Source organism: Mytilus californianus, unplaced genomic scaffold (assembly GCF_021869535.1).
Source record: "Mytilus californianus isolate M0D057914Y unplaced genomic scaffold, xbMytCali1.0.p SCAF_4, whole genome shotgun sequence".
Taxonomy (NCBI): domain Eukaryota; kingdom Metazoa; phylum Mollusca; class Bivalvia; order Mytilida; family Mytilidae; genus Mytilus; species Mytilus californianus.
Window position 1 is genome coordinate 29,861,239 of NW_026262690.1, and position 135,202 is coordinate 29,996,440.

At 32.4% G+C, this 135,202-nt stretch overlaps 1 protein-coding gene and 1 long non-coding RNA gene across 2 annotated transcripts; one reads left to right on the forward strand and one right to left on the reverse strand.

Moving 5' to 3' along the window:
- The first annotated feature begins 47,228 nt into the window (after positions 1 to 47,228).
- LOC127736900 (neuromedin-K receptor-like) lies at positions 47,229 to 117,862 on the forward strand. The gene is made up of 4 exons (XM_052247465.1): positions 47,229 to 47,954; positions 94,451 to 94,551; positions 114,122 to 114,212; positions 117,108 to 117,862. Exons 1-4 carry the CDS (start codon positions 47,229 to 47,231, stop codon positions 117,324 to 117,326), a joined length of 1,137 nt encoding a protein of 378 aa, XP_052103425.1. The 3' UTR covers positions 117,327 to 117,862.
- A 2,662-nt stretch (positions 117,863 to 120,524) lies between these two features.
- On the reverse strand, positions 120,525 to 126,369 carry LOC127698211 (uncharacterized). The gene is made up of 2 exons (XR_007980752.1): positions 126,124 to 126,369; positions 120,525 to 120,640 (listed from the first exon to the last, which is right to left on the reverse strand). It is a non-coding gene; the product is annotated as an uncharacterized LOC127698211 (long non-coding RNA).
- Positions 126,370 to 135,202: the final 8,833 nt, after the last annotated feature.

Below are 135,202 nucleotides of genomic sequence, written 5' to 3' on the forward strand. Positions count from 1 at the left end.
AATTACATTTGTTAGTTTATATAGTGACATAGGTACCATGTTCATAACTCAATCAGCCAACACAATGGAACTTCAAAATTTAGCATAAGGAAACAAGTTTGGGACGAAAAATCAGGACATGCAGCTTATAAATCTCACCACTTCCCACTGCAGATATCACAAATTTCAGATCAAATTACTCAAGGCTTAAAAACATACATTAAAAGTAAACAAACGAAAATCACCTTTAAGAGAACAAGTTCAGATGTCAATCCTGAGCGGAAATACATAGACGGAGATGTCCAGACCCCTGAAGAATATATTTACGCTTTGATACCAAGTGTTATTGAATCCCTGAGGTTAATGAAACGTTTAGAAGATTTTAAATCTACCTTAATTGCTGTTATAAACGGACACATGTTCAACAATATAGCCTTCCATTTACTCTAAGATGTTGGTATTTTTTTTCATAACACTAGGTATAGTGGTGACCATACTTTTTTGGCTAATAATTCGGAAATTATTTAAAGGAAAAGGTATCAATTTTGCCCGCGGCTAAAGGGTCAAGGACTCAACAGTGAACAATCTATAAAGCCAGAAGAATGTAAGATAAATTTCGGCGTACCATCAGATCTTGTTTTATGTAAACACTCTGCAAAGTATACTTTGGATGCTGCTAACCAAGTTTACTGGATTTATCTATCAATATAGTATCCGAAAATCGGGAATAAATTGAAAAAAAACAACGTTAAATCCGTAAATCTCGGGTCTGATTTTTTACAGCTATGTTCTCTTTTCTCTTGGTTATTTTGACGCATATCGTAAGAGTATAAAACTATGTAATAAATACGGGATTTGATAGTGTTTCTTGTCCTTTAATTGTTGAAATTATCAATCTTACAATTTTGAAAACAAAAGTTACCCACATTCGAAAATAAAGTTACGGACAGTCTGATTAGTTTTGACCATAAAGTTACGGACATCTTATGCATTTTTTAAAGTTGGCCTTGCGCTAAAATGAACTTAAAATTGACAAATTTATGGTAATGGTAAGTGATTTCTTTATTCAAGAATCCTATAAATATTTACATAGTGCATGAAAAACGTCGCAAAAAGAAGATTTTGTATCAATCATATATCAACGAGTATAGAGCCCGCCATCTTGGGCTGTGGGTAACTTAAGTTACCCACAGCCGTTTAAGCACAGTGATATTTCGGGTCCTCAATGCTCTTCAACATCGTACTTTATTAAGCCATTTTAACTTTTTTGATTTGAGCGTCACTGATGAGTCTTTTGTAGACGATACCCGCGTCTGGCGTAAGAAAAATTAAGCATGGTATCTATGATGAGTTTATTTGTATTAACGAGTATTAGGACTATAGCACCGTATTATTTATTTCGGTTCTCTATTTGCATATACAATCTGTAATTTTCGACACTATTTTTTTTTCTCTGTCTTTCGATGTATGTATATGCATGTTTATTTATCTGTTTATTTTTTTTTATACCTTTATTCGAAATAAATATGTGAATATGAAATATAATACGTGGTAACTATTAAACATGGACAACTATGCTATAGTTTTAACTATGATCATCATTTTTTTTAAACTTATATAAAGCTTTACCTAAGATGATAAAATATTGCAGAGGTTCTTTGAATCTGTAAAGAAACGGTATAGGACGTAGGGCTTTTATTTTTGAAGCCGTAAGAATTTAGTCGAATCTGATTTTAAAACACAGACTGGGAATTTCATAAAAAAATCCAAGCAAATTCTTCTTCAATCAATACAGCCATTGTATATATATTTATATATGTATTTGCATAAATGAACAGGTTTCATAGAGTTTCGTCTATTGTACACTATCAAAGTCAAAGCATTTTTCAAGGTAGTTATTTGAAACTGGTGGTGAGTGCTTTGAACCTTGGTGTAGAACAATCTAGAGTGTTATGAATTTAGGTTCAGAAGAGTGTTTTGAATCTAGGTTTAGAATACTGTGCAGTGTTTTAAACCAGGTTCATAACACTCTGGAGTGTTTATAAACAGGGGAGTGTTATGAAACTCCCACATCGGTCCAAATTTTTTTCACATGAACAGTGCAAATAACAAAATCACTTTATACATTTCGGGGGTCCGTAGATCTTGTCTGGATTAACCTTCATCAGGAACGCTTAACATTTGAAAGTCAATGATGTATATTAACATAAATACGTAAGGAGCTATATGTAAACATTGAACTGTGTGTCATTTGACTATGTTCAGTTTTATTATATACTTAGTAAATGTATTTCAGGAAAGTGTTATTACTACCAAAAGAACTCGTATCTCCTTTCATGTTTACCAAGTACGGCATAGGTAATGAAAATTACATAAAACCCCTCGTCGTGGACATGTCTATATCAGTTGAAACGGCTTCGCGAATAATTCGCGTGTACATTTTCGTTCCTACACTGCGATATTACGAGTACTGATTTATCGATAGACCGCACAACCTTTACATTTCTTTCAAAGGATACTATTAAATTACAGTTGTTCGTTGTCTAGTTCAGTCACAGAACAAAATATCTTATTTCTGAAAATAAAGCTATCTTGCGTTTAATTCAAAGTAAGACGTTAAAATTAAATTACATTTCATCCATGTGCATATTTTATAGCAATCAATTTCTTCTACTATCACAGTAATCTAATCACTTATGATGCATGTATGGTAAATTACTCATCAATAAAACCGAATTAAATTTTTGCTGATAACATAATTTTGACATTTATGTGTCAATTTTAACAATGAAATAGCAAAAACATGAAATCGAGGAAGATGACAAATTTAATCATCAACAACGTTTTCTTTAAATATCGATATTGAACGAGACAGATACACTTAAAGATAGTGCCCTATTTGAGGGGATGTCTGAGGTGTAACCCTCTGATGGAAGGTACAGTTTTTCCTACAAATAGAAAGATACTAGGCTTATGATTTGATACACAAAGACACGCGTTTCGTGTAAATAAGACTCACCAGTGGATTCGAATCAAAACAATAAGAAGGCCAAATCAAATACGAAGCTGTAGCTTACAAAGCTGGAGCTTACAAAGCTGGAGTTTACAAAGCTGTAGCTTACAAAGCCGGAGCTTACAAAGCTGGAGCTTACAAAGCTAGAGCTTACAAAGGTGTAGCTTACAAGCTACAGATTTGGAATAGTTTAACTCTCAATCAGAATTTTACAGAATCTCCCTCATCACAATGTGTTATTTTTTCTTCAAAATTGGGAATCAGGATATTTTTTAAGCGAATAACCATCCCTACAAACTATCTTTTGTTTCTGTATTATGGACATATTTTTTGATATAAGAATATATTTTGAAACACAGCTACGAACAATGAAAGTCATTACAGATTGTAAGGGGACGATCAATTAGTTAAAACCAGGGAAAAGGAGGACTATGAAATTTTGGAAAAAGTTGACCATAAAGAAATGAAAATAAAAAATCCATGTAGCTTTGTACTCAAATCAAAACATTCAATTTAAGTGTAAATAGACCACATTCACTGCAATTGTCTCCTTCATTTAAAAAAAAAAACAGATTATTTATGATACGTTTTCAGGTAATAATAAATGTCAAACAAATATAAACATTTCAACATAACTTTCTCTGTGTTACATATAGGAAATACAACTGAATCAAAATAACGATAACAACCTTAGACCAACCCAGTCGACAAGTACCTGACGAAAGACACAGTGCTTGTATGGTGCGTTTGCCATCTGGAATTATATAACATACAACTCGGTTGTTGTAACCCTTCCCATACCAACTTGATACCAAGTGGCATTTAAAGCAAAACTATTCAATTCGACAATTTTTTTTATTTTTCTGTATTTATTTCTACATGGAATTATGATTTGATGTCTTTTGGTTGTTTGTGTCGCTAGGGTGCTGTCTAATAGACAAATACCCTTTATCTTGCTCTTCAACTTTATACTTGTTTGGCTTTCTAACTTTTTTGATCCCAGCGTCACTGATGTGTCTTATGTAGACGAAAAGCGCGTCTGGCGTAACAAATTATGAGCCTGGTACCTTTGACAACTATTATCTATATCCTAAATCAATAAAAACCTTATGTGTATAGTTATTTCTCATTAATAAAAACCAGCACCGATTTATGATCACACAAACCATCAACGTGAATTTGCACCGAGACGACCAGATTCATATGATACTTGAATGATATTTAAAGGAGTTGAATTTTGTAAGCATGATATTTGAATATACAAAAAAATCTGAAAGTTTGAGTTTTCAATTTGACTTTATTTTTTTTATGCAATTATTTAGTCCGAAGGACTAAAATGATTTTTTGCTCTTCAAGGCTCGAGGTAGTCCTGAAACATATCATCTCGGGGCGATATGTTTTCTTCTACTCATTTTCTGATATTTTACTATTTGTTATCTATATTTCATATTTTCTGTTTCTTGCTATCAATGTGCCGCCCCGAAGAAGCCCCAACAATGAAAAATTAAAATACGAGGAAAACCGTAACAACTTAAAAAATGTAATCTGCATTTTGTTAATAATACCGAACTCTTTGAATTTAACTTAACGCACACATATATTACATATAGTTGTACATCGAAAGTTAACTTAAACGCCAATATAGAATACTCAATCATTCAATGTTAATCAAATCACACAACGTTTACTCCCGTAGTAATTTTTCGAGTTATTTGTTTTAGGTGTTGAGAAACCTTTGACGACCCTGTGCGTTTAAATGTCCATGGTACAAACAACGTAATAAGTAGGCGTGACGGAAGACCTTATTTGACCAAGATGGGTCAACGGATGGTCATATCCATGTTGTTATTGGTTTCAAAATAACAGTTATTTGTACCCAGAAACCTTCTCTACATGCTCTTTGCCATACATTCTGGTAAATTTACCAACGCATTAATGTTCTATGCACTGGTAAATCATATCAAAGGATCACACTAAATGTTTCTTTATAAAGTTTTCTCTCACTTCATGCATCTATACGTTAAACAAGAGCTGTGACATCAAAGATAACTTTTTCTTTTTTAAATTAAGGAATATATCTCCTTTATACAAATTTCTGATTCCTTGCCCGGCTTAGCTATACTATTTATTTTGGTTTATAAGCCCTTCATCTTATTAATAAACTTTGGATTTTCAAATATTCTGGCCTCGAGCATTTTTGTCGAAATGCGCATCTGGTGCAGAAAAACTGGTACCGTTAACGGTATTGTATAAACACTCATTATTTTATAGGTATAATTAATTTGTAGTCTCCTTTTGAGTCTATATTCACTTCAGCTCTGGAACAAATCAGTCTTTGTTCGTTGAATGCAGGAGATCGTAGAAAAATGTTCGCTTAAATGTTTCTTATTATCTTGGTATAAAGTTTTATTTTGTTTCAAATTTTCCTGTTTACTTTGTGTATAACAAAAACAGGTAGTTGCGCATGAATAATCCCCTTTAATCTGGACTTTCATTCCTTCACATGATGTTATATAGCTCTAGAACTAATGCATTCTATATTTTCAGGTCTTTATTGTTACAATATATTAGTATCACTTTATCGTTTACTTACGATGACGGGATATTTGTACTTCTTTCTACCGTTGTTTATTTGATTAAGTTGATTGTTCTGATGAGCAAGTCTTCGCAGTGTCGGGCTTTTTTTTTGTATTTTTGCCTCTGATTAAAGGTTTAAATCTCATATCTACAAATCTGATACTACCTGTCCTCAATTTCGTCTTTCTTCTTTCACGTTTGACCTTACTTCTTAGAATTTACGTTAATATTTATATGTAATGCCTTAAATGGTGTGAATTTCAGTTTCATTGATTGACACCAATACAGTATCATCTGCACACAATAGAATACCGCAATGTTCCATTCCTTTACATCTTATTTGCTATTTCAGAAAGCAATTTATCAGCTTGGGGCTAACTTTTAAGTAAACATGGTTTTAAATATTGTATTCGCAATTCAGGCAGCAAGACAATTCAAGATGTATATAACTATTCAGAAGATTTAATCTTACAAAGGCCAGCAATTAATTCAGGTAGATGGTCACAAAATGTAGACAACTTTTCATGAATATATATGGTGAAATGAATTGTCAATTCATCGCGAAAAAGTATTAAACAACTGAAAGTTAATGTACATATACTATGGCAGTTGTTTTTCACTTGTTCTGTTGATTGATAGCGCTTGATTTGTCATTTTTGTGGACTTCCCCCTTTTGAATTTGCCTTGTAGTTCGGTATTTTTATTATAGTTTTTATAATATATTCATGAGGTCAATGTGAAGAAATTGAAGGGCAAGTTAACCAAACAAAATAAATGGAATATAGCATGACATATTTCGGAAAGACGATCTATTGAATCATAGCACATAAGTGAGTGAAAAATATGGACGAAGACAACTTGGACAAGGTAGAAACCAAGCGTGTAAAAAGTAAAATAACAAAAATACCGAATCCAAGGGAAATTCAAAACAGAAATTCCTTTATAATATGGCAAAAACAAAAGCTCAAACACATCTAACGAATGCAAAACAACTGTCATATTCCTGACTTGGTACAGACATTTCCTTATGTAGAAAATAGTGGATTAAACCTGGTTTTATAGCTAGCTAAACCTCTCACTTGTATGACAGTCGCATATAATTCAATTATATTGACAACAATGTGTGAGCAAAACAAACAGACATAATAGGTAACTGTATCAACAAAGAAACACAAAATGGCATATAGACAAAGTACATAAGCAAAAATGAAAGACAGAAACTCAAAATTGACAATAGCACAATAACACAATGGCGGGATGTATAAGTAGCGATCCACGTCATAAGTATATAATCAAAAATGGATAAACAGTAAAGGTTAAAAATATACAAGGACAAAAAAGGGGAACTTTAACACGTACTTAAGATGATAAACAACGTCAGTACCTAGAATCTATACTTTAAGACCATCATGTATTATTTGTGAAGTTGATACGGAATATTTATCAACAAGGTCTGGATATCTTCCAATGAACTTTTTTAGAAACAGGACGAGACATTTTTTGACATAACCTTGGCTCATCAACTGTCTGCTCATATTCTGGTGACGTTTTATAAAGTCTGAGTAGCATCTGCAAGCTCTTAAATACCGAATGAGTTGGGAAATGTATATCCCATTTGCAGGTAAAGTTGGTATATTGCTACTAAGGTGCGGAAAATTTATATTCAAAATTAAAATCGTCTCGCTTGTCATAGATTCTGGTATTGAGATGACCACTTATGTCAAATTCGAGGTATAAGTCTAAAAATGAGGCGGAGGTAGCCGTGTCTGTTGATACTTTAATTTTTAGTTCTGGAGGATGTAGAAATGGAACCCAATCAGAAAAGTTTGGATTGTTAATGGAAAAAAAAAGTCATCAATATATCTGAATGTGAAATCAAATGATCGGGCTTCTTTGATTTTCTTGTTTTGACAAGTGTCTGAAGGAACTCCGGCTCATATGAAAGTAATAAGAGATCGGGAAGGAGAGGCGGACAGTTCGTTCCCATAGGAATGCCGACATCTTGCTGAAAAAGTCTACCTCCAAATTCAACAAATATGTTGTCAATGAGAAGCTCCAGCATACTGAACACTTGTTCCTCTGTGTAGCATGTTTTACCTTTTTGTTCACTATTAACAAAATATGCCGTATGATATCCCAAAGCAATAAATTTATAGCGTATGCTGCCATTTTTATATTGAAAAGCATTGTGGATTATTTCTTTAATACGATTTTTCAATTTCACATGGAGAATGGTGGTATACAGGGTTGAAAAATCAAAAGTTTTGATAGAATTAATTTCACAGAAAGATCGAAATTTAAAATTATCAAGAAGTTCTTTAGTTTTATTTAGAATCCACATACTACGCAAGTAAACAGTTTCACAGTATTCCTGAAGACCCTTTTTCACTGCGGCCACAATTTTTGTCAATCTGATGGACAATTCCTTTGTAGAACATGCAGATGAGCCGGCAATGTACCGTTCTTTGTACGGAATTTTGTGAAGGTTAGGTATCCAATACAAACAAGGTAAGTCCTCAGATTTGCTGTTCAATATAATGTTCATTGAAGCCATGAAGGACTTATGATTCGCCAAAATCTCATCCTTGTCAAATGATATGTTTTTGTATGTGGGATTACCTGAGTGCTCATTTATTCCTAATTCATTTACAAGACACTCATAGTAGTACGATTTACATACAAAAACAATATTATTTGAAGTTTTGTCAGCAGGAACAACAACATATTTATCGTGAAGAGATGATAGACATTTCACAGCTTCTTTGTCGCTGAAAACGGACTTTGGTCGATCATTCACACAGTTTTTTAACTTATGAATTCGATGTTTAATCAGAGACCTGGTTGTTTTGACCCATTCTGACAATGTGTCCAGTTCAACTTTTTCTCGTTTAGCACATGCTCTGGCGTAGTCCTCAATGGAATCCATAATTATTTTGAAGTTATGGTTCCAATTGATGTGTTGGGTTGCTCTGAACTTAGGACCACGAGATATCACCTTTCGGAGATGTTCATGTTGAATTAGGTTTAGATCCCCAGTAATAACATGGCCAGAGGGGCTGTAAATATAAGGCGAGTGGGAACAGTCACATGTCCGAGGGTTTTTTTATGTATTTTTCTAAATATAAGGCCCGACAATGCTTGCTTATAGTTAAATACTTTAGGTGCAATGGTTTTGGTGTAACTGTAGGATACAAAAGAAACAGACTGATTACGAAAATAAATGAGAATTTTAGATGTTACCTCTTTGTGATGAAGAAAGTTGCTGATGTTGATAGCATCAATTCCGTTATTAGTAAACTGAATAGGAAGGAATTTCCGCTTTTCAGCATGTAAACGTTCGATCTTCCTGGTTTAAAAAGACGGAAAAGAGCTAGATCACAAATTATACTGACCAGTCTGTATATTGGCGAAAATGTATCTATGCATCCCTTGTCAAGTGCATAATCTCTCAAACATTTAAGAAAATTAACAGGCAGTGAAAAAAAGAATAGTTCTAATGTAAATAAACTCATCATAGACACCAGGATTCAAATTTTTTCTTTGCGCCAGACGCGCGTTTCATCTACAAAAGACTCATCAGTGACGCTCGAATCAAAAAAACTTAAAAATGCTAAATAAAGTACGAAGTTGAAGAGCATTGAGGACCAAAAATTCCTAAAAGTTTTGCCAAATGCAGCTAAGGTAATCTTTTCCTGAGGTAGAAAAACCTTAGTATTTCAATAAATTCAAAGCTTTGTAAACAGTAAATTTATAATTATGACCATATCAATGATAATTCATGTCAACACAGAAGTGCTGACTACTAGGCTGGTGATACCCTCGGGGAATAAAAACTCCACCAGCAGTGGCATCGACCCAGTGGTTGCAAATAAACTCATCATAGACACCAGGATTCAATTTTTTTTCTTTGCGCCAGACGCATTTTTCGTCTACATGTAACCCTAGCGGATGATAAAGACGTGAAAGAAGGTCATCAAAGCTTAATGCAGTCTGTCTACGGGACCGTTTCAACATGGACTGAATAAACTCATCATAGATACCAGGCTTAAAATTGTGTACGCCAGACGCGCGTTTTGTCTAGAAAAAACTCATCAGTGACGCTCAAATCAAACAGTTAAAAAGGCCAAATAAAGTACATCTAGAATTTGACAATGAGGGTCGGTTGAAAACAAAACATTTCGACAAAAGAGATGATTTCAGCTTCCCAATTGTGAACTTTCAATTTCTATGTAGCAACATTCCAGCAGCGCCCGCATACGGAGTATATATCTCCCAGTTGATACGATATTCCATGGCTTGTATATCCTAGCATGATTTCCTTGATAGAAGGTTGCTGCTCACAAGGAAGCTATTAAATCAAGAGTTCCAAGTGGTGAATTTGAAATCATTCCTTCGTAAATTTTACGGACGCCATCACGAGTTGGTTGACCGTTATGGAATATCCGTTTCACAGATGACAACGGATATGTTCCAATTGTCGTGACTACAATCCTGTCCCCTTTTCCTCGAATGTGACCTACCGAATTATACTTATCACCGGGTTTGTACTAACATGAGCAACACAACGGGTGCCACATGTGGATCAGGATCGTATTACCCTTCCGGAGCACCTGAGATCATCCCTAGTTTTTGGTGGAATTCGTGTTGCTCAGTCTTTAGTTTCTATGTTGTGTTTTATGTACTGTTGTTTGTCTGTTTGTCTTTTTCTTTTTTGTCATGGCGTTGTCAGTTTATTTTCGACTTGTGCGTTTGAATGTCCCTTTGGTATCTTTCGTCTCTCTTTTGAAAAGTATTGAGGACCCAAAATTTCGAAAGGTTTTGCCAAATACAGATAAGGTAGGTAAATAAAGTCATCATAACTATTCCTTAGGTAGAATATCCTTAGTTTTTCGAAAAAAGTGCTTGCTACTGGGTTTGTGATACCCTCGATGAGGAAACTTCCATCAACAGTGGCATCGACCCAGTGGCTGTAAATAAACTCATCATAGATACTGGGCTTAAATATTTGTTCGCCAGACGCGTGTTTTGTCTACAAATCACTCATTAGTGACGCTCGAATAAAAATGTTTAAAAGGCCAAATAAAGTACGAAGTTGAAAAGCATTGAGGATCCAAAATTCCGAAAGGTTTTGCCAAATACAGCTAAGTGAATCTATTCCTGTATCGAAAATTCTTAGTATTTCTTAAAATTCGAGATTTTGTAAACAGTTAGTCGAAAGGTTTGTTTTCATGGACACTTTGTCAAAACTTAAAGTACGAACCGATTAAAAATCTTTTTGATATAAAAAAAAACACCTGACCTGTAAAATGGCATTTTTCTGTGACTTGACTGTTAGTGTTGCTCTCTACCTATTGCAATTTATTTATCAAACCAAACTGTTCAACTGGTCAGAAATTTTGACAAACTGCTGAAGAAAAACACAGTCAAGTGGTGAAAGTGCAAGGTTGGTAAAATAAAGCATACTTAAAAAGTATACTTAAAGTACGAAGTTGAAGAGCATTGAGGACCGAAAATTCCGAAAGCTTGTACATACAATCTTAGACTCTCTCATCTTGCAATAGTATTAAAACATTTGACTTTTCTACACTTTACACAAGTATTCCCCATTCCAAACTAAAAGACAAATTGAAAGAGTTGGTATTACTTTGTTTCATTAAAAAGAATGGCGAACGTAGATACAAGTATCTTGTCTTGGGGAGTGATAAATCCTACTTTGTAAAGAATCACTCTGATTCAAACAAAAAATTCTCTGAAACTGACATCATCAAGATGCTTGATTTCTTGATTGACAACATATTTGTTACGTTTGGAGGACGTGTTTTCCAACAGACTGTCGGAATTCCAATGGGAACCAATTGTGCCCCTCTTCTTGCCGACTTGTTTCTTTATTATTATGAGGCTGACTTCATACAGGAGCTTCTTATGAAGAGAGATAAGAAGTTAGCAATATCCTTTAACTCTACGTTCCGCTATATAGATGATGTTCTCTCACTAAATAATACAAAATTTGGTGACTATATTGAACGAATCTATCCCATCGAACTAGAGATAAAGGATACTACAGATACAGTTAAGTCTGCCTCATATCTTGACTTACATCTAGAAATTGACAATGAGGGTCGGTTGAAAACAAAACTTTACGACAAAAGAGATGATTTCAGCTTCCCAATTGTGAACTTTCAATTTCTATGTAGCAACATTCCAGCAGCGCCTGCATACGGAGTATATATCTCCCAATTGATACGATATTCCCGAGCTTGTGTTTCCTATCATGATTTCCTTGATAGAGGATTGCTGCTCACAAGGAAGCTATTAAACCAAGAGTTCCAAATGGTGAAGTTGAATTCATCCCTTCGTAAATTTTACGGACGCCATCACGAGTTGGTTGACCGTTATGGAATAACCGTTTCACAGATGATATCGGATATGTTCCTTATGTCGTAACTACAATACCCTTCCCTTTTCACGAATGTGACTTACCGAATTAGACTATTTACCGGATTTGTAATAACATAAGCAACTCGACGGGTGCCACATGTGGAGCAGGATCTGCTTACCCTTCCGGAGCACCTGAGATCACCCCCAGTTTTTGGTGGGGTTCGTGTTGCTTAGTCTTTAGTTTTCTATGTTGTGTCATCTGTACTATTATTTGTCTGTTTGTCTTTTTATTTTTGGCCATGACGTTGTCAGTTTGTTTTCGATCTATGAGTTTGACTGTCCCTCTGGTATCTTTCGTCCCTCTTTGACATTGCTAAGTGAATCTACTCCTGGGGTAGAAAATCCTTAGTATTTCCAAAAAAAAATGAAATTTTGTAAACAGTTAATTTATGATATGAAACTTATCAATGAAATACAGCTATAATATTAGTAAATGATAGTACTTATGCTATTCCTTCACATTACAATTTTACAAACACACCAAAGGTTTGTTTTAATAGAAACCCAAAGTAAAAAACATATTTGGTATATATGGGTAAAAAAAATGACCTGTAAAATGGCAAATTAAGTTGACAGTAGTTTACCGATGTTCTTAACTCATCGATCGATTAGAAAGAAACAAATCAAGTAATAAACAAAAGTATATATTCTTAATTTTTGCTGCATTTAATACACATAATTAGGAAACATTGGTTACTGTTGCACAATATTATAATTATTGATAAGGCTATTTCATTATTTACAATATTTCCATAGTCAGCATGCTCTTTGTTTAGTAGGATGACTAGTTGAATGAAAAACATGGGGATATTAAAAAACTAAAAAGACAAACTGTAAAATTCTGCAAAAAAAATGATCAGTATATAATTTGTAGTCACCATCCATTTGCTTTTTATTATTGAGAACTAGGTTGAATATACCGATTGACTGGATTTGGTTTTTTCTATTAGGAAAAAACGGTTTTTTAAATTAGGTTTTCATTTAAGGTGTTGTAATCTTTGGTTTATCCATATGTTTTTTCTCTACGTAGTTGATTACTGATATGATGTTCTATTATATGGTTTGATTTCTGTATATTTCGTACTGTTTCTTCCGTTAGACTGCCGTTCTGTTTCTTTTTATGGACATTTTCTCACTAAGTGTAATTGGGTCTTTCACCCTGTTCGATTTTTTTTCCATTACGTTCCTTGCAGAACTAGTTATTTCTTTGCAACATTTGCATCACTGTCACTGCATAGAATGTGCAATAAATCTAAATCTTCTTCTCTATCTGCTATTGATTATTTTTACATTGTTCTCTAGTGCATCTTTTCACTTTAGTAGGCTTTTATCCACCTCGTTTTTATTCAGATACTTATGGTGTTTTCTTCTTTCTTTTTTGTTCAGTATGTTGTTATTAGCAGCTTATCAGTTATGTCTCCACCGGTACATACATGCAGAACGATTTGATATGCCTTGGTCTTCTTCTACTGGTATCATTATACAGTTGTGTCACTCGTTTCATGTATATAATATAATCGCAAATTAAACATTCAGTTTTGATGGTAAGATGTTGAGCTTTGATATTGTTTGATTGAGTAAAACTGCTGGTGCTTTCTACATGAATAGTTTATTAGTTTATCTTTGGAATTAGTAAAAGTAGGTAAAATGTCCTTAATTACAAGACTTATGAGTACCGTGCGTCAATCATTGTAGTTAGGACTTGATATGTCATCCAGACGTCCTCTTTTGCGCAGTGAGATCCGGTTCAATATCATTGAAGGAAGATGCTTATTAATCATTACCACTTTATTTGTCGATTTTCTTAATTTTCTTAACTTTATATTAAATTTTGTAGTTCATATCGAACATCGAAATGAATCCTATTATTAATGAACTAATTTTCTAAACAGCATAACAGATTGCTAGACACTCTTTATAGTGTCAATACATTGTTTTGACAAACCTTTCTGCAGGACAAACAATGTCTGTCTGGAATTACAACATTGAAACAATAATTGTTCCTTCTATCATGAAACGGAGAACAACGAGGTATAATTAAGAAAAGTACAATTTCTTGTTTAAGCAATTGTAATTTTATAACATTACTATAAAGTTATATAACTATACAAGAGAGGCGGAATATACCAAATGGATATTCAAACTTATAAGTCGATATAAAATAAAATTTTTAGATTTTACACATATTTCATGTCACAAAAATTCTTAAAATGATCAAATATAAACGAAAATCATGTTAAAGGAAGAATTACGTTGAAGTGTTAAATGAGAAGAAACTCCAGCACTCGGATTTCATGCTACATGACAAGCTACAGTGAATATGACAACCATAGTCTTTTCTACAACAGAAGATCTGAAAAATACTCTTCAGAATTGGCATAACTACCAAGGCACCATTCCAAAACATGTAACAGCCTGATCAATGTACTCAGATACGGATAAGTAATTCATGCACGCAAAGTACGTTAGTACACAATCTAATGGAAACGTGTACACCATACCTAGGAAAAGAAATAATACAAAATTTACTTCAAAGTTATTCTTCCGTTTGAATGTACTTTATATCCTTATTGCAGTGTTGTAAAACTTTTATTGTGCTAATAGTATGATCTGTCATACAATGAATTATTGAAAATTTAGTTGATTGTTTTTATCTTTACTAAGTTACGAGTAATTATTTGTTTTCGTACGATGATACAGACACTTTGATACAGGAAAACAATTTGTTCAAGAAATAATAAAATAAAGACATTAAGTTAGCTCTGTCATCTAACACAATATGTAGTGCTCATCAGTGCAATGATTAAGTTATTTCAGACGAAGAAATTAAATAGGTCTGTCAGTATCATTTTGATGCTGGAGAAATGCCAAGACTACTTCATGAACAAACCATTGAACTTTTTGAAGATGCATGTAACTGTAATGTATGCACAATACAACATTTGACAGATTATTTCAATGCACGAGACAGTTCCAATGAACGTCCAAATAATGCTACAGGTCAGCATAGGTACATTTATCGGCATACTTTGCAACATGATTCGATAGAGCGAGTCTTACAGCTCGACAAACAACATCGACTGAAAAGAGATGATATTGTCCGCAATCGATTGACTACCAATAACATGAGGACGTTGTCATCTGGCCATAGGTAATGTACTTGCAGCTCGTATCTTTCGAGAAACTTAACAGTGGCCCATGCATCGTCAGAACTTGATCATAAGTAATGAATGATCATTATCTTTTCGGATAAAAGCCGTTATTGTCAATCTAACGTAAACAGCAGAACAAGGGTCTTAAAAAGACAGCGCGATTCATGTTTTGATACATGTATCATGCAAAAAAGACTCAGTGGGAAGACCAAACATAATGTTGTGACCTGACACCTCAGTAAGAAGTTATTGGTTACAACTACTCAACACATAGAACAATTTCTCAAACCGAATACTACTGCATATTAAAAAAGGTAAATCCAGAAAGTAGCATCGAACAATAATCATAAAACGACATATTTTATTATAAAAACCGTAATGTTTCTGCCAGGTATTCAGTGATTCGGTATTGTTGACGATGATAATGGGTGGCTGTTTAACGTCCAGCGGCAATATGATATAAATTCAAAACAAGAACATGCTAATGTAATATGAATGTTAAGCCTGCTTTGTACTAGACCTACACGCTGAGTCATATTTTTAACGTGCTAGTCCACATGGTAACCGTTCACACGAAGACATATCACACTACCCGGACACATGATTCCGACTCCGAGTCTACCAGTCTTTGCTCTTACTCCTTAATGCTGCGTTCTTAGCGTCGAAGCAGCAAATACCAATTATAGGGTCTTTGGTTTGACCCTGTCGGGGCTCGAACCCATGCCTTCCCGCACTCGAGAATAAAACGCTACAACGACACCACCGAGGCGGCTATCGGCATTGTTCATGATTCATTTAGTGCATTTGTATAATTTAAAAACCAAAACATTTTTTTAAATAAACACTCGTATTGTAATTCATCATTCAAAATTGACCTAGGATGGGTGTATTCTACGAATAATTCATTTTTGGCTGAGAGTAGCTGAATAAAGTAAATTCAAAATTGCGCATCGAATGTATAAGACCTGAAATTTTTCATGATATACCTGGTCTTTGTTATAACACAATCGACGACATTGCTTATGAGAGGCTGCTAAACATATTTTTAAAAAATTCTATTTTTTTTCAAATCACTAGCATCAGGGCAAATCTGTCTATTAAGAAACATGTTTTCATTCTCGTCTGCTCCGCAATACCACGTCCTGTTCATAAACTTTTCGAATTTCACTTTCTTAAAATTATTATCATATGATATAATCTGAGCATTTTAGTGCATAAATGTCATTTGTGATGTCACAATGATGGCACAAACATGACCAAATTAACATTTTTGACCTAAAATTGCCATTTTATGCATAGTTTTGGGACAAAATAGATATGAGCCAATGCCTTACTAAAAAGATATCGTTTGCACAGTAACAATATTATAAAATACATTTTGTAGCAAAATAATTTTTTGGGTAAAGCCTTGGCTCATATCTAAATATTAATGATAAGATCACGAAAATGAGGCTTTTGTGGCATTTTTGCAGTTAATGCAAGCAATTTTAAACCTAAACGTAAATATGTATGAAGAAAAAAAAGAAAAAAATACAAATACCTATAACAGATAGGTTATTGCCTTATGAACATCTGAATGATTTGATATATTATATCTATAAAACTTTTATATTATGAAATTCAACATGTCAAACTAGTGGCTTTATCATACCATATCTTTTTCTTTATATTATCATATTCATAAAAGATTTGTTTGATTACACATTACTACATGTAAGTAGGTCAAAAGTATTTATGGTTATTGAAATCATGTTAGCCTTAAAAAGCCTCTTGTAAAATCTGTAAATCGATTAAACAAAATTTGTGCTAATTTGCTGTCGTTATCATTTGACAAATATAATACGATTTATACCATACAGTGGAAATACGATAATGGAAGCGGTTGTCTACGAGTTACAGTAGTAAGTGTTTTTGATCATTATCTTTTAACAGAACTATTTTCCAGAAGAATCTTAATCAGAATGACTTTCCTTCAGGATATTCGACGAAGACGATGTTTATAAATATAAGAATGTTTCATAAGATATAATTTTCGTATTCATTCTTATAAAAAATGAACACTAGCTGCACAAGGCAAATGAATAAGTAGCTTGTTAAAATCTCACTGAAAAAGACTGGTGACTTCAGAATACTAGTACATATACCTTTAAAGTCACATTAGTAAATAGTTCCTATTTTGTTAAACATTGCAAAATTTCATATTTGTTGGTCCTATCTTTTTCAGTACCAGTTATAGTTTTGTCTTAATGTCAAATCAAAGTCCTGCTAAAAAACAAGATGCAGCATTAGGAAAGGGAAAACAAACTTCACATTTGCGCAGTGTCCCAGTCCCGTATATTTAAGATTTATGTTCAACGTTAATCTATCTGAATACACCTTTTCCAACATAAAAGTAAAATATCATATAGTATTTTGATCTTTTGCAGTGTTTTTTTGTAGGACAATTGCAAAGAAAGCGCTTTATTTTTTCATCAATCCATATCATACTCTGAAACTTTCTTTCATTTGAGTATCTTAGCAAAACTCCTTTATTTATCTTTTAACTGATTTCAGTGATTCAATACATATTGTTTAATTGAAATTTGTTGATATAAACTTTTTGAAACCATATAAGATTAAGAAGTATATCTCAGACATTAAAAACAAACTGTGATTCCTTGTCGGGATTTAGCTATACTTTATGTCCTTTTTGGTTTGATCAGCTCTTCAACGTTTGTATTAAGTTTGGATTTTCAAATATTTTGACCTCTAGCATCCCTGAAGCGACAATTGTCGAAACGCGCAGTGAAATTGGCACCGTTAATGTTATTTGATGGACATTTCGTCTCCGAAGGTACCACTCTAATCCAGTAGTTGGCAATTTTATGTTGAAAAGAAATAGCATTGATATGTTCGTTTTTCTGTTGTAAAATTTACTATTTACGAAATGTTGATTTCTTCGAAACAGTAAGATTTTTCTACCCATAGGTATAGATTGTCTAAGTTTTATTTTGCACAACCTTTTTGGAATTTTGAGTTTTAATGCTTTTCACATTCGCATTTGGTTTAGCCTTCTAGCTGTTTTTATTCGAGTGTCACTAATAAGTCTAATGTAGACGAAATGCGCGTCGGGCGTAAACAATTTATAAGCCTGACATTTTTGATGAGATGTTGCTTCCACTGTTTGGCTACTAGCTCTGTTGATGGTATGTTAGTTTATAATGGTATCAACAGCCAAGTAGCCTTTACCTCGGTACCTGAATAAAATTTTCGAAACGCTCGTTTGGTACCGTTAATGTTATTAATACAAGTATCACAGACTCGATCTCGTGAAAGTAAATTTTCAAATTTACTCCCTGTTTCAACTCTAAAAGAGCAACAACACATCGGAATTTGGCAAGACAACTCTTATGTATAAATGGCATTGGAATTTTACAATAGGTCTAAGTTCCAAAACTTTTCTAAAAATAAATTATATGCAAGAAGTTTATTACCATCTTTGCCTGATAGATCTCTCTCTGATTATGACAAATTTCGCCTTTACCCAACATTCCAGACATAAAACTATTTACAACTGGTAAAGTTTCAACCTATTTTGTAAAATAGTACTCTGTACTGTTTTCTCTGTATAGAAATTCCATTTTTTTACACCTGTTCTTTCTATTTATAATGATTACCAATATGAGCACATTTCTGTTTGAACATGTTAAGGGGACATTTGCTACGATTTAGAATACACAATTAAAATATTTTTTTGTCAAACATTTATTAAAGCGGAATTCGAAATTATATATCGCTTATAGCTGTTAGTTTAGTTAAATTTTGTCAAAATAAACTATAACATTGCAAATGTATTATTGGCTTGCAAGTCAATAATTCAATTCATTAGAATCCGTATTCATGCAAATTTTACCCCAGGTTACGCATGTACTAATCGTATTCAGTTATTCAAAAGAAAAACATGTCAACAATGAAAAATGAAACAAGATAGCCACCAGGAAAAACCATTACGTTGACTGTTGCCCACAAAAAATCATTCATATTCAGGTCAACTGATGATACTTTTTTTAATCCATAACATGAAATCAAACAGATCTAGAAAAATTGTCATTACACAATTACACGTGCTTATCTGTCTATATATATTTATTGTTATTTTTATATCAAGTCATAAGATCGTCGGCAGTCTTCGGAGGTCATCTCGATAGTTATTTAGATGGCGTCTGGTCTAAAATACGCAAGAAATGCTAATACATTATAATGAGTTCATGCTTTGTTAATTGTGTCTTTTGGACTTTTTTGTAATTTGGAGACACGTTTAAGTATGTTAAAATGTTAAAAATCGGATATCAGGAATTTGACAGCTAATGCCCCTTTCGTCGATTAGAACTGATTCTGTTTAAACCGCACCCAAGTCGAATTCTAAATTGTAATCGTTACGGTTGTCCATTAAATACTATGACGGATTATAAAGTAAACCGTAACTTATGAATCAAAACCGAGTTTCAGGAGGCCAATGGAAATGTTATCGTACAATATAATTTCTTATATTTTAGAAGCAAAATGTTTGAAGTTGAAACATTTTTAGCATGAATATTGTTTTTTTAATATGTCGTTTTATTTCGTATGATTGCGCCTGAGTAGTACACAAGACATCTAACTGGAGGACTAATCATTTTGATATTGAATTAAAAAAAAGAAAACATGACTGTCTTCAAATAATTGCAAATGCTAACGTGATAGTAAAAGTTGATTTTATATATACGCAATCAATTTCAAAGCGGAATATTTGAAGATAATTGGAAATTTATTTCATTTAAACACCAGCACTTTCTTAGACTTGCTAAAAGGAACATTAATTTTTCGATTAGGATATACGAGTGTCACATGATTTCAGTATGTATCGATGTGTTGTCGCTATACTTATCATTTGCTATTCTTAAAGTTAATCAATACAGTTTCGAAAATTTGACATGAAATTGACCGTACATATGTTCTGACGACTGCTTTAACTAGCGAAGATTAAATTTTAAAGGACAGCATGTACAGTATATGAATTTCTAAAAATATCAGTATTAAAACCGTATTGTGTACTTGACTTCCTTGACTTATAACTAGAAAAGATGGATTTTTGAATTTGAAGACGAACAGATACAAACTATATTTTTATGAACAATAACCAATAGTTATTTTTATATTGTTTACAGTTTATTTTTATGTTTTGCTGTTACACTACTGTCCCCGTTTACTAAACGATTGAGCGCTCATAAAATTGTTTAACCCAACCACATTCTTAATGTGCCTGTTCCGAGTCATTTTGTCATATCTGTAGTTAACTTTACGGTATGAGGTTTGCTCATTTTTGAAAGTCGTACAAAACCTATAATTGCCGCTACATCCACGTCATTGGGACTCTGGTTGATAGTTGTGTCATTGACAATCAGACCAAATCTCCTCATTTTTATATTCGTCATCTTCTACGTAGGAAAGATTTAAAAATCATGATTGCTCTCCACGGCAATCCACCGGCTAGCATACATTATTCCTTTATTGAATTAAGCACGTTAAACATGAAAATTATAACGTGTTGTTTTCATTTTTTAAACATAATTTTTGTAATAAAGTAATTTTTGATAATCGATTGCATCAAATCATAACAGTCTTCGTAATTTAGCGAATCAAAGTATTGTTTAAATGTGGTCACAGTACCTTCTTGTATTTACTATATCAAAACATATTTTAAGAAAAGGTAGTCATCTTGGTGTTTGGTTCAAAATTGAACAACACATGTTAATGGGTTCCGCATATCATCGAAATAGCAAACTGGTGTCCTCGTTAATAGCAACGGACTTTGTCATTTGGCAAAAATAGTCAAATATAATTCAATTGCACATAGAAGTAACAGTATTGTTATATTCTGTATTTTTTATATGCTAAGTGCTTATTAAAGGAGCAGATACCTGAGATAGATCAGTGAACTTTTTAAACTAAAATATTTTGTAAATATATTTACAGCTTTGGTGGTATATTTCATAACGTGACTAAATATAGATGTAATAACATTATTAGTTGCTTCTTTTGTGTTATTTATCTTTCGGATCGTAAATATATGTGCAACTTAAAATAATTCAAATCCAAAATTATGCATTTCTAATACGCCAGTTTATCGATAAGCAAAAGCGGAGTTTATCATTTTCTATATATCTAAAAAAAGAAAGTAAATTAATATATGCGTGAGAAGTCGCCTCCCTTTTTATTGATTTAATCATTTGCGCGTTCTTCACATAGATGACAATTCATATTGATGATTTGATAATCATGTCTTTAGGTTAAACCACCGTTCAATCAGAAAACATAAAACAAGTCGGACAGTCAATAACTTGCAAAAAGATGTGTACTTTTTAATTTTTCAGTAAAAATACACTGAAAAATGTATTCAATTCTAAGCTAATCTAAAGGAAGAGTATTGGGAATAAAAGAAAGCCTTGAAAAATGCAACACCTTTGTCAGAATATATCAAAAATTTGGCGACAATATGAAAACTTTGGACTTTTCTACGCTCTATACCAATATTTCTCATTTAAAATTGAAAGATCATAACAGCTACAATGATTCCAATAGCATTTACACCGAAGTTGGAATTTTTCAAACGTGGAAATTTTCATCTACATCACGATTGATGAGTTTGATATTACAGCAGCCAGTCGAATTTCCAACGGGTAATAATCATGCTCACACCATAGCTGACTTGTTTTTTTTTTTATTCCTATGACACAAATTTTAAACAGCCAGTATATCCTTGTGAACTTTAAAATTGAGGATGCTAAAACAATAAGATCTACACCATATATAAAAAATTTTCTTGGTTAGGGTGGTAGGGTGGTATGGGTGTCTTCCACCATCTTGGATTGTAAAATAGCAGAACAAAATAGGTGTAGATTTTTAATTAGGTCAGCAAACTTTGATGCAGGAATACAATTTATTAATAAGAATTTTCATTTAGATGAATTTTCAAATTTATGACATCTTATGTTATAATTGCTCATATTTTTAGAAAAGTATAGTATTAAAACTTTGATTATTAGGGGAAGGTAACTCAGAAAAAGATATATACAAAGGAATCTTCAGGGAATTTTCTATTTTATGTGAAAGCAGGAAAAAACGTACGGTAACCCTATTTTATCTTTTGATATTCTGAAAGCATTTTCAAAGAGCTATCTTTTTAATTTTATTTCAAAATGCATACAAAATTGGTCTAGGCATCTATGATGAGTTATTGCTATTTGCTACATCTGTTTTGTTGGCGTCTTTGTTAGATTAATATGTACGTTTGTTTGAATTTTTTAATCAACCGTGATGTATGGTTACACAGTTTTGACTGCTGGATCCCAATTATTGTCAAATCAACCTATTATGTCTGTTTGGGTTGCTTACCCAATTTTGTCAATATAATAGAACTATAAACAACTGTCATACAAGTGGAAGGTTTAGCTAGCTATAAAACCAGTTTAACCCATCATTTTCTTCGTACCGTTACCAAGTCAGGAATATGGCAGTTGTTTTCACTTGTTCCGTTGATTAATAGCGTTTGATTTTGTCTGTTTTTATGGACTTCCCCTTTTTAAATTTGCCTTGGAGTTCAGTATTTTTGTTACACTTTTTTCTATCATTTAGTTTACCTTCTATTCACATTATGATGCTTTTTTCTGTATAATCCATACACAATGTGCCATTTCACAACCTGTAGCTTGAAAACAAGCTCGGTAACCTATCATATTTATCATATTTTTTAAACATATCACATTATTTCACATTTTGCCAAAGTATGAAAAGATTCTATCATTTCACGTTTATACTTCCATACCGCATTAAGTAGTTATTTTTTCTGATTGAAATCTGAAAAAGGATATATACGATAAACGTAACAGACGAAAATTGGTATTAAACGGGGTTGTTTTTATAGTTCACGTGTAACAACTGTTTTTGGGTTTATTTTGAGTTTATTTCTCCTCAATGTTTCATGCTTTTAGATTTTTCAATATTTGTATCTGATTGCTACAGAAGAAAAATGAAATTTCTATTAAATAATGATATCTCAACTGTTTTTTCTTTCACAAATGTATGTGTATGTCTGTCTATGCTTACGTATTATGCACAAATTATTGGACTTTCTTTAAATGTTATTATAAAGGGTCTGAATTAAGGAAAAATTACTGTGGTACTGTACCAATATCCCACAAATCAATTAAGGTAACAAACAAAAACTGAGGGTTTCGTATTATTTTGTTTTTCTCTTTCTCATACATTCCTTGTTTTTTTTTAACAAATTATATATTACAAATAGTACAAATAGTCTTCCTAATTTTCGTTTACCCTTCCGGAGCTCCTGAGATCACCCACAGTTTTTGGTGGAGTTCACGTTGCTCAGTGTTTAGTTTGACATGGCGTTGTCAGTTTATTTTTGAATTATGAGTTTGGATGACCCTTTGGTATCTTTCGCCTCTCTTTTGAATCCTCTTTAATTTTCAATATCTCTTTCAATATAAATTAAAGACATGGATATGTTATTTAAATATTTTTGTTCTATTTTGTTGATACAAAAGTGTCCCCTTCTTTTATGATTGCATTAGGCTAAACATTCTTTGAAGTTTTTCTTCACCTATACTTTGTTTACTTGTAAAAATCGGCATCATATCATCTTCGTTTAATCAAAAAGGTTGGGATTTTTTTCTACTCAAGTGCTTTTTTGATTGTCTGATGTTAGCACTTAAGTAAGAAATTATTCTAATAGCCTTTTTTCCGTGCCATATATACATTTGCGAACCTATATTACTGTCATGAATAAACTTCAGTATAAACTCAAGATTTTCTAAAAATTTCCTTACTAGTCAAACGTTCCGTTAGAATCTGTTAAAAGATAATGTCCACGTTATAGATAATTTTTATCTTTTTTGACAGACAAAATATGATACCAGTTCTAACGTAATGAAAATGTGTCTTTAATGGGACAAAATTGACTATGAATTAGTGTCAAATTGAGGACAGAATTTCACCGCCAGACACATAATTTTCCATGAAATATTGATTCGACAAACCTAATTCATATGACATAATTAGTATTGGTTGAAAATGTGTGAACAGAAAATGTGTTTATTTGGGAACTGCTTTGATGGAAAGTTTGAAAGATGTTATATTAAACAGAATGATTAAACAAAATGTGTGTTGTGAAATAAGAGATAATTTTGTTAGATATGGATTTCATTATGTTTAACTAAGGTAGAGATATTTTGTCCCTTGTGCGACGCGTTGCAGGGGACATACAAATACCGGGCGCTGTCCGTCCCGTCTTGTAAGCGCTCTCAAGTGTACAATTCTTGCCAGATTTTTTTTTCAAATTTATGTCAAAAGTTTATATTCTTTATATCCTTTATTTCATGAAGGATTTTTGTAAAATTTATATCGTAGGTTTATACCAGTAATGTCTGTGACAAGTTCGAAACCAGTGGTGATCAATTATTTATCCAGGCGTTGCCTCATAATTTAAGCATAGAAACAGGCAGATATTTTGATGTTGCTATAAACTGTAACACCAGCTCTATTGACGATAGATGTCACTTTATAACCGAACGTCCAAAATATAGTCAAATATTATATTATATTAAAAGCATCATTGGAGAAATCCATCTGCATACAAACTAATACAGTTGTCATCTGATACAAAAATTTAAGAATTAAATAATTTGGGTATATTTTAGAAATCAGCAAAATAACATAGAATTTGATTGCATGTATATAGTATTAGTGTTTTTATATGTTGTGTTCATAAAGGCAACAGCAGTATACCGCTGTTCAATAGTCATAATTCATATGCATAGCAGAGACATCGTTCTCCGCTCGCATTATGTATTTTATAGTATTTTATTTACATTTATTTGTTTACTTATATATTGTGGAATCTAAAGAATATTTCGAAAAAATTCTTACTATTTGTGCATATTAATTTATTGTCATTAAGTCAGGGATTTCGTTACCATAAATTACTTAAAACATTTACTAAATTCTTTCATAGATATAAATATTTGATTAATAAATTTTGCTGTACCTTATTAAAAACTTATTAAAACTTATTAAAAACGGTATTTCACATCCTAAATTTTACGATAATATTGTATTAAATGCGCGGAAATCACTATGTGATCCGTGCAATCTCATCGACCCTTTAAACAAACTTATAAGTAAAGGTTATCTTATTAATTTTGTAATAAGATCTCTGAATATTGTTTACATTGGCACTAACATCGATTTTGTCATCAACAAATTAAATCATAACTCAATTTGTATTCTTTTCGAATGGTTTTTGGGATGTATAAATACACATCCACGTCAATTTTGTACTTAGAGATTGCTTTATCTATATATAACATGAAACATATTTATCATAAGGTTAAATCCTAACGATCCTACTGCCCGTCGATACTTTTTTCACTGTCCATGGCGTTAAAACACTAAATCCCTGGGATGTGTTTTAGTTGATTTTAGTCTCTGATGCATGATTTTTTTATTGTTAATTGGTTGTGGCTTTTAACTATCTTTCAGTAACTGCTAGTACTCTCAAATCGTACTTTCGTGTTAATTTGACCTGTTGAAAAAAATTGTAATGCATTTCTGTAATTCAATGTTTATTTTGTGTTATATCTCGTCTCACTATTTCTTTAAATATGTACAACCTTTTAGTATTTAGTATGACGATAATTTTTCACTTCTGTACTCGTACTCTGAACAACAAATTTATTAATTTTGCAAACAATGTTTACTTCCGTACTCCTAACAACAAAATTATTATATTTTTTATATTTAAATTTACCTGTGTACGTTGTTTTATTTAACGCCATTTTGTCCCAGATAAGAGTTGTCTTATTGACACTCTTCTTACATCTTTTTTATTACTACCTGTCTATGTGATATAAGCACCTACGTTTTAATATTGTATTTATATTGTGTCCTTATTCAAACTATTTCGTTAAGTGTATGCTTACTTGGTTTTTTATAAATGTTTTTTTGATCGAGTTAAACCATTTTATTTGATATTTTATAAGTGTGTCTTTTTATTTTGTAATGTTACACTACTGTCTCAGGTTAGGGTGAAGGTTGGCGCCTGTTAAAACGTTTACATCCGCTGCATTTCTATGTGCCTGTTCTCAGCCAGGAGCATGTTGTTCATTGGTTGTCTTTTGTTGGTGTGGTTCATAGATGTTTCTCGTTTTTTATATAGATTAGACCGTTGGTTTTCCTATTTAAATTGTTTTACACTAGTCATTTTGGGGCCCTTTATAGCTTGCCGTTCGGTGTGAGCCAAGGCTTCGTGTTGAAGGCCGTACTTTGACCTATAATTGTTAACTTTTTATATATATTGTGAATGGGATGGAGAATTGTCTCATAGGCACTCATACCACATCTTCTTATTTATAATAATGATAAAATTTGCACATATTGACAGTTGTGATATTATGTATCTGTATCGACATTTTTGACATTTTGTTTTACGTTAAAAGCCATTTACACAAATTAAGCTTTTTGTAAAAAAAAAATAATAAATTTAGACATTCTGTATCAAACTATTTTTTGGGGCAAGACTTTGGCTTATCGTTAATACAGTCTCTCTCTGAAATAGGTTCGTATGGTCTTTCCACTAAAAGATCCTTTACACATATTACCACCCTTTAAAAGAACATCTTTTAGCAAACATCTTTTTGGATATAGCCTTGGGTAAATGTAAATGACAAGATCTCAAAATGAGGCTATTTTTGAAGTTTTGAACTACATGCAAGAAGTTTTATGATGATGATGATGATGGATGGCTGCTTGACGTCCAGCGGCAAATTAATATGCATATTCAGGTCGAGAACATGTTAATGTAATATGAATATTAACTCTGCTTTGTGCTAGACCGACATGCTGAGCCGGATTTTTACAACAACGTGCTATTTCACAAGGTTACATTCCGCAGGGAGACATGTCACCTTACCCTGACACATTATTCTGACTCCGAGCTGACCAGTCTTTGCTCTTACTCCTTAATGCCGCGTGCATAGAGGAGACGCAGCAAATATCAATTTTAAAGTCTTTGGTTTGACCTGGCCGGGGTTCAAATCCACGACCCCCGCACTCGAGGCTAACACGCTACCACGAGACCACAGAGGCAGTCAAGAAGTTTGAAGTGATAATGCAAATACGTAAGACAAAATTCAAAACTTTTAAATACTGATGTCTATAGGTGTAATGTCTTATGAATGTTATTTGGCAGATTTATAAAATGTTTTTGTTTTTCAAATTCAGGGAGGCCTAAAAGTGTTTCATTGCTAAAAAGAAAAAAGGTGAACGTGTCGCTTCCACTTAAATAATGTAAATATTTTATTATTTGTTATCTCATTATGATATGATATGTCTTCATCAATAAATTTGACCATACAGCTTTGAGAAAAATTAGAGAACAACTGCCTTGCAGAGAAAAACATTGAGCATTTGAGAACAACCTCTCATCTTTTAAGGTAAAACCAAAAACTGCAAAATATAAAATTTTAATAACAAATGCTCAATTCAATAGCAAATTAACTCAAACATTTTACTTTACTAGCAGCTACGATCATTCTGCGGATTGGTATATGTATGTGAAACGAAAGACAGGCTTACTAAACGTTGTACGACCAAAATTCAGGCATAAAAAACAAAGCAAATGACATTGTTTTCCAGCATTTCAATCAGTCTGATCATTCAATACTTTCTATGCGAGTTCGCATTATTGCAAAAGTATACCACAAAACAAAACAAATAATCATCATCTTGCAACTCCTTTCCGAAGACTTCTCGATTATAGAATTATGAGCTCCGACACCATATGGTTACAATGGCAAAATCGGTCGAAAAGGTATACTATCTAGTTCTTACTGTAGCTCGATGAATGTGATAGATATATTTAACTCTGACGTAGACTCGGTCAGGGCCATCTTCATCAAACATCACCTACTCTCCATGATGTCTCTATTAATAACCTTTGGACATTTATACAAAAGCCGTCGAGTATTTATCACATTCAAACGAAGCTTTATTCACTAACCCTTTCAAAACTTCATTTTCTGTACCACTTATATTTGGAAACCACTGATACAATCACCCATTCAAATCAATACAAATTAACAGCTATCATCTAGGATATTGCTAGTAACAGATTTCTGAGAACAGTTTGAATTGGAAACGATTATAAGGAGAAAAGACCCTTTCTAAAACTTTTCTTTGCCAACAAAGGGTTCGGTGCTATTAACTTGGGCAATATCCTTCATCATAAAACAGTTCATTCGAAAATATCTCCCTAGTTTAAAGATCAATCTGTACCTATCATCTCTTACACCTATACCAAATCTAATTGTGACTAAATTTTTTAATTAAAACACGTGCTGCAGGATCTCAATACTGACGACTTCAAGTCTAAACCTCCTGATTGCACTGTGCTAGTTCCTTATTCATATATAATCCGACTAGCCACGCAATTACTGATGACCTGAATATTGTCAATCAATATAATTGATATCAATTTTTCCAGCAATCAAACCCGGGCTTCAAAGCTATTGTGTAAACTACATACTGTAGGGTCGGCGTCAGTCAGATGTGGATACTAAAAAAATCCAAAGATCTGTTAGAGACCATACATTGTAAGTCTCTTTCCTCTTGCAATAGTATTAAAATTTTTGACTTTTCTACCCTTTTCACCCGTTCCAGACTAAAATACAAATTGAAAGAATTGGTTTTGCTTTGTTTCATAATGAAGAATGGCAAACGCAGATACCAGTATCTTGTCTTAGTGATGGATAAATCGTACTTCATAAAAACTACCCTGATTCAAACCCAAATTTCTCTGAATTTGACATTATTAAGATGTTTGATATCTTAATTGATAATATATTATATTTGGAGGACGTGTTTTTCATCAAACAATCGACATTACCATGTGAACCAACTGTTTTCCTTTTTTGCCAACTTTTTCCTATATGCATAAGAGGCCGGCTTCATACAGGAGCTTCTTATGAAGAATGAAAAGAAGCTAGCATTATCTTTTAACTTCCCATTCCGCTTTATAGATGATATCCTCTCACTAGATAATTTAAAGTTTTGTGACTATGTTGGACGCATATATCCCATTGAACTTAAAATGAAGGATACAACAGATACAGTTAAATTTGCCTCATATCTTGACTCACACATATTATTTGACAATGAGGGTCGGTTGAGAACAAAACTTTACGACAAAAGAGATGCTTTCAGCTTCCCAATTGTGGACTTTCTATTTTTATGTAGCAACATTCCAGCAGCGCATGTATATCGAAAATATATCTCCCAGTTGATACAATATTCCAGAGCTTGCATTTCCTATCATAATTTGATGCTTACAAGAAGATATTTAACCAAGAATTCCTAGTGGTGAAGTTGAAATCATCCTGTGAAAATGTTTACTGTCGTCATCACGAGTTGGTTGACCGTTGAGGAATATCTGTTTTACAGATGACGACGGCTATGTTCCAAAAGTCGTAACCACAAGCTCGTTCTTTTTTCCTGTAATACAAACTACCGTATTAGACTTATCTCCGGGTTTGTACTTACATGATCAATAGGTACCACATGTAGAGCAGTTATGCTTATCCTTCCGGAGCACCTGGGATTATCCCTAATTTTGTTTTAAAGGGATTCATCTTGCTCTTGCTTTAGTCTTAAGTGGTGTTCTTTGTGCTTTAAAATTTTTCTATGTCTGTGTTGTTTATACCAGTAATAGTTTTGTCGATCCTTTGTCATAAAAAACTAGTTTCAAATTCAAAATTTTACACTCGGTCAAGTTTCAGGGTAAGAAAATTTACATGACCGATGGTTTACGAATTTGGTGATTCCTTAGGGTTAGATAAGTGTCAATTCCCAATCCGCTATTGTGGATGCCTTATCACTTGATATAACTTCTCTACGTATTGCATAGGAGTTACACGATGGGTGTCACACTCTGGAACAGGATCTGTTAACCTTTTCCGTAGCACCTGAGATCACCCACAGTTTTTGGTGCTGACGTTTTATATATTATATATAACTCAAAACACGTCTTGGGTTTACTTTGTACATGCTTTAGTTTTCTATGTTGTGTTTTATATATTGTTGTTTGTCTTATGGTCGTTTTTCGTTTTTTGCCATGGCATTGTCAGTTCTTTTTCTACTTATGAGTTTGAATACCCCTTTGGTATATTTCGTCTCTCTTTTTCAGTCGGGGAAACGTTAGTAAAGCTGTGGTAATGATATTTAGAAATAGAATAATTATGTTTGATTGCGGGTGCTTTTCGTTACAAAACTACACAAATGATTGTACTGTATGAGAACGATTGCAAGTCTGGTAGAGTAATTCTTTTATCTAACTAACAAAAAAGGTATTTCTTGAACAAGCGTTTCTTGGATAACCCGCATCAGGTCTGCTCTTCATCGAAAACTTGGAAATTCAAAATATAAAACGTATGAGAGCATAAATACCAAAAAGTTCTAAACATAACAGCCAAAAACTCATCAAAAGATATCAGGCTTATAATTGTGTACGACAGACGCGCTTTTCGTCTACAAAAGATTAATAGTTTACGCTCGGATAAAAAAAAATTGATTGGCAAAAGAAGTACGAACTTGAAGAGCACTGAGGCCTTAATATTTCGAACAAACCAGTTGATTTGAAAACATGACAATATCAATGAAAATTTACGTCAACACAGAAATGCTGACTACTGAGCTAGTGATATCCTCGGGGAGGGAAACCTCTACCAGCAGTGGCATTGACCCAGTGGTTGTACAGAAACTCATCAAAAGATACCAGAATTATAGTTTTGTACGCCAGTGCCCGTTTCGTCTTAAAAAGAATAATCAGCTACGCTCGAAAAAAAGTTAAATGACAAAAAAGTACAAAATTTAAGAGCACCGAGGATAAAAAAATTCCGAAATATGTTACAAAATACAGCTAAGGTTATCTTTTCCTGTGATACAATATCCTTAATATTTCGAACAATTCAACGTTTTGTAAAAGATAATTAATAAATATGACAAAAGCAATGATGATTCATATCAACATAGAAGTGCTGAGTACTGGGCTGGTGATCCTTCGGGATTGAAACCTCCACATGCAGTGGCATCGACCTAGTGTTTGTACAAACATCTTCAAATGATATCAGTCTTATAATTGTGTACGCCAGACGCGCGTTTCGTTTACAAAAGACCCATCAGTGACGCTTGAAACAAAGAAGTTAAAAGTCCAAGTAAAGTACGAAGTTAAATAACATTGAGGGCCGAATATTCCGAAATTGGTTTGCCAAATACAGCTACGGTAATCTATTCCTATAGCTAACTTTTCCTAGCAGAGTAATATAATTTTAGGGCAATTACATCAAACAAAATTATCAACCAGAATTTTAAAGACAAAATTATCATTCAAATCAGACGACCATAAACGTTAGTAATACTGACGATGGAAAAACCAGAAAATCTAAATACTAAAATAAATCATGTCATTCATGAATAAGATTTAAAAAAACTTAAATATCTTGTTTTCTGTTACATCTTGCACAACATTATTGGAAGACAAATGTGAAATTGACTACTTTGTTTACTTAATTTCAAAATTAACTTGGTATTATTAACGAAAATTCAATTCATCATTGATTTGGTTTTCTTCTATATGCTCACTACTGACCTGATAAAATGGGGGAAAAAAGACAAACTGTATGTCAGTGTTTTGATTAATGTACTATTAACTTCGCAGTTTTGGAAGACGTAAAATGTATTGCTTCGTTATTTAATAATACGTTTTATTTTTCGATTTCTGATTCTTCTAATATTTTTCGTAATACATTTTTCAGAAAGATGTTTGTTCTTAATAATAATAAACTCTTTATAGCTAGCTTGAACTATGGATGGCAATTCATGCTGTTCATCATTGACGCCACATTTACCATGCCATAACGGCTGACCAAAACAGTTGAATGAAAATGTACCAACATTCATTGCATGGGAAACATGTCAGACACTACTGCGTTCGTTTTACAAAACTCTTTAAACGGCAAATGAAAAAATTCATATCTTCAATTTCAAGAATTAAATTCACCAAATCAGAAGGTATGACCAATCTTAATTTCTGCACCTTTAATTTTGAAATCACAAAAATATTATAAATATATCAAATAGATATTGAGATGTTCACCAGACATTGAATGCATAAACCTTTGCCCTTCCACCGTAATCCATCCCCATACAAATGGAATATATATATATGCAAGTTGATGCAATTTTCCAAGGCGTGACGTTTTCCTATCATGATTTTCTAATAGTTGCTGCTAACAAGCAAACTGTTGAACCAACGGTTCGAAATGGTTAAGTTTTACGGACACCATATGTGTCACGGATGACTACGCAGTCCGCAAAAGCGACTTATCAGATTTTTAGTTGCAATTAGCTGATGATGGTTGCCAGTGGTGGAGCAGAAACTTATAGCCAATCCACAGTACCTAGATCCACCCCTATTTTTTTTAAGTGGTTTGCATTGCTTTTGCATTAATTTTCCTATATTGATATTGTATTTTGTATTATTTCATTTTTCAACGTCTGTGCTGCTTCTGTATGAGACGGTTTTGTCCATATCCTCAAAGCTGGGTCTTCATTTCACATTCACATTCTGTCATATAAATAAAGGCAACAGTAGTATACCGCTGTTCGAAACTCATAAATCGATAGAGATAAAAACAAATCCGGGTTACAAACTAAAACTGAGGGAAACGCATCAAATATAAGAGGAGAACAACGACACAACAAAAACACAACATTAAAAATATAACACACACAGAAACGAACTATAATATAACAATGGCCATTTTCCTGACTTGGTACAGGACATTTTAAGAAAAAAATGGTGGGTTGAACCTGGTTTTGTGGCATGCCAAACCTTCCGCTTTAATGGCAACGTCAAACACAACACCAAAACGACAACATCACATGACAGGACCACAATACAAATAAATGGGAGAACATATAGGACAAAGAAACACACGAATAATAGCTAACAAAAGGTACTAGGCTTAAAATTCAATACGCCAGACGTGCGTCTCGTCCACACAAGACCATCCAGTGACGCTCAGATGAAAAAAGCTTGAAAGCCAAAACAAGTACAAAGCCGAAGAGCACCGAGGACCAAAACTTCCAAAAAATTGCGCCTAACACGGCCAGGGTTTTCTGCCTGGGACAAGAACATCCTTATTATTTAGAATAATTTATAGTTTTGCAAACAGTAAATTTTATAAAATGACTATATAATAGATATACATAAATATAAAAGATTTTTTTGTAGTTCACTTTCTCCTGTAACTATTTCACCACCAGGATCATTTTGAACAGCCCTTTGCTCAAATTATCGGTATCGCATCTTTCTGTCTGTGTTTTTATTTTCGTATGCCAACTTGTAATATTGCTATATATTCTATACATTCAATATGTTTATGAAAGCTTGTAGATGGACCAAAACTTCCTTTAAAGTAGATTTTGTTAAATTTGTTTCTCTTAAATGAACAGGAAGGAAATGTCACAGCCAAAACACTTTTCACGCATAATTATTTATCGCACGTCTCTCATTTAAGCTCTGTCTGAGGAAAAGGAACGCTCGAAGTCGATGGAGATCGAGCACAGAAGAACTAAGACAATGAAAGTATCTCAATCGGCACAGATTTGCTAGATAATTTATTATACATTTAACAAAGGATCGGTGAGCAAGCACCTTAAAATTTCTTGACGATCACAGTTGTCTATCCTTGTCGACAACATGTACATTAGCTGCAGTCAACAATTTTGTATGAATTATTACTGAACATGACATGAAATGTTGCAATGAGACTCTTAAATAACCATGGAAATTCGAAACATCCATTTCTAGTAATGCAGTCATTTGCAGTTGAATAAATACAGTTTCTGACGCGTACGATTTAGTGCAATTAAATCCTTTTTTTCATTCATTTTTCCGTCTTTGATTATATGAAATTGTTTGTTATTTATTGTTAAAAAAAAATTATCAACAGCGAAAGACAAATGTTAGATTGATAAGCACGTTTCCATAAATTTCAAATTTCACTCGAAATTACATACTTGGGTCATTCACTTGATTTGTCTTCTTTTCAATGTTCACTACTGACCTAAATAGAAAAGAAAAAAATAACTGGGGGAATTAATCCATATATTATCAGATGTTTAGATTTTTTCATTTAAAAATTAATGTGAACTGTTATATAACACAACGTCTGATGTTGGATCTTCGATGCATTGTTTGCCTATCATATCAATGTAGTTAAGATAAATTGTACGCACTGTGACCGAGACGTTCTAAACAGAGATCACTTGCCTTTATTGACTAAGGATTATGCAAAATTAAATAGTATTTAGGAAAAATATTTGACTTCAGATTTGTCATGTTTTACGTTATAACCACTGCTGAACTGTGAAGTGAAATAAAGATTTAAATCGAAATGCCCATTTTCCTTAAATGCATATGAAATCAGCTTCAGATATTTACTTAATTGCACAAACTGTTGAAAAGCCCAATAAATGGAAATCCAGAGAACAAATTTCAAACATTTCAGAGCTGATTAAGATCATATCATATATGACTTAATGAAGTAGCATCTCAAACAAGAATGAATATCCAGAGATGCCACCTTAAACAAGAATGAGGGTCCAGAGATGCCATCTTAAACAAGAATGAAGGTCCAAAAATGCAATCTGAAACCAGAATAAAGACCAGAGATGCCATCTGAAACAAGAATAAAAGGTCCAGAGATGCCATCTAAAATCAGTTTTTTGTTGCAATTTATACATTTATATATAATGGTTATTGTACTGATATGCTGATAGTGTTCCAATGTCTAGGATAGTTGATTCATTGGGAAATTCAGCTTTCTTCTTCTTATCATCCATTACATATAAGCTACGCCAAAGATTTAAGGAAACGGAGCAATACAGCCATTTTCAGAGGATTAAATTTCCATTTTTGATACAGTCTGTCAGTCAACAACAAAAAAAGAAGGATGTAACACATAAAGTCGCACCTAAAGTTGACAAAATATTTTGTCAAAATTATATTAACTTCATTGAAACCGTCCAACATAAAGCATTAAGGTGTTGTGTAGGACGTAAAACGGGGTACTCCAATTAATTAACTTCATTAAAAACGTATTTTATTCAAAAAGAATAGATGGATATCATTACAGAAATATAATTTGTGATATCAATGTGACGTTATAAACATGTCAAAATAAACAAAGATGGTAATTTTACACACGGTTTTGGTGTCTAAATTGAAAAGGATATTGAGCTAATACGAAAATACTTGAACTTTTGATAGAATATTGTTGTTTGATGTTGCTGTTGGAAATATCAAAGCATTAATGGGAATAAGATGCGCTTTGTCAGCTTTAGCATTTCGTTCTAAATCCAAAAAGCATTTAAGGTTAAAGCAATATGCTAGACAAAATTGGAATACATGTATATATGATCAAAGTTATATGAAAAAATAAAAACTAATGCCTAGTGAATTTAGAAATTAAGAAATTTTTAAGAAACTAATGGTTTCCAACACCCTCAAGAAAATTTGACCTTACATGGATTTGGCTACTCTTTTTATGTCCCTATTGGACAAATAGTAACAAGTTTTCAATATGAAAGTGAAAATCTAATGTTTTAGAATAAATGGTATTAACTTTTACATTTAGAGACTGCTTTCTGTATTTATAATATTTCGATGAAGTTTTTCTGCTTTAAATAGTTAGATGAAGAACAGAATTTGACGTTCATAAGTTTTTAACAAATGTTGGACATGTGATGATGTGCCAGGTTTGGTAGATTAAAAAAATACAGAAGAACATCGTATTAGATATTTTACTGATAGGCCTCCTACGACTTCAAGATTACACGAAGTAGCTAAAATAATCTCCCTTACTTCCTACCAAAGAAAATGTCAAATTAACTTTCGTGTGCAAACATTGATTCTTTTACTTTTCCCTGCCAGCTCTTGACAATTGCCTCGTGTAGTTGATTTATTATGTTTCCGACAACTTTCACTCACGCCTTACCTTTAAAAAAGATAACTTCTCATTTCCGGTACCAACCACAGGTGGAAAATGCAATACCATTTTTGTATTGTTTCATACTAAGCAATGCAATCTAATATCTTAATTGAATGTGTCTGTACTTCATTGGTTCTTGTCTTGAGTTATATAACTATGCACTTTAAGAGTATGAATAAAGTGATTAAAAACCAAGGTCTTCAATATTGTCATATAGACATTTGGCCTTTTCCTGCTCAATATAGTTACATAACAGAGATTTGATCGGCTGACCTTTCACTGATTTATAAGATCTTTCTTCTTTTTGAACAATCATCAAAATGAAAAGGAACTTTACTATAGCTGTTTTATATGTGATAAGCATATAAACTCGTCTGTGCATAATGCCTATCAATACTTTATATAATTGTGATATTGATATTCATCAACGGTGCATTGAGAATCATTTTTAACCCTCTTAGTATTTCCTGAGCGATAAGATATTTCAGTTTGTTGTTGGCGTAATATTTTACAGTAATCCCATGTCATTTCCTTTCTACACGGTGGTTTTATATCTCATATATGTGAATATTCTAATTTAAAACAGTTATATATACAGTTACTATAAATAAATATTGGAATTATGCCTGTCTAGTACAACGAAAAATCATTAAAAGTAATAGCTATTATCAATAAATATTGAAACTATTCACAGAAATGTATGCCGTTCCAGTACAATGATAAATCGTTTCAAGAAGGTAAATTCTCATAAAAAGTTACTTATAAGGTTGGATAAAAGGTGACAAGTTGTCATTTAATTTGATTCAAAATAATTTTATACATGCATACTCTGATAAATTATTACAATTTTCATCTCATATAATACTACTCGGGTATTTACCAACGTATGTACATAGAAAACAAAGAATAATAACATACTGGCTCAAAACTGTTACTAAGAAACCTCGTCTGGTATTTGATGTGTATTAAATGTTCGTAGTTGATGCTGATTTTGGTAAATTGAACTTGGTGTCAAATGTTCGTTATAATTGTTTATGGTATAATCAAGAAAATATAAATGTTTCATATGATGTTTTAAAATTACGTCTATGCTGATCAGTTAAACCAACTCAGGCTTATTAGCATGTTAGATGGTGAAAAATTTCAAAACTGAATTTCGTCTAAAAAATATTTGCTTCTAGCTGTTAATGTTAGACTTTAAGCACAACTTAAATGAGGTTCAATCAAACATTAACATTGAAATTGAAAGATTTCTCTGATAGATTTCTTAACGTACCTCGTAATGAAAGGCGATCAATGTTGCAATATTAACTCCATTGAAAATGCATATCACTGTGTTATGGTCTGTTCAGCCTTTAGACATTTTCACTTAAGATTTTTGTTCCTATCCTTATGTGTCACTAATTCGAAGAAGTTTGGGATCTTTGGTAGTAAAACTTTGTTGTTAATCAAACGAAAATTAGAGACTACGGTCACAATTGATTACTTAATTTGTTATGAATAATATGTTTTTATAATTTTGCTTTCTGTTTTAATTCATAAACTGTAGCACACTTCTTATATGTTATTGATGCTATAGCATTTTATTGTATGCTGATTGCAATAAAGTTATCTTAACTTAAAACCAAAGTGTAAGCGTGAATCAGTTTGTGGTGAAAATCCAATAAGGGAAAATCATATGTGCCCAGAAATTTCAAACAGAGAAATATTTATCGCTACTCCATTTGGCACACTTCGGCAGATCTATCAATCTAAATGTAGGTTAGCGGAATCTGACGAGGTTTGCCGATTATTCACTACACGTACTATACACAATGTAGGAACTGGTTAGTCCATTAAATAAAGAAGGTCATTAAAGACTATCAGTTATCTTGCGTCCGTCATATTGCACAACTCGGATAAGAAAGAGGGTACCACTTGAGACTAGGCTGGTTCTCTCCCGAGCAACATACGGGTATCTCAGTCAAACAGATAAAGGACAGAGAATCAGGCTACACTTGAGACACACAAACGTCATAAGCAGGTCAATACAAAAAGAGCTAATTCTATGTGTTCTAACTAGCTGCGCACCTCTATTTGTCGATCTGTTATGAATCTTCTTTCATAAAAAAAACTTCAGGGAAAATTAAACGTTCCGAGTTGATTATTTACTACCGTTGATATTTCTGAGTTTATCAAGCAAGCTGAATGTATTTACCAGAGAGAACTTCAGCTTATTAAAGCTAATAATAACTGTCAATATTATCATTTATTTGACATAACTGTAACGGTTAAAAAAATTAGTTTAAGGTTACGACAAAAGAGACGATTTCACTTTTACCAAACCAACTTCTCTTTTTTGGATGGCGATGTTCCTCTTGCTTGTCGCATTACATGCTGTGTACTTTTCACAACTTGAACGGTTTGCTATAATATGTACTTATGTAGTGTAATACTTGTCAAAAAAAGTAACGATAACTTTGCATTCCAATTTTTCATAAAATATAATAAAAACGAAAACTGATATATTAGCCAATGAAAAACATTTATTTGCAAAGCAAATGCATATAAATTCAGAAAATCTTACCAAGTTGGAAAGTGAAAAAAAATAATGTGTAATCGACTTTACGTTCATATTGTCGTTTTGACCTATTTGAAGTGCAACTTTTCAAGACGAATCGATTTATACGGAACACAACAATACGGTGACCCTCAATATTGTCATATCATTAAACCGGAATTGTTAGTACCAATATAACGTAATTTTTTGACAAAACTGGACTCATTTTCAAGAAAACGCCATTTAAAGTGAAAAAATATAAATTTTTGGTTCGTTTAATAAAAATATACATTTATAGATCTATTTCTTCATATTTTTATTGACTGTATCTCTGGAAGTATAAAAACCACAGTTATCATTTTTTTTTTTATATTCAGATGCAGTTCAATGAGTTCCAAAATTTCATCAGCCAATCATGTGTACTTTGTCTTAAGACAAATACTTGAGTTATGGCAATGTCTTCAAAAGAAATATATTTAATAATAATATTTTAATCATGTTATGTGTCTCCCAATACACCAATCTTCTTAAAATGAGTTCATTTTCTGAGCGAAACTCGTTAAAATATTTATGGATCGGAAATACTTTCCTTGCAAAATGTTGACATTGCTGTCTGAACACAGCGAATGCACTACTACCCTTCGAAAATATTTAAGAGTAGCTACTTCTCAATGACGTATGCACCACATTACTTAATATTCAAAATTAGGTTCCATCGAGAGGTTATATTAGACAGTGTTCTAGTATAACCAACCTCCTTGGTACCATTAATGAGTCTTGTGTATACATAAAACGCAATATGAAGAAACACTATAAATATGAAACGTACATAGTCTATCGTGAATAGATCATCAATATTCATTAAAATATGTTACGATTATAGCCTTTTGAGAGAATACAAAGTTACAGTTAGGGATAAACGGATTGAACAGCTAATATAAAAATAAGGAGATGTGGTATGATTGCCATTGAGACAACTATCCACCAAAGTTCAAATGAAGTGGATGTAAGCAACTATAAGCAACCGTATACTGCCTTCAACAATGAGAAAACCTCACACCGTATAGTCGGCTATAAAAGGCCCCGACATGAAAAATTTGAAACAGTTCAATTGAACTATTGTAAAGAAAAATTGTAAACTAACGGACTAATGTATAACAAAACAATTTACAAAAAAAAACAAATATGACAGACATGAACCAACGACAACCACTAAACTACATGCTCCTGACTTCGGACAGGTACATAAAGAATGTGACGGGATTAAACATGTGTGTGAGCGCTCAAGTAAGTTTAGTCCAGATATTCAACAGAGTTACTTCCCAAATATAAATAATTTATCCAGGTTTGGCTTTCATTTTGGTCCACTTTGGTTTTGTCAGTTCTTTAACGTTTGTATTAGGTTTTGGATTTTCAAATATTTTGGCTTCGAGCATCAATGAAGAGACATAAATAGTAGAAGTGCGCACCTCTTTGCATTAAACTTGGTACCGTTAATGTTATTGTCTTTTACATGAAAATGTTGTAATTGCAGCTGATGTGGTGCTGTTTGTTTTAGAATGTCGTTGATACCCTAGCTATTCCAATGATTGCAGATGATAACTACGATTAATGTAATAACTGTTTATGGACAACAACGTGTTAATAAAACACCTATAAAGAGTTATTCTATGTTAATAACTTTAGTAAACTGTTACTACTTATACAACAGGGAGACATTAAGATTCTTACATGAAGAAATACAAATGAACATACATAATATATTGTGAATAGACAATCAATATTCATCAAACACATTTAACGTGAAGATCATCAATATTCATTGAATACAATTTTTGTTATATTAAGATTTATATGACAATAATATGTGTTTATAGGTAAACATATTTACTCGGATGTTAAATAATTAATTTCTCAGAAAAATCTTTTTTTCACTCAAGTATTCCATTGCTTTGACAATGTTGACATGAGATCAACACTAAACTTTTTCAAACTTAAATTGATACACTCTTGCATTTATAGCATTTTTTTAGCTTAATTTCTTCGTATAAATATGAAATTGATGTACGCACCAATACGAACAAACAGGTAACAGCAATCCAATTTATTTATTAATGGAACGGGAAGGCAAGATTAAAGTATGTAATAAGAACACGTGTTTCTGTTACAACCTTCGTTCTTAAAAAAAAAAGCGGTGTCTTTTTTAAACACTGTTTGGATTCATTATCCATTCTGTGTAAATAAAATTGTACATATTATGATTTCATGATTTTTCTGTAAAAAATGAAAACAACACTTAATAAATTCCAGGCGTCCAAATGACTTTTTCTGGATTCACCTTTATCAAGAACGCTCACAGTCGAATATTTAAAACCTAAGGATGTATAACAACAGAAACAGTTGAAGAGCTATATGACAAAGATATTCGTAACTTTGATTTTTCTTTACTCGGATCAGTATTTTGGAATTGAATTTGTATCTTTATTATTGTATGGACGAGTGCAATATAAAATAAGGTTTGATAGTTATTTAAGAGGGAAGTTTAATGCCGTAAACCCAGTTTAACCGACCAAGAAATTTTAAACAACTTTTATCTGGTCAGTGTATTAATTCATAAATTAAAAAACCCTACACACACATGAACAAAAACTCTAAAGAACAGCACTTTTATTGCTGTTCCTCATCTCCCGGGTGTAGTTATTGACCGTCATTGCTCTAAGCAGATTTACGACCCACCATTTTAAGATACATGCACAATATCAAACCAATGGCCCTGTAGTAGTCAACAGGTGTACAATGATATTGAGTCTCCAATCTGTCCTTCAATTGACAATAAAGAGGTTTATTTACCTTTATTTGACAAAACTGTGAAAGTACCAAAATCAATCATTTGTATATATCCTCTTTCATTTCTTAGTTTAGGAATTGTACACCCTTTTATAATAGTTGATTTATATCTGTTTATACGCAATTATATATTAATTTTTGACAAAGGTCTTAAATTTTCTAATAAAAAATGAATGAGTGTAAAAACTGGCTCATTTGGTATAGTTCTTTTTTGGAATTTCGAAAATTTGTAAGGTTACCAAAATTCTAATCAAGAGTTAAAGCTTGAAAAATGGGTTTGTGACGAAATGTTCTCTTTCATATTTTTTTGTCTTTTTTTGTGTGTTTTATTATTTATTCTGCTATTGGCTTTTGTTTTTGTTTTAACGCTAAAAATGGCTACATAACCACTCACTTTCAGCATAAAACGATATTCAATTTATTCTAACAGTTATTGCACGAAGTCTTCAAAACAAAACAACGTTTCTTCAGTAATGCGTGTAAAACCGTAAAGAAATCATAGGAGTAATGCGTGATGAAAAAATAATTGCCAGTTACAGTTCTAAATACAACAGCAAAATAGCTATTAATAGTATGTAGTCATCGGACAATGATTTTGATAAGGATTTCAAGTAGCACCATTTCTGAAGATGATTAATCCATGCTAAAAAAAAAAGACTAACTTTCATGAAAAGAAAACCGTCTCGGCATAAGACTATATGAAAAATTTGAACTGATCGGTTGGTCATTAAGTAATGACGTCGATCGAACAACGGCAAAATGTCAAAGTTCAAACGATTAAACAATCTGATGACCCAAAAACAGTAATGAAAAAATGCGTGATCAATGCCGGTACATTATTTTTTAATTTTATTATTCTTTTTGTCGACACATTTTTATTTGAACTTTACACTTTTTAGTTTTTAAAGGCTATTTTTTGACGACCAAATCACATTTCTCCATGACAACAAAATAGCATTCAGTGAAACAATTGTTACAAAAAATTGAAAACAACATATATAAACTGCATGCGACCAAAGAGCTTTTCTGGATTTAAGTTCATCAGGTTTGTCAATGATAAATCATGTCAGTACCGAAGTACTGACTACTGAGCTGTTGGTACCATCGGTATCGACCCAGTGCTGTAAAAAACAATTTTAGATTTACTTTCTTTTTCACATTCACAAATGTGTACATGTATTAAATAATAGATTGAAATAAAAAGATTTTCTCGGTCAATCAAATCTGGTATAACAAATCCTATGATAAATGAGGATATCAATGATGACAACATGCAGTGCAGAATAAACTTCTCATTTCATAGACTGATATTATCTCTGCTTTTATGGATATTTTAATGTTCAATCGTTATCTAGGTTAACTTTGTTGTCTTTGTTGTTTCTGATATTATTTGATATTTGATTTTCATCTCTGCTTTTTCGGAATTTTTAACCTAAGCATTAGCATTTGAAGATCAATTCCAGGAATAGCTTCGCATGGAGCTAATATTCAGATAAAGTTTGACTTAAATTTACCACTTCTGGTGAAGGCATGCATACATGTACAACCAGAATTCAAGGCTTGTGCATTGACATCAATTTATAAAATATAGATTCTACCACTGAATCGAGTGTCATAAAACACGAGTCTTGACGAGCATTTTAAATATTAAAGATTTAAATGTCGAGAGTTGAAAAAATCGTATCGCACGAGATACGTGCATCTGTTTCTCTCATGATGTAAGCAAAATTTCTTTTTAATTTTCATGTATCTGCAAAAAAAAAGATTGTGTTCTTTCTATGTTACGTAATGTTACATGGTCGCTTTTTTAGTGACATCATAATAGCACAATTTGAAGGAAGCAACAAAAAAATTACTTCAGAATTGAGTATTGAGTAATGAAGAACCACACGTTGGTTTTAAAAAAACCATAAACAGGTCGATGAATGAACAAGAGATCCATACTTTTACTTTATATTTTTCAGTGAATACATTATAAATAAAATAAATAGATAAAAACTGAGATTCCAACTCTCCAAAGAACAGTTTACCTTATGTACATCCTTTTAAAATATTTATTCTTTTATTCCTCGTCCATTTTGTTTTAATTAATCTATTTTTTTTTTTGGTTTCTCCTAAAATGTTTGGGCAGAAATGTTCCTAATGAAAAAAGGTTTTTGCATAATTGGTTCTTGGTCTTCCATGATAAGTATAATTCGGACCAGTAGATTTAGACGACTGACGGCACAATGCCGACCGCCAATAAAAACTTGTTACAATTCCTACTGATGGTTGTTTGGTGTTAACAAAGGTTTTTTTTTATAATCTGCACAATAAAATTTTATACCGAATACTCTTGGCATTGACGTAGAACTGTGTAATTAGAAAACCTCGTGTTGTTTCCGATTTCAAGTAAGTTACGATTTATATCCACTGTTATTTGTACTTAACAAATGTAAATTATTCGAACGATGTGCGCGAAATGATATATGAATGTTTTTATTGGGTAATAATCTTCGTGAACTGATATTAAAAAGACATCTATAGAACATTATAAGAATAAGGTCATATATTGGTGTCTAGGAATATCTGCTATTTTAATTAGGATAATAGTTTTGCTACCAATTTATGATTAATATCTCATATGCTTCGAGTAGATTGTACTTTTGATACGTAGAACAATTCCTTGTGTTGATTTGAAATTAAAGTTTGCCAACCAATAAGTCCGTCTGTTCTACAAGCATTTATGACAACCCTGATATTGTTCATCAGAACAGCTAGAAAGATAAATGTTAATATAAATGTGGTGAACCTAGTGCTGGTGAGAATAAATAATTAAACTGCATGGAAATATCTTTTTTATCTTTAGTTCCTTAAATATTGAAAAGCTTCAGTAAGATCGACAGATAAAGTAAAGTTAGAAGATAGGATAGGATATTTTCATACAATATTCCAAATTAAACTATAAAATGTTTTTTCCCCGCATCTGATGACTACATTTGATGATATCCCTTAAAGCTGGGGTCACACATTCACGATTTTTACTGCCGTCCTTGATAGGACCATTCACGATTAAAATTTTTAAAAGATTTGATCAAGATCCTGTGAATCGTGGTTGGAAATTTAAACTTTAATTAAAATTTGAAAAAACATTTATTTAATCACGACAACAATCAGATATTGTTCAGAAAACGTCCAAATTAAGCAGATTCCGAGCATATCTCATATCTTTTCGTGTAAATTGGAAGAGACGTTCACATTGAGGAGTAAACTTCATGCAATATCGTCATTGCTATTATTTCAAAAGTAATATTATTATCATGATTACATGAACAATGGTATGTCCATTAGTTAATTCATCACTGAAGATAACGCATTTGCGATCTTGTTTGTCTAAATAAACGGCTTCTCATTTACAGGTGAATACCGTTCTATTCTTTTTTCAAATGTATTTTCATAGAAGCGTTCACACAGTGCCGATTATGGATCCCGTTTGAAATCGACAATGGTCCGAAGCGGTCGGCCATGCACTCCCGATAGTTAGGTGCGTCCCGTTACATTCGGGAAAAGCAGCTGATTTTGTCAAGTCGGATAATAATCGTGAATATGTCGAGACAGATTCTGATGTATCGGACCAAAATCGTAATAATGTCCTGTGTTGTCTGGAGGGTGTTCCGTGGAACGGGCATGATTTGAAGAAATTTTCTTGCCGATCAAGTCCAGATTGCGTCTAGATCTTGCCGAATGTCTTCCGTCTACGTAGGTTCACTGTCTGGTCACTTCTGATCTCTGTCGGATCGCAATCGTGAGAACGAGATGCTATCAGGACAGATTCCGTCTTTTTTTACCATGCGAAAGATACCAATGGAATCAGAATCGGATTGAGAACGGGATAATCGGGAGGCTTTCTGAACAATATCTGATTGTTGTCGTGATTAAATTAATATTTTAACAAATTTGGATAAAAGTTTGATATTCCAACCATGAATTATAGGATCTTGATCCGACTTTTGACAAATTTTAATCGGAAAAATGGTCCTATATTAAGAACGGCAATAAAAATCATGAATGAGTGACTGAGGCTTAAAGTGTAAGTGTCTGTTTGGTTTGCTATTTGGACATTTCATACCAGTTTTGCTTGAATTATATATAGCCTTAAGCTTATGATTATCAGTTAATGCATGCTTATAAGAGAAACTATTTTTTAAAGTGGTCCTATATTAATCTTTTTGAAATTCCTTAAACTATAAGCTATCTAAAGAATCTTTGGCTTTTGTATATTTTCTTAAGTAGTTTTGCAATAATTTAACAAAGTATGTTATCTTTTTAAAAAAAGTCTTTATTATTAGAAGTTTAATGAAAGCAAGCTAAAATAGTTAACCTACTGATTTAAAAATCATGCCGTCCTACACTCCGATATCAGTTGTTGTACTTCACAAAAACTATTTCATACAGCGACATCATATACAGTATGGGAACCTTACTATCTTTTCACATATTTAGACTTTATTTTATGTGACTGTATTTCAAATTCTCTTGTAATCCTTGACAAAATAAATACGAAAAAAGGTGAAATAAAAAGCTGCCAGGTTCATAATATTGTCGAAGCCCACCTCTAGTATCCCTTTATGGCTTCCGTACTAGTAACATGGTACAGGATAGATTTTTCATTTTTATGTAATTTTAGAAAATACTTCTACCCATCCGTATCAAATGACTAACACTTCAATCACCCTACCGAATGCTGTAATGTTTATTTATTTGATAAACTATTCATTTTTGTTATTTCTAGCAAAAAAAATGTCGTTGTACAATTCCAAAAAAATAATTATCTACGGCAAGTCGGATAACGAATAATATATACATGTATTGAAAACAAATTAGGTAAAGGCTGTCTGTTTTATACCATACTTTTATTATCTTTCACAGTTTCTCAGTGTTATATCGCACTTAACTCGTGATAATAGTCTTCTAGTGAAGAATTTCAGCAGTGATCTATATTGGATGTGAATAAGAAGATGAGAGCTTTATACATAATACGATTTACTTATAAATCCACAGAATAATTGTAACAGTTCTTCAGGTCCCTGAGCGGCCCATAATTACAAGTTTTTTAAAAATCTACAAATAAATCCAATTCGGGGAAGTAATTACTCGACTAATAATTTTATTATTGGGTGATTGGAGAAATTACATTTTCGCTCGAACTATCTGTTAGTTTGATATTATAAAAATGTAAAGAACTGCAGGCGCTTTCCGTTAGAGCTTTTTTCCTCTATTGATTCAATCAGCCTGCTATATGTAAAGAATAGTATCAGAGCTATTCACAATTCTTGTTAATTTCAAGGCGTGGGAAGCAAAGAACATATTTTAATGACGAGGCAAACAAAAACTTTGAGTGACGTATAAAAGTTCAAAGTGGTTCATCATTATGCAGAGAAGTGTTATACAATTCCGAAAGTAGTTCTGGATAACAATAGTTAGTAGAAAGAACACAACATCGAACAGTCCGTATTGTTGGTACTATAGCATCTAATAAGATAACTATCACAAATTTTATCATGGAATGGAATAGAACAGGACCGCTGGTCAACTCGACAATATCTGACCTATACCCGGTACCAGTTGGTATTATCGCTTTGTTGGCAATTTTATACGGGAGCATTTCTGTCGCTGCTATCATTGGAAATAGTTTGGTAATAAGTGTCATCATCATTAATAAAAAGATGCAAACAGTAACTAATATTTTTATTGCAAATTTAGCATTTGCTGACGTCATTTTGGGCATGTTCACCATTCCATTTCAATTCCAAGCGGCTTTATTGCAGAGATGGGTTGTCGCCGATTTTATGTGTTGGGTTGCACCTTTTGTCAAAGACTTGTCCGTAAACATAAGTATTTTCACCTTAACGTGTATTGCCATAGATAGATATATCGCTGTACTGTATCCATTGAAAGCCGGTTTTAAGAAATCTGTTGCCGCTGTGATTTTAGTTTTTATATGGGTTTTTGGGACAGTTTCAAGCATACCTCAAGCACTGTATATGAAAGTTACTCAAGTTCCAGAGAACGCAACTGGAAAAACAAAACCTTTCTGTCGTCCGTTTTTTCCGCATAAAGATTTTGGAAGATACTATTTTGTGTATCTTCTATGCATACAATACATATTACCACTGATAATTATTAACTTCTCCTACATAAGAATCGCATACAGAATATGGGGAACAAAAGCACCTGGAGATTATATAAATAGAAGGGATGACATTCGTGCCAGGAACCGTAAGAAGGTAAGAAGATTTTTATGGTTTACAATGTTTAAATATATTGTTTGTACTATTAAACGATTTCAATATTGTTGATATTTGTATTTTCAGAGACCAACAACAACCAATAAACATTGTGAAGTGAAATTTACCTGAATTATAGATTTCTTCAAAGATGTTTTGTACCTCTGTTATTGCTTTGTTAACGATGAAGCTTATAGATTTTTTTTTATTTATACTCATTTTGTTTTAACATTGCAATACAAAATAAATACTATTTTTAACTGTTGAAAAATGTCGACTTATTCTAAAATATGAAAACGTTGCAAAAAATATGGGATGCTGGTCTATTTCAATTATTATATCAAGCTGTTTGGAATTTTAAAATTCGTGCTTTGAATCAATTTTGTTTTAGGAAACATGACAAAATTTTGCGATGTATCTACTTTCTTCGCTTTTTCCTTTCAAAGTAGAGCTATTTATTTCCTCTTAGGTGATTTAAATCATGTTGGTTCAAGATGTCTTGTTAAACAAACTTTTACAAAAACATTTAAAATGTGTTATCCGTAATGGAACAGCAGCTTTAAAACTCCAAAAATTACAAAATAAGACTCGAAAATAATAAAATAAAACTCGAACATAACAAAATAAAACTAGAAAATAACGGTAAAACAAACTCTAAATTAACGGTATTTAATAAAGCAAAAGCACAAGTACAAATAAAAAAAATAATAAACATATTATGTACTTTAAGTTTTCTTTCAAAAACTCAGAGCATTATTTAATACGGCACACTATTGTTTATCATATGATAAAAAAGGTGAAGTTTTTGTCAATACATTAGTTTGATTACTGACAATCAAGTTTCACTATGCTTCGTAGGTTTCCCGATAAACACTCAGATACTGAGGAAAGTGATAAAACATCTTTATTATCTGAATTTTGTGATTTCTATATGTTCTGCAAGTTACGTGTAGACAAATGATCTTTACATTCAGTGGATAATCTTTCAGCAAGGACGAGATTTTTAATGTATAGAAATGAAACTTACTATATAATAGACAGACCCAATGTGACAGACGAACTTAAAATGTTATTTTATTATGTACCTTCAATTTTGCATTAATGATGTCATCGTTTAGTTGCTATGTACTTATGAGCACACATTGATATTTCAATCTTAGTTCAATCTTCGAATATTTGATTAAAGACCAAAATACCCCATTACAAAAATTAACTCTGAATTTAACCCCACGTAACATTTTTCTCTCTCACTTATTATTAGGGTTAACAAAAGAAACAAAATACAAATAAAAAATAACAAAAAAAAAACACACAAAAAAAACAATGTAAAAAGCAAAAAAAAAATTAATGAAAAATGGACAGTTTAACAAAACATGTTTTTCATCTTCAACGTCATTAGTACAATTAAAACATATTCTATTTTCTATATAAACGTTTTCGTAAGGACCAGTTTCAATTCTGATGGGCGCTACACCACATCTCAATTTTGCTAAAGCACTCCTGTATCTACCGGGTATATAAAAAAAATCAGATAATTTTCTGCACCATTTAAATTTTTGAACATTCTATCTGAAAGTAATTTATTTTTATCATTTGATGTAATTTTGTCATACCATTCTTCTTTAAATTTTTCAAAAGATACATTTTCAATATTCTTAATTGAAACCTTGTTCATAATAACATCTTTAAACATATTTTTCACCCTAAATTGTTAATTTGTTTACTCTTTTATAGGGATAGAAAGAAGTAGGTTCCCATAAATTGGTTTCACTCATGGGGTCAAAATGTTAAAAAAAATTCATTAAACTCATAGAAATTTGAATCTAAACAAGACTGAACAATACTACTGGAAGCTTTTATCAACAATTTTTCACACATCCATAATATCAAAAAAGAGACAGAAGATGCCTTGGTGACAATCAAAACTCATAAGTCGAAAAGAAACTGACAACGCCATGGCAAAAAAAAAACGATAGATGACGAAAAGACAAAATGATTTTCATTGCTATTCGTAGCTGTAAATGACCAAAATATACAAATTTTACATCTAATTGTAAATTTTTTGCATCGGGGGACATTTAAAACCATTATGATTTGTTTTGTATCTTCCAATCAACACATAGATTTATCTCCAACGAAATTTTGGTTTTGTTTAGAATATATGTCATTCTCGTTCTTTCAAAAGTTAAAAGTATGATAAATCTAACAAATAACATCTGAAAAAAACTGAGGTCTTGTCATTAGAATTTAGAAATGAACCAAGGCTTTACCCAAAAAGAAATTATGTTACAACTAGCCGGTGTACTTTACAAAGACGATAATATGTGTAAAAATCTTTTTGGGTAAGGCTCATATCTATTTTGTCCAAAAAGTATTTGTAAAATGGCCATTTAGGTCAAATATATCAATTTCAACACATGTACGACAAAAAAAAAAGGTGACCTTTCTTCACTAAAATGTCCAGATCATATATCAACCTATTTATTTATCAATGAAAATAACCTAATTTTGGATGGCTTCAAAAATTTAAGTATCTATACAATTTCAGGTGGAACTATGTATAGCTCTTATCATACCCTATCCTTTAACAAAGTCTGTTAAAATTGCAGTTTTGAGTCATTTCTATAACTTTCAAATTATGCTGTATGTTCAGAAATACGACAAAAGGGTATTACATCATAAAAAAGGGAAGCGATGGTATTGTAAATTTGAGTTAAGATGGAAGAACTTTTTAAAAATTGTCCTTGAGTAAAGTTGATTCAGGGAAAATTGACCAAAATTTGCCTTGTAAGTTGTAATGGAACGCATCGGTCTCAATTATTTTAATATATAGTAAATGTTAATAGGATACACATGTGCAAAAAGAATCTAGACAATGATCCTTTAACTATATATTAATTAACATTTTTTTTTCATCTTATTTTGAATATCATGCAATCATTAAATACATATACAGGCAATTTTAGGAAAATCAGCTATTATGGTAATTTGGTAAAAGCCAATGCAGTGCCTGAACAGTTTCACACTTAAAAGTTTTCTTCTGATTGGCTTCTAGGCTTTTGATACTTTGAAAGTGATGATATTAGCTAAACTTTGTTGACATTAATTCCTTTCAAAAAAAGCTGTGGCTTGTGAGTGTAAAAAACAAAACCTACCTTTACTTCTGATAAGTTTTGTATAATAATGGCTATTGGAGATTTTATTTTTTGTTTGGTGAGAGCTTTTTACCCAAGCTAGAATGAATATTTAAACAGGAAATACATTGTACTGTAAATTTCTTTCACCATTCGCTTTGGGGATGCAGACAACACATCCTCTAAGCTCCGACTACTCACGTGAACTTACTATTGACTATATTGACAACTGCTGTACTGACTATTGTGATAAGCTCACAGGCTCACGTGAACATACTGTTGGATATTAACAACAACTGTACCGAATAAACGACAATGAAACGCATTTAATGTATAATAATTTTGAAATAATCTATTCTAACTCTATGCAGAAATAAAGGAATTTTAATCACTAAAAGAACAGTCTGAAAGAATGTAAGATAATATATATAACGCGTAAGATTTCTATATCAGCAGAATTCAGAGCTTAAACACTTCTGCTGGTCTGAATGTTCGTCATTCTCTTATATTTTAATCATAAAAAAATAAAAAAAGAAGGAAAAGTGGAGTTGGTTATACTTTTATTACACTAAATGTTGTTGTTAATGCTGCTATCTAGTCTCTTTATTAGTAAAGCATAACGTCACATTACCCAAATTGCAACGAGTACCCAATATGCACCCATTTAGCAAAAAACAAAAGCAGCGGAAATCTTATAGGTTTTCTTACAGAATTAAATAAAATCATGTTTTCATAATTTGCAATCATGTTCGTCTTTCAACACAGCTAAACATACATAAATATACACATTATATATCAATAGATGAAGCAGCAGTGAAAAAAATAAAATTTACCTTTCATAAATGTGCAATTAAAATATGTTACGGACAGCAATTTCATACAAAATGCAAAGAAAATATGAACTATTGTCAAATTGTTCTAAAAATGTGGAGAAATAAAACAAAACATCATTTTGTTCGATTTTTAAGGAAGTGAAGTTAAGCATGGGTGCAATTTGGGTACTACTCATTACAGAATGTTGGGTCGTTTGGAGGTCTATTCAAATCCTTTTTTCTATGATTCAGTAGAGAATGAAAATTAAATTAGTAAAAGTATATAGAAAAATGAGGATAAATCTACAAAATAAACATAGAATTGAAACCTTTGTTTGTTTCTTGAATAAATGTAGGTGCAAAAACTGTCAAAATAGGTGCAATTTCGGTACCCTCGCTTTACCTTCACATCTTCTTTTATTCAGCCTATAATGGTATTAAACCAAAATGTGTCATACAAAGAAAAAAGAAGTCAGCTTATGAGTTTGATATTTCTAGTCAGAAGCTTGATCATATGTGATTTGGTGCACATTTTCTTTCGTCAAATACACAAACGACCTATCAAATTGGCATGAACGAAATAAATATTTCACCATTAACACATGGACCAACTAAGAACAACGAGTCAATTTTTAAGATGAATAAATTGTACACATTCCTATAAAGTTTTACTTTCTTGTAAGCCATCCAGGTTTTCATTTTTTTTTGCAGAATCTAAGGAGTCAATTAAGACTATTCGTCATGTTTTTGTGTTCTCTCATTTTCAACGACGAATAAAAAAAGGTTTAATGCATCCTATATTTTAACAATGTGTCTGTACTTACGTATCATGACAGTTTGCTTTTTTTTCCACATTTGAGGAAACTGTTCAGTTTTCACAGTCCGATTATATTCATATTTTATTCAGACTACGCACAGGTTTAAATTATGTGATTTTGATATATATTTTAAAAGTTATGAATAATAATTAATTTATCTCTAAATATTCACCAATTGCTCGAATACAAAGCATCCTAATGGGGCTTTTAAAGATGACAAAATATAATCCAAGGTGGGGAAGAAAGAAAATCATATCATGCGGTTTTTCATAAGAATAATAAAAAAAAAATTTTGATTGGGTGACTAGCACTGAAAATAGACTAATTTTGCTATTACCACCGCAGATAAATTGAATATAAAATTATCACAGCAAATAAACAGATTACATAAAAAAAAACCCAATAAATCTATTTATTTAATTTACGTGATTACTACAGCAAATAAATTGATCACGAAATTACCAATGCAAATAAATTGATTATCTGATGACTAACGCAGATAAATTGATTATGTGATTACCACAGCAATTAAAATAATTTATGCAATTACAATTGCATATTATTGTTTCGTGATTACTAAGGGAAATACTTGTGTTATGTTTATCGCGGTAAATAAATTGATAATGCTATTACCGCAGTAAATAAAGTGTTCAGGTGATTACCAAAAAAAAAGATGTTTGCGGTATTTGTGCAAATTCTTGTATTATGCATTTAATCATCTCATTGAACAGTTGATATCTAAATGCTTTTTATGTCAATTGAATTGTTTCATATTGTTTAATGTCGATGTTTTTTTATAGTCAACATTACGGTATGGGTTTCTCTCATTGTTGAAGGCTACTAAGTAAATTTTACAAATTTATGTCGTTTAGTTTGTCACCATCCAGTCTGTGTGTCTTCTTGTAAAAATCCCTTTCAATCCGGAGGGAATAAACCTTTGAGTTGTCATACCAGTATTTCTTTAAGTTTTTAATCGTTTGAATCCGTCTTGTATATAATTAAGCACACCCTAGCTAGCATTTCTGATCCGCTGAAGATAATTTTCGCAAAGACCTTTATATGTTGCACTGTATCGTTTACGACATTTATAATTAAATTGGATTCCCGGAATTATTCTGTAATTGCCTTCTGCCAATGGAACTGTTTTCAAATAGTGTTGTCGGTAAGATTGTATCAATTGCTATAGAAAAAAATGTTTAGAATACGTTCTGATGGGTAAGAAGGCAATAAAATAAAAGGTCATTTATTTATATCCGTATTATATCTACAAGGAGTCTCTTTTACCTCGGAGAATTCGTAAGATGCCACTACTTAAGATATAAACTGTCCCCATATAATATATCAGAGTTATTTTTCATAGCTAATTTTTTTGGGGTAATGCCATGATATAGTTTATTTTATTCAAATTTACTTGTGTAAACGAATGTCAAATAATAAAACAGGGTCTTGTTATTAGTTATATTCTTTCCGTAAAATTTATCTACGTTTTTGTATCAACAATGAGCTAATTTTTAATTATTCATAAGCACACCTACTGTAAATCGAAAACTGTCCCCATAATAATGATCATATATAGAGGGAAATTTTTAAATATTTATAGATAAGCATTGTTTTCTTTTGGTGTAATGTGGAAAATTAGTAAGACGTACTTTCAAATTGGTTTAACTCCCATGAATTACAACAATGAGGGAGGAAGAAATTAACAACTTCCGACTCAAAGTAGGTTGCAGTATCCAAAGGAAAATAAAAGTATAACTATCGGGCACATTCCTCTGCTTTATAACGCCTTTATTGGATTGATCATATACATCTGTTTGTTTAACCCTTATTTTAGTGTTGGGCCTCATGTCTCGTCCAGTTTTACTGACATTGAATGTAACAGTTTGATTATTTTCTTTGCTCTCAACAATCAGACTAACTGGTGAATTTTCTGCTATTAACTGAAAATATTACATTTGTCTGTGGGGCAATTCACAATATCAACACTTATGAACGTGTCCATGACTCAGCAGACAGAATTAGCTTGTTTAGATAAAATTCCTTGTAGAAAAATGGATTTAAAAGCGTCACATCACTTTTTGCATTCTTTTCCTTTTAACGAATAGTCGTCTGTTAACTGCAGGCGTAATTGATAAAACATAGCCTACTGCAAAAAAAAAAAATCTTCTAATCCAATCAAATATCAAACGTTATATTTAAATAAAAAAAACTGGAACTATGTCATGTGTATTCAGAAATTATTACAACGAGAAAGGGGATCCTCCCACTTCCTTTTCAATTCAGGGTTCATACCGATTACTATCGATCGCCGATCTGTGCGACAAGGTTTCTACCCCCTGTATTGAAATGTTTTAACGTTCAGAGAATTGATAGATTTGTCGATTCATTCTACTTAGAATGTTAGAGAGGTTGATTGATAATTTTGTTGTTATACATGCTTGGTAATGGAAAAATAGCCTAATAGCATAGAAAAGCTATTCTTACAGATGGCCGGAAGATATAGATATTTTTGCTATTGTTCCGAATAGACACTGCCTATTACATATATATAACCGGTTATCTATACGCGTTTGAGGTCTTACATGAATCATTTGCTCCATAATCAAAATGAGTAATTCATTAGTTTGAAGGAAACATGATAATATTAGGACTGCAGCATGGCCACATTTATTTAGTCGACACCGTATAATAGAGAATCTACTCCGAACTAATTCCAGACAGCGACCTAGTATTTTTCAGAAAATCCGCTCCTTTATAATTAACCCGAAACTTCAATGGGACATCATTTATCTTTTGGAAAACATTAATGGACAATCATAAGCTATTCATCTGTTTGCCTAAACCCTTTTAGAAGTACAAATGTAAAAGTTTCTTACATATCAATACGGAGTTACACTTGTTAATAAAACAGCCTTCAATATTGAAGTAGTAAACTAGAGAACAACACTTGGCAGATAACAAGAGACTGGCAACTCAAAACCCAAGTACCGGTAAATCTTTTTAGTTATTACGTTCTTTAATGGCCAGGATGTCAATCAGTACACCTCAGAACGGATTTAGTTTAAGATGAGTCCAAGAAAGATTTTGCCTTGTGCAGTGCCAAAATCTAAGTATCGGCAGTATTTTTGTGACTAGTCAAGTGTAAAACTGATAATTTTTATATAAATAATTTATAACAAAATATCAAGAATAAATCAAATTGCTTTGACATGACTAACAACAAATAATGCTTTGAATATTCCCTCTATGGTTTATTCTACTTTGTCAGTAAACATTTAGAGTTTTATAAATCCAGTAGAATACAGACAAGAAAACAAAACTAGACGAGGAAAAGTACTATTCTTGAGAATTTCTTGTCTACTGATTTCAGAAATCACCAAACGGCCGTTGTCCAAAAACCAATTATGTCAAGTATCAGAGTAAAATCATATCTATACAACCCGGTAATACAGGCAATACAAATTGATGACTATCTCTGACAGCCATACTATTATGTTGTCTTATATTTATTCATTGAAAGCAATAAACGTAAGGTGAATGCACTGGATTCATATCTTTGGTTAGCACTACTTGCATGTAGTTTGCAAAATGGTTATCGTGGATATGTTTAGAATTTCATACCGATGACAAAGTGATTATAACGAAACCTTAAGTACTTCATTAATTTTAAATCTATGTACTTGTTGTGGAACATGTTAAGGTATTTGCTCATTGTTGAAGACCGTACAGTGACCTATAGCTAATTTCTGTGTCATTTGGTCTCTTGTGGAGAGTTGTCTCATTGGCAATCATACCACATCTTCTTATTTTTATATTCACTTGCATAATTGACTCCTTTTTGAAAAAAAATAATGATAAACTTTACAAAACAGTAATTTCTGTGAAGAGACAAATATAACAAATAGGTGTATAAATGTTTATTGCGAACCCAATGAAAGTTTTCCACAGTGCCATCTCTATCTTGACCAGGTATTTAAACTTTTGCAAGTTCACCTGTCCCATTGAATAGATACAATAGCTATTGTTCTCTGTGTAGTTTATTCTCTGGGACCTTTAAATTTCTTCTAAGAGAAATCTATCATTCATTGATTAAATTACCTGAGTAAAAAAAATTTCTTATATATAGACAAAAATACTGTTTTTATACTCATTAACTGCTGTGATGATGTAGTTATTCAATATTAATAATATATTTTCATTCAATTTAATATAAACATTGATTCAATCATAAAAATTTGATTTCTGACAAAACTTTCAACATTGTTCCTTTTAAAAAAAAATTTGTTTGACATGAATAAGAACTTGAAAATAATGATGTTTCAAATTAAGATCTTCTTAAATGTATTCTATAACTAAACAAAAAAAAAATCAAATTTCAATAGGAACATTGATAAAACTTTTGTTAGAAATCAACTTTTTATGATTGAATCAATGTTTATATTAAACTGAATGAAAATATATTATTAATATTGAATAAATACATCAGCACACGCAATTAATGAGTATAAAAAAAGTATTTTTGTCTATATATAAGAATTTTTTTTTACACAGGTAATTTAATCAATGAATGATAGATTTCTCTTAGAAGAAATTTAAAGGTCCCAGTGAATAAACTACACAGAAAAAAATAGCTATTGTATTCATTCAATAGGACAGGTGAACTTGCAAAAGTTTAAATACCTGGTCAAGATAGAGATGGCACTGTGGAAAACTTTCATTGGGTTCGCAATAATAGTACCATTAAACCCAAATCAATTTGAACTGGTAAAACAAATACATGAATAAGATTTTAGCTAAATATTCAAATCTTTATACCCAATCACGTAACATTATTCTTGCTTATTACATGTAACAATAGAGGGCGGGGAATTCAGTGCGAATAACCGCTCCCGACATGGTCAATCTTATTTTGCAACGACTACTTCAGAAAAAGGACATGATAACAATATTTCAGCTAGACACGCCACTCTTTATATATTTATATCTTTCTATCCAAGCACGTAACATTAGTTTTGCTATGTACATGTAACAATAGGGGGCGGGGAATTCAGTGCGAATAACTGCTCCCGACATGGTCAATCTTATTATGCAACGACTACTTCAGAAAAAGGACATGATAACAATATTTCAGCTAGACACACCACTTTTTATATATTGATATCTTTCTATCCAAGCACGTAACATTAGTTTTGCTATGTACATGTAACAATAGAGGGCGGGGAATTCAGTGCGAATAACTGCTCCCGACATGGTCAATCTTATTATTCAACGACTACTTCAGAAAAAGGACATGATAACAATATTTCAGCTAGACACGCCACTCTTTATATATTTATATCCGTAATGTTATTATTCTTCACGAAACGTTCTGTTTTGATTTGGGTCCATACCACCGTTGGTGGATTGTTAATAAATACGGTAATAGAAGGCGGTATCATTCGTGCATAAGTTACTGTCCAGGCACTCACGAACGTTTAAAATCAATAATTTCAGACGTCAAAGATTAATAAACACACGTTGGATTTTATTGCCCAATAAAGGAATAGCCAAGAATGTCTAAGTCCAACTTTGCCAGAGAAGTTGCAGTTTGATATTTTTAAAATAGAATACATTAATCAGCTTAGTATTCATAAAATAAATGTAATAAAGTATAGTCATTGTCCAAACACTGATCACTTGGCAGAACATACTGTAGTGGGTAAACAGTTCCGCCAGCAGACGGAATAAATACAATTGTTCTGTGTTTGAAATGCCTTTCTGGATTTGAGTTCATTGATTTAAAATAGATTTGTCACGTGCGACTGTAATTCGTGGTTTGTGTTTGGAGTTATTCTCAGCCATCTTGTAACATTCTCATCGTTAGATATTCAGGTCTTTTCAAGTTAAAAATATTTTGTACTTTAAAAGTGAAAATGACATTTTGAATCCGGTATGGTGCAATAGGTCTGACATGCAAGCAGAAGCTGGGGAACTGGTTCACATAAAGCATAATTATACCCTTAATTCCAATCCTAATTCCGTTCATTCATGGCTCTTACATCCAATCGATACTATTTATTTGAATGAGAAAGGTGACTCGAATTAATCTATATTAAATTGTTAGTGTGGATAAAAACACTGAAAGATGAAAGTACTGATATACAGTTCAGCGGATGATCCTATAACATTTGATGCCTAACGAGTTATGATAAATCTTAGACGCTATATTTGTTTTTAGTGAAAAGAGTCCTGTTATTTAGAGATGAAGTAAAATAAAGCGATTTAAGTAATGTTGTTTTTAAAATTAGCAATAAGGACCTTCGAAATAAAAATCAAAGAATCTATCATGCACCTACATATATAAACTTTCAGTTTTGGCTCGGACGATTCCATGAACTGAAAATTTGAGTAAAATAATATGAATCTTGAATTGTGTAAATCAACCCAATAGTATGAATCTCTAGCAAAGTACTAAGACAGAAACAGTGATTTCAAACGAATCATAAATACTTCTTTTGGTCCTATTGTGTTATCAACACGCTCACATTATAGGCGATTAAAACCAAAGGAAAACAAACTTAAAAATGCAATGTGAACGTTTCTTTTTTTTTTAAGTTTGCACTTTCTTCATACATACTTTGTTGTAGCAGTTTACTATAAAAATATTACTTTACTATGGTACCAATGAATTTCTTTCCTTAGCAAAATGGGGTATTTGGGGATTGAGCAAAGTTTTTGTGGGAAAGAAGCTTGGAAGCATACTTTTTTAATGCACCTTTCTGCGTTTAAATACTTTTTTCGCCGTCTAAAATTGTATTTGAAAATTAAGCAAATAATTGGGAAAATATTGCAACAAAAATGATTTCCACTTTTAAATTGCACACTTTTTACAAAAAGTTCGGAGATAACCCCCACGTTTGTTCCAATACGGTTATTGTCAATATAATTACTCGTCAAGAGTCAGTTCTATTTAGTCTTAAGGTAGAGGTTGTCGTTTTTATTGTTAGAGACAGTAAGGTTACTTCTAGTACAGTCAGAGAGTACTGCTCTATTGTTAGAGACCGTAGGGTTATTTCTATAGTACTGTCAGAGAGAAGTACCTTTCTATCATTAGAGACCTTAATGATACTTCTGTACTGTCAGGGAAGGTGCGCTTTGCTATTGTTTAACATACCGCAAGGTTACTTTTTGTACTGTCAGGAAGGGCATGCTTTTCTATTACAAGACAAGAGATTGTAAGGTTGTTTCTATTATTATCAGAGAGAAGCACCTTTCTTCCACTAAAGACCTTAATTGTACTTCTAGTCGTTTAAGTGAGGGTGCGCTTTTCTTTTGTTGATGATCGCAAGGTTACTTCTTGTGCTGTTAGGGAGGATGCGCTTTTCTATTGTTAGATACCCTAAGATTACATCTGTTACTGTCAAAGAACAACTTTTCTATCGTCAGAGATCTTAAGGTTAATTCTTGTACTGCAATATTCGAGACCGTAGGAGGACGACATTTGATATTCGGGGAGGAGGGAGTAGGGTTTTTTGCTGATTGACTCTTAATTTTCATCTGTTGCTTCACATGTTTATTTTTGTTCCGCGGGATTTTCTTTTAACTTTTGTACACAATGATTTCCTCCATTCCTGTGTTGCAGAATATTAATTTTCGTCAAATTTATTTATTATTTTTAGCTCTTACCAGGCCAGGATATTCATTTTCAAAATCCTCCTGCTCCCCCTCTCCCCCCTAAAAAAATCAAATTGGTCGTCCCTTAAGAGCATTTCTAGCACTATCAGAGGAGAAAGGGGAAGGACTTTTCTTTCTTTGAATTTTGAATACGTAATGGTAACATTTGGCGAACTTGTGTTGAATTATTACTGTTCTCATTGACTTATTATACATCTCACGGGTGTCATTCGGTATAGCGAGAAAAATGATCGTGAAAGAGTTACTAACGGTGGACAAGAATTGCGATCGGATCGTGAAAGATCTGGTATCGGGTCGTGTATGCAATTAAGTGTAAATCTACTGCAAAATCTGTGAAAAATCTGCTGTATTTTCAAAAGATGGAACAAATCCGAAAAAGAAGAAATGTGTCTGACAAAATGATTCAACTTCCTTAATAATACGGGGCACTCCAATAAAGAAAAAAATGCAGTACTTTTAGAGAAAACACAAAAGGCGACACACGATCCTATGAGAATCATTAAGACAAAAATCACGTTTTGTATCTATAATGAGTACATTCCAATATGTCATGATATATTTGAAACTTATAATCTTTAGTGTGTCAAATATTCCAGTAAAATAAAAGTATGTTATTACTTGAAAAAGTTCATATTAATTTTGAAAAAAGTATAATTTTGTTGATTTTTAAACAAAATTGATCGTGAAAGATCACACAACGCATTATTTTGATAAGGCGTGACCATGCTTAATGATCAGAAAACAACATTTCCTTTAATAATTGATATACTTGTAATTAATTGAAGCGTGTTATTACTTATTAAGAACGTAAATTAATGCTTTCTTTCTTGGGAGTGAACATATAGACCCATGCATATTTAGACTTGTTTTCATTTAAGAGGCAATGCTAACTAGGCATCCAAGAAAAGAAGACCTCCAGGAGCGTTAATTGTCGAATAGTAAACATCTTTGTATTCATAATGCTAAATGTATCCACGAATGAGTGAAGCGAGAGGGGATCTGGTGGCCTTCCCCTAGAAATATCTTAATGTGTACGTTTTTTTGTAAGGGTTAGATCAAAAAGCTATATATCATTTAACATTACATACAGGTATATTAAAGATGTTCTTTCCATTAACAATACAAACTTTATTGATTGGGTCCCTGTAATAGTCATGAACTAAATATTACAGACACCACACATACAACTTCCTCAGCCTCATTTTTAGACCTATGTACCCGAGTTTGAATACAGTGGTCATTTTAATAACTGAGTCTATGACAAACGAGATGATTTCTAATTTGAAATTATAAATTTTCCTCATTAAGCAACAATTTACCAACTTCATTCACGTATGGATTATACATTTCTCAACTCATACGATATTCAAGAGCTTGCAGCTGCTACTCAGAATTTGTAAAACGTCATCAGTGTCTGAGCATAAAATTAATGAGCCAGGGTTTTCTGGAAGAAGAAAAAATTTCATTGAAAAGTACCAAGACCTAATAGATAAATATAAAGTGTCTACTTCACAAATAATACTGGATGGTCTTGTGTTATAGATTCTATGTGCTGACTCTGTAGAATTATATCTACTTTACAGTTTGACCTTTATTTGTCTTTGTACTTTTATGTTCCATTAGGTCGTATGACTCTTGTATGTGCATCCAGTTTTCAGGTTTTTGGCTTTTGACGTTCATTATGTGGTTGGGTCCAGAGAAACGATTCGGACACATGAGGACTTTATAGTGTTGTTTTCATTTTGTATACCCTTGTTTTTATATTTTTCTTATTTTGTATTTTATCGGGAAAGTGTATATGTCATTTTGCTTTACTATACTGACCCAAGTCTGCATTATCAACTACAAAACCTTTTAGTTGGCGTCCATATTTAATTAATTGTAAGTGCGTTTGAACGTTTAATTCAGTTATGTTGTATGTCTGTGATGTACGTTTACACAGCTTTGGCTGCTGGATCCCAGTTGTGGCAACGTTAACCAATTATGTCTGTTTGGGTTGTTCACCCAATTTGGCAATATTACGGAACATTAAATAAACTGTCATACAATTGGACGTTTTAGCTAGCTAGAAAACCAGGTTTAATCAGTCATTCCCAAGGTCGGCGGAAATTGGGCAAAGGTCAGTAAAAATTGGTTTGGTCCAGTTGAGTAATATGGGAATTTACTGGACGAATTAACCAGTAAATTTTTCAATTTTGTCCAAATCACATGTGTAAATTTCATGTAAAAAGAGCCTGGTCCAGTTAAGAAGAACTGTTTACTGGACCAAATGTCCAATTGATTTTTCAAATCCTTGGGAAACACTGTTTAACCCACAATTTTCGTAGGAAAATGCCTGAGTGTGCCAAGTTAGGAATATGACCATTGTTTTTAAACAATGTTTTTTTCCCAATTTCAACAAAAAATCAACAAGGATCTTCGTTTTATAGACTGTGTATAAAATTAATGGAAATCAGATGAGACAATCTTTACTTTCATAGTAAAAACACTTATGCAGGACGGACAGACGGACTTATATTATTATAAGGCAACTAGTCGGTGTGGTATTATCAAATAATCAGATACAATGGCGTTGAACAATCATAGCCCTATTCACAAACAAAAGTGAAGCGGAATAAGTCATGCAAGTCCAATCTTTTGCTTTACCGATTACAAATATAAATTATCATGCCACCTCTTTAAAAAAATGATTTTATCGTTTTCGTATAACCAATAAGCGGCAACAGATCTTTCACGATCCTTTTCACGATTATCAAAAAGAGGTACCCGATCTTTCACGATCCGAAATGTTAAATTTTTACAAATTTTCCCATTTTTGCAGTTTTTGATGAAACTAAAACAAAATAACTTTAAGAACCATTTTAAACAGTAATATGGAACGATGTTTTTAAGAGAAAAGTAGTTTATGCATTCAAAATATGAAAGCTAATCATGTTTTTACATTTTATTTCTTTGAAATTTTAAAGAGCAATTTGCCTTTTGTAGTTGTAAAAAACGGTGTACTTTTGAAAACGTTTTTCTCGGATACTGATCATAATGTTGAACCATTTTGCAAACATTTTATCTATTTAATATATGTCATTTTAATTCATTAATTTAGATTATTTTCTGACGTTGCACATGTGTCTCCTCGATAACGTTTTCTTCACGAGCCTATACCAGATCTTTCACGATCCAATCGAAATATTTGACCACCGTTACTTATTCTTTCACGATCTTTTTACTCGATATACCGAATGACAGCGGTGACATCTAGTTTTATTCAAACAGACACTTTGATACTTTCATTAAGTAGCTGGTCTTTCCAAACTCTACAATATTATGTAAGAGTTATTGTTCAAAAGCCAATATCTACAGTGAAGGGTTTCCAAAGTCTTAATCTTAACTAATGGATAGAAGACCTAGTGAAATTATAATGCAATGTCTAAGATTTGAAGTCTTCCGGGCAGTCGTCAACATTAATTATGGTTAACTACATAATTTACTAAAATCTATCTTGTCGTTCATTGACCGAGTGTCCCAGATAACGGAAATTAACGCGTTAATACAAAATGGTGGGTAAAAGAAAATGCGTTGTCTAAAAAATGATGTATTATACTCCATTATGTGGGTTTACTTCTTTTATGTTGAAATTGATGAGGCTTATAAATATCATTAATCAATATATTTTTCGAAGGACCTGTTTAACAATATGTGTAGAATATATACATAGCCAGTGTTCACATATACTCTCCACTCTAATAACCATCGGGTGGGAAGACGCATTGGTTTGCAAAACTGCAAACGTTTTGGGATAGTTTGTATCGTGTCACAGTTGTGCTTTGCTTAGATTTTTGCGGAACAACTCTTGCATTAAAGCTAATTTGAACAACTGATAAAATATACATTGACGTCGTTTCGTCATGAGATTTGTTCAAAAAGATGTAGTTTTTTCTATATGATGTTAATCTGTTTTAATTTTCACATTTAACATTCTTAGAAGAAGATGCTTGCACCAAACCAAGGATTTATCCTACTATATAAATCCTTGACCAAATTCATTGTAAATCAGCAAAAACAAAAACAATATTTTGGAAATGAACAAACTAACGTTCATAGTACTCGGAATAGAGAATGCATTATGTACAATAAAACAGTGCTATAAGATTTTTAACTTTCCTTCACTTCACTTTTTTTTTAAATTGTGGGTCAAAATTGGCATGAAGAAAAATATATATAGTGATAGCCGTGGCGTTTGTTCGGTTATCCAATGAAAAACATCTATCATACAGTCGTCGCATGTAAAGAAATGTAGGACTGTTACAATAATGTTTTAACATCACATTCGCATTGATAGACTGAAATTATCTTTGACAATGATATTGCAACAATTGTTTTTTTCATGTACATGTGAAAAAATTACAAGAGTCTATATTCTGGTTTTAGTGTGCACATTATGTATGCAAATAGTCCTCTTAATTTCTTTGGATTTAATTTCTTTAATTACTGACAATTGCCTACATATATAGCCATGTATAAAATAACAATGATTTATCTGCACTAGTGTTGCTAATTGTTATTCTAATGAGTTTGAAAACACATATGTTTTAATAAGAACTTTTTTTTTTTTAAATATTTTGATATTTGAGTATTTTCTTCGATAAATTTAAGCTAATTTAAAAGTATCATTAACTCAATTACTTACATGTAAAACTCGATAAAGGTCGAGTCGTGAATGACAATTTATACTGCACTCTAAATTGTGAATTAGTGTCAGTATCAATCATTTTTTTCCTCAGGAAAACTTGTCAGGTGAAATACAATTAAGAAGAATTATATAATAGTAGAAAACTCTAGCTTTATTTGAAAAGTACTTGCAAGGGATCATTTTTCGGAAGTCTATTAAGATCATGAGATCGAAATTAATAAAGCTTGGCATTTTGGTTCATTTCGACCTGGAAAAAAACCCAGCACTGTGTTGATCTATATTCAATTGCACTTATTAGGAGTTGAATCTATTTATTTGATTTATGTTTCTTGTAAGAAAGCGATGTTCTCAGAAAGGCATTAAGGATGGCGGATTGAAACGACTCAATCGTACATGCCAACAAAGTTCATTCCATTTAAAAAAAAAGGCAGAATATATACCAAGGGAACAATAAAAAATCATAAGTCGAAGACAAAAAGACAACACGATGACATAAAAGTCTACAAAAATACACAGAAAACTAAAAACTGAGTAAAAACGGACCACAATATAAATAGCTGTGGGTGATCTCTGGTACTCCGGGAAGGTAATTAGATACTGGCCCACTAGTGACATTCGTCGAGATTCGGCATCTAAGCTCTTAACTATATACTACTCTTTACTGTATTTATGGATACCATAAACTGGTTGTTGAATTCATTATAATTTAATTTTGGTGAACGATTTGTCAGACATTATCATCCGTCATACGAACGTTTCTGCACAATTGACCAATAGAAATACAATACGAGAAAGAACATGTGTTCTCCTTGATGTCTACAATCAGTTAAATATTGACTGTTTCAATTACGAAAACAATTTTTGCATAATATAACTGAATTGGAAGCAGTTATGATCTGTGGTAAAACAGTTGTCATATTATCTCATTTCCATATAAAATGTTTTATATAGCAATTTTTGGATCTATCTCCCATTTTTCATTCAGTTAATAAATACAGATATAGATTAAGGAAGGATGAATTAATAGGATTGTTTTGTTTATTTTTGTTTATATTATTTATCGTAAATAATGCTGTTATATCTTTTATGAAGGCTGCCTTATTTTACAATGAATCAATTTTTAACTCCAATAATGCCCCCGTTGTAAAGAGTAGGTTCTAAATATATAAATAAATATATATGAATGTGTCTGCCTTTGTGTAGTGACAACTACAAATTACACCTTGTCCACTGGATTTCTTAAGAAATACTAGGCGTTGAAATTTTAATAAAGTGCCTAGAAAATCAACCTAACAATGTTTGAGTAGATCTGATCTTTACTTCCTCCCCAACTGGTGCTGGAATCTGTACTTTTACTCTTTACTTCTACGACAGCACCGTCTAGCATTGCGCACTAGCCTTATCCCCTCCTCTAAATATGTCTTATAAAAATGTATATATATATTTAAAGAAGAAAAGGAGCAACTTGATATTGAAATGCGTTGCCAATATTTTATGTGAAACACAACATTTGCTATGGACACATTATCAATTAATTAAAACATTAATATATACATATGCAATTGTTCACGTCTTCCTTTGCTTTACTAGATAGTTGTCTCATTGGCAATTATACCACATCTCCTTGTTTATGTACAAGATTAACACAAACTCAAATAAATTATCATTGCTATTATTTTAATAATCTAAATACATGTAAATAAATCAATGGTATTCCGGAAGTATTTGTGCAACAGATTGAATGTGCATAAAATGTAGTGAAAGCTGATGTCAAAGATAAAACTAAATATACGTTACTTTTTGACATTCGAAAGTCGATTAAAGAATACAGATTTAATAACCAACGTGACCCTCATTTGACATCCTGAGCAACAATCACCTTTGCTCTGGGGTGTCATTTATTTTATGTTATGTCAATTTTTATACGGAGATTATAATAGTAGTAAAAATTTTGATTAAGAGATTTGATTTGGTTGATGCATTTTTAATGTCTAATTCATTTTTGCATGCGTACCCAAGGCATTCATAAGTTCATTATCAACTAAAACTTATCAAAATTTTGGCGTGTCGGAATTTATATAAGAATAAGAAGATGTGGTATGATTGCCAATGAGACAACTAACTCTCCACCAGAGAACAAAGACGTAGAAGTTAACAATTATGCATGTTTAAAAAAGGGTATGGTTTATCAGATAATCCTTTTTGTCTACAAAATAGGTCGGTAAGATATACAGGAAATACGCTACTCTGTACAGGACCATCTATGTCTGTTTTCTGTGATATCAGCTGAAATCTCAAAGAAATGTACATCTAAGGACGCTCCTAAATCTATATCTGTATTTATTAACTGAATAAAAAATGGGAGATAGATCCAAAAATTGATATTTAAAACATTTCATACGGAAATGAGATAATATGACAAAAGTTTTACCACAGATCATAACCGCTTCCAATTCAGTTACACTTATGCAAAAATTGTCTTCGTTTTTGATACAGTCATTATTTAACTGATTGTAGACGTCAAGGAGAACACAAGTTCGTTTTCGTATTGTATTTCTATCTGTCTAAATCCTGTGAAAAGAACCGATATATCTTAAATTTAAGAATGTTCTGCAATTGTGCAAAACACAAGTGAACCGTTTGCTATTTTTTCCTGGAGTCAGAAATACATTTTTCATTCGTTGCAGATGCTTATATCTAAAGATTGACCTTTATGTCGGATTCTACACTAAACCTCGATTTTTTATACTACTTTGCTGTTTTTCTTTATTTGTGATTTCACATTCTTTAATTCACCATTACTTATGGCGTATCAGTCATTCAATTGTTTAGACAGACCAGATCGTGCGTCATTAATTATACACTATAAGTAACAGTTAAGCTAATTTTCACTGTTTCTCCCCAAAAAACAAAGCATAATTAACAGTAGGGATTGTTAAATTATCCGAATGATTTGTAACCCAGACACAATGATAAATTACATTTGCATTCATTTAAGTGTACTGTGCAACATACAAGATGATAGTACTTTTTGAAATTGATTTAAGGATTAAGATCCAATGTTATTTAAAACTATAAAACGCATAAAATGAATTATTCAACAATTTTTATGCGTGAACAAATAAAAGTAAATTTGGTCAGGGGGGAACCATTACAGAGAAAACACACCAAGAATAAAAATACTTTTGAAATAGATATCTAGTCAGAGGTTACCATACGATCTTCAGCGGCGGACAAGCATCAAAGTCATGTAAGAATTTCGTAACTGTTCCAAGGCTAGACATCTATTCTAAATGAATTCAATGGAGAGACCAAATATCTGACATCAACATACAAATCTTAAATAGAAAAAGCAAATTAAAAGACAATCAAAAGGGAGAAAAACTGACCCTTAAAGGAGCACTGCTTATCCAAGTCATCGAAAATAACGTTCGTCCCATTAGGACCGACGCACAAACAACAACTCAACAACTAATGACAACAGCCATAACTTAATAGTTGATAGACAGTTATATGTACATGTGAGTCAACAACGACTGACGAGATTTCCATCTTGGGGCAGACACATAAACACGTGATTCAACAACTGATAACGATAGTCCTTACTTTAGAAAGACACATATACATATGACTAAACTAAATTAAGCAATTTTGTTTTGTTTTGCATGTTTTTGCTTAATTTCCCATCCACTGTGTATATAACACATTGATATGTTGATACGTTGATACAATTACGAAGACACAAAACATAACGCTTAGAACTATGACAGTAACCCCATGATATCTCAGGTTGGTACCGAAACTAGTAAAACGTCTGTGCTCAGGAGAACCATCTACTGTGTTGTCATGATTACTTGTACTCGATATTGGTATGTTTTGAATGATACCTGGGTCAATGAACGGAAAGTACGAAACAACAAATTCTTGATTGGTGTTTGCGAACAGAAAATTAGTTCTGAATATGCATGTGATATTTGCCATTGGACATTAAACAGCAACTCATTTGTCCGTCTGATAAAATTAAGGAATAACAGTACTGTATTAAAAGAGTTGCCACCTCCAATTGGGGATTTGACAGTCGCGAATGCAGTTTTACTGGCGACGAGCGTAGAGCGAATAATATATTGCAAAACTCGTAAATGTTCGAAATAAAACATTGAAAATATCCCAGAATCGTCGACTGCGATTGTGTGACGTTGTTTCTAATGACTCCGACCGCCAACCGTGGAATTAACGGCAGACGTCGTCCAATGAAAAATGTCTTTATATGTCGCATTGCATTAGAATAGTTGATAGGTTTTTCTTTTCAAATCGACGAAATGGTTAATTGGTGATTAATTAAGAGGCGCAAATTTACCGTTTTTTTATTTGTTGGTCAACAACATTGATTAGTAATGTTACAGGTCTGCATACACCAATCAACCAACATTTAGTTACACATTTTGTACATTGTGTGTTTAGCGTCCATATTTTTTTGTTTCCAGCGAAAGTTTAAAAAGTTTTTTAAGAGACACGGGCTGTGTGTATTGAATTTGCTGGTATATAAAAATTATATATATATATATATAATGATACACAAAATTCACATTACAAAATTGTAAGACTTTTTAAAGATTGAAAGGAGTTAGTCTCTATATTTAAGAATCATAGAGTATCTGAACCAAGCTAAAAAAAAAGTCACTACAGCCGACCATTTTAAATTTATACATGTAATCAGTAACTAAAAATGCAATTAGTGTACCAGATCAGTAATAATTATAGTTTTGATTTAAAAAAAATTGGTTTTTTTTCATAGATCTCCGAAACATGACTTTGTTACTCTATGTTTAATGGTGTTTAAATACAGACATTAAATTGTGATGTTGATGGTAAATCCTTGGTTTAACCCCGTTTAATTTAGTTACATATGTTACCCAGTCGAAACATACTCAGAGCTTGCCACAATGCTATATTATTTTATTTATTTGAATGTGTCTGTTTTGTTCTTTCTCATTAACATTTACCTTGCATATGCTTCGAAGAAGCTGAAACGGGTAAAATAACTTTCTGGGTCAGTTAAGGAGGATAGAGATATACGAGGGGTTTGTAATGGCTGCAGTGCACAAGATTTATGTTTTGGTTAAACCAGTTTTTTTTAACTAGCTTAAATGTTTAGCGGCATGGACACTCGTTTCTAGCTATTTGTAACAAACAAAAACAACATTGATTTGTTTAATAAGTTTACATATTTCATACTAAGTCACGAATTAAACAAAAATGCCACAAGCCTTCTGCCATCAAGGAAATATGAAAATAATCAAATTTTACCTAAAGCCGAACTTCGAACCTACTTTCGTCTATAAAGTAAAAATGTGACAATACGATCACTTCGTTAAAACCTTAGATCATTATTACTATATTTTTCTTAAAGCCAATTAGTTGACGTAGGCACTATGTTTAAACTTAATATAAGATAATTTACCACCAAACTTGACTGAATTAAGACAGATACTTCCTGTTGATTCGCTTCAATGTCAATCGTTAGACGTTGCACAAGTTTTCACAATATTATTTTATCAATTAATCCTATATAACATGATTCTATTTATGAATAAAAATCTTTTACTGGTAACAGAATTTACACCCGTATAAATTAGTATGATATTAAATAATTTTCACATTTGAGCTGTTTGTTTTATAAAATTTAATATGCATTCATAAAAAATAACATCTTTAATCATAGCATCTTCAAAGATTGAAAGATCTCAAAAAGTTGAACACTGTCTGTTGAATCTGTCTCGTGTGACCATTGACTTCTTTTAAACTTGTCTAAACGATGGTGTACTTCATCAGGTTTAAGAAATTTTACGAAGGAAAATTAAGTTGTAAACTTTGATTCTAAATAGGCATTTAATAACCGGTTCTTAAGAATTGTTTGTGTCAGGATTCTTTTATTGTTTGTTTTGAATAATAATTAAAAGAGAGGCGAAAGATACTAAAGGGACATTCAAATTCATTAGTCACAGTATTTTATACCTAGTGGGAGAGAATCTTCATCTCGAAAAGCTTATTACCATAAAGTGTGGAATTTATTCTCTTAAGCAATCCTATCGACATTTTACTTGCTACAAAATCCCTATCGACATTTTATCAATAAGGTTTCCTTACATAATTCCTTAAGAATCAGACTGTTTGACTTCCGGATACTTAAAAAAAACTGATGTATTGTTTTCAACGTATAAAGGCGTACATGTTTGAGTAAACCTAGTGTTTAGTCCTTATCAAAATTGCATAACTCTCAGCCATCATCCTCCTTTTGCTTTCTTGTAGGTTTTATTAAATGTCATTCTTAACGTTAAACGAACACATCTGTCATTTTAATATACTAGTATTGTATCGCTGTATTCCTCAGTCATGTCACTGTGTTTGGCCAACCACCCTTTGTTTTATTTTCCTTTTTCAACTTCATGTCTTTAGAGCTTTTGTTGTTCATAATGAATTTAACTGTATATATCAGGTTAAACGCATATAAACCTATTCAAACTATGTAACGTTTCCCATCGTAAAGGGGGAAGTTAAGATTGATAAACAGTGTGGTCATCAAAGTTGAATTTCACAAAACATCAGTTCTTTCACGTATCCAGAATATATCCAAACGGTCTGATGCTTCAAGAATTAAAAAAAGGAAATTTATTAATAAAATGTCGAGTGGGATTCTGTAGGAACAACAAAAATCGTTGTTAGGGGTTCATAGCCACATTGATATAACGCACCTTTGATCAATCGGGAAAAAAATCAGGGGAGACCATCTGGAAACTTTGATTTCATCATTGCTAATTCTTAATCGCAACTCTAGAATATTTTTCTCTCTCAGTTAGCAAACGTAAAGGTACAAATGTAATATATATGCTTATCATTTTCAACATTAAAAGTTCGTATACTTATTGCATTGATAGAATATTTTTGTAATGCCATATATAATAAGTGTTTATTCTTGTATGATTTACGACATCCCGATAAAAAAGTACACTTAGTAGTACTTGGATTTACCTATTTCTTTTTGGGAGAGAGAGAGTTTTTCAGTTCAGCTGTTGTTGTTTTTTTCTTTCTTTTCACATAATTTGATGTGTTACTATATATTCTGTATGAAATAAGTTAATTTTGTACCACCCGTGCTTGAAGAAAAAAGACATGGATAATACTTTTAATAGTATCATTTCATTAAATATTTAATTTCTTTACAGCATGTTAAAAAATACATTTTGAAAAATCTTTATCACCGGAATTTTTTTTTTTTAAATTTAATAGATTTATAGTTCATATATTTTAAAAGTCAGTCGTCTATTTACAAATAATAAATTTGTGTGTTTTTTGTGTTAAAATCTCGTATTCCACTAAGTTTCAAATCTATCGCTAAGCATGTTTACAAATAGAAGCCGGAAAAAAAAACTGTAATGTGCCACACCTACAATTCAAAATCCATATTTTTACCGAATCTTTCAATTTTCACAACTATATAAATTTTTTATTTTAAGTTTAACTTCAAGAGAAACACCCTGAATCGTACTTGTATCACCTTTCTACATGCCAGTTTTCAACCAATGTGTCCAGTCTTGTAGTGACAAAAGTTACCTTCTAAAAATATCACTCGTGTTTTCTGAAAATCTTCATAAGCATACTATGTACCGCATCTACTCTAAAATTGTCATTCAAATTAATACACAAGTAAATGGGCACTTTTGTGTCAGAATTTGACTACTTTTACATATGTTTTAAATGTGAATTGGTGGTGTGATACCTTTAACACCGATTAAACTTAGGTTGCAGATGGACGTGTGTTTGTCTGTTGTGTTCTATTTGTTGCTAATTAGTCTATCGCTGTTTCCTTACTTCTGTTACCATTTTAGGATTTCAACTATTAGTTAAAATCGTCATACTTTATGTTGAACAATTTTTCATGGATCAGCAAATATGTACGTGTTGCTTAAATATATCTAATTCTATATTGAAACCAGGAAATTCGATCATGTGAATGACAATACTACACGGATTTTCAACAGTATTAAAAGACTGTCAAATAGGAATTGACGGATATGTATTAGCAATTACATCGAACTACTTGCTTTTAGAGACAAATCTTTTTTGCATTAACACCGATCGTAAGAACACGACAATTCTTAAACTTCATTCTGAATTCTTCTATCTAAAATAGAATAAAAGACGTCTATTATTCTCATATTTAAATGAGGTATATGAAAGGAGAATTAAATAAAAGACATGAACAATTACTCGAACAGGATTGTACTTTTCTGGGGATTTATTAAATTCTTGGGGTAATAGTCTATATTCATTGCCCGAAATAAAGTACATTTTGATTCTCTTGTTACATGTATACCTTGTTTGGATCAATTTTATATTTGGATCTTTTACGCATAGGGTAATATGTGATTGAACAGTGAAGAACTACATGAAAGAATTTGAGATGTGTATTTCTGTCCTGATGGTAATACGATGCATTGAAGTCATCTGACATAGGTTCTTGTATTGTTGAGATAAAAAAAAACAGTAACAGCGTTATAATAGGACACTCGTATATGTACATTGGTCAATATTCAAAAGAAGAAATAAACAACAACTGTACAGCCACTTCATTACGACCGAAAAAAAACCGGTACTTCCTGGTTTTCATTTGTGCTTTCTATTTCAAATGTAAGGTGAAAATAATTTTCAGCACTTAAATTATAAAATATTTACCATACATTATGTATATAAATTGCAGCGTCCGTAATTTAGAGTCAAGACAAGACGAGACAATTTTTTATTTTAAGTCTCAACACTTGTTACAGATGAAATTTTCAACATTACAAACACACAAGCTACAACAAGAGACCCATATGCGATTACAAACCAACTCAAGCTCCCCACAAGCCTGTGCTTTACTCAATAACTATGTTCCTTCAGATTTGGAACTCACCTGTGAAATTTCAATAAGTGCATAATCACGTATAATGTCCGTGAATTGTCTGTTTGACTTGATGGTATGGTGTTAGTGAAAATAAGCCCCATCATAATATATATGTGAAAATAAATATTTAAGATCCATTTTGTTACATCTGGTGATCCGTTTATTTGGCAATCGCCAATGGCAGTCAGCGGGGTTTAAGAACATCCAGTGTTCGACCTGCTAGTCAAATACGTTTTGTTAAAATATACTTTTTCTCTTTTTTGGTCTTTTGGAAAATGTTGTTTGTGCACCCCTCTATCAAGAAATTTGTTTTGCATGCACACGTATAAAAATTGCGGTTTTTATTCAACGCAATCATAGGTTTGAGTTGTTTTCAATTTAGACTTGTGAAAATAAATACATATAAATAATTAACTGCAGATTGTTAGATAAAAAGTAAAATAACACAAATACCAAACTCCAAGGAAAATTAAAACGGAAAGTCCCTTATCAAATGGGAAAATCAAAAACTCAAACACATTTCAAACGAATGGAAAACGACTGTCATATTCCTGTTTTGGTACATGCATTTCCTTATGTCGAAAATGGTAGATTAAACCTGGTTTTAAAGCTAGCTAAACCTCTCACTTAATACCTCTTTTAATTCAATTAAAAGTATTTTCAAACAGAGACTATAAAAGTACATATATGAATAAGATAGCTGATTTATTTACTTGTATAACGCATGAAGAAGAAACCATTACAAACAACACATCAACAATAACAAACAACACATCAACAATAACAAACAACACATCAACGATAACAGAACACCATATATATTGTTCAACTGACAACTAGATACCAACTTCAATAATAGCATTAAAGTTTACAGACTGCATACAATAATATTGCCAGATCCAATCGTTTTTGTTTCTGGATAATTGTACATTGTATCTTGAATGATACATTTTCGGATAAAACTACATGATCACACCACAAGGTACAGAATAGCATTAAACAGTCGAGACCATAAAGGAAAATGCATGAAAGAGTTGTTAGACTATATGTTTAAGACAATGATAACAATGCGCATACACATACCAGAAATTTTGTAATATATTGCATACATGATACTAGTAACTGGTAACGTTTTAACTGTGCAATTGACATGATGTATACCTTCTGTCCTTACAATGTAACTAATTAAACTTTTCACGTATACTGGAGTTAACTATCTTAATACATAGACACAAAAAAATGGAAGATCTAAGTTAATAAAATGTTAGGTTTTAAAATAGACTGTCGCTCGTTTATAAATATACGAAATAAGGGCAATTAATGATAACTATTTGTAAGTAACATTTAAATACATTTTTGTATGGCAAAAATGTCAGTAGAAGACACTGTTAGGTAGACACCATGGTTAAAAGTACAAAAACACGAAATGCTATCAACGAAACACTATATAGAAAGGTTCTAAGAAGGGAAAACAGTTCGTTCTGCTCGACTTATAACATCAGGATATTTCCTTGAACCAAATCAAAATTATTATGATCTATTTCAGAGATGCATGAAAAATGATAGAGAAGCCGCAAATTCTTCTAATTTTTGCCTTTAAAATTCTTTATTTTGAGCTCACTGTGATCAGGTATATCAAGATAATCTTTAAATCAATTAGAATCTTAAAAAATCTACAAGCAATTGTTTTCAGAAATGTGTTTGATATATTTTTCTGTATCCAATACAGTATATGTATACGTCTGCATCTCAAAGTTAAGTGATATGTTGCTCCCTCGATCAGAACATGGGTTATGGCTGAACTTTCTGAAGTTATGATGTTTGTCAGAAGAATTTTTTTTTTATAAACAACTCCCTGTTGTGAGATAATAGGAAAACCACCAATAGACCAAAGCGTCAATTCAGTCACGTTTGTAAATGTGTTTTGAAACGATGGCAATCAAACTTAAAATACGGAGCAGAAGAACATCCTTCACTTTTGACATTTTCTCGTAAAATACATCATTTCAAACTAATTTTTATGTTGACAAATAAAACCAGCATGAAAGATATTAATAACCGAGGAACCATAATGTAATTTTTCGGTCTGTTCGCTTTGTTGAAATTTTGTTATCGGTAAAATGATGAAATTGAATTTTGATGAATCGACTCGATTTATTCATAGTTTGAAATATCTTGGGAGATTAATAGAAGATTTTATATACATACATTGCCTCCTGATTTTTCATGCGTTCCCTTAGAGACATTTTTACTTGTGTCTGTCACAAAAGAATTGATTTCCGGTGAAAGCAAATAATTCTATACTGCAACATACCATCAAGTCAGTTAAATGCTACAACACATTTTGAATTATAATGATAAGTATTTTATCAATACTCTCTTGAGATGAACCTTTGTGTTGCTCCATGAAGCTTGATTATACTTATGATAAGCATGGCGATAACAGATCCAGAGAGATCACTATTAACAAACCTTTGAGATATTAATGTTTGTTTCAATATATTGTTTTGTCTGTAAATTTTCAATAGATGTGATATAATTTGTGATTGAGATCAATTAAAGTTGTTGGCCGAATAAAGTACACCTAAATCACAGTTCGTGTGATTCTTGAATCCTTAATCGCTCGTATCTGAGTCAGCCAATTGTTCGCTTAAATTCTAATAACTAAAATAAATTATCTCAGTAGCCAAAACAGAGCTTATTAAGAAAATAAGCCTTCAACTCCCTCAGGCAAAGTTTACATTAGAAGAACATTTTGCTTTGAGTGTTCCTGATGAAGGTAACTTGTAAAAGCGCTTCGGACGCTCGAAACTTATTAAGTGTTTATGTCATTTACAGTAACTGAAACTATTAATTGTATGGGTTGTGTGAATCAGATATGAAAAAAATGCCAAAAAGGGTCTGTTAGAGTAAAGATCCAATCAAAATTCATCTGCAATAAATTTCAAATATTTGTATTTCATATACTTTACACTAATATTTCCTTTTTTCTATAGTTAAAGACCGATTGTTCGAAGAGTTAGTTCAACTTTATTTCATTGCAAAGGCTGGCCTATGTAGATCGTGTTTTAAGAAGGAGAAATCATGCTATTGCCTACATTGTTAAACATCGAATAATATCACCATCAATCAAGCTGCACATGCATACGGGGAACCAAGTATATAATATCTCACTACGTTTACGAACAGTTTACTTTCACTCAGATGTTGTCTTTTATCATATCTGATATGAAATGTCTTAAAATCAATATGTTGCCTTTAAATTTTATATGCTATTCTAAAGCTCGTTTTTCCTATAATGAGCTGCCAGCATGGAAATCATTCTTAATGGTATAATGGAGTCATCTGTTCAAAAGTTTTACATGTTGCTCAATCTTCCTATTTTCTTAATGTTTTGTGTTCTGTTGTTTGACTTATAGTTATCTTCTTATTCTTCATAATTCAGGTAATTAGATTCGATCTCTAAAATTCTGAATCAAAGTTCTTTTTCACTATTAATCTATGTTGATAGCTTGGAACAAATTCCGCACCGAATCAGCTTCATATGAGTTATGTGAGTTATGCGAGCCAATGAGTTAGAGGCTCATCAATACAGGCAACATTAGTTTACCGATGTTCAAATCTCATATATGCAAGTTATTATAGAGAGATGTCCAGTGGTCTATGCCGTATAGGCGTAATACCACCAAAAAAGGTACGTCACATCCGGTTTCATACCAAAAAAGGGTAAAAAAAATATTCCCTTGAAATTGACAGTTGTAGGAAATTAACCCTGCATTTCATAGCAGAAAAAAAATTTCCGAGTCATAAACATATATCTTGAGTGATTCAAAGCACCATTCTTTTTATAGTTGGTGTTTTTATAAAAATATCTTGGTAACTTAAGGTTACATGGTTACTGAAACTAGAGAAAAAGGGATGACAATTTGATTGGTTGACTTCCAGTGATGGTTATTATCTTATATGCAATGAAATGTTATGTGAAATTTTGTCTGTTGTACTGGTCAGGATAAAATTTACTCATGCCAAATATGTGTTTATTTGAAACAAAGATGAATTCGGCAAACAATGGTGGTATTACTCCTATTTAGGGAAACTGCACATGCACCTTTGACCTTGTAGGTACTCTCATTTTTTTAGATTTGCATGCTACTTCACTGAAATATTGCAATGATGAAATATTCTGAGTGAATTGGGTCTCAAAAACATATTTGAGGGAAAATTGTCTTGAAATGGAGCTCTACAATGAATATTAGTAGGCAGAGCAAGTTATGCTAAGTGTTTTGGGGAGCTTTTTCTGACCTTTTTCCCTTTATTTCTCATATATGGCTATACAAGAAAAGTTTCCTAAGTAATTCTTTAAGAAATATACAGTAATAAGTAAATGAAATGATTTTTGAAGCATTAACAGCAAATTATTCACTATTGAAAAGGAACTATTAAAATTATGGTCCTCTCTGGTACAGAGCGTAAAGTTAAGTTTTACGTAAAGACTTGTCGAAACCTCCATGGAGTCAGTAAACTTTTATATTGATAGTACATTCAGCTTAAACACTTCAATTATTCATTTATCATCACATTTCTTACATAAATAATTGATAATGACCCCGAAATTGTGATTTATTAGTCTAAACAGTTTAAATTAAGAGGGAATGAGAGTATAGATGGACCAAAGGGAACCTTATAAAGATGACAAAGAGGTACATGAGTGGTGTTTATCATCTCAGAGTTCTCTTTCGTATCATGTTCAACTGTTTTATGCAGATGAGATGAATATTTGATCATTTATTGATCCACACTATATTCTATCATGATGCGGCGTGATTTGAATTTTTCGAAGAAATTTTGCTCAAATCGCTCAACATAGATGTCTTCTTACATTATACCAAATCTCTCTCAAACTAATAAACTGATTATGACAAAACTTGACATAAGTGCATGAAATAACCAGTATTTCAAACTGAAAATCAAAGTACTGAAGTACTGAACATCGGATGACCGCAAGTTCTTCTGGATGGTCAAGAGCACTTGTCACAGAAAGAAATCACATCTCTATACCTGAAACTGAGGTTAATGTACAGAGATATATTTTTTCTGAGACAAGTTCGTGCGTGGATAATGAATAAATGACGGGAAATTCAACCTCACCGTAATAACTATTATATTGTAGTGATACAAATCAGTATACACTGGTTTTTTGTTATATATTATATTAATATAACAGTAACATATATATATAATTTTCATCCATTTGTATATCATTGTATTATACTATTCTAATAATAGTGCAGTTCAAGTGCATGGTGGACACTCTTTTGTAAAAATTCGATTTTTCTAAAAGATATGAGTAGGCATTCATATTTTCCCGCAAAAAACAATAACAGAGTTACCGGTCCTTGCCGGGATTGTCGCAAAACGTTCTTGAGATATTCTTCCGCATGCTTTAACACAATTTTTCGGTACGTGTGCATAGCTATTATCAATGATTTTTTACTTATATATATATACTTATATCTAACGACAAAACATTTTCATATTATTGATTTATGTTCTAAACAAAAATAGTGTTATCAGTATTCATTGAAGAGATGTATTTATAACAAACGATAAGGAATGTTAGTTTGCACTCGTTAATATCCGCGTATTTATCATGTTTAAAGATCGGTTACAAACCCAAAACGAAAGTTACGTAATGGAAAATCTAGGCGAAAGCAATACATCGCAATGCCCTCACGGTCATCGCGATGTAAAAATCACAAATCAGTTTATTGAACAAAAATGTCTTCTTTAAGTGAAATACCACCAAAACATGGTTTAATAAAAAAAAAAAAGGTAAAAAAACATTCCCTTGAAATGAATTTGACAGTTATAGGAAATAAACCCTGCATTTCATTGCAAAAAATAAATTTCGAGTCATTAACATATATCTTGGGTGATTCAAAGCACCATTCTTTTTATATTTGGTGTTTCTATGAAATATTTTGGAAACTTGAGGTTACATTGATAATAAAGCTTGTAAACAGGAGAAAAGGGGATGAACATTTGATTGGTTAACTTCCGGTGATTATCTTATATACAATGAAATGTTATGTGAAATTTTGACTGTAGTACTGGACAGGATAAAACTTGACTCATGCCAAGTATTTGTTTATTTGAAACAAAGATAAATTCTGCACAAATTTTTTAAAAGTGCAAATTTAACAAAGATTTATACGGAGAATAATGGTAGTATTACTCATATATACAATTGGATTTTATATTTTTATATAGTGTATATATATATATATATATATTACCAAAGTATAAAATCCAATTGTATATAGACGTAATTTGAAATAAAACCATGACCGACTACCACTATTTCAAACTGAAAAAATCACATTCAGTTAATCAACAAAAATGTCTTCTTTAAAAAAATGTGTCATTAAGGCATAATTCAGTAGTTTAAAGATACTATCAAGATTCCGGGCAATATAGTGCTTTGCATGTGGTATAGAGCTTTTTGTATGTTTAAGTTTGCGGTTTCATTTCGTATCTCCTGAATCTTCAAAAAATAAACCCGTATTTTAAGAAAAATCATAAGTAGACAAGCAAGGATTCCTGCCTTAGTTTCCCTCGGTTTTAGTTTGTAACCCGGATTTGTTTTCTTTCTATCGATGTATGACTTTTGAACACCGGTATACTACTGTTGCCTTTATTTGGACAGGCATATCAACATGAAGAGGGGTTGAGCGATTTTTTTGCAGTGCTCAACTTTTTTTGTGTATAAAACGGGATTAAAATTGACAACTGACACCAGTAACTGAACCCAAGGTTTTCAAATGTTTGTTTAAATCGGCGGAGGACATTTAAGCAAAAATATTTAACATTTAAGCACAAAAGAATACCAAATTTCAGCACCAAAGTTGTAGGCCATTTTAGCGAATAATAAAGTTACCAATGCCTATTTCGACAGATATTAATCCACATTAGCGTCTTTATAGCATTAAGTAGAACTGTTTGATATCAAGACAACATAACGTTAATATGTCATATCTATTTAAATGCAATACTGCATAATACCTATCATCTCATAATTTAGTTCAATTTGTGAACTCAACTGGTACAAATCCATTTTATCCCGGAATAAAGACAACAATACTATGGGGAACATTTGGTACTTAAATCAAATTATTCAATCCATGACAATATCTTTGTTTAGATTAAAATGGTTACCGAACATCTCCGTTCTATTTCCTGGACTTTCAATACTTTGTCGATTCCATATCCGTCACAAATTGCACTTTCCTTTCCTTGGTAAACGTTTCTTTCAAAAACATTACTTTCCATGTTTAACCAAATTGTAAATGCAATAAGCATTAAAATAAAACCATTATACATTACTGATTACGATATTAGTATGGTGAGGTAAGCTTCGCTTCGAAAATTCAAGTGAACGGCTAAATCTGGCTCTAAAATGGCTATAAAGTCGGCACAATATGGTCCACTCGTAGTTTTTAAATTTTTCGCCAAGATCGCCTGCTCCCGTTAATACGTGGCTGAGGGTTTTTTTTTAAACTTTTCTGGTCGTCTTTGAAATGCCTTGATACAAAGCATTGATCATGGATTGAATTGTTTGAATAATATAACTACTCCGCCGTGTATTTATATTATGTCAGATACATTGTATCCTAAAAACTTCTTTTACAACGTTTACCTTATGAATGGACATGTGTTTATAGTGATTATTATGTTAAAGTCATATGAAATGATTTTCTGGTAATTATAGTGTTATAATTAACGTATAATGGAGAAGATATATTTCATTATGTGATTGTAGATCGAAAGCTTTGGTTGCTAATTAACTTTCGGGTTACCGATCGTTACATTTTGATAGCAATTAACACAGAATAAAAATAAGAAAAATAAGAGAGATAATTAAGCGATGCACAAATGTAAATTGGTGATTTCAAATGCATTCCAATTTGTTGATTATACTTTGTCATTACAGTTGTAAATGATTTGGTGCATATATTTTTTGTCATAATCGATTAATACAATCTTACTTCCACGTTTGTTTACCTGTTCTTTTGTCACTGTCCCTCGCACTTGCGCTATTTGGTTGTCGAATTTCGAATGATAGGCCATTGTTAAGGTAACTGCATACGGAAAAGTTGTCGACAAATTATATACAGTATGGAAAGACAATAATTGAGTAGCAGTGCATTTCTGATGGTTTATATGAAATAAAGGATTTTCTGTTATAGAGAAAGTCCAAATAACTGACAATTCCTGTGAAATAATGGAGCGGAGGCGTGACGTCCTTTAGAATAATTTCCATGGGCGAACACCTTTTAAGAAAGTGACCATGGAAATATCCAAAGGACAAAACGTCTGGATGAATAAAGAAGAACAATAGAAAACAACTCTTCATTCCTGAAAAAACAATGGAGCTTTTGAACAAAAAATTTACGTCACAGGTGTATTTTAATTTAAAAGAATGTCTATGTACACGTGTTTTATAGTAAAACTTAGCTATTCAAGTTTATAAAACATATTCAACTTTTTGGTTAAATTTGAAGGATTATATGACTTTTACGGAAATTTTATTGAACTAGAGATGATGGGGGTTATCAACGACCTTGACTGGCTATAAAGCCCTCGCACGGTCGGTAATTAGAGGGATGGATATCACTGCATTTAACTTATATCCTTATGTTTTCTGTTGGTTAGTTTTTTCTATTTTATAAAACTGCATAAAACCAACCAATTTGGGAAAGTTTGTGTTGATGGAGATCTTTAACAGTATCTTTAAATGCTTACCATTTCGAGACCCCGAGCGATTAAGAGTGGGGGAAATTACGATGTCCGCATGCACATTCCACGCATAACATCGGTGCTTTCAAATCGCACAATGAAGGATGACCTAACGTTTTCTCATTTATTTTATATATTAAGACAGTACTGTAATCTTAGGTAAAGCATTAAAACTTTATCGTACAGGAAACAGATTTTTTTAAATGGCAATCTTGATGGGTATCTTCCGGATTTTTCTTAGCCTTGAAACGGAAGGAGTATTGTAGCAATATATAAATTACACTTATTTCAATCCAATAAATCTATCCTTGAGAAGTTCTATTATCGCAAAAAACATCCTTGTTTACCGTTTGTTGTTTTATGGTATGCAGTCGTCACATAATACTTCAACGAGCTCGAAGATACAAGCAGGATACATGAGTGTCCAATGAATCGGAAATTAAATTTTTACATACAATTGGGAAATTTAAAGAGCATTCGGCTTGCTTTTTATGACATTATGTTGTCACGGCCCAAGTGAATATGCCATTTTATTAAACAATGTTCTATAGAAAGAAAATGTTCTGTTTCGTACCTCTATTTACACTTATCAACAAAACCAGTCGAGGACAGGTTCAGGATGTTATAATAAACTATATATCAAACTATAATATGTTAATTTCTGTGTCATTTGGTCTCTTGTGGAGAGTTGTCTCATGGGCAATCAAACCACATCTTCTTATTTTTATAGATGGTTTGAATAGAAAATTTTCCTTTTAAATATCATATTGTACCAGCAGCACCTACTACTGATTTGTTCATATCGGTTAGTTTGCTTTTGGGTAGCGCATGTCCTCTGGTATTCCCTCGGAGTTATCTTCTCTGTTGTAACTATAAGTGAGGTTTACGGTCACATTTGCAGGTTTGTGTAATCGTCGGTATTACTGCCGTGTGCTTTTTGTTGATTGTTTAGCAAACTTATTTTACATAGTATCATCTTATCACTAAGAATAAAATACGATGGTTTCCGCATGGACTGCGAGATAAACTGATCTTCCTAGAACACTTGATATCACTGTCAGTTATGGTAATATTGTCATTTATTTTGACAAAAGTTAAAAAAAAATAAAAAATTCAGAAATGCTTTAGATACAGATTGAATTTCAGTGATATATTCAGTTTAATATCCGTGTTATTTATTTTCACATCATTTATATAAGTATTTTTTGTTTTTCTTAGTAATATTTCATTTCATATTGGAGTTCGGTATTTTTGTTCAGTATATTTTTTTTCTGCTACACTAGTGACAGCAATGGGATTACTGGATGTATCTGGTACATCGAGTATTCATATTTCTGACTTGGAAATATACCCGGATCTACTGCTAAGGAACGGCAACGAAATTTGAACTCCCAAAACAAAGGATATTTCGTTGAATTTTCGAAGTGATTCTGAATGGAATAGTGGAGAAGTATTCAGTTATAGGATAATTCGTTAAAATGCAATTTTATTTTTTTTATTTTTTTTTTTTTTGGTAAATCATACTTTATTGATATTTTTGACATTTGTTAGTGGATACATCAAATACCGGTACCTTATCCCGGCCTCGTTAACCGTTAGTGGTATATAATCAATTTGGTAGTACTTGTTAGTTTATTTTATCTGTAATATATACATTTATAAATTATAATATATCCAACTAATACATTATCAATATAGAATGATCCATATATTTGAATAAAATAGAAAAATAAAAGAATAAATAGATAAAAATCACAGAAATTTGGAATTTTGGAAAAAGCAAAAACAAAAACAAAAAACAAAAAACAAAAAAGATATATCTTACTTACAGCATTCATAATACAGCTTGCAAAGGATTTTTTTCAGTTATTTTCGTACAGGCAATAACTAAGAGGAACATAAATGTAGTTATAAACATAGACAAAACATCAAGCATACATATAAACCAACATATAATAGTATTAAATCATAACATGGATGGTGATGTGGATAAGGTAAAGAAATGTAAGTGAAAGTAGTTCCGGTACACAATGTACCTATTTTTTGTATAATAAAACATTATTCTTCTAATATTGGAAGCCAGGGGTCCCAACAGGTATTGGTCATATGAAAAGGGTTTCTTTTAAAAAATATATTCTTTTCTAGTGCCAGAGATTCTTTGAGGTAATTTTTAAGTCCTGTAAAATTTACCTTATTTTCACAGAGTTTTGTTCTATAAATATAGGATTTTGTAAGGAGTATTATTAAGTTTTTTATCATATTATTTCTTTTGTTACCGGTATTAAATTTCCAAATAAAATAATATCTATATTAAATGGAATTAATATTTGTGTTTGGTTATAAATTCAATCACCAAGTTCAATCCATAAATCTGAAATTTTATAGCATGTCCAAAATATGTGCTCGATATCTTCAATAGCTTCATTACAGAAAGTACATTTATCTGTTTGTTTTATCTTAATTTTGAATAAAAATTCATTTGTGCCTATGATTCTGTGTACTATTCTGTATTGGAACCAATGAAGTTTAGAGCTTTTTGTGGTGTAGAAAGACATATTATGCACTTTTTTCCAATTAAATTTTTTGTTTAATCTTAGAGACCATTTATCTTCACAGCTAGGCCTTGTACTATTTTTTTCTAATAAAACATTATACATATCTTTTGACCCTTTATTTGATAAAAAAAATGTTCTTATGTTATTTGGAAGAATTGGTCCATGAATTTTATAAAGATTGTCTATAAAGATATTATGTTTAAGAGAATTTTGATATGATTTTATTGCTGATATAACCCCATTATAAACTAGAAAGTTAGATTTAATTTCATAAATATTTTTGCATTGTTCAAAAGACATTAATTTACCCTCATTATCTACCAGATCATTGATCAACAAAATACCATTATCAGCCCAGTCTTTATAGAAAACAGATGCGTTACCTATTTTAATACTTTCATTACTCCAAAGTGAGTCTGTTAAAAAATCTTCTTCATTTTTTGGTATAAGTTTATTTTGCATTTCTGTCCATGCTTGAAAAAACCTCTTTCCAAAAGGGGTTTTTACATCTGTTTGGTGGACCTAGAAATACTAGTTTTTCAATATTAATATTTTCTGTGCTTTCTATTAGCTTTTTGAGTTTTGTATTGTTTTTTAGCAACCGTCGGACCCACGTTAGTTTTAACCCTTTAATATATTCTTCAATATCTAGCATTTTCAGCCCCCCCCCCCCCCCCAAATTTATATTCCAGACATAATATTTCTCATTTAATCTTGTCAGGCTTGTTTTCCCAAATAAATGAATACATTGTATGAATAAGTTGTTTAAGAGTAGTATAGCATGGTGCTTGTAATGTTAAAAACAGATGACTTAATTTTGAAATAATTAGTGTCTTTATAATTGTTATCTTTCCCACTGGAGTAAGTGTTTGTTTATACCAAATATTAATTATATTTTCAATTTCTTTTATTTTAGGATAATAGTTCAAAGATTCTATTTCTTGCAAATTGACCGAAAAGTTTATTCCAAGTAGTTTAAACCTACTGGAACCCCATTCCAATCCCCACTTTACACACATGGTGTCTTGACTATATTTTTTCTTCCCTATCCACACCACCTTTGTCTTATCTAAGTTCATATGGAGACCAGACATTTCAGCATATTTATGTAATAGGCGGAGAGATGCATCAAGAGATTCTGGTGTACCGTCAAGAATAATTGAAGTGTCATCAGCATATTGAGAGATCAAATATTCGGTATCATCTATTTTAATTCCCTTTATTTCTTTATTTTTTCTAATTAATATTCCAAGTATTTCTGCACATAAAAGAAATATATAAGGTGATAAAGGATCCCCTTGTCGACAACCTCTTTGAATTTCAAAGAATTCAGATAAAAAACAATTTTGAGAAACTGCAGAACTTATATTTTTGTAAAAGGTTCTTACCCAGTGTTTTATAGAGGGGCCAAAATTGAAAAAGTCTAAAACATTTTCAATGAAATTCCATGATACAGAATCAAAAGCTTTTTCAAAATCTATGAGAAGGAGCAGTCCTGGTAAATCATTAAGTTCTGTATGAAATAAAATATCATAAATAAGACGAGTATTTTCCCCTATAAATCTACCAGGAATGAAACCGGTCTGATCACTGTTTATAATTTGAGGTAGAACTTATTTTATACGCTCAGCTTTGCAGCTTGATGCTAATTTATATGTGGTATTTAGTAAACTTATTGGTCGCCAGTTTTTCATGAACTGTCTTGGTTTATCTCCCTTTGGTATACAGGTTATAATACCTTGTCTTTGAGTAATAGATAATTCCCCCTTTTTGTAACCATTAATTATAGAGCGAAATACCTATTTTCCCATATCTATCCAAAAAAACTTGAAAAATTCATTTGTGAAACCATCTGACCCAGGGCTTTTCTCATTTTTCATTTTTCGCAAAGCTGATGTTAATTCATTATAAGTAATTTCACCCTCTAAAGATTCTTTTATGGTATTATTTAGTTTTTAAATATCAGTATAAAGGATTTCACAATTAAGGTTAACATTATTCAAGCTTTCTGTTTTGGTATATAGCCTTTTGTAATAATTGTTTGCCTCCTTTAATATTTTATCTTGCTCACCGATAGTGTCCCCTCTTTCATTGACTAATTTTGGAATAGTTTTATTTATAAAATGTTTGGTTTCTAAATTTAGAAAAAAGTTTGAAGGTTTTTCTCCTTCTTCTATCCATTGCATTTTGGATCTGATGTAGGACCCCCTTATTTTTTCTTGCCTTAATACTTTTAGATCAGTTTTCTTTTTTTTCAATTTCAGTAAAGATTTCTTCTGACAAGATTTGTTCTTCTAGTTTTTTAATATCTTCTGATAATATTCTTTTTTTTTTATCTTTTTGTTTCTTTTTAGTTTATTAATCAAAGTACTGAAGTACTGAACATCGGATGATCGCAGGTTTTGTGGATTGTCAAAAGCACTTGTCACAGAAAAAAATCACATCTCTATACCTGAATTTGAGGTTAATGTACAGAGATCTTTTTTTCTGAGACAAGTTCGTGCGTGGATGATGAATAAATGACAGGAAATTCAACCTGTAGTGATACAAATCAGTAAACACTGGATTGTTGTTATATATGATATTAATATAACAGTTACATGTATATATAATTTTCATCCATTTGTATATCATTCTATTACACTATTCTAATAAGAGTGCAGTGCAAGTGCATGGTGGACACTCTTCTGTAAAAATTCGATTTTTCTAAAAGATTGGATATGAGTAGGCATTCAGATTTTCCCGCAAAAATAATTACAGAGTTACCGGTCCTTGCCGGGATTGTCGCAAAATGTTCTTAAGATATTCTTCCGCTTGCTTTACCATATCAATGATTTTTTACTTATATATATATATCTAACGACAAAACATTTTCATATTATTGATTTATGTTCTAAACAAAAATATTGTTATCAGTATTCATTGAAGAGATGTATTTATAAAAAACGATAAGGAATGTTATTTTGCACTCTTTAATATCCGAGTATTTAACATGTTTATAGATCGGTTACAAACCCAAAACGAAAGTTACGTAATGGAAATCTAGGCGATAGCAATACATCGGAATGCCCTCACGGTCATCGCGATGTAAAAAATCAATGGAAAACGTGAAGAATTTGTGAAAATTGTATATCAAGTGATACATTTAATTTGACGACGTCAGCGTAGCACCGTCTCCAATAGCATCCTATTGTTCTGAAAATTGTTTAAAATAGGGCGCCTTAGGGCGGTATATATACCGATATATTTGTTGGTTATCTGAACGTGAAAGACTTTTTGTGAAACAATAATGTCTGAATACTGTTTTGACACCAAAACTGATATAATTCTGAACAGTTTATTAGAAGATTTTCGTGATCTTCAGCATCGATTTGAGAAGTTTGAAAGCAAACTGAGAAGATAACTGTTATACTATCCACGGTTAATTCACTTGCCCACAAAGTAAATGATGTAGAAAAGAAACTCGAGTTTGTGATGAATCGGAGCACTGAAATTGAAGGGGCGTTGAAAACATGAGTCATATAATGCACAAAGTGGTAGATAGGTGTAAAGAAATCATTTCAAACATTACAAGTCTGAAAACTGCAGTATTGCAACATTACGATCATGGTATATGTAACAACGTAGATTTAAGATTGAGTAACATTGAAGATGATGTTATCGAGCTAAAGTGCCGCTCAATGAAAACCAACCTTATGTTTACTGGCATTCAATTTCACCCGGTATAAAACACAGAAGATACACTTAATTCTTTTATCAAACAAAAGTTAAATATTGACCAAAAAGTCAACTTCGTTTCAGTTCACCTATTCTTGAAAAGAGGTCGCAAGGGTAATCGTCCGATTTTAGCAAAATTTATATCAACTAAGGATAAAGAAATTGTACAGAAAAAACGGATTCAAATTAATGTGGACAAATTTCGGAGTACAAGAACAATTTCCAAAAGAAATCGAACAAAAAAGAAAAACTTTATATCCGGTGGCAAAACAGCAGGTCAGACGGGAAAAAAGGAAAGTACTCCTGGTAAGAGGCAAGCTGTACATCGACGGTAATTTGTTCCAACCAAATACTGAAGTAGCCGAAAACGAAAAAGTACAAGATGCATGTGCCTCGAGTATAATGCATGCGCGAGATATACCACAACAGTACAAAAGATCAACACATGAATCTGATTCATCGCAGCATAAATGGCTTTCGCGTGTTGGAACAAATGAAACAAGATTTGACTACCAAACACTTAAAACACAAACAGTTTTTATACATGAAAGCAAGTTATTCTACTAAAATGTGAAAAGGGAACATTATTTCGTTAAATTATTACTTTATTATACATCGTTTAAGAGACAGGCATTTTCCGAAGAAAATGGTGGGTTAAACCTAGTTAAACCAAGCCTCCCACTTGTATGACAGTTGTTTATTGTTCCGTTATATTGACAAAATTGGATGAGCAACCTAAACAGACATAATAGGTTAATGTGACAATAATTGAGATCCAGCAGCCAAAACTTTGTAAATATACATCACAGACATACAACACAACTGACTAAAATATTCAAACAAACATACAAATTAATCTAATTAACAAAGACGTCAACAAAAAGATGTAGTAGATAGTAAATTTTAAAATTGACAATGACGTCAACAAAAATAGTTTTAGTCGTTGATAGTACATACCATATATAGTATATACACTTTATGCGCGCGTTTTCAGTTTTTGGGTTTTTTTATGGGGGCAAGTTTCTAATTTTTTGTGGTTTCCTTTGTCTCTTGTTATTCATTTTTGTCTTTTTCTTTTTTTTTGTATGACCGTCGACTTATGTTGTTGAATGCATCCTTTGAATTTTAAGATTTTGTAGCAAGTTGTCTAACTAACAAGACTTACGAATTTGATTTCACGTGTTAAAATCCTAAATCTTTCTCCTTTACCAATTAGTGGTTAAATATAATGCACTTTTTTTTAACTATTGCGCTTTTTTGAAATACGGAACAGAATTTTAAACTGGTTGAAGGATTCCATAGGACATTCTATTTTGATTTCTCTCCGTAAGGAGATGACTCGAAAGCAGAAATGATGGTCATAATGTATAAAATAAATATTCAGCAGACTTTCCAACGAATTCTTAAAAAATCCAACCGTGTATAGAAAAAGCGAATATAACCTTTCCGTGTTGTGGTCACTTCCTTATTCCGAACTGGAAACTGACTCGAGGTCGTGGCTTTGGTGTTTCAAAGACGGACTTTTAACTTAGTTTTAATTCATGTCTGTGATAGCACATTATGTCTTCTTGACATTTATACAAAAGAGCAGGAGTTAGAAAGCACTATGATTCGGTTAATTCTGAAGGCAGATTTCTGTAATCCTTGAGGAGACAGTCAACATAAGACAGTGAAATTTAACATGCGTTCTGGACATCCGTCAAGGAAATACTCCCCAGATAGTTATCATAAATAGACTTTGTAGGATTTATGCTTCGGTAATATCACTCTTGAAAAGGGGTTGTTTTGATATCGATGTTGCGACAGAACATGCGACATTACAACAAAAACATATTGTGTGATATTTTTTTAACGTTTTTAATTAAATAACTTAGTTGTCGTCTGCAGGAAAAGTGTTTAATGTTATAAAAATTCGATTTGGAGATATGTCAGATAAAGAATTGAAAATCACATTATTTCAAAATGCTTTCAAGAGAAGACGGATGAATAATTTAGTTCCGAATATACATTGTATGTGATGACATCGCAAATGTAAAAAAATGTCTTATGTTTTCATTCAATGATTGACAAGTGTCCGTTCAAATCAAGTAAAGCAAGTAAAGTTATTTAAAAATCTTTTCTTCCTGCTTAATGATATTTTAATTTAATTTTTTAGATCTGGCTAAATCTAATTGCCAGTAAAAGACAGTGATTATCTGTGATCGATTAAATATTTAGGCGAGATTTTCTAATGTTAAAGAGAACACGGCATTTAAGCAAGGAATGGGATATTTTAAAATGCATGGATGTCATTACTATTCAGAAAAGTTTCAATTAGAATTATTGTCTTGGATAAAGAATTGTCTTTGACTAAAGAAGTACTTATAACAATAAAGTTTATGAACTTTACGTGAATGGTAATATCTCAGGATATCAAAGTTCACTGAAAGATTGTAATACGATCGACGCTTTTTTATTGATATCCTTTAATACCGCTAGTAAAGTACGTAAGTTGGGAATTTACAGGGTATTTTTTTTTTCGTTTTCTCAGAATTTTCAATCAGGTAATAAAAAAACGAATAAAGGGAAAACGAATTGATTTATGTCAGAATCTAGAAAATAGAAAATTACGTAAATAACAAAAAATCTCACTCAAAATGGAAGGTTTAGGTAAAATTAGAACAATAATAGGAGAAAGTATAATAATGCCAGTTTTTGTCCCTTCAATTTAGAAATCATAAAGTAATAGCTGATGCTCAGTTCAAAATCAAAGGCACCAACAAACCCGTCGAACTAACCGGATGTTGTATCAAAATTTAAAAGGGATCATGGGCCAATGGCTTAAAAATGACTTACTTTAAGTATTGATGGCAGTGACATTTAGCGCATGAGATCTGCATTATCTATGTTGTTTAGGATGAAATCTTTGTTGATATCAGCAAGTGACAGACACGATAGCATTCAAAGGACAGAAAGGATGTGGCGTATTAATTTATTACACAAAACCCCAATTCACGAACTTGACCCAATGCAAAACAAAGCTCATATTCGGCTGTTCTTTGTATTAAAATCAGACTGGGACCTTCAACAAAGTACAAAAAAACTCGTTCAACTCAGGAAATTCGAGACGGTCCTAGCTCAATATGTCCGATAACGCCACATATATGACCGTATCAAGTTGATGGAGTCTTGTCCAATTGATTTCCACGCCACGGCATTGTACGACTATTGTCTAACTTAGTGAACCGTCTCGGTAGTCTCGTGGTAGCGTGTTCGCCTCGAGTGCGGAAGGTCGTAGGTTCGAACCCCGGCCGGGTCAAACCAAAAATTTTAAAATTGGTATTTGCTGCTTCTCCGCTAAGCACGCGGCATTAAGGAGTAAGAGCAAAGACTGATCGGCTAGGAGTCAAAATAATGTGTCCGTGTAAGGTGACATGCCGGCATTAAGGAGTAAGAGCACAGACTGGTCGGCTCGGAGTCAGAATAATGTGTCCGTGTAAGGTGACAGCGTGTCGGTCTAGTTCCTATTCATATTACATTAACAAGTTCTCGTCCTCAATATGCATATTAATTTTGTCGCTTGACGTTAAGAAGCCATCAATCATCATCATCATCTAACTTAGTGTGAATGATATTAACATGTACTACCCCGCCACATTCTGTATGTGCCTGTCCCAAGACAGGAGCCTGTAATTCAGTGGTTGTCGTTTGTTACTGTGTAACATATTTGTTTTTCGTTCATTATTTTGTACATAAATTAGGCTATTAGTTTTCTCGTTTGTCATGTTTTACATTTCTCATTTCGGGGCCTTTTATAGCTGACTATGCGGTTTGGGCTTTGCTCATTGTTGAAGACCGCACGGTGACCTACAGTTGTTAATTTCTGTGATATTTGTACTATTGTGGAGAGATGTCTCATTGGCAATCATGCCACATCTTCTTATTTTCATAATCCATACTTTAAATGCAAATCAAAATGTTTTAAATGTAGTGCTTCCGAAGCGCTTTACTGCATTTACCTTCATCGGGACCGCTCAAACCCAAAAATTTGAAAGCCAATGATGTATAAATACCCGAAAAAGTTAGAAGTTATATACTATTAACAGAAAGGGACCTATAATATAGCCAAATTCAGTTAAGGTCAACTTTGCCTGAGGCATTTGGAACCTAAACTCTGAATAATTTCTTGATTTATCAACGGAGGATTTTTTTAAAAAGTGTGTTATAAATCATGTCAGTACCGAAGCACTTACTACTGAGCAGATGAAACAGTCCACCAGAAGTGGTATCAAATGAAAATAAATACTTCATGAATTGCATGCGTCCGACGCGCTTTTCTGGATTTATCTTCATCAGGAACGCTCAAATCTCAAAATTTGAAAATTTGTGAGAAATAAATACATGAGGAGGCTTTTTACCATTTTTGGATTCACCTTCACTAGACATTACCTAATCCAAAAACGTGAAAGCCAAGGATGTGTAAATACCCGAAACGTGAGGTGCTATAAGACTAAAAGGTACATGCTGTAAGACTAAAAGGTACATAGAATAGCCTAATTCATCGAAGGTCAACTTTGCCTGAGGAAGTTGAAATCTTACTTGTTAAAAATATATAATGTAACCAGAAATGAAATGATTAAATTTTATTTCTCACTTACATAATAGTGAAAGACGTCACTGCCAGGATGATTTATATTATGATAGAAGGAAATTGAAAAACTGTTATATATATATGCAATGAAAAGTGCTATAAAAATGAAGGAATATTTAATAACGATTTTGATGAAGGCTGAGTATGTCTCCACGTTCATCCTCTATTTAAAAAGATCCGTTAATAGCTTGCACTCAATGCCACGTGTTTGAATGACAATTGCAATAGTAATGAAAACTTTATGCATTAAAGTATGACATACTGTACCAGACGAAACCATGATAATTGAATATCCCTTGTTTTACTTTATTGAAATTATTGGGTTAGTTGGGATTAAAGTAATAAATATTTTAGAAAAGGTTGGTATTTGATTTTGTTGTTCGATATTACCATATGACATAATTTTATCTGATACAGACTTTAAAGTGAATAGCTGCGGTGGTGGGTTCGTGTTGCTCAGTTTTCAATTGTAGTGTTTCTTTTTGTCTTTTTTCTGTTTTTGCCATGGCGTTGTCTGTTTGTTTTCGACTTGTGATTTTGAATGTTCCTTTGGTGTCTTTCGCCTCTCTCTTACTCAGATTGAATAGCAACAGAATTTAAATCTGTATAAGAAATTCAAATCAATTAAGAATGTTTTGCTTTGCCCAAATATCTTTTATTTTTTCATTTCGTCAAAATAATTCGTCAGGAATACCAAATGAATAAAAAAATTATTGATAAATTTTACAGGTAGTGAAGATCCTGATTATTGTCGTCTGCCTGTTCGTTATCTGTTGGCTACCATTGCAGATTTACAATGTTGTGTCGCAAGTGTACCGAGAGGTTAATGAGTAAGTATTGTGTAATATATCAGCAACTGTCATTGAGAAACCATGCTTTGCAGGTCTTTTTAAGTAAATATGCATTGACTCCCTAAATCATTGAAAGGAAAATTATCTGTCTTTTTATGATCTATTTGTGACGTAAGTTGTTGAGGGCGGGACACAGTATTCTAATGCAACAAACAAGAAAATAGTTTTATAAAGTTTAAAGGCTCGATTTAAAAGGTAAATAAATGATTTGATTAATCCATGTCATTTATACAAGGAACTTTTCGTGTTTCAAATATGTTCGTTATCTTTGATTTCATTTTCAATGTTCAATGACTGAATAGAATCACTTTACAGGTTCCATGATAAGTGATTTCATTTTCAATGTTCAATGACTGAATAGAATCACTTTACATGTTCCATGATAAGTGATTTCATTTTCAATGTTCAGTGACTGAATAGAATCACTTTACATGTTCCATGATAAGTGATTTCATTTTCAATGTTCAATGACTGAATAGAATCACTTTACAGGTTCCATGATAAGTGATTTCATTTTCAATGTTCAATGACTGAATAGAATCACTTTACATGTTCCATGATAAGTGATCGTTCCAGTTTCCAAAAGAAACAGATCAGATAGATTTGTTATATTATATAGATAGAATACATTTAAAATAAGGAGTCTAAAACGTGGATTTTTAAGCAATGCCCATTTGAATTGTTTCACCCGACCTTGCTCTCATTTAAATGAGTCATTTATTAATGAGAATTTTTCTTATTTAGATCAGTTCCTTGTAATTATAAAGAAAAGGCCGACTATATTTGCTTTATATTTGCTTCATAAAAGGCCGACTATATTTGCTTTATAGAACAATTTTAATGTGTTTATGTTCGACTGACAGAAAACATCTCACCTTTTATACATAATGTTCATCGATCATTGATCAACACGAGGTTTTTATTATTAGATGATATTTTCAGTTACTATGAATAATAGGTCAATTGTATTTTGTCTACGGAATCATGGGAAGAAGCAAATGTCCGACTGACAGGATTCAACTGACCATTTAATATGCTGTTGGTTTATACTTGTAAATACATTTTATATTTCTGGCTTTCCAAACTTTTGGCCTCTAGCGTATCTGATGCCGGAAACTTATTCTAGAAACAGGTATTGTGCGCAGGGGAAATTTAATAAAATAAATATTCTTGTACACTGGTTTGGTACTATGCTGATGGACTATCTGAGACTGACTTCCACCCAGTAGGCAATACTTTTGTATTGGCATGATTTAAATGATGCATTATGCTTGTAAATTTGGAGTTCATTTAAATTATGTAATTAAGCTAATAATAGTCTGTAACTCACTCTGATCGTAGAAGCAATGAAGTCAGTTTCTCGGTAACTGTATGTAACATATTATCAAGTGAGCCTGTCTGTTTTCATAGTTTATTGTTCAGTGTTGATTTATTGTGATAATCTTGACCCCACTTTTATTGTTCTGTGATCAACCTTAAGATTAAGCATGTTCAGTAGTTAGGGAGACATTTCAATTACTGTTAGAAGTCAACTGTATGCTCTTATAAAAAATATTGAATCTACATTTTTCACCTAGGGTATAATTCTTGAGATAATTTCTCCTAAGTATTAGATGTTTTTTTACAAACTATATAAACTTTTTGATTTTGATATTTTGATAATAATAAAAGACCAAACGATTCGTGTTCTCAAACAAAACATTATACTAATATTACTAGAATTGAAATATTTTTCTATTACAAAATTAAGATTTAATGTACAACAAAACACGTGACGCATTCACATTAAAGATAGTATGGAACTTGTCAAAACTGTCTCTTCACGTCAATAATGTCAACATATACATTCAATATAATAACACGACTTTTTATCATGTAGTATTCAAAAAAATTGACCGTAAACCAACGGAAGTCCTTTGATTGTGATGGATCATATGTCAGAAAATTATTATACTAAAAAGTTGAGTAATATATGGTTGCCAACATGGTTATAAAATCTATGTACCATCACTATTTATTGAAAACAAATGAAAGAGAAAATAATTTTGGCATTTGTAGCTGTATATATGGAAAAGTTATATGTTTACTCCCAAAATAATATGTATTATTTTGTTTACGGTTAATGAAATATATCTATTGTGTTGTACTTTTGAAATTCTTAGAATAAGCTAAGAGATTTGAACCAATCTGATGTTGTATGAAGATTGATCAGCAATTCTGAACTCATCTAAGGTCACGATTGTGGGAACTTATAACCCTTCCGAAGCACCTGATTTGACCCTCGGTTTTGTGTTCTTGTTGCTTTAGTTTTCTATGAAGTAATTTGGAGACTTTCTTTTGGTACGATGTTGTCTGTGCCTTCTGCGACTTGTGAGTTTGAATGCCTTAGAGATATTCTCCTTTGTATTAAACTATTATTCCTGTGGAGCTGAGTTTGATGCCCTAGAGATATTCTCCTTTTTATTATTCCTGTGGAGACTGATTATTAGAATTAAAACTCTTATGTTTCGTTCTTTTATTCCCTTCATTTATTTCGTGAAATTTTCTAATATACAATAGGCAATTGTTTATTGTTTGCTTTCGTTGAAAGCAATTCGACAGAGAAATGTCTTCATTGGGTTATAAGTGTTTTTATTCACAACTTGAATCAACTAGCCTGATTTACATTCAGGATATAATCAATGAAATAATCTTATCTTTCAATGCAGGACTGAAAATTAATTAGATCATGGTGATGCCGTAAAAAGAAATGCAAACAAAATGAAACCAAAAATATACACCAAAAGACTGAAATCTATAAATCTAATCATCATCTGAGAGATATATAATTATGAGTAACTTATAACGACACTGATTAAGTTCTATTTAGTGTTACGGTTAGTTACTTGTCATCCTACCTTTATAAACTTGGACCATTTGATAATTATTATAGTTTCAAAGTAATTAGGGAACAGTTGCACTCTTATATTCAGTAATTTTAAAATGTCACGCTTTTTTTTTAAAGAATTTGTGATTGTTTCGTAACATCTAACTATACCTTCCCTGTATTTAATTGCCAACAGGAATTTTGGCGATGCTTTAGTGCTTTGCCAATGAAATGATTTATATTTCATGACAATATTTTATAAGGGGGAAGTAAAGGACATGAAATAGTTATACAAAATCAAACGTGTTTTACCCTGGGTGTTTGGTGACATCTTTTGAAACGGTCAATCATTTCTGGTTAAGTAAGACATAAATATATACGGAAATAACTTCTGAAGGCATGATGAATGATTGCTTTAACCATTTACAATTTTCAGGCAATATTATTGGTCAAGTCTGTTATTGTAATTCTTGATTTATGGTGTCTGAAAATGAAGACAGGTTTATTAAGAATCTAACAACTGGGAAACATCGTTATCAAACTTAATATTTCTAAGGGGACGATATTAATCAAAGTACTGAAGTACTGAACATCGGATGACCGCAAGTTCTTGTGGATGGTCAAAAGCACTTGTCACAGAAACAAATCACATCTCTATACCTGAAATTGAGGTTAATGTACAGAGATATTTTTTTTCTATGACAATTTCGTGCGTGGATGATGAATAAATGACAGGAAAGTCAACCTCACCGTAATAACTATTATATTGTAGTGATACAAACCAGTATACACTGGTTTGTTGTTATATATTATATTAATATAACAGTTACATGTATATATTATTTTCATCCATTTGTATATCATTCTATTCTACTATTCTAATAATAGTGCAGTGCAAGTGCATGGTGGACACTCTTTTGTAAACATTCGATTTTTCTCAAAGATTGGATATGAGTAGGCATTCATATTTTCACGCAAAAAACAATCTTCCATGCAGAGTTACCGGTCCTTGCCGGGATTGTCGCAAAACGTTCTTGAGATATTCTTCCGCATGCTTCAACACGATTTTTCGGTACGTGTGCATAGATATTATCAATGATTTTTTACTTATATAAATATATATTTAACGACAAAACATTTTCATATTATTAATTTATGTTCTAAACAAAAATATTTTTATCAGTATTCATTGAAGAGATGTATAAATAACAAACGATAAGGAATGTTATTTTGTACTCGTTAATATCCGCGTATTTATCATGTTTATAGATCGGTTAAAAACCCAAAACGAATGTTACGCAATCGAAATCTAGGCGATAGCAATACATTGGAATGCCCTCACGGTCATCGCGATGTAAAAATCGTTTGTAACCTTAGATTGGAAAATAATATATAAGTATTTTGTATATTCTAAAAAAATTGATTGTATCAGAAATTAAGAGCCACATGAGCAACTGTATTTTCAAAGGTAGATAGAAAAGTGATATTGCACAGTTATCTTTAAAATATCAAAGAACTAAAAAAAAAACACAATACTTTGTGACACACTCGTGATCATCAATCAAAAGAATTTCTGCTTTATTTTCGGTGTATTGACAATAATGATACGTATAACAATTGTAGCCTTTGTACGAGGTTGATACGAGAATATATCTACCAAAAAATTCATATCAACCTCGGACTCGCCCTCGGTCGATATACTTCTTTCAAGTCAATATACTATCCAGCCATCGATCTCATACAAAGTCTATAATTATATTATATATAAAAATAAGAAGATGCGGTATGATTACCAATGAGACAACTCTCCACAAGAGACCAAATGACATAGAAATTAACAACTATAGGTCACCGTACGGCCTTCAACAATGAGCAAAGCCCATACCGCATAGTCATCTATAAAAAGGCCTCGAAATGACAAATGTAAAACAATTCAAACGAGAAAACTAACGGCCTAATTTATGTACAAAATAATGAACGAAAAACAAATATGTTACACAGCAACAAACGACAACCACTCCTGACTTGGGACAGGCACATACAGAGTATGGCGGGGTTAAACTAGTTTGTTGGCGCCAAACCCTCCCACTAACCTGGGAAAGTGGTATAACGGCACAACACAAGAAAAAAACTATGTAATACATTTGATTTTAAATCTTGGTTATGGCGAAACATATATATATATAATATATATAAGTCTAAAGATTTGCGCAACAGTACTAATATAAGATGGTAATATACGAAGATCATGTTATAAAATCGTGTTGACAAGTATGATTTTACACAAACAACTTAAGTATTGTAAAAATTATTGACACTGACGAAAGCTATTTGTTAGGCCAATATAATTGTCAACACTTCGTATATTACCATCTTATATTAGTACTTAGACTTTTATAATGTTTCCCTTATCTGCGCAGTATCGTCTATTCTAGACGATCCGGTACATATTAAATTTGCTGGTTGGTCCTTTTTATAGACTTCTTTTTGACTGTCTGAATATGCATATTATATTTGCCACTAGAATTTAAGCAAACAATATTAAAAAAAAATCAGTTAAAAAAACAGTGCAACTCTTTTATTGCAGACTGTCTTATTTACATCACTTGTCAATGATACTCCAATTGGATTGTATGTAACGCGTACATGAGTATCAATGGCCAGTCTTTTTTACACCATTGGTTGGTGCCGTTGCTTGTTGGCTGTATGTCTCGTACACAGGGGTATCAATAGCGGATCTTATTTACGTCATGGTCGATGCTTGTTGAGCTGTATGTAACGTGTACAAACATTTGATTTGAGCTTTACGTTTTATGCAACTACCGGTAGTCAGTCTATATAGAAAATATTTGTCGAAGTGCCGCTAAACAGATGTTTGTTTTCTAGAAATTAAAAATCATACATGCATGTCATAATAAAATATATCTCGCATATGTACATCCACATTAAAAATATTCATTGATTTTACTATCGTTCAATATAAGATGAATTTATTTAAATCTTTATTGCAAAACAACCAACTCATAGAAATAATTGTTGGTACCTTAATTTGACCTTATTGGAAATAAGAGAAGAAACATTTTACACATTTAAATACGACACAGACGTAGTTTGTATAGAGCTTATTTGGACACGAACTGTGCGTGTGTATGTACAGTGGAAGATTCGATCTACCATTTCTTGGAATGTCCATTTACATGAATTCAGGTATCAGCTTTTTGAAAATTTCTAACACTTTAGATTCATAAAACATCTTTATTATAGAGCTATACTTATATGCAGAGGGATTATGCAAAGGGATGTGTTTAGTCGTTTTGACTTGCATCCTATTTTACTGTTTATATAGTCAATAAAATAACGACACAATAAATAACAAAACTGACAAAAAATAAAGCATAGGTACAGTGCCTTCATTACAAGTTTTTCAACTTAGAGTTAAGCCTTAACCACGAAACAAAAACTAAGTTGAAGGCGATGACTAACTCCGGTTTGTGGTAAATTCTTTCCTAGATGTGATAACGCTACACTAGTGCATTGGAGAAAATGGTTAGAGTTAATATTAATGCATGACAGTGTAATCTATTGTAAATTAAATAAGCAGTGATTCTACAACGACAACGTCTTATACATATATACATATATACATAAGTAAAGTGTTCTATCATTTGTCATAGGATAGAACAATTCTTACATGGATCGTTCAATCCAGTATTAAGGATCTTTCAATATTCGCAACCAATATCACTTGAAGTGAGATGTAAGAAATGGAACATTCATACTAAAGCACGCTGTGTTTTCTCCGCGTTGAAGAACATTAGCACATGTTACATAAGGAATCCGTAAATAAACCGGGTTATAAGAAGATTTTTTTTCTATCTCTTCGTAATATTCCTTGACTTGTTATAAAGTATTTTAGCTTCTATTTCCGATTCTGTCATTAAATAGCCCGTAAATAATTGTTTGGCTTGTTCTTGTTACGAATAAGCCTATAGAATGGGCTGCAGGGCCATTAACAACTCAATTAGTTCAAAGATTTTATTTTTTTTATTCCAGATATCCATTTAGAGAAAAGTAAAAGCTTCGAACAGGTCTTAATGTTTGATTTCTAAAAGCAAATGACATAGAAAAGGGATACTTTTTCTGTAGTCAATTATTGACTCCAGATTCTTCCCAAATCACAATCCAATAGTATTTACATTATTTGACAAGCCATTCTTGTGTGATGGTCTTTCTACTACTTAAATATTCATGTACGTCCATTATATGTTATGAATTGACATATACGTACATTGCAACACAGAAGAAATATGAATCAAAATGGAATTACTGTGCGAGCCGTCCGATGTCTGGAATCAGACATAATTCAATTCAGTGTTTAAAATAAGGAACTTAAGTAATCATCAATCATTCAGTATTACGACTATAGAATTAACGTTATTTACAAAGTACGGTGTCTAATGATAGCTATCAAACTACTTAATGTGGCGAAAACACTTATTAGCATAGTAGAAAACGCATGTAATATTTTTCTGAACCACAAAAAATGGCCAATGTATTTACATATTAATGAAAAAAATGCAAAAAATTTGTAAGTGATTTGTGTTTGCACCAGTTAATTCAGACAACAAATAGTCTATTGTAATTCCCAAATTCGTATAGTCGATACCATTCATTGGTTTAACAGAGATACGAAGCAGTTTAAACAAAACCTTCTTGCCAACAACACAGAAAACATTTATTAATGCTATTTTAACTCACTTTCAATAAATAAGCTTTTTTCAGTGATACATATCCAAGTAAACTTAAAGTCATATGAAACTTCAAATTTAAAAAAAAATCTGAATATGTTTAAACTTTTATATACTTGAAAGGCAAAGTTTTACTCTAAAACAATTGTACGTGAACTTTCTTGTAAAAGAAAATCCTTTATATTATCAAAATCTTCATAAATGTACTGCTATTGAATTATTGTCTTTCCGTACTCTAATTCGCCGATATTTTTCCGTATGTATACAGTGACCTTTACTACGAGACCTCTCGTTAGAACTTCGGTCAACGCACAGCGCAATTCGAGGGGAAACCGTGATAAAAGAATGTAAACAAACGTACACTGGAAGGTAAAAAGTAATAACGTATTCTTACGTGCATACATGACTTAGTTTAGTATATTTGCATGCATTGGTTCGATAATTTCGATAATATTATAATTACAAGAAACTCATTTCATATGACTTTTTAATATTAACTAACATTAGAATTTGATACTAATGGAACACTAAACGTTTGACTCTTATGACAAATGGGATTATATGAGTTTTCCTATTGTCAACTCCCCATTCTCGAGTAGAAATTAACCATTTGCCCAGCTTATGGCGTTAAGTTATCTAATTTAATACATGCTATAGCTGGTTCTCATTATAGAGATATAGAGATTTTAGTTTTCACTTTTCACAACAAAACTACTCTAGCTATTTAAAGAGAAAGAACGACTGAAATGAGCACGTTACGAGTTTCTTTGGTAGAATTGATTATTTCCGCTCCAATTTTGTCGTCCGTTTTATAATTTAACTTTTTAAAAATGTACTAAGCAAGGATATATACTTTAGTCTTTAGTTTTCTGTGTAATGTTGTGTAGACTGTTGTTTGTCATTTAGTTGTTCTCCCTTTTGGTACTGGGGTTGTCTATTTTGTTGCTCCCCCTTTTGGCCGTGGGGATGTCTATTTTGTTGTTCCCCCTTTTGGCCGTGGAGATGTCTATTTTGTTGCTCCCCCTTTTGGCCGTGTGGATGTCTATTTTGTTGCTCCCCCTATTGGCCGTGTGATTGTCTATTTCGTTGTTTTCCTTTTGGCCGTTGGTTTATCCATTTTGTTGTTCTCCATTTTGGCCGTGGTATTGTCTATTTTGTTGTTCTCCCTTTTGGTCATGGCGTTGTCTATTTTGTTGGTCTCCCTTTTGGCCGGGGGAGTTTCTATTTCGTTGTTCTCCTTTTTGGCCGTGGGATTGTCTATTTTGTTGTTCTCCATTTTGGCAGTGGGATTGTCTTTCGTTGTTCTCCATATTGGCCGTGGGGTTGTCTATTTTTTTGCTCCCCCTTTTAGCCGTGGGATTGTCTTTCGTTGTTCTCCATTTTGGCCGTGGGGTTGTCTATTTTTTTGCTCCCCTTTTAGCCGTGGGATTGTCTATTTTGTTGCTCCCCCTTTTGGCCATGGGGATGTCTATTTTGTGTTCTCCCTTTTGGCTTTGGATTGTTTATTTTGTTGTTCTCACTTTTAGCCGTGGCGTTGTCTATTTTGTTGTTCCCCCTTTTGGCCGTGGGGTTGTCTATTTCGTTGTTTTCTTTTGGCCGTGGGATTGTCCATTTTGTTGTTCTCCATTTTGGCCGTGGGATTGTCTATTTCGTTGTTCTCCCTTTCGGCCGTGGCGTTGTCTATTTTGTTGTTCTCCCTTTTGGTCGTGGGAGTGTCTATTTCGTTGTTCTCCCTTTTGGCCGTTGGATTGTCTATTTTGTTGTTCTCATTTTAGCAGTGGGAGTGTCTATTTCGTTGTTCTCCCTTTTGGCCGTGGGGTTGTCTATTTTTTGGCTCCTTCTTTTGACCGTGAGATTGTCTATTTCGTTGTTCTCACTTTTGGCCGTGGGGTTGTCTATTTTTTTGTTCCCCTTTTGGTCGTGTGGTTGTCTATTTCGTTGTTCTTCCTTTTGGCCGTGGGGTTGTCTATTTTGTTATTCTCAATTTTGACCGTGGGGTTGTCTATTTTGTTGTTCTCCCTTTTGGCCGTGGATTGTCTATTTTGTTGTTCTCGCTTTTGGCCGTGGCGTTGTCTATTTTTCTTCGACTTATGGGTTTTGATTGCCCTTTTGTATTTTCTGCTTTTATTTTGTGAAAAAAGTAAAGAAAAAATGCAGTCCTACATCTCTGTATGAATTGCTACAAGAACGTAAAAACAAAGCTTTTGATTGTCCAAGATTTTCTCTTCAGTATGAGTCATTTGGGGTATATGTATGGTTTTTAGGATGAATTGTCATTATCTAATTATTATTCAACACTTCATGTAACGTATTGTACACAAAACACATGTATTGTTCGAGACTGTGACTACTGGAACAACAGTATATTTGTGATGTTGGTATGACAGGTGTCTAGCAACACATTTGTACAATGTATTTGCAGATGGATGTAGCATGAGTGTTCATACATAGGCACGTTAAGGTTTTTTTTTCTATTTATAAATTATGATTTGCATCTCGTCTATTGTTTATAGTAATAGTATAATATTTTAGGTACGTTTAAACTTTTGTTTTATATCATTACTAGAAGATATTTAAAATTCTACAGTAATAATGGTTTTATATATAGCATAATTAGCATTTGGAACCAACAATATAGATCTATTAAGCAAGTGACGGCTGCAAGCAAGTTTATGGGGCACCATATTGTACTAAACTACATATAGTTGCTTAATTACAATTTTAATGTACAGAAACCGTTCAATTTATAGGATTGGTTATTTGCATTTCGTTCGTTTTAAATCAACATATATTTGCTCTTTTGTGAATTAACTTGATATCTATTTGTATAAGTCAGAGCAGAATGATATAGTCCTTAAATCCGAACCAAGTGTATATAAAAAAATTCTTTATTATTATATATATATTTATTTTACTTTTCACTTTGAAAGTTTTCAGATCCATTTGATACGTTTAAAAATTATATTTTATTGATAATTGAATGATAAAAAAAAATCGAATTTCTAAATTCGAAATGATCCAATTCGTTTTACCCCCTCTATCCTAGCTACAATTAAGCTATTAATAATTAATGATTTAAGTGTATTTTTCTAATAACAGCCATGTAGGTAGATAGACATCTCTTTACTTAATAATTAAGATGAGCATAAAAACCGAAAAGACTCAATAGAACAAACGACCTATCTATGGTCAACTTTCCCATGAGGAAGATGTAATCTTTATTAAAGTACTATTTTTAATTTTAAAACAAAAATTTTAATGTGAAATATGTATCAATTCAATAATGCAGATACACTGGCTACCGACCGGCTGACTTTGGTGATAATACTGTTATATTTTAATCATAGTAACACTTCAGAATTATGTCAATACTTTTGCACTGGCTACTGATCTGGTAAACTCTACCTATTTGGTAATATTGTGATTATTCTTATCATATATGTATACACAATAATACTTTGACTAAAGTTCTGAATCAAAATATGTAGATTTAAGTTAATATCTATTCCGATGCGAAGGCTTAAAAAGACAACAATGAATTATTCATAGAACGTGATGTGATGCCTGCAAGACATTTTTAAATTACGGAAAATCAGGTTTGGTATTCAATTTGCTAATAAAATCCTATTTTGTAATCTCTATTTTCTTTTGTAAACAACTTAAAAGACAGTTGGAAACTTTTGGAATACTAATATCAATGTGTTTTTACTGGTATCAATTACCAAGTTCTAACACTTATAGATTAAGACAATGGTTGAAAAAATTCACAACATATCAAATATTAAAAGACGTTACAATATGCTGGTCGCATATATTCCAATTAGTTTTAAATACAAGACTCATTGGTATGTGTCGAAACAGGACCTAAATTTTAAATCAACATAGGATAGATTTTGATAGAAGCGTAACGACAAAACTATTGCTATATGTGATAATATCTAAACACAATGTGTGCTTCCCATCAAATTCAACTTATATTTGTTACAGTACAGTCTCAATGAGGTCCGCACTTACTAGTAGTTGTCTGTCTAATTTTGAGAACATGAATGTTATTCGTAAAGGAATAGCCTCTCTACCCCAAGAAATAAAATATTCAATGTTATAATAGAGAGGATAGTCATTGACAATTTTCTATGACTAGACATGTAATTTTCTACCACTTTTCAGCTGAGATTAAAGCTATATACGGTTCGGCAAAGTCTGAGTGAATTCAAGACAATTGGCGGAAAGCGATAAAATTGAGAATATGATTGAATCTTGTAGGCATACAATGAAAAGCGGTATAGTGGAAATATAAATAGTTCATATTTTGATGTTATTCCGTTTAAGGTTGATTTAAGATAATCAGAATGAATTTCAAAATCAACAACATTAACGATTTGAACACCATGTTTGCTCTTTCCGTTCAATGAACCTCTCTTCATTCTTCATAAAGCGAAATCACACTTTTAAACCATCCAAATATGAAAATTATTGAACTGTGGAAATGAAAAAATAAAAATTAATCTGTTCATATATTGACAAACATGTAAATCAAACTCATGTTGAGAACATACGTGAAAGATGACACTTCTATCATTGTGACAACGTTAGGATAGTCTGAAAATTTCTGTAATATGCATTCTCAATTGTGAAATTTATAACGATTTGATCGATTTTTTGGCAAGATATTTTCCATAGAAACCTTAGAAAAAAACCGAGGTACATTCAAACTTGCTACATTACCGCGTGTTTTCGAACGAAAAACTGACAATTTAGATATTTTGGTATTTATAAGTTCTTTTTCCCAAAAGGAGGAAAAGAAAGGTTGACATTCGGTCACACTGCATAATAGACCCGTTCAAGATGGTGGTCTCAATTAGTCTCTTTGTCACGCATGTGAAGTAGATTTGTTTGTCATGCATGCGCATAATATGTTTTCGGTCGCTTGACGGATGACATCATTGCCGGTTGATGACCCCAAGAATAAACTTTGGAACAACCATCATTACTTACCACTTTTAAAAGAGGCAACTTACAATGTACCAAATAACTACTTTTATGTCATACTTAGTTTCCCTTGATCGACTGATTCTCATGAAAAGGATGTTTAATTAAAGAACGGCAGATTAAGAAATGCATTCTAGTACATTGATCTTAATCATTGCACATGTCGGGTTTGAAATATTAGTTTAACAATTTCTTGTTTAAACACCATTCAGTCACCAAGTTACATCAGAAATTTGTTCGTTTCATTTGAAAAGTGAAATCTCTAAATGCTGTAATGACTTCAAATATTACATCGACTTCAGTAAAAGTTCATTCGGTGTCATCAAATATAGCATTGCTTTGATACCTCGGATTAAAGATGCTGTACTGAAAGGAATGCACTGAATGTATATAACTTGGTTAAAAAGTTAATTTAATCATAACAAAAGTCTAAAGACTATTGTCTACATGTACAGAAAACAACTGTTATTTGTTTATTCTTATACATGATTCTGTGTCGGTTCAAAGTCCTGAGTCTGTCAACTAATCCCTTAAACATAAATGTACATTGTAGTGAATTTCCTCTTTTCTGTCAAGCGTCTAAAGGGGATTAAAACATCGATTAGAATTCGATTAATCCACAAATTAATAAAGAGACAGACGATACCAAAGGGAGAAACAAAACTAATATGTCGGAGAGAGAGAGACGAAAACACAGAAAACAGGCTATAAAACATCATATACAAAACTAATAAGTCGAAGAGAGAGAGACGAAAACACAGACAACATGCTATAAAACATCATATACAAAACTAATAAGTTGAAGAGAGAGAGAGACGAAAACACAGACAACAGGCTATAAAACATCATATACAAAACTAATAAGTCGAAGAGAGAGAGACGAAACTACAGACAACAGGCTATAAAACATCATATACAAAACTAATAAGTCGAAGAGAGAGAGACGAAAACACAGACAACAGGCTATAAAACATCATATACAAAACTAAAAAGTCGGTGAGAGACGAAAACACAGACAACAGGCTATAAAACATCATATACAAAACTAATAAGTCGAAGAGAGAGAGACGAAAACACAGACAACAGGCTATAAAACATCATATACAAAACTTATAAGTCGAAGAGAGAGAGAGACGAAAACACAGACAACAGGCTATAAAACAGCATATACAAAACTAATAAGTCGAAGAGAGAGAGACGAAAACACAGACAACAGGCTATAAAACATCATATACAAAACTAATAAGTCGAAGAGAGAGAGACGAAAACACAGACAACAGGCTATAAAACATCATATACAAAACTAATAAGTCGAAGAGAGAGAGACGAAAACACAGACAACAGGCTATAAAACATCATATACAAAACTAATAAGTCGGTGAGAGACAAAAACACAGACAACAGGCTATAAAACAGCATATACAAAACTAATATGTCGAAGAGAGAGATACGAAAACACAGACAACATGCTATAAAACATCATATACAAAACTAATAAGTCGAAGAGAGACGAAAACACAGACAACAGGCTATAAAACATCATATACAAAACTAATAAGTCGAAGAGAGACAAAAACACAGACAACAGTCTATAAAACATCATATACAAAACTAATAAGTCGAAGAGAGACGAAAACACAGACAACAGGCTATAAAACATCATATACAAAACTAATAAGTCGAAGAGAGACGAAAACACAGACAACAGGCTATAAAACATCATATACAAAACTAATAAGTCGAAGAGAGACGAAAACACAGACAACAGTCTATAAAACATCATATACAAAACTAATAAGTCGAAGAGAGAGAGACGAAAACACAGATAACAGTCTATAAAACATCATATACAAAACTAATAAGTCGAAGAGAGACGAATACACAGACAACAGGCTATAAAACATCATATACAAAACTAATAAGTCGAAGAGAGACGAAAACACAGACAACAGGCTATAAAACATCATATACAAAACTAATAAGTCGAAGAGAGAGAGACGAAAACACAGACAACAGGCTATAAAACATCATATACAAAACTAATAAGTCGGTGAGAGACGAAAACACAGACAACAGGCTATAAAACATCATATACAAAACTAATAAGTCGAAGAGAGAGAGACGAAAACACAGACAACAGGCTATAAAACATCAGATACAAAACTAATAAGTCGAAGAGAGACGAAAACACAGACAACAGTCTATAAAACATCATATACAAAACTAATAAGTCGAAGAGAGACGAAAACACAGACAACAGGCTATAAAACATCATATACAAAACTAATAAGTCGGTGAGAGACGAAAACACAGACAACAGGCTATAAAACATCATATACAAAACTAATAAGTCGAAGAGAGAGACGAAAACACAGACAACAGGCTATAAAACATCATATACAAAACTAATAAGTCGAATAGAGACGAAAACACAGACAACAGGCTATAAAACATCATATACAAAACTAATAAGTCGAAGAGAGAGAGACGAAAACACAGACAACAGTCTATAAAACATCATATACAAAACTAAAACACGAACCCCACCAAAAACCGGAAGGGTTAGCAAATCCTGCTTCGTATGTGACACCCGTCGTGTAATCCCTATGAAATATGTTGTCAAGTTATATTAAGGGATTAGGCATCACGCAATAGTAGATTGGTAATTGATTCTTGTCTAACCCAATACATCGTTTTTCGCGGCAAAGGATCATAGCATAGACAAGACCGGACAAAACGGACATTGAAAAATTAAAAAGGTCAAAGTACAACACGGAAAAACACAAACCCCTTTCAAACAGAACTAGGGGTGATCTTTGGTGCTCAAAGTCTAAGCAGATCCTGCTCCACATGTGACAACCGTCGTGTTGCTCAATCGGAGAAAAGAGGACGGGAGAATGGCTTCGACAATTGGAACATATCCGTGTTTATGTTAAACAAACCGGAGTAATAATTCAAATAAACATTACCACAAGTCGATCAAATTAGATACTACCCGGTATTTCGTACTTTTATATTTTATCACTATTTCATTGGAAAATGGGAGAAGAAACCATAGGGTCACAAAAAACGAAGAAAATCAAACAACACATGGTAAAATGTAAAAGGACGAAAAGAGATAAACAACAGTCCACAAAAACTAGATGAACTCTGGTGCTCCGGAAGGGTAAGAAGCTCTTGTGTACGTAGCTGAGTGAGTAACAACATCATTAACAAATGTTGCCAATAGTTTACAAGAAAAAAATGCAGAAATACAGACATGATCAAAGGTACAACCACTAAATAAAAAGATAAAACACCAAATCTTAAAACCGCAAAACAATAAATGCTGAGAGGACAGGCAGGATATAAAAAAAACTAAATACGTGTTTCTTATTTGTTAAATTCTTTTTTCGATATAATCTTTGTGAACAGTCGATTGAAGTCTTTACAATATAGCAACTCGTTTCGTTGTTTTTTTCTATATAATATTCATTTGGGCTTTTTTATTTTCTTTACCGGAGAACAAATCTTGTCAAAAACCTTTTAGATCGGAATAGTCGAAATATTTTGCTGCTATTTTCTGTCTATTAACTTTTCCAAAAACATATCAAATGATTAGAACAACAGGCGATAGGAGTTTTGGCACGAGACAGTTTGTTAGGCTGTCTTATTCCCTCAAGGTTTAAGTTCCCAAAGGGAATCATTGTCAACAGCGGATGAATATTAAAATAACTCTTTACTGATGCCCAAGCGGATGAATATTAAAATAACTCTTTACTGATGCCCACGCGGATGAATATTAAAATAACTCTTTACTGATGATGCCCAAGGGGAATCTCCCTTTACATAATGCCTTAATGGGGAGCTTTCTAGATTGCCACTATGTAAAAAAGAGATGGGTTTCTCGTATGCATCATAAGATAACGACTTTAGATACAACGTGATTCCCCTCGGGCATTATGTAAGGTAGATTCCCCTTGGGCATCAGTAAATTTCCTGCACACCAATACGAATACTTTATTAAACCGAGCATCGGTCCATAAAGGGCACGTTACATATAATGATTACAATAAGACATAAGTAAAGACACAATAATCTATTATGATTATTCTTACCGAGTTACCGTGATGCATATGTCTATTTGTCCACATGAAAGGAGCCAAAAAAATCTGTTTTATGTATTTAGGTTTTAAAAATTATTACATATTTTTAAGGCAAAATCTAACATAACTTTTTTCGAATACTGGATATTCCATCAGAAAATGAATTTCATCTTCAATTGAATTTAAAGAACAAAATTCACAAATTCTTTAATCTTTGTCAATCTTTTTATGACGACCCTACTCAATAGCTAATTTATAAGCACTAATTCTCATTTGTGTGAGGTGTTTTCTAGTTTCAAAATTCTTTAAAACATTTAGATGAGTCTCCCTTTTGAAAATATCATTAAATTTGAAATAAGTTCGTAAATTACCCTTTTTCACAGTAGCATTCAGTAAAAGATAATCTTTTAAAAATTACATTAACCTTTCAATGTAAACATCTTTAATCTCGTTAGCATTAAGATTAATACCTACTTTCAAGTGTTGGCAATAAAAACAATAGAAGAATACTTTGTTTGTATACCATTCTGCTGTATATCAGTGCTATCTGTGAGAGTTTGACTTAACAAATGACGGGCATACATGTCTTTGATTCTACAGAAACATTTAATTAGTGAACAAATAATATCAATATGAATTTGAGTACGATAAAGTTCCCCGTGAACTGCTAAGTTAGACGCTCTACTATAAACTCCAAGTATATGCTTATAAAATGTAAAATGTACACTGAAGAGTTATTTCAATTTTCATCCGCGGTTCACAATGATTCCCTTTGGGGAATAAGTTAGCGTCACAAACTCTCCTGTGCGAGTTTTGTGCACCATTGGCTTAAAGTATTGCTATGCTAATACATCCCTCACGTACCACCTTAAATGTATTTCCAACTTGCTTTATACGTCTATGGACTAGGTTAGAACTTTTGTTCGTGAATAATAATAAACCAAACATGTTATTTAGTCTGACGCCACTTTTTAACATGAAAATCAATGATATCGCATATAAAAATACTCTCAGTTACTTAAAGCAAGCTCAAAGTATTTAACTTTTTATGCTGACATAAAATCATGCCCTATTCCTACGCACAACAACACCATATACTTATTTTACAAAACACCACCTATAATATGATGTTCTCCTTCTTTGTTTTCTTCTCTTTCTCTTTATTTGTCAAACTTCATTGTAGATATTAAGCTGACATTTCATATATGGTTGTAAAGACGGAATTTTAAGACCTTTCAAATTTTGCTCTGTGCGCCAGTCTTCTGATCTAATATCAACTGAGGGACGGAGAACATTTTATGTGAATGAAAACATTTTAGTTGATAGTTTTCCACTCTTGTGTATATTGTTTTGATATTATTTTATCCTATATTAAAAGTATCATAGTACCATTAAGTTTAGAATAACTAAGACTTGATAAAAAAGGAAGGTATTTGATTTTATCATACTTCATGTCAAAATGCCAGACTTTGATTGGTTAATACGAGGGAGACAATTTACTCTATATCATGGCAAATACTCTATTACCCTTCACGGAGACGCTTGCTCAAGTGTGCGCTTTAATAAATACGGATGATTGTTATGTACAAGACGACATAGTTTATTACTTTGAATTTGAAATTCATAATTCAGCTTTGTGTTATTTATATACTGGTATGTTGATATACCATTAACTTTAGAATAACTAAGACTTGTTTTGGTGAAAAGAAAGGTATTTGATTCTGGTATGTTGACATACCATTAACTTTAGAATAACTAAGACTTGTTTTGGTGAAAAGGAAGGTATTTGATTCTGGTATGTTGACATACCATTAACTTTAGAATAACTAAGACTTGTTTTGGTGATATTTGATTCTGGTATGTTGACATACCATTAACTTTAGAATAACTAAGACTTGTTTTGGTGAAAAGGAAGGTATTTGATTCTGGTATGTTGACATACCATTAACTTTAGAATAACTAAGACTTGTTTTGGTGATATTTGATTCTGGTATGTTGACATACCATTAACTTTAGAATAACTAAGACTTGTTTTGGTGAAAAGGAAGGTATTTGATTCTGGTATGTTGATATACCATTAACTTTAGAATAACTAAGACTTGTTTTGGTGAAAAGGAAGGTATTTGATTCTGGTATGTTGACATACCATTAACTTTAGAATAACTAAGACTTGTTTTGGTGATATTTGATTCTGGTATGTTGATATACCATTAACTTTAGAATAACTAAGACTTGTTTTGGTGATATTTGATTCTGGTATGTTGACATACCATTAACTTTAGAATAACTAAGACTTGTTTTGGTGAAAAGGAAGGTATTTGATTCTAGTATGTTGACATACCATTAACTTTAGAATAACTAAGACTTGTTTTGGTGATATTTGATTCTGGTATGTTGATATACCAATAACTTTAGAATAACTAAGACTTGTTTTGGTGAAAAGGAAGGTATTTGATTCTTGTATGTTGACATACCATTAACTTTAGAATAACTAAGACTTGTTTTGGTGAAAAGGAAGGTATTTGATTCTGGTATGTTGATATACCATTAACTTTAGAATAACTAAGACTTGTTTTGGTGAAAAGGAAGGTATTTGATTCTGGTATGTTGATATACCATTAACTTTAGAATAACTAAGACTTGTTTTGGTGAAAAGGAAGGTATTTGATTCTGGTATGTTGACATACCATTAACTTTAGAATAACTAAGACTTGTTTTGGTGAAAAGGAAGGTATTTGATTCTGGTATGTTGATATACCATTAACTTTAGAATAACTAAGACTTGTTTTGGTAAGAAGGTAGGTATTTAATTCTGATATGTTGATATTGTTGTCGTAAACTTTTTCTTGTTTTATTTCTAGTTACAAGTACATCAACATAATCTGGTTTTGTTCCAATTGGTTCGCAATGAGTAACTCGTGTTATAATCCATTCATATATGGTCTCCTAAATGTAAGTATCAATATATCTTACAACACTTTGAAGCTTGTTTGCCTAAACGTTAAAAGATTATAAATTGAGAGCAAAAAAAATAAATCGAACAATATTAAGTATTATCTTTTTGATTGCACGTATTTTGAAAAAGCAATTTATCATATAGTGTAATTATAGTTTTCAGCTATTTGACTGGCATGTAAACTGACATATGTAACTTAAATGCACAATTACATAGTTAGCATCATCTTTGTAAAATAAGACAGAAGACATCAAAGAGACAATACAAAATCATAAAGCAAAGATTATCAGATAATAAAATTATCATGGAATAAAAACGAAAAACGACGAAAAGACAAACAAAAGTCCACAGAGCACTCCATAGAAAATACTAAAAACCGAGCAACACGAACGGCACCAAAAACCGATATCGGTGAAAAGTTTCATTCGTTGATGGCACAATCGATGTAATGTAAGAATTCAAGACTAAAACGCACAAACTTAAGGCTAATAATTTCAAATGTTACTACAAGGATACCTTTGGTGACGTCTTGATGCTCTTGTTCGATCAGTTACATTTCAGACTTATTTTTCCAAATCATCTTAATATTAATTATTATGTATCATACAATCTCAGCTATCCAATTTTTGAATATATGCCTCTCAAGTCATTCCCCTTAAACCAATTGAAATATCAGAATCCCCCATGACTGGGTAACATTTCTAAATATATGACCACTGACCTTGACCTTTGGTTATTTGGTATTATTCGATTACAACCAGGACACCAGACGCAATTCGTCTTTTATAATAACTAAAGTAAAATAAGTTGAAACTAATAGACCTCTCTTCAAATTGCAAATATTTAACAAAGTAATAAAGGAAATAATGGAAGAAAAGTATTGATAGATTACTGTAGTAATAAGGCCATTCATCAAAAAAGAATTGTGCCCATCAGACAAGAAGTTTGGAGAAAGACGAATGAAATTTTTAGGTTCATTAACTTGTCGAAGGAGTGCTTGATTAACAATAACAAAAATCTGAACAATCAAAGCGATCACGTGATTTATTCGTTACGTTGACGTGGAATATAGTTAATAGTTCCGAAAAGGGCTAATAAAACTATTTTCCTGTGTCTGGAAATGTAACATAGTAAAATCAATCTAGTTACCAATGCAAATTGTTATACTAGTATATTGTTCTCCAAACAATTTCCAGTAAATTAAACTATTCTTAGTATTTATCATTGAGAAAATCCCAGTTAGCTAACCCTTAATTCAATTGCTTTACCAAATAATATTAGACGTTCATTCCATTCATCACTGTACCAGATGAAGTTTGATAAGATTAGTCTCAAGTATTTCATAACGTGCTACAAAGTAAATTCACTTATAAAAGATCAGAACGGAACAGACACTATTAAAGATACCATTTTCCTACAACCCTTTTTCGCAATTTTTTAAAGGATTATAATAAATTAATCTGATATGCGTTTATTGCTGACTGTGAATCATAATTGCTCCATAAAAGCATGTAAACCTACAATGGATAGTTTGAATTTGAAAAAAAAAATTAGAAACTTAATCTACATTACACCAGATTTGACAATTATATAATTCTTTCTTAACTTATGATTCCATTGCATCACCAATGAAACATACACCACACGGTACTGCTTTTAAGGAGGAAATGTAATCAATTATCTGTTATGAAAGGCTTTTCTAAAACTTTGAATGACATTAAGCTATTTTTTTTCTATTCATATCAGAGTTAAATAAGTGCCAATATATAATACCCATTCTGACATTTACGCAACCATTTTAACTGGTGACTTTAAAGCTTTAATTGTATTACAAATAACATTTTCCATTTTGATAGGGACACTAAAAACTTGAAGGGTTGTTTGGTACAGCATTCAATAAGTCATGTATTAACCCTAATAATGAGGGCCAAGAAATCTTCATTTTTATCTCATTAACTTCCTTCTCGATATGAGTATGTAGGGAAATTGTGAGGACATAGGACTTTCAGTCCACACTACAATAAGTTTTCAACAAAATTCTAAAACATTTAAAATAAAAGCTCAAAATATATAAAATCATATTTTTTTTTTAATTTTCCCGACAATAAACACATTTAGAAATAAAAATATGAACATCACAAAAAGGAAAGTTCCAACATGTGAACTGAAACAAAAAATGTCACATAAGTAGAATAGAACCAAGATATCAAAGTTTTATTGATTATCATGTGTGTTGTTTTCCAATACTGCAACTCCTCCAGGCAAAGTTGATCTTGGCCGGATTTGGCTGTTCTGTAAAGGGGCGTATGGTTAAAAGCTCTAAAATGTTTGTATTTTTTTGGCTTTCCAAACTTTTGGCCAAGAACATACCCGATGAAAGTTATTTAAGAGGATCAAATGTTTTACTACCATTATGTTGTCGATCACAAAGGTACATGAGACTGGGTGCGTGTTGTGCACACGGAAATCGTATCATATTTTTTTAAAATGCAACCATACATGATTCATGGAAAATACATATGCCACACAGTCTCTTTGTAAAAACGTTCTGGCATATGACCTGTAAATGCTTAGATAAAACATTGCAACACAGTTCATTTTGTATCCTATATTCTATAATTCATGAGAACTCTAAATATTATGTGGTTGACTTCTATCGGAAGAAGGAGAAGAGATCAACTGAACTTGTATTACGCTTAACATAACAGGCGTACCAGCCTAAATATGAACACCTCGGGGTTCTACGAAATTTCTTCTACTTTTTCTGTTGCAATTGGGTAATTTTATGCGTTTCCCCTCGGATTTCTATTAGACCAACAGCGGCTGTATAATTTAAAGGATGAAAAGTGTGCCATATTTTTCAAAGTAATTCTTTTTTGTTTTTGTTTCAGGATAAATTTAAACGAGCATTTCGCCGAATATTTTGGAAATGTTGTCGAAAACTGTACAAGGACCACGATTTTCCAGATTTCTCTGATGACCTGACCATACGGACGAGTTTCATACACAACGGGAAATATCGGACATCGGTGAATGGATCAATGTATTCCAGACATCACCGGAGGTCGACAAAATTATCGATAGAAAATGTCGACCCTGCGATGGTGTGACTATTATGCAAATAACAATGGTCCTGATGATATTGATACGACCAAAAGCTGATAGGGACAAGAATAAGTTTGAATGGTGGAGATAAGTAAAAAACTTATTTGACAATCGAGAACGACGGTTTAATGATAACCGAGCCACAAGTGCAAGTTGAGAATTCACCTTCCTGTAAATTAATAACACCGACGCTATAATTAGACAGACAATTTAAGTTTTGAAATATTATGAGAATGAACCGATTATCAATGATTACCAACGGAGCCGGTATTCCTATGGGTTTATCAAAGCAAAACCTTCTTGCGTGGTATTACCCTTAACCCAGTTAATAACAACAAAAACAAATATACTGTATATTATAAATATTTATAACACGTCATCAGCTTGGAGCTCATCACAAATAAAGTGTCACGTTTAATGCTACTCATGTTTAAAACAATTCATGTTTTATTTCACTTATATGTTGCACGTATATTCTTTTACATCCTATTTCATTTCAGCATCCATTTCAATTTACATAATAAATAACAATAACTTTGAATTCAGAATTTTATGTAGAGAGTATGCAATATCTACTGTTACATACAATAAGCTATGTTGACAACGATAGCCACTTCATGTGTTTCATTCATTAGACTAATTACACACCTTACATTTAGCTGGCCATGTCACATCTTATTCTTACCTAAAGACAATCCAAAGATAATAGCTGAGATAATTTCCTATTTGTGTTATTTAAGTAGTTTTTTTCTATATGAATTGGGTTTGAATAAAACAGCATATTCACCGCATGAATAATTATTGTAAAATATTGGTCTAAAACTGATGTTCACTTTGGCTGTTGCCCTCAGCAATTATAAGTTTTTTTTTCAAAAGTCAATAAAAACTCATATTTTACCTCACCAAACGGTAGTGATTGCATAATATTTGATCCCGGTCTTTTTGCAAGCAAAAAGGCATTTTGAAAATTAAACCAATTTATAAAGTCATTATCTACAAAGTGTCAAAATTCGAACTGTCACTTTAATACCATGCACAAAAGAAATCGATATACAACCGTGTGTTTGGTCGGCAGAAGATGAAACTTACCTACTCGTAACCTTCTTTAACTGTTAAGCAAGGCATAAAGTTATAATTTATCAAAAACAGTGTAAAAGGTTTAAGCTTAAAAACAGAAAGAAAGTTTTTACTTTGTCACTTCGCATTAACATGTTCCATATGGGAGATACGTACCATTACGCACTTGAAAAGCAATCGGCTGCACTATCGACATAGAAATCTTAAATAATCAAAATTCTATACAAACTAAATGAAATAGTTATCAACAAATTAATTGGAAGATTACAATGTTCAAATGCTTTAATCATCAAGGCAGATAGGAATCTGGTACTCAAATGACTATATGAAATAACCAGATATGGTATTATTTCCAATGAGACAAGTATCCAACCTGCAACAATGAGCAAAACCCATACCGTATAGTCAATTATTCTGGGATAACATGATTTATCATTAGTTGTAATTGGCTTTGAACTAGCTTTCAGTAGCTGCGAGTACTTTTATATCGGTGTTTTTTATCTATTGTTTTATGGTAGTCATTTTTTATGCTTTGTGCCGATCTATTGAGTTAAACCATTTGCAACTGATTTTTATAGTTTGTTCTTACGATATGCTTTAATTCCAATGTCCAGGGTTAGGGGATGGTTGAGCGCTTACAAACATGTTTAACCCCATCTGTCACAAGTAAGGAGCCTGAAAAATAGTGGTTGTCGTTGGTTCATATCTGTCATCTTTGTCTTTCGTTAATTGTTTTGTTTTAATAAGCTTTTAGTTTTTTTCGTTTGAAATTTTCACATTTTTCTTGTCGTGTCCTTATATAACTGATAATACGGTACGTATGGGGGCCTTTGGTTGCTTATATCTACGTCATTTGAACTATGGTGTTAGTTGTCCCATTGACAGCCATACCACATCTCCTTATTTTTATATTAAGGGTCCCGACATGACATAATAACATTAACGGTACCAGTTTTACTGCACCAGAGGCGCATTTTGACAATAAATATCTCTTCGGTGATGCCAAGGCCAAAATATTTGAAAATTCAAAATTTATTAAAAGAAATGATGAGTATTGGTATGGATTTTTCTCATTGTTGAAGGCCGTACAGGGACCTTTCATTGTTTGTATCCACGTCATTTGTATTTTGGTGGATAGTTGTGGCATTGACAATCAAATCACATCTCCTTATTTCAAAAGATGTGGGGAATACGTCAATGAGACAGCAATCAAATTTAAAAAATAACTAAAAGACATCTAGACTGTGCATGCTAGCTTCTTGGCACATCGTCATTCTGATTAATTTAATCTCGTAGAGCGACGCTGACAAAAATGTCTCCTCACTTATAGCACGTGTCATTATAAAGCTGAATGTAACCCATTTTCAATAAACTACAGTCCCGTCTTCAATAAATGACAGTATTACAATGTATTTAAAAAGGCATATACACTTTATAGGAGAAGCTTCTTTCAATGTTAGATTCAATTTATTTGATTTAGTCAGTTGCGTATTTTGATTTCACTACGATGAAAGAAGAGTAACTCAATAACTGATTGAAGAAAAATGTTTACATAAATGCGTATGACAAGGCCTCATGATTATAATGAAAGAGAAGATGTGAGACATGAGTTAATGAGAGAGCAACAAAATATATAATACTAATAGACCAATGGTATAGATAGATGGAGGCAGAGGTTTGTGTGCAGGTATACATGTTTTATAACCCACGATATTTTGTGCCTGTACAAAGTCAGGTTGTTGTCGCTAGTAGCTGACTGCCATTATAACTTTCGTTTATTGATTTATTAATAACTATACATCAGGCCATTGTTTTTTTTTCTGGAATTGTTAATGTCCCACCATGAAAATAAGCATAAGTTTGAAAACTGAATTAGCCTGCGGGGTTCAAGTTCTGAGAAAACCGAACAATTACATAATATAAGACCCGGAAACTTACAATTACAATGTTTCATTTAATTACGACAGTACTGAACCATTTACTACAGTCGTATTCATCCGCAGGGAGTGATAGTTCCAGTAAAAAGTAGGAATATTAATCGACTGTAATAAGATATACCGTATGAGTTTATTCTGATAATGCAGTTTTTAGGACCAAAATGGATTTAAAACAGGATAAGTATCAAATCAATGTTTGAAAATTTTAATTTACTGAAATCTGAACACATTCTTCATTCTATAAAATATTTCAGAAGATCCATGTCGAACAGTCTTCAGGGGAAATCGTTGATTACATGATGTTTCTGAAATGATAAAAAAAATACATGCTACCGAAGAATCAGTGACACTACTCTTATACATATTGTACTCCGTGTTGAAATATTTCTAACAGGACCTTCAATTTATACTCAGCAGAAAGGATAATACTGTGGAAACTCACAGTATACATGTACCACTAAATTTTCTCTGCATATATGTATTCTATCTGTGAATCCTGACATATAATTTTATGATTTACTGGCTCAAGTGTTTCTTTTGGTTTTCAATAATCTGTAGAATTAAATGAATATTTCACTGTGTTTTTTTTTGCCAAACAATATAATGATTTCCTTTTGTGTGTCAGTTATTCTTTTTACCGGTTTCCAAGCCTTGTATTTGTATGGTTTTGAGCCTTGTACAAATAATTCAATATGTGAGAAAATGCATAGTTATATAGTTATTCGAAATCTCTTTTTTTTTTATTAATCAATTTTATTGCACCTTTGCTGTTAACAATTTACTCAATCTCCCCCCCCCCCCCCCCCCCCCCCCAAATGAATTCAGGATATTTTGCCAAGCCATCTTAAGTCAGTTGCTGTAAAAGAGGGACGAAAGATACCAGAGGGACAGTCAAAACTGCACTAGTTTTCTTTTCTTATACTGAACAACAAAAACGAAAGGATTCATATGTTTCCTGTATAGACAATACACAATGTAAAAAATGTAAAACCAATCGGATTTAAATGTTCGGCTTCTTCAGCAAAAACTCTGGTATCGATAAAAAAAAAATTCTCCGGCGTAAGATTGATTTCAAGCGACTGTTTTGTTATCAATTTTAAAAGAAAAAATAATTTAAGTTGCAATGGTTTTCTGTTGCAGGAACTTTTCTTTATAAAATGAAAAAAAAAATGATAAAAATCATTGGACACCATAACATATTGCCGCAATTACATATGATCAATTCGTTCAACAAAGAAGAAAAAAAAGAAATTAAAAGATAAAAATATAAGTGCTGGCTATAAGTGGTTTATCCGCAATAAGATGTCCGCAAGCCAACAACTTATAAAACATACAGAAAAAAAACATTAGAACACAACAATCAACCACCCGCACACAACGCCCTATATAAAGAAAAAACAAACAACAAGAAAACAACCTACAATAAACCACTCAAAACAACTTGTACAACATACGACAATACAAAGAAAAAAACAAACAACAAGAAAACAACCTACAATAAACCACTCACAACAACTTGTACAACATACGACAATACAAAGAAAAAAACAAACAACAAGAAAACAACCTACAATAAACCACTCACAACAACTTGTACAACATACGACAATACAAAGAGAAAAAACAAACAACAAGAAAACAACCTACAATAAACCACTTACAACAACTTGTAAAACATACGACAATACAAAGAGAGAAAAAAACAAACAACAAGAAAACAACCTACAATAAACCACTTACAACAACTTGTAAAACATACGACAATACAAAGAGAGAAAAAAACAAACAACAAGAAAACAACCTACAATAAACCACTCACAACAACTTGTACAACATACGACAATACAAAGAAAAAAAAACTAACAACAAGAAAACAACCTACAATAAACCACTCACAACAACTTGTACAACCGATTATACGACAATACAAAGAGAAAAAACAAACAACAAGAAAACAACCTACAATAAACCACTCACAACAACTTGTACAACATACGACAATACAAAGAAAAAAACAAACAACAACCTACAAAACATTCGGTTACAACTTGTACAACACACAAATAAATAATGAACAACACAACAGGGTTTATCATTATTAAAAAAAGTACAAAACCAGTGAGATAGTTGATAAAATCTGGGTATCCTTATTTCTACCTCTCTCTATAACTTAATAAAATTGCAAATGGAAACGGGGAATGCGTCAAAGAGACAACAACCCGACCAAAGAGCAGAGCACAAGACCAAGGCCACCAATGAGTCGGGACTTGATCGCAGAGAGAAAATTCTGCACCCGGAGGCGGGCTATAGCTGCCCCCTAAACAATAATGTATACAAGTTCGGCGAAAACGGACGTCACTTTAAACTGCGAAACATATAAATGAACCAAAATTTAAAAAAACATACAAGACTAACAAAGGCCAGAGGTTCCTGACTTGGGACAGGCGCAAAAATGCGGCGGAATTAAACATGTTTTGTGAAATCTCAACTCTCCCCTATACCTCTAGCCAATGTGGAAAAAACAAACACACACAATACGCACAGTAAAATTCAGTTAAAAAGAAGTCCGAGTCCGGTGTTAGAATAGGTAACAGAAGAAACCACAGGCGCTTGGGTTTATGATACAGAAATTTTTTTAAAATTTTTTTTTTTGTTGATTAAAATATTTAATTTTCTATATTTATACTACATATCTATCACTACTGCGCATGTCTCACCTAGTTTCGAGTGATTTTATCAACTTTGAGACAAACCCCTATTTTACTATCCACACTAAGAAACAAAAAGGCAACTAACTCGACGCCATCTTGCGTGCTATAAATAAATAATAAAATTGACCTACCTGGATTCCCCATCGAATTTTATGGAAAACATGCCTTTCTCGCAGTCCGATCGCAGACGTCGTTTCTATTTATCAAATTTGTACTGTTCGTAACATTTTAAGTCCATCTCAAGCGTATAATAAAAAGATTTTCACTATTTTCACTAAATTCAAATTTACGTGCCCGGAAGTTTACTGTTAATATTCAGGGGAAGTTACTTTTTCCCGAACTTTTGTTAAAGGGAAGTAATATTTTCCCGGACTTTTTCGGAACATCTCTGCAAGTACACATAAAACAAAGAAAGGGATACGATGATTTCCGAACTAATACTGAATGTAAACAAACAGATATGATGGACGAAGAACAAGATCAAGCCTTTAATTTGATTGTAAATGCAACCCCCCCCCCCAAAAAAAAATAAAAATAAAATAAAAAAATTAACAGATCAAATGGTCCATGGATTATTTTTTTTATTCTTTTCACAAGACAATTTTGTGTGAGCATTTGTATATTCATAAATTACCATGAAACTATGTTTTCCTTCGTAATTTCTTCCATTGGTTGACTTGCCATTATTTCTAAAACAGATCTTTTCTTTTTTCAGCAACGAAAAAGTTGCGCCTTTTTTATAATAGTTCGGAAATCATCGTATCCCTTTCTTTGTTTTATGTGTACTTGCAGAGATGTCCCGAAAAGGTCCGGGAAAATATTACTTCCCTTTAACAAAAGTTCGGGAAAAAGTAACTTCCCCTGAATATTAACAGTAAACTTCCGGGCACGTAAATTTGAATTTAGTGAAAAAAGTGAAAATCTTATATAATATGCTTGAGATGGACTTAAAATGTTACGAACAGTACCAATTTGATAAATAGAAACGACGTCTGCGATCGGACTGCGAGAAAGGCATGTTTTCCATAAAATTCGATGGGGAATCCAGGTAGGTCAATTTTATTATTTATTTATAGCACGCAAGATGGCGTCGAGTTAGTTGCCTTTTTGTTTCTTAGTGTGGATAGTAAAATAGGGGTTTGTCTCAAAGTTGATAAAAACTCGAATCTAGGTGAGACATGCGCAGTAGTGATAGATATGTAGTATAAAAATAGAAAATTGAATATTTTAATCAACAAAAAATTTTTTTTTTTTTTAAATTCTGTATCATAAACCCAAGCGCCTGTGGAAGAAACTAAGCAAAATGACAATAATCAACATAAATTAACAAAGGACTACTAGCAGTTACTGACATACCAGCTCCAGACCTCAATTAAACTGATTGAAAGATTATGTCTTCATCATATTAAAAATCAAGCGAAATTCATCCCGTTAGCTGTTAAGTATCATACTATCATAAAATACACGATACAAGAACATAACCCTTATCATGCCAACAACTGATTTTAGAATAAATGTGTTTATTTCCGATACAAACCCCTATGAGTGAATCAATATTAATTAAAAAAAATGGCATCTTTAATGACCGGACAACAGTATCGTAGCTATATTCCTTCTGAATAAGTCTGTTTGAAGGTTTGATTAGCTTTTGAGATGAATGGCGACATTTTTGTGCTTTCTATAGAATATTACCATAAAACATGGGATGTGATATACCTGAACGTATAAGATGTCTGCCCGTTAATTAATATTCACGAATGATGTCCTTGTACCGATGGTAAATTTAGTAAATGTTTTGACAAGTTTGTGATATTGAAAACACTGGTGTAATAATTTTTCAGTAATACAGAGATTTCTTTACGTTGTTACATACACGAGTGAATCGAACATGTTTAGATATATAAACACCATAAGATGGTGCCTAGGGAACGTCACCAACGAAAAATGGATAATTAACAATAGGAAATGAAAAATCATCTCTTTTATCGTAAATTTTAGTATTAAGCTTTCCGTTAAAGATATAGATATCAAGATCCAGGAAAGGGCAGTGTTCATTGTTAGTATTAGCTTTATTCAAAGTCAGTTAGTCAGTACTTAACTCGTCATTATTGAGAGCCAATATATCATCTAAATGTCTAAGAGTATTATTAAATTTTTGTATTAGATGTTGTTTCGATTGATCTTTGCTGATTTCAGTCATAAATTGTAACATTACAGAAACATGTCCGCAATAAGTGGTGCACAGTTAGTTCCCATTGCTATTTCGATATCTTGACGATATACGGAATGTCCATAGCGAACAAAAATTAAATTAGGTAAGTGATTTTTTTAAGAGATTATGAGGCAAAGTGGTATATAGGGTAGATAAATCAAAACTTTGAACAGATTCGAAATCACCAATATGAGCATGCAATTTATCAAGTACTTCCATCGATTATTTTGACACTCCAAAAGTAATTAATTCCACTATTTTCAAAGGCCTTATTTAAACAATTTATTACCAGGTTTTTGATTGTACCAAGTGTATTAGTAAGTAGAATAGACAGTTTAGTGGTGGAACAACGGCTTGAAGACGAAATAAATCTATATTTGTGAGGTGTTTTGTGCAGCTTCGGAAGCCAGTACATAGTTAACTAGTATATGTATAACCTTGATTAGTGGAATAACAAACGGTTCATTGAAAAAATGTGCAATAAAAATTAGTCCAGAAATCACTTAACTCTAAAATACCAATAGGCAACAAATATCTTAAAGTTTGTGTCAATGTATTGTGTTAGCTTGCTTGTCATTTGCACTTGACGATTATGTTTGTTAATATTGATAAAAGTAGATGTGAGATATAATACATCAATTAGACTGCAACCCAGTGACAAAAGTTACAAAAAAACATCTAATGGCAACATACAGTCTTCAACAGTAGACAGCTCTAGTAGACAGGTGTCTAAACAATGTCTTTAAACCTATCTTGAAAAAAATATGCTTAAAATAATTCAAGTTAGAAGTATTCTGAGGTACAAATCTTATAAAACGCATGAAACAATCAATGAAAGATATAATTTAAGAGCTAAGCAACATACTTTTAATTTTCATCCGTAGTAAGGCCCTGTGTGCATTGGAGGTGGACCAGAAAGAAAATTAGGATAGTAAAAAGTAGCAGGTTGTTGAAATCCACCTCCTCCGCCTAATCCAAAGTTATTACCACCTATTAACCGACTTAAAAGTAATGCTCCTAAGATTTGTGCATCAATAACTTGTGCACAGAACAATATAAAAACCAGCGCCGAGCATGATAACTTCATCATCTTGTAATTGTCTGAAAAAGAAAGAAAAAGTGAAAAGGAATCCAGTGTAATAAGATACTTTGAATTTTCAAATCTTTAATTATCACATCTTTCTTTTTTTTCTTTGATTGACACAAATTTGTTATTATAACACGAATACATCAAAAAGATAAATAACGTGTGGTAAGTACTAAAGTAGTATAAGCATGATATGTGTGTGGTTACGTAATTTACTAATATATATAATGCAGTACATATGCACAGTCATAAATTCAAATATCGATTACAATAAAAAATATTAGGAGTTTTCTTTCTGCCAAAAATATCTGAATAGTTTTCACCAAGTTTACCCTATCAGATACAATAAGTTACGGTTATTAAATATGGAATCGAACACAACTTTTAGCTTAGTTCTGCAAAACTAAGTGTCTTTTCCTATATTTTTTCGATAAAGAGTACAACTCTCGATCTGCATATATATACTTTAAATCCGAGCGTAGTAAGAGAAGTTTTAATTGTTTTCCATGTGCAATTTCAGCAAAGCCTGTACGGACAGCCCATTCAGTTTAATTTTATCGAATTTGCATTTATTACGTTTTTTCCAAATAGCCCATTTAAAATAAAGTATTATTGCATTAACAATTCTATTGTTAGGATTTTCTGTATTGGTTCCTAATACAATATCTTTTTAAACAAGTGTCTCATTGCTTCTTAAGTTACAAAGTTGTAAATTTCTGAAAACTGTTTCTATCAATGATTCAACATTTTTGCATTGATAAAATAAATGCTCAAGAGTTTCAACATTATTATTTTCATCACATAAAGGAAATTTTCCGTTTGACATATTCATTATTTGAAGTCTGTTTTTGGTATATATCATTCTATGTATACATTTCCATTGAAATTCTTTGACTTTTTTATTGATATCCATTTTACTGAGATTTAGCCAATGCGTTCCCCAATTTATTTTCTCGCTATACAAATTTTCCCCTTTTGTTAGGCTGGTCCTCTTCCTTGCAACATACGGATATCTCAGAGCCAAACAGATAAAGGACAGGGAACCAGTCTACCCCTTTTGTTTGACATTTAGGGGTTTCCTGTTTATTGTTAATTGTAGATATTTTAATTCAAATCTTTTATTTTAATAATTTTGTTGTCTGGATTAAGAAATTCAAAATTTCTGAAATTTTGATTTTGTTACTTTTTAAAGTGCGTTGAACCTGGGAACAGTATATCTATATGTTCCTGGTTGAACATCGTTGTTTTTTTAAATTTACAAAAATGTTTGTGATATGAAATTTTCAATTCGTGAGTATTCCGAAATACAGTTACTTTTAGTTAGTTGTTGGTATAGTGCATTGAATGATATAAAATCTTTAATATTATCGTCCCATATATCACCAATACTTTTTGAAAAAGAAGAATAAAATAAAGATTTGCCCGCCCTCAAATAGTAATGTTAAAACTTCCTTATATTATGAGTCTGACAATGTTTTATTAAATATTTCTTGCAATAACGTACAAAATTCTTCTTGCATGATATTCCATATACAATATATAATACCACATCTTCTTATTTTCATATTGTCGGAAAATATAAAATTTATTTGTATGAGTTTAAGAAACAGGACGAAAAGCGAGGCTCGCCGAGCTTTTCTCCTGTTTCCTAGCAAGTACACACAAATTAAATATTTCCGACAATGTACATATATTGTGTTTATCCTGCAATTTACACCGGCACTTGAAGTTTGAGTTGTCTCTGATTTTTCAAAGAAATCGACATAGTTTAAACGCGGACCGCGAAGAGGACCACCACGTTCATTTAATTTGTTTTCTATGCGTCTTGTTAAATCTTGAGCTCTTTCCAAATGCCATCCCTCGGAGCTAAATGAATTTGAATAGACTTTAACTTGTTCATTTAGTCTTTCTTCTATATTGTATTTAAAACGACCTCTTTTTTTTTTATTCGACTCCATAATTCCTTTTTTTCAGTTTTGCATTTCGAGATTGAAAAAGTGGCTGGACGATTTTCCCCGTTCTGCTCATTTGACACGCGCCCTTATTTTATACACCTGTAGTACCCCGGTAGGTATTTAGTCACACCATCTTTAGACGATCTACCGAAAGTACCCAGAATCCCCCTCTTTGGAATAATGGACACGTAAAGCAGACGCTAACAGCCAGCAAAGAGCCATCCAAGAGCATCAGTGCGATTATGCACTTAACTTAAGGTAAGCAGACGCGTCAATTCTTACATTGGCGTCTGCGAGCAGCCTTTGGTCGAATTTTTAAGCGGGGAGGTCGTTTTTTTTTGCCAAATTAATAAGGGAATAATGGGGGCCTAGCCAACAGGTATACCGAAAAAGAGACACCAAGGTTTCGTACCTTTAATGGGGAAAGTGAAAGCACAGCATCAAGGCATGTCAGTAGCAGCGGGTACCAAGGGGCAACAAGATGGGGAACAGGGAAACACAGAAGCTCACAACGAGATGCTTTTGGGCGGCAGGAGGGAGTTGGGGGGCATACACCCAGAGAGTCCAAGACCCATCAAGGAGTCCCCAGGGGGTAGACCTCCAATCCTGCAAAGAACCCTCAGGTAAGATGGAAAAACAAATTGGCAGGCCTTTTATGCCAAATTTTCCCCACTGGCTGCGGTAAGCGCTTGGACGGAAAACCAAGCGAGTTTTATGCCTTACTGTTAGAAAGAAGGCATGACCTGACCTATGAAGACCTGGTTCATAAATTGGCCAAACGTTTTGAGTTTTATGAGTTGCCTGAAACAGCCCAGGTTCAGTTTAACGTTGCCCAGCAAGGTAGGGACGAAACCCTGGAGGACTGGGCCGACAGAGTCGTGTCCCTTGCCACCAAAGCATTTTGCCACCTGCCCGAGGACCATATGTATCAACAGGCAGTCATGAGGTTATGTCAGGGGGCCGCAGACAAGGAGGCAGGAATGTTGGCCTCCAATGTTAAGCTCCAAAGCATTGAGGACGCGGTGGATAAAATACGGTGGCATCAGCATAATCACCAAGCTATCTATGGCCGGTCTTCCAGGAAGGAGGTAAAAAGTGTCAGCCCGGACACCCGAGGAAGGGGGCTTAACAATTACCTGGTCTGTTCCACTACCAAGTCGGAAGTCACTGGGCTTTCCATCCCGAGGGAAGTAAGGGAGTTGCAAACCCAGTTTAGCACTTTGAAAGGGAAGGTACAGGGAAGTCTGGGGAATTTATTGTCAGAGATTCAGAGGTTAACCTTTGCTGTCAGAAACAATGCCCGCCAAGCATCTGGTAGTCCTTCCCAAAGGTCCCCAGGGGGAGGCTGTTTCCACTTCGGTGAGGTAGGCCATTTTAAAACGGAATGCCCAAATTTCTTGCGAGTAATTTCTAAACCAGGGGGCAAGAAACTTACTTTTGAGGACACCAAGGGTCCGTTAAACTCCAACGGGTCGACTCCAGAGGTCTGAGTCTGGCCCCCATACACAGAAGTATTAAGGACCTCAAAATAAACCAGCACCCCACCTATGCAAATATGATTAGAACAGGTACAATAAGTCAAATAAGTGCTACACAGGGGGACCAATTGGACCTGCCAGGGGGGGGGGGGGGGCGGGCTATCCTTTAAACAGAAGATTAACTCACAGAAAAAACCAGTACAGGGCCTCATGTTTGATAGCCCCCTTACTTCCAGGGTTAATGCAGTCAATCAAGCATGTTCTGAGGACATCACTAAACCCATACAGACACCCTACTGGAAGAGATAAGTCAGCACTGGGGCACAGGTCAAGGGCAAAGGCTATTACAAGAGGACGTTTCTGTCGGTGAGTCCTTCATTCTCAATCCATTTCAAACAGCAGGTCACATGCCAGAGGGGATGGATATGAGTTCAAAGATACCATTAGGGGAGTTACATATTGAAAAACAAATTCTGGGGACTGAAGAGGGGGACCCAATAAATAACACCAGTCCTGTAATGTCATGTTCCAAACGGGAGTCTCCTTTAAACCAACTACCTGTAGAGTTACCCGAAACTTTACAGTCATGTGAACGTGAGTCTCAAAAATTAGGAGACCGTTCTCTGAGCCCAGTTCATGGTCAAGAAGGGCCAGGGGGTACAACTGTGTTCAAGGCAGGGGTAGTACAACATCAAGGACCCAATCCTCTGTCAGAGAGAGGGGGTGCCCCGAACCTCTTGGTCTCAACAATGTCTGGTCTTGCATGGGAGGCCCCTTTTAGCACGTTTGAAGCTTTGAAAGAAGATGAGTGTTCAAAGATGAAAATTGGGGAGGATGCCCTTGGTTTGATGCCCGAAGGGACAGCAGAGATGTTGAGGGAGGTTGGAAACTGGGCAGAAAGAGTGGAGCAGGCCGAGGCAGAAGAAGCTCAGATTAATGGAGAACAGACACAGCAATGAGACACTGGCATTGCTTTCTTAGAACACAATCAGCAGTTGCTCACAGTGCATCCACTGTTAGAAAACAATGGTGTGTGTGGGATTTTAGACAATCCACAAAGGGAAGGAAAAGGAGTCATTCAAAAGGAAGGCATTGAGGGGATACTTCCAACCCAGCCCGTCCAGTTTGAGTATGACTTCCAGTTGTAGGGAGGGGAACTAGGAGATCAACCAAGCAGGGGACATGCCATTAGGGGAGTTACATATTCTTCGAAGGGGAATAGGGATCTAATTTTTAAAAGGGGATGATGTGGGGGAGATGTATATCCTCATAAGATGGAACAGGTAAGCTGTTTCTTGTTTGGCCATTTTTACCATTCACATTTGGAGGAATGTGGGTGAAGCCTGACAGATCATCCCTGGCTACTCTTAGCTTGGGGACCTCGGACAGGTTTAGCCCCTCCAGGCCAATGTAATGGTTCTGGCTACACAAATGAACTGATGAGGGTGTACATAAATGTAAATACGTTTTTTAATATTTCCTATTGTTATGTATCCTGTTACATTGTTTTATTATGGAAGGGCCTGGGGAAACATCTAGTTGTGTATTCATACCCAAGGGGACCCCTTGTTATATGGGGGGTCTTAATTGATAACATTGGGGGGAGTGTAGTACCCCGGTAGGTATTTAGTCACACCATCTTAAGACGATCTACCGGAAGAACCCAGAATCCCCCTCTTTGGAATAATGGACACGTAAAGCAGACGCTAACAGCTAGCAAAGAGCCATCCAAGAGAATCAGTGCGATTAAGCACTTAACCTAAGGTAAGCAGACGCGTCAATTCTTACACACCTCTGAATTGTTCTCATAGTAGTTTTTAATAAGTGATTCTGTGTCTGAGATCTTATTTCAAACGTCCGCCGACATGATGTTATTTAACTTGAGTTTTTCTAAAAAAAAAAATTGTCACATCTTGTAAGTCAATTATTTTGTTTATAGTTTTATAGTCCTAATATGGAGAAATATTTTTGTGGATGACCCCTTTTGTTTCATAGGATACACAATAATTTTATGGATAGTGAGATTGGGATTAGATTTCAAGTAATCCTATACTTTAATATCGTGACTTTCGTGAGTACTAGCATACATTATAAAACTACAGTGAGTACTGACATACATTGTACAACTACAGTTAGTACTAAATACAATGTACAACTATAGGGAGTAATTACATACAATGTACAACTACAGTGAATACTGACATACAATGTACAACTATAGGGAGTAATTACATACATTGTACAACTACAGTGAGTACTAAATACAATGTACAACTATAGTGAGTAATTACATACATGGTACAACTACAGTGAGTACTAAATACAATGTACAACTATAGGGAGTAATTACATACGTTGTACAACTACAGTGAGTACTAAATACAATGTACAACTTTAGGGAGTAATTACATACATTGTACAACTACAGTGAATACTAACATACAGTGTACAACTATATAAAGTATTAATCTTCATTGTACATCAGTGAATACTAACATACAGTGTTCAACTATATTGAGTTATTACATACATTGTACAACTATAATGAATACTAACATACAATGTACAACTATATTGAGTATTAATCTCCATTGTACAACTACAATCAATACTGACATACATTGTACAACTACTGTGAGTTTTACATACATTGTACCACAACCGTGAGTAATTACATACATTGTAAACTGCTGTGAGTAATTTAATATACTGAACAACTAATGTGAGTAATTAAATTCATTGAACAACTACTGTGAGTAATTAAATTCATTGAACAGCTACTGTGAGTAATTACATTCATTGAACAACTACTGTGAGAAATTACATACATTGTAAACTACTGTGAGTATTACTTACATTGTACTACTACAGTGAGTAATAACATACATTGTAAACTACTATGAGTAATTAAATACGCTGAACAACAACTGTGAGTAATAACATTTAGTGAACAACTACTGTGAGTAATTACATTCATTTGACAAATACTGTGAGTAATTAAATACATTGTACAACTATAGTGAACAATTACATACATTTTACAACTACAGTGTGTTATTACATACATTGTTCAACTGCTGTTAGTTATTGCATACATAGAACAACAACTGTGAAAAATAACATCGAACAACTATAGTGAGTAATTACATTGAACAACATACATTGTATAACTACTGTGAGTGTTTACATACATTTTACAACTACAGTGAGTTCTTTGAGTACTTACATGCATTATACAACTGCAGTGAGTACTAACATGCATTCCCCATTTCCATTCTCAATTTTATTTACTACTATAGTGAGTACTAACATGCATGCATTTTAATGGCAATATTTAGAGTTTTCAGTAGCATTTTTCATCGTCTTAGATTTTACTCTAAAGTTGTCGTGGGTGGGGGAGGGTAGGTATATGTTTGCCCTTTTCCCGTTCCGTCGTCTATGAAGACAATTACGAATATACTTATATTTTTATTATATTTTTTAAATAGGCATGGTGTAAGCTACATTTTGGAAAAGTATTAAATAAATAGATTTTTTTTAATAAGACCCATAATTTAAGCCAAATAATACCTCTTTACGTAGCGTACAGGCGATGGAGACGCATGGCTTCAGTAGTAACAAATGATTGAAAAATTGAATGAAATCCTTTTACTAACAGTGTTTACAGTGTAGTTATTCCAGCTAGCCTTTGATATGATTTAAAGACTCATTATGATGAATTTTGTGTTTATTAATAATGTTGAAGATACAGTTAAGAAATAGTATCTAAAGCCTTGCGTACTTTTTTCCCAATGTTCATATATAGGAAATTCAGTTTTTCACATTCACTACATGTTTAATTGGCTTTCAAAATTTGACTTCAAGCGTACCTGCAGATTGTAATATTAAAAGCGCCATTCAAACAACATTCAAATTAATGTCAAAGCATTAAACATCTAAGATCTTTTATTCATGTTTTCAGCATATTCCAGTATTTATTTGAATTTCTACTGTTTTGTTACTTATTTTGAGTTGTTTTCAACCATTAGAAGAAACATAACAACACTTACCTTCACTGAAACAAGACTGTGTAAAATTGTTAACATATACAAGAGAATATTTATTTTATAACTTACAAATCATAAAAAAGTAAACAAATATCGTTGACCATTGGTAAAAATAATTGCTTATGTGTCATTACTGATTGGTTTTATTTCCACGATCGTCCGGCCACTATGATTTATTAGGATTTATGTGATGGATATCTTGTCACTGGACACTCTAAAATTAGTGTATTAACTATGAAAAAAAATGTGTGTACTTTTATTTTCTGGACACTCCCTTCTAGTTCAACAAATATTCGTTTCACTACTAAAACAAGCGAAAATTTTAGTAAAAAATGTATGTAACACCAATAATTTGACGGACATTCCTAACACTTTTATATTCATTTGCAACAGTTCTTTTATTTCTATTCATTCATTTCAATTTAAAGATAAGGAGATTTGGTATGATAATCGTTCGTTTACACTGAAACTTTTTATTTATAAAGATGACAACCACAATGTCATTTTGTAAATCTGCCTCCTACCGCTACCGATGTTGGATGAAAAAGAATTTCAAATTGTGAAACAATAAAAGCAATTTCATTGTGAAAGTTACTAAAATTCTATTTTGTTTATGCATTAAAGAAAATATACCTGTGTTCAGTGTTTTCCATAATACAAAAATAAAAGTAAAATGATTTCTGGAAATACGAAGAATTCATGCTTTTAGGCTTTATGATGGCGCCAATTTCATCATAAAACATCGTACAAAAACATGAACTAGTAATTTATATTTACTTTTTTTAAAGGACTATCAAATTATATTTATGTATCGTGATTGTCGTACATTCTCTGTCATAGGAAAAAAATGTCAAACTTGAGATAGGCTTGTCAAATACTAAAGGTGACAGTCGTATCTATTTGATAGACAAGCATTTAAATAAAATAAATGATTATTTGTTGAAGGATTTTACTTTTTTATACCGCCTTTCCATTGTTGACGCATTAGGTTAGGTTAAGTCGTTTTAACGAGTTGATTATTCGTTATAACGAGTTAGCTAAGTCGTTATAACAAGTTATAACAAGTTAAAATTATAAAAAAAATCCCCATGACACGTACCGGCTTCCGTAGATAAAAGAGTGTAGGACAACATTATTTCATATCAGCAGGATAAGTTTTGTAAGCAGTAAATGAGAGCATTCTAAAAAATTGTTACTGTAATATAAATATAGAATTGCTTTTGCAAAATTTAGATGCGGAGTAGATCCGTTAAGAATAGAAATGGGAAGGTATGAAAATAAAGAGTATGTTTATGCGAAATGATAAGATTAAGGATGAGAAACATGTTGCATTAGCACGCCCGTTATATGCAGATTTTCATAGTTGTTTATTTAGTGA

Bases quoted from the DNA above. Each gene is read 5' to 3' on its own strand.
- LOC127736900 (XM_052247465.1), top strand. From the start codon at position 47,229: ATGGAATGGAATAGAACAGGACCGCTGGTCAACTCGACAATATCTGAC. The intron at 47,955-94,450 runs GTAAGAAGATTT...TAAATTTTACAG, and splicing joins GTGCCAGGAACCGTAAGAAG to GTAGTGAAGATCCTGATTAT. The intron at 94,552-114,121 runs GTAAGTATTGTG...TTTTATTTCTAG, and splicing joins GTGTACCGAGAGGTTAATGA to TTACAAGTACATCAACATAA.